Below are 144,179 nucleotides of genomic sequence, written 5' to 3' on the forward strand. Positions count from 1 at the left end.
CACAATGTGTGAAATATAAACTCTTCAACAGAGTGCTGTGAAACCTGTCTGAGTGAATCCAAAGCAACTGTTGAATGTAATATATCACAGTAATGAAATTTCTAAACAAATTAGAAGGAAAGTAAGGTTTCCACTTGTGCCTGAACATTGATTTTTGATTTAAAGTCTCCACATAACCAGAGGAAGCCATTTGATTTCTTTGCCACTACCAAGGGTGTGGACCAAGCACTGGTTTTAACATGTTGAACTGCCCCAGTGTCATGGAAAAATTGTGTTCCTGCATAACAGCTGTCCAGATGGCGACTTCAAAGGGCCATACTCAGCAGATATGGGGTACCGCATTTGGCCATGAGGAGATACAAGCCTGGAAATCTGTGGTACATCCGAAGCCAGGTTCAGATATAGATACAAAGGTGGTCCAAAGGTTAAGTCCCTGGAAGAGGACTGTGTCAGAGACAATCTGAACCTCATCACTGATGGGAAATACAAAAAGCAAGAAGGCATCCAGAATGAAATTGTTGCCTGCTGAATGTCTCTTGATGACAAAAGGTCAAGAGATGTTTTTGTAGACAGATTTAATTGGGAATTGAATGAGCCAACTCCCTTTCCCTATTCCACCATGTAACTCTTCTGTTTCTTCAAATTCTTTAGCCCATTTTTTAACATGGGGCCTCTTGCAGTTATTTCAGTTGCCGAGATGGTGCACGGAGAGCCGTTAAGAATACCACTGAGTTTCTAACCTCTGTGCCACTTCTGAACCAGAGTTATCCTTCCAGAATGAGATTTTCACTCTGCAGCGGAGTGTGCGCTGATATGAAACTTCCTGGCAGATTAAAACTGTGTGCCAGACCGAGACTCGAACTCGGGACCTTTGCCTTTCGTGGGCAAGTGCTCTACCAACTGAGCTACCCAAGCACGACTCACGCCCCGTCCTCACAGCTTTACTTCTGCCAGTACCTCGTCTCCTACCTTCCAAACTTTACAGAAGCTCTCCTGCGAACCTTGCAGAACTAGTGAATCGTGCTTCGGTAGCTCATATGGTAGAGCACTTGCCCGCGAAAGGCAAAGGCCCCGAGTTCGAGTCTCGGTCGGGCACACAGTTTTAATCTGCCAGGAAGTTTCACAATTGCCTAGGGTCAAATGCTGGTCGGGCACATATTTTCACTTCTTGCTGCTAAATACACAAAAAGTCCCATTCCAGCTGACTTTAACAGCTCCCTCCCTTTCCTCTACTTTCCTCCTACCCCCCCCCCCCCCCTCCCTACCCCTCAATTTACATAACATAACTTAATCATCACTAACAGTTTGTTTAAGAACTGTGAAAGAAGATTGTATACGTGGAAGGGACCTGGAGACACTGGAAGGTTTCAGATTGATTGTATAATGATAAGAGAGAGATTTCAGAACCAGATTTTAAATTTTAAGACATTTCCAGTGACAACTATGAACTCTGGCCACAATCTATTGATTATGAATTGTAGATTAAAACTGAAGAACCGAAAAAAGATGTAGGAAATTGATGGGATGAGATCTGGATATACTGAAAGACCCAGAGGTTGTTAAGAGTTTCAGAGGGAGTACTAGGGAATGATTGACAAGAGCAGGAGAAAGGAATACATAGAAGAAGAGAGATATAATAGTGCAGGCAGCAGACTATCAAATAGGTAAAAATATGTCATCTAATAGAAATCCTTAGGTAAGACAAGAGATAGTTTCTGAATTTTATAGGTGACAGGAGAAAATGTAAATATGCACCAAATCAGGCAGGCAAAAGGGAATACAAATATCTTAAAATGAGACTGACAGGAAGTGCAAAATGGCTAAGCAGCAATAACTAGAGGACAAATGCAATGATTTAAAAGCAGATTTCACTAGGGAAAAGGTAGATACCGCCTACAGGAAAATTAAAGAGACCTTTGGAAAAAAGAGAACAACCTGTATGAATATCAAGAGCTCAGCTGGAAAACCGGTCCTAAGCAAAGAAGGAAAAGCTGAAAGGTGGAAGGAGTATATAGAGGGTCTATACAAATTCAACCCTCATCTTGATAGTTTGCTGAATAAAGTAATAACAAACCGAAAAACAGTTCTTATATGTGGAGACATAATGTAGACTTTAATAAGCCAAGCAGTTCAAAATCTGAGTTGATGAACATATTAACAGCCAATAATTTGGAGATTACAGTATGCTCCCCTATATATAAAATGAATCAGTCTAGTACTACTATAGGCCAAATGATAATTAGCTCCAAAACAAAATATAAATCAGTAGTAATTAAAGCTGGACCCGAAGACCGTCATGCGCAGGCTATAAGCTTTTGTGTAAAGATTAATTCATCTAGCTTGGAAAACATTAATAACCTGGTGGAAGTAGCTAATATGTTTGATAATTATTTTATTAATGTAACAGAGAAACTACAACAACAGACCTCCCATAGAAAAGAGCATAAAGAAACAGGCAAAAAAGCGTCAAGCAAACCAATGTTTCTGTACCCAACAAATGTAGAAGAAGTGCAGGTTACAATAAAAAGTCTCAAAATGAAACACTCTGCAGAAGTAGATGATATACCTGATTTAATTATAAAGAAATGTGGGGGCCTGATTATTGAGCCCTTAACTCACCTACGTAATCTATCTTTTGTTACAGAAACTTTTCCTTCATGTTTAAAATGGTGAAAGTAGAACCATTGTACATGAAAGGAAACAAAGATGATATTTCATACTACAGACCATTGGTACTTATGTCTGTTTTCTCAGAAATATTGGAAAGGCTCTTCAATAAGAGACTAACAGACTTCTTAGAGGATAATGGTACTCTGTCAGAATCTCAATATGGGTTTAGAGCAAATCCTTCAACCACATCAGCAATTCACTCCTTTCTATTTGAGGTGCTGTTAGCATTAAAGAAAAAATTTACCCAGGGCACATTTTTAGATATGTCAAAGGCATTCAACACCATAAATTACGATAAATTGCTCTACAAGCTAGAAAATCTTGCCCTCATTGGAGCAGCTAATAACTGGCTCTGCTCTTATCTTAAGAACAGGGAACAATATGTGGAAATTGAGCATGAAAGAGATAATGTCTTTAGGAAATGTAATTCCAAGCTACTGACTATTAAATATGGTGTGCCACAAGGATCAGTAATGGGTCCTGTTCTGTTCTTACTCTATGTAAATGACCTAAACATAAGTAATGACAGCATTAAAATATTTCAATTTCCTGATGATACAAGCTTTCTAATTACAGGAAACTCAGAAGAAACCCTCATAAAAAAAACATAAGAGAAGCCACTGACAGGCTAACATGTTATCTTGATAACAATGACTTAAAAATTAACACTAGAAAGACTGTAGCTATGCATATGCACACAGCACAAACAAAAAATCTGATGTCTAGAGCTATATGGACAGACAATTACCAAAACGGCCTGTACCAAATTTCAAGTACTCCATCTACAAGACAACTTGAAATGGACAGCACATATTGAGCAAATGAACAAAAAATTAAGTACTCCTCGTTTTGTGTTGCAGATATTAAAAAACTGTACCAGCTGCAACACTGTTCAATGTGTATATTATGCAGTCATACAATCTCACCTCTGGTATGGGTTTATGTTCTGAGGAAATTCTGGAGATGCTATCAGAATAAGCAAAATTAAAAAAGAAAATATAAGAATAATGGAGAGGGTAGATAATCACAAATCAAGTAAACCATTGTTTCAAGAAAGGATGATCCCACCTCAAAGTGCCAACAGAAAGTTATTTCAAAACAGTCTTATCCATCACAGTATCAAACTGTACAACGCATTACCAAATATCATTAAACACATATAGAAGATTGGTCACTGCAAATCTAAATTGGTTGACCACTGGTTTTACACAGTAAATAAATATCTACAAAAATAAATTTTCCTATATTAATCCAATGTAGTCTTATACAGAAATTTGCATATTATCTCCCATTATATAGTTTAACAACGTTTATTTAAGTATTCATGATTAATTGGTATATAAATGTGTGTTATTTTATTTACAAAGATATAATTATACATAAAATTGTTAATATTGACATAAAAGTTCAAATATCTCTTGCACATTGTGCAGCTGTAGATGAAATGGATCAATAAATCAATGTACTTGAGGGCATTATTATAGAAATGCAAGAGAAGATGGCAAGATGACACAAGAGATATGATGCTGCGAGAAGAATTTTATAGAAAACTAGAAGATCTAAGTCAAACAAGACCCAGGGAGTAACAACATTCCATTATAACTACTGATTGCCTAGGGAGAGGTAGTCATGACAATACTCTTCAATCTGGTGGGCAAGATGTATGAGACAGGCGAAATACCCTCAGACTTCATGAAGAATATAATAATCCCAATTTCAAAGGAAGCAGATGCTGACAGGTGTGAATATTTTCGAACCATCAGTTTAATAAGTCATGCTGCAAAATACGAACACAATATCTTTACAGAAGAATGATAAAACGGATAGGAACTAACCTTGGGAAAGATCAGTTTCGATTCAAGGGAAATGTAGGAACATGTGAGGCAATACTGACCCTATGACTTTTGTTGCGGTGGTCGATGGTCGAACCCAGGACTCTAGATGGCCGAGCTGAAGCTGAGACCCATTGTGTTGCTTTTGTCAGGAGGCCGAGGAAGTTCAGTAGCGTCAAGGGGCAGAGCAGAGTGATAAAGCAGTATTCAGAAGCGTTTCTTTATTCAACTAGTTTACAGAGGCATAATATCAGCGCGCCGCCCGCGCGCTGTTCTGCGAGTCCAGCTGTCTCAGCACTCCTGGACTGATGACACTGCTGCTGCAATCATAAAGACTGCCCAACGATAGAAGTCAGCCGTGCTCGCCTGGTCGCCGCTCGCTGACACGTAGTGACAGGTGCCACTCTACTACCACGATTCCGAAGACTGTTACAGTCCCCGGTCCCCACCACCCTCCGCCCCGTTTGGCCAGCTGTGTCCGACCATGGGACAAAGGTTGATATACTGGTCACCTGTGGCCCTTGGGCTGCCGCTGCTCCCAGGACAGGACTGAACTTGAACCTGTGCCCTCCTGGATGCAGTGCCGCAACTTGCCACTAGTGGTGCTTGCTGGTTGGCAACACCCGCCGTCGTCTTTGGCCCCGCTTCAGCGCTGCCGCACCTCTCACGGCTTACACCTTGCCCGGACCCCGGATGGGAAGTGAACATGGCCCATCCAGGACCCGCTGCAGACCGCTGTCACTGCCCTCCTTCAGGCACACCATGCAATCTCCAAGTACCTGGCTGCCGTTCTGTCCCATCCCGGTGTTGCATCCCCAGAGGTGGAATACAGCCTAAAAAACAAGTACACAGAATATTTACAGCATCACTGCCAGACTGGCCCCTATAAGCATAGACCAGCACAGGTGCATCTCAACTCTCAACTGACCTGGCACACCCTAGTCTCTAGCTAAAATTGCCCGTCTATTTATACTGCTTTTCCCCTCGTTTCTGATGTAGTGTCAGAGAGAGACAGAAACTATGGCAGGGGTAAATTACCATATGTCAGCCATTTACACATCGTCCTCCAGGCTCTGGCCTACTGCCTCGCCTCATACATCGCAATAACTTCAAGCAACACTGAGGTTTCCTGCCTCGTTGTTGCACCACTCATAACACATCGTGCATGCAATAACACCATTGCAGCTCCTCACTATGTTTACCCAGTCTGGCCTACTGGCTGCCGACTATTACTACACACTGCCAGCAGCCCCAGACTTTATCGCCCAACCGCACCTTTACTGAATTTTAACAAAATTCCCATTTCCTATGACTAAGACTAACACTTGCGCAGCACTTTTCTTAGAAAATAAGTTAAGGAAAGGTAAACTTGCGTTTATAACATCTGTAGCCTTTGAGAAGGCTTTTCACAATATTGACTGGAATACTCAGAAATTTTGAAGGAAGCAGGAGTAAAATACAGCGAGCAGAAGGCTATCTACAACTTGTACAGAAAACAGAGGGCAGATATAAGAGTTGAGAGGCATGAAAGAGAAGCAGTGGTTGAGAAGGGAGGGAGACTGCTTTGTACCCTGTCCCTGATGTTATGCAATCGGTACACTGAACAAGCAGTAAAGAAAAAGAGAAAAAAAGAAAAGTTTAGAGTAGGAATTAAAATCCAGGTACAAGAAATAAAAACTTCGAGGTTTGCCAGTGACATTGTAATTCTGTCAGAGAACGCAAAGGACTTGGAGGAGCAGTTGAACAGAATGGACAATGTCTTGGAGGGAGGATATAAGATGAACATCATGGAAAGCAAAACCATGATAATGGAATCTAGTCGCATAAAATCAGGTGATGCCGAGGGAATTAGATTACGAAATGAGACACTTTAAGTAGTAGATTAATTTGCTATTGGGGCAGAAAAATAACTGATGATGGTCGAAGTAGAGGGGATATAAAATGTAGACTGGCGATGGCAAGAAAAGTATTTCTGAAGAAGTTAAATTTGTTAACATGGGGCACAGATTTTAATATCAATGGAGTCGTTTCTTAAAGTATTTGGGTGGAGTGCAGCCATGTATGGAAGTGCAACATGGACGAAGACGTTTAGACAAGAAACGAATAGAACCTTTTGAAATATCATGCTACAGAAGAATACCCGAAGATCAGGTGGGTATATCACGTAACTAATGTGGAGGTACTGGATAGAATTGGGGAGAAGAGAAATCTGTGGCACAACTTGACTAGAAGAAGGGATCCGTTGGTAGGTCACATTCAGAAATATCAAGAAACCACGAATTTGTTATTGGAGAGAAGTGTTGGGAGTAAAATCGTAGAGGGAGACCAAGAGATGAATACAGTACGCAGATTTAGAAGGATGTAGATTAGTAGTGACTCAGAGATGAAATGCTTGCACAATATAGAGTACAATGGAGAGCTGCATCAAACCCGTGTTTGGACTGAAGACCACAACAACAACAATGGTATTCAGTGAAGGAGAAAGCTAGCGGTGGCACAGAGTACAACTGAGTTGAACTCGTTGTGGTATCACAGAGGTTGCGTCACTTGAATGTGGCCAGTGAAAACTAGGTGTTTACACATGCAACTACCGTGTCACTCCAGTATGCCACTATCCGTGGCGTCACCTGAGTTGTGTGTGTGATCCTAACTTTAGCGTCTTGCCAGAATAATGCGCTTATTGTTCAACTAAGTGAATAAATACTTTGTAAACTGACTAAATAAATAGTACAATAGTGATCTCATTCTGGGTTTCAGTAATTCCTTATAATCACTTATTTGTATGACGTTATACAGCGTGGTTTGAAGTGGCGAAACTGACTCGAAAAGTATATTAACTGAGAGTATATAGTGGCTGAGGTTCCTATTACTGCAGAACAGTAATTATTTCAGCGTATATTTCAGTATCATCATAATAATTATTATCTTTAGCTCTTGGGAGTAAATATAACAATGAAGTGGAATTTTAAAAAAATATTTGTGCAATTAGAGACATACAGCTACCCTTGACCCTAATTAAAATCATATGTAAATTCAACAATGTTCGTATTGGGGCGATCACTAAGTAATGATTGTCCTGCACAATATTATAAAGTTTGGTTACTAAATTAATTAACATGCCGGTTCAAGAAGCGTTAATGTTTGCAGCACCTGTATCCTGTCAGAACTTACACTAACTCTAAAGATGAAAACCAAGCAAAATTGTTGATGGAAAACACTTACTTTCCGATGTATTTTTGTAAAAGAAGTTTGCGCCATTTTCCAGTCAGTTACATAGAATGGACAATTTTAAGATTTATTGTTGCACTCGAGAATGACCATAAAGACGACACCATGATAATGTAGAATAAATGATGAGTGTGGTCCTCCACGAAAGAAAATCATCCGGTCTGCCTTCAGTGTATAGTAAATATCAACCAGTACATATATAAAAATTTAGAAATAGAGCTCGTCATAACACGATACGCGTTTTGCATTGACGATAATGCGTTTTTTTTATAGAGTCATAAAGGTAGCTCAAAAGGAATTCAAATTTGTGTTTACTTCGAAGGAAACTTGGCCTTGACAAGTGACTCATTTATTAGTGTACTGGTTGGCCCTAAACGATTCCTACAAGCTACCCATTCCTGTACCCAACATTTGTGGATCCGTATTCTCTTTATCAACGTGACTACAAGGTTTTTGGATAAAAGCTGTGCAGCTTTGATCGAATAACTTCACTTGTCGCCCTCTTCTAAGTTGCGAAGAAGCATTTACATCTTCCGCTTGTGGAGCCACTAACTTGCGTGTAAGAATACTGGTACTAATTCATTCCTGTGGAAACCCCACTTTTTAGCAGCTGTGTTTTAACTGGCGTTGTGAAAGTAGGGTATTTCCATAAGTTGACTTGCGCGAGTGGCGGTGGCGATATGCACGTGGAAGCCCGGCTTTTAGCCACGCAAGTGATACGTGCGCAGTGCACTTCAATATAAACAAATAGTATAGCACGTGCGTCGTGTGCGATTTGCCCGCTACTGTGATTTCAAATGCTATAGAGAATGATGAACTTACTGACAGTGGAGAAGAGTGTGTTTAACATTCAGAAAGCGTATGTCCCTGCAGAATTATTACAAGGGAAGTGGAAAGTTGGACAGCACGCCTTTATTAAAGTGTCGAATAATTGGAAAACCGTTTGTAAAATATATCCTAGGCATAATCTCCATCGCTCTTTCGCCCAAGTGGATACCAGCGTCGTAAAATGTGGAGATTTTCAAGAATCACCTGACTGCGTGATTCCGCCTATTGCTTCCGTAGTGGAGAACAGTGTGATAGAGATGGAGCAATTGGAGTTTGTGGACAGCCCAGTTGCTTTCAAATCACTGAACGTTACTGTCATTTTTGACAGTGTTACGCAGCTGAAGCTATGGAAGAAAAACAGAAATGTGTTAATTTCTCAGCTCAGAGCCATGCTACGCTTGTATGTGTTTACAGATTGTTGCTTAATATCTTTTCGTAACTTAAAACAAATCCAGAAAAGTGGAATACATTGCGTGTTTGTAAGGGATATTTATCCATCCAATAAAAACTCATGCGGGAGAATCAATTCGGCAACGAAGATTTCTATTAGTAGTTTTCTTAGTAAGGTCAGATTTGAACAGTTACAGGATAAACATACAGCTCCAGCAATCGGTGGGTTAGATGAAGCTTGCGCAAAACTGATAGATATCATAGAGCAGAGTAAACAAGCTAGAGAAAAACCACGACTCACGCTAAGGCACCATGAGCAAGTAAGTATAAAAGACAAGTTCGTTTATTCGTTTGAACTTATCCTCACGGGACATTAAGTTTTGCGTTTGGACTGTATGCATTTGACAGCGGCCCAGTTTGGTAATGTTTTCTTGCCAACACCGGAGAACAAACCAACTAATAACCTCCATGATAAATCCAGGTAGACAACGAAAAAAAGTCGTTGAAAGAATTCGGCTTTCAAGGAAAATGATTAAAAGCTGAATGTCTGTATTTTATTGTAGGGGATCATGTAATGTTTGCACAATCACTGGAACATACCTATAGTGAATAGGCCTATGCATTGAATGAATAGTGTCTAATTTTGCTGTCAGTAAGTTGTTGATTGTAAACAACTATTAGAGAATAGTAATTAGGAGAGTCTATTTTACTTGGAGTGATTCAGGAAAATCAAATTCTCCTTGTATAAATGTTAATATGCCCCTTGAGTTTTCATTGCAGAAACAGTACTAGTTAAATATTGTTCATGATGAGGAAAAGTCCAGTTAAACAGGTCTTAGGTATATCTACAAAGAAACATCTTAACATGAGCCTGAAAATGTATGTTTCATCACTAGGATGTTCTAAATCAGGTAACATGTTGAAAATGCAAGCTGAAGTTAATTACTGCAGCTGTTCCTGTTAATTGTGTGCATGTTGAAATAAAGCCTGTAGGAGAGCAGACTCAATATGGGATCCTATTTTATTATAAGTAATTTGTGGTAAATACCAAACCTGTGAGCATTATACATTCTGTCTGCTGTATTTGTTTTTTGTGTATGATACAGTAAACACCCAGAAAGCTATAATATGATGTGGATTACTGATTTAACTTATTTATTATAACAGTAGTGCAATGTTTGAATAGATGTTTCTGAAATTGTTTCATAGAAAATTTTGTTGTAGGTGCTTTTGGCTGGCCCTCCAGGTTGTGGTAAAACCAGTCTGGTCAGGCATGTGTGTGCACGTACTAGTGCTGTAATGATCAGTATCAATGCGCTGGACATTTGTCACTCTGCTTCAAATACTCCATCTTCAGTATTGAATCATGCATTTAAAGAATCATCTGACCTGACGTACGAAGGTGAGTGTGTGTGTTTTTCGTCCTCTCTACCATTGGTTATTGAATCAAAGTTAAGTGAATGGAAGCTAGGTTTTCAAAACTTTTCAGATTGAAGAAAATGCAACTTTTTGTCTTTGCTTACCTAAAATTAAAACAAATGCTAATAAGATGCCAGTAACTATAAAATAAGAATGTGATCATGTAAAATATAACTTCATTTTATTCACATATTCGTTTCAGGAAACTAATTTTAAATTTCGATTTGAAAATCAGAGAGAAGCCTTGCAAGAAGGCTGGTAGATAAAATGAAGGAATGTTAAAAAAAAAAAAAAACCTTGTTTTTGACAGGTTTGGCACAAAATTACTCAGCTGTCAGTTGTGAAATGGTAGTCTTCCCCATTCCACTGCCAGAAATGGTCAATTTTGGAAACTCAGCCTCATCCTTCACTAGGGCTTCGACTACCTTTTGCCATGCCCTGAGATGGATATTGTACCCAATGTCAGACATCATCCAAAATAGTGATCCACTGCCTGCCCAACATACGGAACGTTCTTGTCCATCCCTTTTGCAAACCTGCTTCCATTCCTGCACCTTATGGGTCATTCCCTTCTGATACTCAGGTGCAAGGCCTGTCCCATACACCCCCCCCCCCTCCACCACCTCCTACCACAGTCCACTCACTTGCATTTCCTACACTATAAAGGGCTAGGACACGTGTGAAAGCAGACAGGTTATATATCAGCTATACAGCAATTACTGCAGCTTTGTGTGAGCATGACAAGTAGCCAACTGTCTATTCACATGAATGGCCACTGCCAATCACAAACTTGACCATCCAGTTGCTCAACATGCTGTGCACGACAACACAAAATGATTTCAACAACTGTTTCTCTACATAGGCTGTTTGGATACACCTTTCCAATACTAGTTTCTCTGAATTATTCAGTTGGAAATTCTAGGTCCAGCGTATCCTGCACTGCCGCATTCCTCATGGCCTAAACATCTTCTAACCTGCTTTATAATACCTCACTTGGCCTTTCCCCGTCTCTCTTCTGTGTGGACCACTCTTTTCTCAACCATATCATGTGCTGCCTTCCCTACCACTTTTCTTCCCCTCCCCTCCCTCCATCTCCCCCCTCCCTCCATCTCTCCCACCCTCCCTCCATCTCTCCCACCCTCCCTCCATCTCTCCCACCCTCCCTCCATCTCCCCCCTCCCTCCATCTCCCCCCTCCCTCCATTTCCCCCCACCCTCCCTCCATTTCCCCCACCCTCCCTCCATTTCCCCCACCCTCCCTCCATTTCCCCCACCCTCCCTCCATTTCCCCCACCCTCCCTCCATCTCTCCCACCCTCCCTCCATCTCTCCCACCCTCCCTCCATCTCTCCCACCCTCCCTCCATCTCTCCCACCCTCCCTCCATCTCTCCCACCCTCCCTCCATCTCTCCCACCCTCCCTCCATCTCTCCCACCCTCCCTCCATCTCTCCCCCTCCTTCCCTCCATCTCTCCCCCCTCCTTCCCCCCCTCCTTCCCCCCATCTCTCCCCCCTCCTTCCCCCAATCTCTCTCCCCTCCTTCCCTCCATATCTCCCCCCCCCTCCTTCGAACCGAGCGAGGTGGCGCAGTGGTTAGCACACTGGACTCGCATTCGGGAGGACGACGGTTCAATCCCGTCTCCAGCCATCCTGATTCAGGTTTTCCATGATTTCCCTAAATTGTTTCAGGCAAATGCCGGGATGGTTCCTTTGAAAGGGCACGGCCGATTTCCTTCCCAATCCTTCCCTAACCCGAGCTTGCGCTCTGTCTCTAATGACCTAGTTGTCGAAGGGACGTTAAACACTAACCACCACCACCACCCACCCTCCCCCCTTCCATCTCTCCCCCCCTTCCATCTCTCCCCCCCTTCCATCTCTCCCCCCTTCCATCTCTCCCCCCCTTCCATCTCTCCCCCCCTTCTATCTCTCCCCCCCTTCCATCTCTCCCCCCCTTCCATCTCTCCCCCCCTTCCATCTCTCCCCCCCTTCCATCTCTCCCCCCCTTCCATCTCTCCCCCCCTTCCATCTCTCCCCCCCTTCCATCTCTCCCCCCTTCCATCTCTCCCCCCTTCCATCTCTCCCCCCCTTCCATCTCTCCTCCCCTTCCATCTCTCCCCCCCTTCCATCCATCTCCCCCCCTCCTTCCCTCCATCTCCCCCCCTCCTTCCCTCCATCTCCCCCCCTCCTTCCCTCCATCTCCCCCCCTCCTTCCCTCCATCTCCCCCCCTCCTTCCCTCCATCTCCCCCCTCCTTCCCTCCATCTCCCCCCCTCCTTCCCTCCATCTCCCCCCCTCCTTCCCTCCATCTCTCCCCCCTCCCCTTTCCTCTTCTCCTCCTCCCCATTTTATCTCATATATGCTCTACCCTCTGAACTCCTTTTGTCTTGTTGTGTAGCTGCTGAGTTACCTGTTGAAAAATTTACCTCAAACTATTTTGCTACCCCTTTCTCAACTTGTGGAGCCTTTCCTACCCCTCCCCGTCTACATCTGCCCAGGTGACAACTCTCAGTAATTGAAAAACAAGTGTGAAATGTGTGCTAATTTGAAGCTTCTTGGCAGATTAAAACTGTGCCAAACAGGGGTTCATACTTGGGGCCTATGAAGGTCATGAGTTGTGCTTGGATAGTGCATTTGCTAGAGCACTTGCCCATGAAAAGCAAAGGTCCAAGTTTCAAATGCCAGTTTGGTGCACAGTTTTAATCTGCCAGGAAGTTTGTAATGACTGATGCTACTTTGCAGTGTACGATGTACTAAGATCACTTCCTGTTGCATATGGAATGTAAGAAGAATGACTGCTTAATTACCTCTGTGTGTACTGTAGTTAGTCTGCTCTTATCTTCGCAATATCTATGGAGCTGAATTACATGAGGATGTAATGCATGTCATCACTAAACACTGTTTTCTGAAAGCTTATAAATAGCTTTCTTTAGATAGTTTTTGTCTATCTACAGGCATCTGCCAATTCAGGTTTTTTAGAATTTCCATGACATTCTTCCATGAGCAACTAACCAATGACCACTCATGGTGCTCTTCTTTTTATATTTTCAATGTCTCTTGTTTGTCCCGGTTGGTATGGGTCCCACACTCTTGAGCAATATTCTAGGATGTCATTGATCATGTGAAACCCAACACACAGTTTTCTCAGTGGCATAATGGAGGCTTTCGATCAAGGCAGTCAGATAGATACCAAATTTCTTGATTTCTGGAAAACGTTTGACTCTGTACCATCTCTCTGCTTCTTGTCAAAAGTACAATTGTATGGCGTGTCAAGTGAAATTTGTGACTGTATTAAGGAATTTTTGGTAGGGAGATTACAGCAGGTTGTCTTGGATGGAGAGTCATCATCAGCTGTAGAAGTAACTTCGGGTGTGTTGGAACTCTTGCTGTTAATTTTGTATATCAATGACCTTGAGGACAGTGTTAATAGGAACCTCAGCCTTTTTGCAGGTGATGCAGTTATCTGTAATGAAGTACTGTCGGAGAAAAGCTGCAGAAATATTCAGTCAAATCGTGATAAGGTACCAAAGTGGTAGAAAGATGGCAACTTGCTTTAACTGTTCAGAAATGTAAAATTTTCACAGAACAAAAAATCTTAGTGTCTTGTAATATCGAGTCACTGTTGGAATCGGCCAACTCGTACAAATACCCGGTTGTAACACTTGTACGGGTATGAAATGGAATGATCACTTAGGCTGTCAGTCATTTGTCAAGCAGGCAGTAGACTTAGCTTCATTGATAGAATACTGGGGAATTCAATCAGTTTACAAAGGAGATTGCTTAAAAATCATTTGTGTGCCCTCTCTAGACTACTGCTAGTGTATGATGTGGGAGCCATACCAAATAGGACTAATGGGGATATCAATCTCATACAGAGAGTGGCAGCACAAATGGTCGCAAGTTTGTTTGATCTAATAGAAGAGTGTCACAGACATACTGAAGGAACTGAACTAGAAGACTCTTGAACGTATACACAGACATAAACTATCCCTACTTATAAAGTTTCAAGAATCAACTTCAAATGATGAATCTTGGTATATACTACAACTTGCTATGTATCACTCACATAGGGATCCTGAAGACAAGATCAGATTAATTATAGCGTTCACAGAGGCATTTAAACAATCATTCTTCCCGCACTCATACATAAATGGAGAGGGAAGAAACCCTACGAACTGCTGCAATGTGACATACTCTCTGCCCTGCACTTAATAATGGCTTCGAGTATAGGTATAGATGTAGGTGTAGATATGTAAATGTGCAGTGCGAGTGATTTGTAAGCAATCTTCTTTGTAGATTGACTGCATTTCCCCAGTATTCTACCAATAAATCAGTCTTATGGCTGAGCCTATGTGATCATTCCACTCATGCCCTTCAAAGTGTTACACCCAGGCATTTGTATGAGTTGACTGACTGACTTTGTCTCACTGATATTGTATCACTTTCTAAAGTGTACAATTTTACATTTCTGAACATTTAAAGTAAGTTTCCAATCTTTCTGCCACTTTGAAATTCTTATCTACATAAGTTACTCTGCAGTTCACACTTAAATTCCTGGCAGAGAGTTCACTTAACCACATTCAGGCTATTTCCCTACCTTTCCACTCTCTCATAGCGGGTGGGAAAAAAGAGCACTTAAATCTTTGCACACTAGTGCTGACTTCTCTTATTTTAATATGATCATCATGCCTTCCTGTTTAGGTTGGCCTCATTAAGTACTGTCACTTTCACAGGAGAAAGTTGGTGATTGAAATTTTGCGAAAAGATCTTGCCACAATGAAAAACCCCATGTCTTAAGGATTACCACCACAGCTTGCTTATCATATTTGTGATGCTCTCTCCTCTATTTTGTGGTAATACAAAATGAGCTGACCTCCTTTGTACTTTCCAGTGTCGTCTGTCAGTCCCATCTGATAAGGATCCCACACAGCATAGCAATAATCCAGAAGGAGGAGGACAAGTAGTGTAGGCAGTCTCTTTAGAAGGACCTGTTGTATCTCCTAAGTGTTCTGCCAATAAATCAATCTTTAGTTAGCTTGCCATCCCCCACCCCACCCTGACAATATCCATGTTATCATTCCAGTTTCAGCTGCTCATAACTGTAATTCCTAGCCATTAGCTTTGTTGGTTTATTGTGTCATGAAATTAAACATATTCCATGTAATATTTTGTGGATGACCTCTCACTTTTCATTGTTTGGAGTCAGTTGCCACTTTTTGCACCATAGAGACATTGTGTCTGTCATTTTGCTATTGGTTTTGAACTTCTAATGACTTGACTATATGGTGAATGGCAGAATCATCTGCAATCATTGTAAGACGGTTTGCTCAGACTGTCACCTAAATTGTTTACATAGATAGAAACAGCAGAGGGCCTACAACACTTCCTTTGGGAATGCCACACACTAATTCAGTTTTACTAGGTAACTTTGTATCAGTTGCTATGAACAGAGATGTTTCCAACAGGAACTCAGATGATACTCTGCAGGCATGTAATTTGGTCAGAGGTCTCTCCTGAGGAATGATATCAAAAGCTTTCTGGAAATCTAGAAATATGGAATCCATTTGAGACCCCTGTTGACAGCCCACTTTACTTTGTGTGAATGTAGAGCTAGGCTGTGTTTCACAAGAATGATGTTTTCTGAATTTGTGCTGATAGTGTCAATAGACCATTTTCTTTGAGGTAATTCATAATGGTCGAATGCAGTATGTGTTCCAGAATTCTGCTGCAAATTGACTCAGTGATTTGGATCTGTAACTTGTGGGGTTACTCCTACTTCCTTTTTGAGTATTGGTGTGACCTATGCAATTGTCAAGTTTTCAGGCACGTTCTTTCGTCAAGTGAGTAATTATATGTGATTACTAAGTATGAAGCTATTGTCTCAGCATTTTCTGAAAGCAGGCTAATTGGTATGCAATCTGGACCAGAAGACTTGCTTTATTAAGTGATTTAAGTTGCTTCGCTACACTGAGGATGTCATTTTGGCAGCTGTTGTTGATTAGAATTCTGGCATATTTACTTCTTCTTTAGCGAAGGAATTTTGGAAAATTGTGTTCAGTAATTCTGTTTTAGAGACAGTGTGAAGGTATTGATTGTGTCTTGCTGCTGCTGTACTTTGCATATGACCAGAATCTCTCTGGATTTCTGCCCAGTTTGGGGACAGAGTTTCATTGTAAAAGTTATTAAAAGCATTTGCATTGAAGTCTGTGCTAAGTTTCGAGGTTCATTAAAACACTGCCAACTTCGAAGATTTTGCGTTCTTTTCAATTTGGCATGCTTTTTTTTCATTGCTCCCGCAACGATGTTCTGACCTGTTTTGTGTACCATGGAGGAACAGTACCAGACTTTATTAATTTATGTGGAATAAATCTCTCAATTGCTGCTGATAGTATTTCTTCGAATTTAAGCCATATCTGCTCTAAATTTATATCCTTAGATTGGAAGGAGTGGAGAGTGAGTTTCAGGAGGACGTCAAGCAGAATTTTTATCTGCTTCCTTAAATAGATATATTTTGTTTATGTAGTTCTGACAATTTGTAGGAGAAAGACCAACAATTTACATTTGATAACTGTTCATTTAAATCTCTTACAGTTGCATTTAGTTTATAGTGGTGACTAGTTACAAACCAAAGTTGGACTGAAATTGTTATCAAAGCAAAATCCCAGTGATATACTTGGGTAACATCCAAACAACACATAGTCCTTAAATAAACATGGAGTGATCTTATTACAGGCATAATACATTAAACAGAGTGCAAATGAGTGTTGAGTCTGTTGACTGTGTCACACAGGTAATAAGAGACTCCATATCTGTTTGTAGGACTATGTGTTGTGTGACATTACCAAAGTCTGTCAGTGGGATTTTGCTGTGACAAGCAGTTTTAGTGTGGGTCTGGTTTGAAAATGAATGGCTATGTTCGAAACTTGTCACCAGTATAAATTGCATGCAACTACGTCAACCCCCCCCCCCCCCCTCCCAGGGGACTCTCAACTCTTTTGTAAGTACTTGCCTGACCACCATTGGCCCTCAGCCCTTGCAGTGCTATTTCCCTTTCTGTGCTGCACGTCTGGCTTTCTATTATCCTGTTTTGCTTACTTTTCCATTGGATGGTCTTCTTGGCGTCATTTGTGCTTGGATCTGGTTTGTGTTTTGGACATAAGTTTTCTTACCTTCCAGCCCTCTACACCTTTTCATTATTAATTATATGGTCCCGTTATCAAGTCTGACTTGGTACTTCTTTCCTAAATTTTATGTAAGTGCTGTTCTCTCTTTGCATCCTTGTTTCTTGAAAAGGTACTACATCGAAAACCCAGCAAAGTAGCCATTCCATTGTGGGATGATGGTATTGGAGTGTCAAGTACCTGTGCAATGGTACCACCTTCTCCCCCCCCCCCTGCCTCCCCCCTCCCACCCCACCAAGCCATGCAGGGATCACATAGTTGTTGCCTGAGCTGGAAACTCCCTCACACAAGCCTTTGTGCCTATCATGGCTGTGGCACAGGGACTCTGGGCAGTGGCTTACTGGCCTGGTAATTGTTGCTGTGATTGGGTGGTGCTCATTAGGAGAGCCCCTGGTTGGAATCAGTGGTACCATGGCAGAAGATTTGCACATGAAATGAATTATACTTTCCACTGGTGGACACATGGCCCCATCAGTCTCTTCTGAAGCTAAGACATATTACAGTGTGGAGAAGAATGACCCCAAAATATTTCCTTCCTTGGCTGCACGTGGGAGGAACATAGGGGTCAGACACAAGGCAATAAATATTCCCTCCAATACTTGGTTTGTTCTGGGATGGAAAGGAATTCCTTTTTGACTGCAAAACCTTTGTTCAACATTGAGAATTTCATGGACAGGTTTTGGGAAGTGACAGTGAAGAGAAAAAAAAATGCAAAATGGCTCCATTCTGCTTAAAATGATGCTTCCCCCACTGTCACAGGCACTGTTTGACTGTGGCAAGCTGGGTATTGTTCCTCATACTTTAACCCCTCATAAAAGTCTGAATATGGTGTGGAGTGTCATTTTCCACCAAGATATCCTTTTACAGACAAATGATGAGTTGTGTGCTAACTTAGAGTGATGGGGTGTCAATTTTGCCTGTTGTGTGCAGTGGGGACCAAAAGACAACAGAGTGGGTACTGGAGCCTTCATCATGGCCTTTGAAGGTAACTTGTTGCCTGAGAACGTAAAGGTGATGATGTATTGCCGTGATGTAAAGCCTTATATTCACCCTACCAAGCAATTTGGACACCCGACTTCACATTGCAATGCTAGCCCTGTCTTTAAGAGTTGTGGCCATCAGATGCACACAAATGCTCCTTGAGCCCCTCTCACCATCTGTGTTAACTGTGGAGAGCACCATTCCCCTGTTCACCAGATTGCACTGTTTTCAAACATGAAAATTTAGGAATACAAGACTCTTGACCACCTCACATATCAAGAGACCAAGAAGAAATAAGATTGCCTACATCCTACATATATGATGACAACATATACTACTGCTATGACAATGTCGCCCACTTTAGCCATTGTGCCATTGCCCTCCATATCTTCTACGTCTGGCCCTTGGGGTCATCTGACTACACCTGCTCCCTTGTTGGTTGGTGGTCCTCCTCCTACTGCTTTCCCCTACACCTCCTTTGGGACCATAGACTGTGTATCTAATCAGGACATAAGTGTCCAATCCTCAGCCGGAGGAGCAGTGACCAACCGCATAGTTGGAGGAGCAGTTACCAGGAAGGTGTCTCCCAGGATGCTCCTGTCCCAGTATCTGCTGACATGCAACAAGATGCCAGCTGATGGCTGAAGGAGCCACAGGTTGCAGGTCATATGACTTCATGTTCCTCCTCTGTCCCAGTATCTGGGGGCGGACAAGCCCTTTCAGAAGTCTAAATCATCCAAGGACGAGAAGAAGTCCACCAAAAAGAGGGAGATTGTGATGGCCCCATGCTGCCAGAACCCGCATTTTCCACCTCCGTATCAGAGGCAGCATTCCTGGTGGCCCCTATGGCCCTGCCCCCCACCCCGTTTATACACACACACACACACACACACACACACACACACACACACACACACACACACACACACACACAGAGACAGATTTGGAACAAGTGTTTATTGATGGTATATCTTCATATTCAGTGTCAGTAGGCGGCACTGAGGCGTGACCTGCCTCCTTGGTCTCTTCAGTCCCCCAAAGGATGTGATCCTCCAGTTGAACTGTAGCATATTTTTCTGCCACTCGGCAGATGTAAGATTCCTTTTGTGTGTTTGTGCTTCCCCTGTTTTTTGCATTGCTCTCCGGGAAACTTCTTTCACAACAATGCAGGCACCTGCTATCTGCAGCTACCTGGGCTACTTTGAGAACCACATGACTATGAAAGAGCATAGGATGGTGTTTACACATATGTTCTGGATTCTACTGCAGAAACATGTTACTCAAAACGGCTTTGGAGGCTGTGGCTGTTCATGGGAAGGCATTTCTGGAATTTACCCTCTGGAATTTGTATCTTCCTCCCAACAATGAAGTGTCCCAAAATGTGTTGTGTACACCGTTTTCTCACCTCTCACCATCTTTCTTAATATTAGGTGACTTTGATACCGCAACGCTTTGTGGAGTGGAACTACAACCACTGACAACAGTAAGCTGCCAAAAACTTGCTTACAGAGCTTGATCCGTGTCTCTTGAATACTGGTGTTCCCAAACACTTGTGGCATATGGGTCTTATTCGGCCATTGACCTTTCCATTTGCAGTCAAGGCCTCCTCCTGTCCATCCTTTGGAGATATCAACTGCGTGACAGTGATAATTTTCTATTCATTTTGACCCTCCTTTGGCATTACTTGCCTGAGTGTCCACTCAGGTGGGCTCTCTCCAAAGCTGATTGGGATGCTTTCACCATGCTATTGCCCTTCACACCATGCCACATGGAGGTATTGATGCAGGTGACCAGAGCAAAACTGCAGCCACTCTCTCAGCAGCTGTCTCGGTGATCCCTTCTTCCTTGGTCCCATGAGATTAGCTTGCTGACTTTTTGTCAGGGCGCTAATGACCATGATGTCAAACACTCCTCACCTCAAACCATCATGTTGAGTGGTACCTCTTGGGGAGCTGACCGGACTGTCCTCCTCCACCTCTATCGATCTCTTGTGTGCTTCAAGTTGGATTATGGATGCATTGTCTACTCCTCTGCACGGCCATCTATCTTACGCCGCCTAAATACAGGGTTATTACAAATGATTGAAGCGATTTCACAGCTCTACAATAACCTTATTATTTGAGATATTTTCACAATGCTTTGCACACACATACAAAAAACTGAAAAAGTTTTTTTAGGCATTCACAAATGTTTGATATGTGCCCCTTTAGTGATTCGGCAAACATCAAGCCGATAATAAAGTTCCTCCCACACTCGGCGCAGCATGTCCCCATCAATGAGTTCGAAAGCATCGTTGATGCGAGCTCGCAGTTCTGCACGTTTCTTGGTAGAGGAGGTTTGAACACTGAATCTTTCACATAACCCCACAGAAAGAAATCGCATGGGGTTAAGTCGGGAGAGCGTGGAGGCCATGACATGAATTGCTGATCATGATCTCCATCACGACCGATCCATCGGTTTTCCAATCTCCTGTTTAAGAAATGCCGAACATCATGATGGAAGTGCACTGGAGCACCATCCTGTAGAAAGATGAAGTCGGCGCTGTCGGTCTCCAGTTGTGGCATGAGCCAATTTTCCAGCATGTCCAGATGCACGTGTCCTGTAACATTTTTTTTACAGAAGAAAAAGAGGCTGTAAACTTTAAACCGTGAGATTGCACAAAACACGTTAACTTCTGGTGAATTGCGAATTTACTGCACGAATGCGTGAGGATTCTCTACCGCCCAGATTCGCACATTGTGTCTGTTCACTTCACCATTAAGAAAAAATGTTGCTTCATCACTGTAAACAAGTTTCACACTGAACGCATCCTCTTCCATGAGCTATTGCAACCGCGCCAAAAATTCAAAGCGTTTGACTTTGTCATCGGGTGTCAGGGCTTGTAGCAATTGTAAACGGTAAGGCTGCTGCTTTAGCCTTTTCCGTAAGATTTTCCAAACCGTCGGCTGTGGTTCGTTTAGCTCCCTGCTTGCTTTATTCGTTGACTTCTGCGGGCTACGCGTGAAACTTGCCCGCACGTGTTCAACCGTTTCTTCGCTCACTGCAGGCCGACCCGTTGATTTCCCCTTACAGAGGCATCCAGAAGCTTTAAACTGGGCATACCATCGCCAAATGGAGTTAGCAGTTGGTGGATCTTTGTTGAATTTCGTCCTGAAGTGTCGTTGCACTATTATGACTGACTGATGTGAGTGCATTTCAAGCACGACATAGGCTTTCTGGACTCCTGTCGCCATTTTGTCTCACTGCGCTCTCGAGCGCTCTGGCGGCAGAAACCTGAAGTGCGGCTTCAGCCGAACAAAACTTTGAGTTTTTCTACGTATCTGTAGTGTGTCGTGACCATATGTCAATGAATGGAGCTACAGTGAATTTATGAAATCGCTTCAATCATTTGTAATAGCCCTGTACAATCCACCATTTGTGGATCCGTCTCGCCACTGGTGCCTTCTGTACTAGCCCAGTTGAGAGTCTATACGCAGAAGCCGGTGAACTACCCCTGTCATACCGGTGTGACGTCCTGCTCAGTAGGTAAGAGCGTTGGCTTTCTTCCATACCAGGCCACCCAATCTTTGACCCTTTTTTTGATGACATTTTTAACCACTTTTCTTCTTTGCGGCGTCCCGGCGTCTGCTTTCGTCACCTGCTTCAGCAGCTGCAGTTCACACTTCCTGCCACTTTCCGAATGGGTGAGAGCCCTTCACCACCTTGGCTTCAGGCACAGGTTTGTGTTCATTTTGACCTCAGCTCATTCCCGAAGGATTCAACTCCTGAGCTGACCTATCGCTGCAAATTTCTCGAACTTTGCTCACAACTTGCTGAAAGCATATTTTTGTACACTGATGGTTCCAAGTCCGCCCACGGTGTTGGCTGTGCTTTTGTCATCGGGGATGATAAGTTTAGATACCGGCTTCTCGACTAATGCACAATTTTTACTGCAGAGCTTTTTGCCCTCTATCAGGCTTTTCACTACATCTGAAGGCACCAGCTCACTTGCTGTGTGATCTGCTCTGACTCCCTCCAGATCCAGTCCACCCTGTCGTTCGACGAATCCAGGACAGGCTCCATTTGTTCCCAGATGGGGTAACCCAAGTGATGTTCGTGTGAGTTCTTAGCCATATTGGTGTGCCTGGGAATGATGCTGCTCGTGCTGCAGCCGAGGCCACAGTCCATCTCGGTCGGTCCGCCTCTTACTCTGTTCCTCGCAAGATATTTGTAATTTTCTCTATCGGTGTATCACATCACTATGGCATGACCGTTGGTGCTCCTTTCATGGGAACAAACTCAGAGAAGTCAAACATCTCCCGGCCGTCTCGCCATGAGAAAGCAATGTTAGCTCAGTTGCGAATAGGGCACTGTCGCTTAAGTCACCGCCACTTGTCGAGTGGTGACCCTGCACCCAGCTGTCCTTTCTGTAGCCAGCTATTAACAGTTAGACATTTCCTGATCCTCTGCCCCCTATTTTAGCCACTTACGTCTCAGGATCGGGCTGCCGCCCACTTTGCCGGACATTTTAGTGGATGATTTGCAAGCTGTGGCTCACATTTTAAGTTTTTTACAAAACAGTAATATGACAAAAGAGATTAGACTTCTACCTGGTGACTCTGGTGTCTTGTCGAACTCTTTTAGATACTCTCCGTAACGTCTTGCATTTTAGATTTGTCTTTTCTTCCCCTTTGTATTGGACCTCAAAATGGTTTTTTACCCTCGTGGTCCCAGCATTCTATGGTTCTATACTGGGCGCTTATGACCTTAGATGTTTTGCGCCCTAAAACCACAAAAAAACAACAACAAACCATCATCACCACCCTCTTCCTTGGATCCCCCCCATTGGTAGACAGTCCCTTGTTGGACCACCAAAATCACCGTTACCATTAGAGATTGCAGACGGGTGGGCTCTCTAAAGCTATAAGTGACATCTGTCAATGGAGCCCCTCATTGCCTTTAAATGGCTTTGTGCCATGGTCCACCACCTCATAAAATGACTTGCTACCATTGGACCATGTACTCTTTCTTCATAGGTTGGGGCCAAGATTCAATCAGTTTATGAACACCAGTACCAAGTGGTTGTACCTGGTGCCTCTGTGAATGGTAATGTCTACATTGAACCAGATGCTATTGCCAAACATTGTGCATTTCATTATGCTCGAGCCCCTGCGTCTGAGAATTGTCATCCTGCGTTTTGTTCCTCAGACAGTGGTAGTGGCTTCCTTTACCATTTACAACATGTGACCTGGAATCTTAGAATGCTCCATTCAGTGAGTGGGAATTCTTCATTGTTCTAGTGCACTGACCTGACATGGCTCCAGGGTCAGACTGACCACATCCACAGCCAAATGCTCAAACAGTTATCAGTGGATTGCCAATGTCATATCCTTTCTGTTCTCAAGGAGCAAGGGTGAGTCCCCGTCTCAGTGGCAAGAATGTGTGATCATCCCAGTACTGAAAGCGGGTAAACACCCCTTCAAGAGGGATGGTTGTTGCACAATTAGCCTCACTAATGTTCTCTGCAGGTTGCTTGAACATCAGGTGAGCCGATGGCTGTATTGGTAACTTGAATCTTGAGGTCTTTTGGCTGTATCGGGGCAGTTTTCGCCAAGGCTATTCTACTGCTGACAATTCGGTCTGCGTGGAGTCTGCTGTTTGGTCAGCTATTGCTCGGCTTCAACATCGCATTGCTGTCTTCTTTGATATGTGTAGGATATGAGACACCATATGCTGTCACCATGATTTTGCTACCCTGCATGACTGGAGTCTGCTGGGCCAAGTCCCAATTTTAATCCAGAACTTCTTGTCTCGCTGTGCTTCCTGAGTTTAAGTTGGTGTTTCCTACAGCAGTACTCTTGTACAGGAGAATTTGGTCCCCCAGCACTTTGTAATTAGTGTGCCTCTTTTTCTAGTGGCCATCATTGGTCTAGCTGCAGCTGTGGTATCTACAGTTTTATCCTCCCTGTATGCTGACAACCTTTGCATCTATTATTGTTCCTCAACACGCAACACCAACTGCAGGATACCATACAAAAGTTGCTCTGCCCATAGTTTCTGGTTTTCCGCCACCGAGACTTGTTGTGCACTTCTGTCGCCATTGTGCTGTCCATACCCAGCCAGAACGCTACCTCAGGGACAAAATGCTCGGGGTGGTGGAGTCTTACTGTTTTTTGGGATTGGCCTTCAATGCCCAGTTGACATGGTTACCCCATCTATGGCAACTTAAGCAGTCATGCTGGTCATACTTTAATACTCTTCTCCCTTTCTCAGTAACACCAGCTGGGGTGCAGATCACTCTACACTTTTGTGGCTCTACAAAATTTTGATCCTGTGACAACCTGATTATGGGAACCTGGCTAATGGCTCTGCTGGACCCAATACGCTGTTGTGGGGTTGGACTTGTGACAGGTGTCTTTCGGATTAGCCCCATGTACTTGTGGAGGCTGGCATCCCTCCCGTACAGATTCCCCCCAGGGGGTCCACAACTCTTTTGTGGGTACGTGTGTGCCGAGCACGGGGCCCCGAGCTATTGCAGCCTTCCTTCTCTCCAGGGCTGCATTTCCTTCCCCTCCTTTCCCCTCCTTTCCCCTCCTTACTCCTTTCCCATCGCCCACTCCTCTCCCTCTCTTGGTGTCCTTGCTTATGTTGGTCTCCCGCTGTCCTCCTGGTTCTGTTGGTTTTACAATTCGGCTTTGTTGCGTAATCATCTCCTGCTTTTGGCATTCCTTGGTCCCCCACTGGGGTTTGACCTCCATTACAAAATTTCTCCTCCGTAGTGTGAGCCATTTGGGGAAGAGCACCTTACCTAGTGTCTTTGACATGCGCCCTCCTAGTACATTCCACCTTTTCTTTCACGTCGTTGTCTGATGCTAGGGTGCATAGCCAGCATGCTAGCCAGCCCGTGTGGTGGGGTCGCTATGTACCCTTTTGGTTGAGCCCCCTGAACACACAGGGATCACACTTCTGATACCCGAGCTGTGACCTCCTCATGCATGCCTTGGAGTGGTTGCTCGTCATCCTGGAGCATCGGAACTCGCGGCAATGGCCGCCGTGCCAGACGGCCCTTGCTGTGGCTGGGTGGCGCCCATGAGGAGAGCCCCTGATCTGAGTGGGTGATATCAGGGCGGACGCTATGCAAATGAAACGCATACGGGTCCAGAACTCTGGCCGTTCTTGTGCGGCCGTCTCTCTGCGTGGAACTGATTCCTCAAGTGCTGCTTCTCTTGCCCCTTTGGCCTTCCCTTCCATGGCTACCCCCTGGGAAGATGGTCAGGCCCGTCAGCTAGGGGCAAAACCTTTTCCCCGTTATCTAGTTTGCACCAGGACTGATGGAGATACTTTCACCAACACCAAACCTTTATTCTTTGTGGAACACATTGAAGACAAGTTTGGCGAAGTGGACTCCCTGAGCAAGATGCGGTCGGGTTCGTTGCTGATCAAAACTGCTTCAGCTGCCCAATCTGCGGCCCTTCGTGCCTGTACCCATCTAGGCACAATTCCTGTGTCCATTACCCCCCACCAGTCTCTAAATATGGTACAAGGTGTCATTTTTCAAAGGGACCTCATCCTTCAAACTGGCCTTTGAAAGGGATACCCTCCCTGAGAAAGTTAAGATTATGGTTTATCGATGCGATGTGAAGCCGTACATCCCACCTCCTATGAGGTGTTTTAAGTGCTTGTGTTTTGGACATGTCTTCCTGCTGTTCACAGGCCCCTCTCTGTGGTGACTGTGGACGTCCACTCCATGAGGGGAGTCCCTGTGTTCCCCCTCCTGTGTGTGTAAATTGTCATGGTAGTCATTCTCCACGTTCACCAGATTGCCCAGTATATGAGAAGGAAAAGAAGTTACAGGAGTATAAGTCCCTCGATCGTTTAACCTACACAGAGGCCCGTAAGAAATATACAAGTCTTCACCCTGTGTCCATGACATCTAGTTACGCCTTGGTTACATCTTCACCCCTTCCTCCCCCTTCCTTACCCCCATCCCGGACCCCTCTCCTCCCCCCCTCCCCTGCGGCTCCCACACCTTCTCCTCTGGGCGCTGCTCCCCCTCCCCAGCCGGAGAAGTTTCCCACTCCTTCGGCGTGTGCTGGTCTAGGGCGCCTCTCCTGGGATGCCCCTTCCTGGCACCTTCCAGGCCAAAGGTCTGCTGCTGCGCGACGACTGCGAGAGCCGTGGTCTGTCGTCCCCCAGGTCGCCCGGTCTCTTTCTGTTCCTGATCTTGCTGCAGCTGGCTCCTTTATGCCACACAGCCCTCCTCGATCTCAGCCTGAAAAGAAGCAGAAACATAAGTCCCGGGACAAAGAGCCTCTGGTGTCGCCGGAGGTCCCTTGTCCGACTTCACAACCGGATTCTGACCTGTCGTTCATGGATGTCGCCCCCTCCTTGTTGGTGACGGGTGGGGACCCGGTGGTATGACTGGATTTAGCGTGTTCAGCCCTCATTTAAACCATCGTTCTGTGGTTCTCCAATGGAATTGTAATGGATACTATCGTCACCTTCCGGAATTGAAATCCCTTCTTTCGTCTTACTCTGCAACTTGTGTGGTTCTCCAGGAATCTCATTTTACTGATGCTCACTCGCCTACCCTCCGTGGGTTCCGTGTTTTCTGTTGAAATCGGGTCGGACCCCTGCGGGCTTCTGGTGGCGTTTGTACGTTGGTCCGTACAGACATTGCTAGCACGTGGATTCCTCTTCAAACTACATTGGAAGCAGTTGCTGTTAGGGTCCACCTAAACTCTGCGGTCACAGTTTGCAATCTTTATCTCCCTCCTGACAGGACTCTTACACCTGCTGCCTTAACTGCCCTTCTTCAGCAACTTCCTCCTCCTTGGGGGATTTTAATGCTCATCATCCCTTGTGGGGCAGTGCCTTTCCATCTTGACGAGGTCTTCTTATAGACCAGTTTATTGCAGACCACGACTTGTGCCTTCTTAATGATGGCTCCCCTACTCATTTCAGTGCTGGTCATGGTACCTTTTCTGCCATTGATCTTTCTCTTTCTTCTCCCTCTCTCCTCCCTTCATTACACTGGTCACCACACGACGACCTTTGTGATAGTGACCATTTCCCGTTGATTATCTCGCTCCCTTCCCACTCCCCGATGGACAGGTTACCTCATTGGTCTTTCCAACGTGCCGATTGGCCTCTATACACTGCACAGGTCGTGTTTTCTTCCTCTTTGTTGGGTTGTATTGATGACGTCCTACATGACATGTCTGACGCGATTGTTCGCGCTGCTAACCTTGCTGTCCCGCACTCATCTGGACCATTTCGTCGCTGACAAGTCCCATGGTGGAGTACGGCCATTGCCATTGCCATCCGTGATCGCCTTCGAGCTTTGCAGCACTTTAAGAGGCACCCATCCGTAGCCAGCCTTACTACCTTTAAACGCCTCTGCACTAAAGCCCGTTATTTAATCAAACAGAGCAAGCGGATATGTTGGGAACGATTCGTTTCTTCCCTTGGTTCTACTGTCCCTCTGTCACGGGTATGGGCTACACTTCGCTCTCTCCGAGGTTGCCATCGGCAGTCCACCCTCCCAGGCCTTCACCTCCCAGATGGCCTTTGTACGGACCCATTAGTTCTTGCAGACCATCTTGCGACCCATTTTGCAGTGGCGTCAGCATCAGCCTCCTATCCAGCTGCTTTCCTTCACCAGAAACAGTGGGCCAAAGCTTCCACCTTATGTTTTACCCCTTGTGAGTCAGAATCTTACAATGAACCTTTTACTGAATGAGAATTTCTTTCTGCTCTATCTTCTTCTCATGATATGGCCCCCGGCCCAGATTCCATTCATAACCAACTGCTTCAACATCTCAGTGCTCCACAACGGCAACATCTTCTTCGGGTGTTTAACCGTATCTGGCTCCAGGGTGACTTCCCTTCTCAGTGGAGGGATAGCATCGTGGTTCCTGTCCTTAAGCCTGGTAAGAACCCCCTATCTGTCGACAGCTATCGGCCAATTAGTTTGACCAATGTTGTTTGTAAGTTACTTGAACAGATGGTAGCCCGTCGGCTCAATTGGGTCCTCGAATCTCGGGATCTATTGTCCCCTTCCCAGTGTGGCTTTCGAGAGGGACGGTCTCCCATCGATCATTTACTTCGCTTGGAATCCGCAGTTCGACAAACTTTTTCCCAGCGCCACCATTTGGTTGCAGTGTTTTTTGACCTTCGCAAGGCCTATGACACGGCCTGGAGCCATCACATCTTACTTACCCTTCATCAGTGGGGTCTTTGGGGCCCACTCCCGATTTTTATCGGCCAGTTCCTGTTCCATCGGTCATTCAGAGTTCGAGTTGGTACTGTTTTTAGTTCTTCACGGACCCAGGAGACGGGCATCCCACAGGGTTCTGTCTTGAGTGTCCTTCTTTTCCTCATTGCTATCGATGGACTTGTGGCCTCTGTTGGTCCTTTGGTCGCCCCTGCCCTGTATTTGGATGATTTCTGCATTTGGGTTAGTTGCTCCTCGATGGCATCTGCAGAACGGCAGCTCCAAGGAGCTATACGGCGTGCCTCTGCATGGACCCTCTCACACGGGTTTCAGTTATCTCCTTCAAAATTGCAGGTGGTCCACTTCTGTCGCCGTACTACGATCCACACTGATCCAGAGCTCTATCTCGATGCACAACGATTGCCTGTGGTCCCACAGTTTTGTTTCCTGGGTCTTCTTTTCGACAACAAGCTCACTTGGCTGCCCCATATCAGACTTCTGAAGGTAGGATGTTTCCGTAAACTCAATGTCCTTCGCTTCCTTGCCCACTCCTCTTGGGGTGTGGACCGTTCCCTCCTTCTCAGTCTTTATCGTGCTCTAGTTCTGTCTCGCTTGGACTATGGTTGTCAAGTTTATGGTCCAGATGCTCCTTCCACACTGCACATGCTGGATCCAGTCCACCACCGTGGTATCCGTTTGGCCACCGGTGCCTTCCCTACTAGCCCTATTGATAGTCTCTTGGTTGAAGCTGGGATCCTCCCCCCCCCCCCCCCCCCCCTTTTCTGTTCGGCGGTCCCAGCTTGTGGTGTCTTATGCACTCGCTATCTGTTCCTCTCCCACTCATCCTTCCTATTCTCTCCTGTTCCCAGACCATGGACGTCGCCCACCCGACTCCCACCCTCGGGCGGGTTTACTGGTTGGGCTCCGCCTTGCGTCTCTTTTTGCCGTGATTTTCAGCTTCCTTCTTTGTCCTGTCTTCCTCACTCCCCCCTCCCTGGTTAGTTCCTCGGCCTCGAATTCAGATGGATCTCTGCCGAGGTCCGAAAGATTCCATCCTCCCTGTGTTCCGTTCCTTTTTCCGCCAAATTTTATGGGAGTTTTGGGATGCTGTTGTTTTTTTACACTGATGGCAGTCAGTAGCCCACATTTTTGTTTAAGAATTCTTTTGCAGTTGTGTCTGCAACATGTTAGTGAGGTGACTGTGTAAACTCCGCCATGTTTTGGCGAAAGAAGCCAATTTTAACATGGCAACAAGAGAAATCATTCAATGTGCTTCTCTGAAAGTTACAAATGGTTAAAGGCACGCAAAAATAAATTGCTGCTTTTGTTGCATTTTCTGTGGGACTGGTTTTAGATACTGACCAAAGCAGAGATGACTGTAGATCTTCTTGAATGGCCACGGTGCAAGTGTGGACGGAGAAGGAACTCCACTTAATATTTATAAAAAATGTTAATGTTGGCTTCAGTTTAGAATGGCACTTCCCAAACAGCACTCACCATTTCCCTTGCAGCGCCTGCCTGTAACCCCCGTCACTATTGCTCTCGCCACGAGTGCTCTGCCGATTGCACATCTACTGTCCACGTTATTTTGTGCACTCTTTAACCTATCCTTTCTGAAAACTTTCAGGTCGTCTTGTCAAAATTTTTGGCTGAGCCTCTCCCTGCCTTTAGCCAGCTGTAGGTACCCATAATGATTTAATGTCCAGTGGTTTCTATCAGCGCTTCGAGCTCTGGTTCTTTCCCAACATAGCTACAACAATTTACGACTACAATACTGATTGTTGCTATGTCTACTCTCATTCTGTGTTTGTCCTGCAGCCTAGGGGACTGAGGCTGAGACCCCCTAACCTAAAACAACTGCCCAACCCGTTCCACAAAGCCCTTGCTACCTTTGTAGCCAACTCCTTTATGTAGTGGATGCCTTACCTCTTAAGATGAACCCGAAACCTTACCAACCTATAGCACAAGTTGAAGAATCTGCAGCAGCACAAGCTGAGGAATCTGCAGCCTACAGTTGCAGGATCATCTGAGTCTCTGATTCAGGCCCTCCACTCAGCTCTGTACCGAGGGTCCACCAATGGTACTATCGGCAACACTACTGATGGTGAACTGTGTAATTATCTTGCAAGCAAGACTAGCAGTCATTACCAATTCAGATATCCATCCAAAACTGGGGAGAATCTTATCCGGTTCAAAGAGGAACACACCATTAGTTCCAGCATGAGTGACCACTTGCAGTTGGCTGCAACCTGTGCTTTTCAAGGTGTCCAGAAGCAATCGTTCCTTATCTGGAATGACGTGTGCCAGTCTGCACACAGTGAACACTGAATTTCTTTCCCCTCTTTGTAGCCCTATATCTAAGGGGTCCTGTCATGCATGAAACATTGGAGCTCTGAATTATCAGCAATCCCACTCTCTGTGGGTGCCAAGATCTTGTGGGTTGAGAGGGTTCCTATGAAACAGGGCAAGCAACTTCATCTGCCTCAGGATGTGTGTTAGCCACTGATAACACCTGAAATCCGTTTGTCAGAAAAACTGGGAAGGCCATTCAATTGTGTTCTCCCCCTCCAGCCCTGAAGGTATTTTGCTGCTTTACACTCACCCATGGGTGGGAGTGCCACCGCAGTAGAGGCAGTACCAGAGACAGTCACAGTAGTGGACTGATCGGGGGGAAATGTGGAACGTACTGGACATATCTCGGATTGCCTTGTTTGGTCCCCTGAGTGATACCATTTGCAACAGCCTCAACCTGTGTGACCGTAGCCAGCACTGACTGGAGGTTTGAGTGAAAGGCCACCAACTTGGCTCATATCTGAACGCAGCAATCAGAGTCCTTACCCACACTAAAGATGGTGGAAAAATATGCTAGACCAGGGGGGTCAGACTTTATCTACTTCTAGCTTTTGTACCTTTGTTAGTTGTAAAATTTTCTAACTGCCAACCAGATCTACAGTAATGATGACTTATAAATTAGGAAGTAACTTTACTTCATAAAATCTATAAAGCAGAGTTACAGCAAGTTAAAATTATAATTTATAATTATTTAACAATTTCTTTATCAAAAATTTTATGAAAAATGTAATGAAATTTTTTTTAAAATCCCTAACACCTACTGTGAAAGAAAGCTGGAACACCCGCTAGTGGATGGTATGGAACAGGTTGACTACCAGTACAGTAGACAGTAATTAAAATGTGGAACTGTGGCTGCTAGAAGTGCAAGTGTGCCCCCCCCCCCCCCCCCCCCCCCCCCACACACACACACACAAGAAATTTAAGAATTTAAGCTAAAATACACACAGTGAGTCAAAATAATTCACCTCTTGTCAGAAGCTTGTTACAACTCAAACTAAACTCTGTAGTGATGTGCTGCTGCAGAAATGGAAGCTGCCACCCAATTTATTTTTGCAGCTCTTTTCAAAACACTGATTTATTTTTGTTAGCAGAACTTCTTAACTATCTTTCAGCTTAGCTTTAGTACAAGATTCTCCATAGAAAAAGATATACATGACTATACAAATGAATACGTGGAAGAGCTAAACAAGAAAAATTATCCTGTTAGTATATTAAGTGGCTTTGATAAGACTCTCATGCGCTATAAAGTTAGAGTAAGACTTCCATTCTTTTGCACTGATGGAGTTGTACACCACATTTATAGACTGCACCACAGGAATAAAATTGAATCCAGAATGGGGATATACAAAATGAGATGTCGCACAGGGTTTGCCGTTGGTTCTGCTCCTATTGTCAACTAGGTTCTGTTATTTTAATGGGTGTTAAACTGTAATGTTTCACAATTGCATAATTGTAATAGTCTTAGTGCCCAAATATAGCTAATGGTTTGATTGTCTATCTGAATAGTATTTTTCTGTTTTTGCCATCAGAATTAACTCTCATTGTGTTGAATAATTTTACATGTTTTTCACTCCCTGTTGTCCTATGTTCTGGAGAAATTAACTAAATATTGTGGAATGCGAATAACCACACTCCTTGCAGAAGCTTCTTGAAATTCCTTCGAATCCTGCACTCATCTCTCAGTACATTTATTCCTTAATTCTATTTGTTGTAAAAAAATAAAAATCGGTTTCAATTGGAGTGCGATTCTTTAACAAGCACAATAAAATATGCAAAAATACTTTTCAAGTTAACTTTGCCTCTTAATCTAGGTTGTTTTGTGCTGTTCTGTATGTTCTGCATATGGCTCAAAGCTTCTGTCAGAAGTGAAGTAGGCTATTAGGAATCTCTACTAATTTAAAGAATATTAAACATTTCTTATGATTAACTCGTACAAATCATTTGATTAGAATTTAATAGAGGGAAACATTCCACGTGGGAAAAATATATCTAAAAACAAAGATGATGTAACTTACCAAACAAAAGCGTTGGCATGTTGATACACACAAACAAACACAAACACACACACAAAATTCAAGCTTTCGCAATAAACGGTTGCTTCATCAGGAAAGAGGGAAGGAGAGGGAAAGGTGAAAGGATGTGGGTTTTAAGGGAGAGGGTAAGGAGTCATTCCAATCCTGGGAGCGGAAAGACTTACCTCAGGGGGAGGAAAGGACAGGTATACACTCGCGCGCACACACACACACACATATCCATCCGCACATATACAGACACAAGCAGACATTTGTAAAGGCAAAGAGTTTGGGCAGAGATGTCAGTCGAGGCGGAAGTACAGAGGCAAAGATGTTGTTGAATGACAGGTGAGGTATGAGTGGCAGCAACTTGAAATTAGTGGAGGTTGAGGCCTGGTGGGTAATGGGAAGAGAGGATATACTGAAGGGCAAGTTCCCATCTCCAGAGTTCTGACGGGTTGGTGTTAGTGGGAAGTATCCAGATAACCCGGATGGTGTAACACTGTGCCAAGATATGCTGGCCGTGCACCAAGGCATGTTTAGCCACAGGGTGATCCTCATTACCAACAAACACTGTCTGCCTGTGTCCATTCATGCGAATGGTCAGTTTGTTGCTGGTCATTCCCACATAGAAAGCTTCACAGTGTAGGCATGTCAGTTGGTAAATCACGTGGGTGCTTTCAGATGTGGCTCTGCCTTTGATCGTGTACACCTTCCGGGTTACAGGCCTGGAGTAGGTGGTGGTGGGAGGGTGCATGGGACAGGTTTTACACCGGGGTTGGTTACAAGGGTAGAAGCCAGAGGGTAGGGAAGGTGGTTTGGGGATTTCATAGGGATGAACCGAGAGGTTATGAAGATTAGGTGGACGGCGGAAAGACACTCTTGGTGGAGCGGGGGGGGGGGGGGAGGGGGGGGGGGGATTTCATGAAGGATGGATCTCATTTGATTATGTAGATTCAAGACAGAAGATCCATATTGCTTTCGGAATTTGCACTCCAGAGATGTGTAACTGATAAGAAACCTGCGCTAATTTTCAAGTCACACTTCTTAATAAAATTATCTATTTTTCATCTCTCCTTTCATTCCATATGTAGAGATCATAATTAATAACTGTGCACTGCTGTCATTAATATTATTAGCTTTCTTTAATGCACCCAATCATTTCTGAAATGTAAATGCTGTAATTGTTTATTCCAAGACTGGCTGAAGTTAAGAAGCTGTAATCCTAGGTGTCTGCGTGCTGGTGTTGGAAGCCATCGATATCCTGTTTGGAAGATCACAGGAGCACTCTGAAAGTGCAAGTGTCATGAGAAGAGTAGCAGGAGAACTTGCTCTTCTCCTGGAACGTGCCGACAGTGTTCCAGGGTTGGTGGTCGTTGCTACAGTGACACGCCCTGGTGATCTGGATCCTGCTCTGAGGCGACCAGGCAGGTTGTCCTCTGAGGTGAGTGTCCTGTGAGCCCAGAGATAATATATGTCTCAAATATTATTTCCTGTAGCAGTATTGAGAGCCCCATTAGCATTAAATGTCCTTGAATATGATGTGTAGGGAGACAGACAGTAGTCAGGTAAACGTTTAGTTTCTATGTTTGTTTGTATTAAATTCACTATGCAATAAAACAGAGAGATTCCTACGTGCCTAGCTAACCTACAGCTGATTTCTTTTACACTGAATGCAAATCTGAGCTTTTACATTAACTTGTTGCAGCAATTCTTTTTTATGCTTCTCCCAGCCCCATCCTTAGAAGCAGCTTGGTGGCTTCTGCTGACACTGTAAAATGTGTTTATTCTATCAGTCACAATGTATGTTGCATGATTATTGCTAGTGATAACAGCATATCTGAAACATTCAGACTTCAAGGAAGTAATTGTTACTTTGTGCCGCCAACAGAAACTACCTTGCTATTTACAAACTGTGGGTACACAACAATGCTACAAATGAGTTGCTGCAGAAGCATGGGACTTCATTTCCATTTCATTAGGTTAACATAATTATTAGGATTAGTTGTCAGTGTGTAGAAATTTGTATTCCATGGCAAAAGTAGATTTTCTAAGATATCAGATGTTTCCAAGAAAGGCTGGAATGCCTAGCCCATTGTTAAGTTTGGAAGTAGACATGCTACATAAATATTTTTCCGAGTGATTACTGTGTGAATCAGCACTGTAAGAAATTCTATAATTAACTACTGTTGCTAGGATAATTTATTAGTGTTTTATGCTTCTTGTGTTTTTACATTGAAATCAATAAAATTTCAAGTTGTGATGCTCATCATAATTAAAAGAAATTGAACAATGGAAAATCCAGGATGGACTCAGCATCTCCTTAAAAGAAATTGAGTTAGTTATCAGCAAACTGGTACTGTACTGATAGGCACACATTAGCATATACATATTTCAGGGTGTACCAGGTGTACCTGTATGAAATGAGCGTTTTTTTTTTTTGTGAAACTGAAACACTAATTTTGAATTGAAAAGTAAAAACATTTTATTCAAAGTACCGACTATTGCTTACTATACATTTTGACCACCTTTCTGGCAATTTGTGGACACCACGCCAATAGAAATGTTCGTCGTTGAAGCAAACAAATGAGACACCCAATTTTCGACTTCTTCGTAGGAATCGAAGTGTTCCTCAGCCAATGTTGTACCATTGATGAAAATAAATGGTAGTCGGAAGGGGTCAAGTCTGGTGAACACGGTGGGTGGGGTAGCAGCTCCCAGCCAAGTGTTTTGATTGTATCCTGAACCAGTTTTGCCTTGTGTGCAGGTGCATTGTTGTGTAAAAAAAGTTACTTTGCCATGTCTTCTGGCCCATTCTGGTCTTTTTTTGATCAATGCATAGTTCATTGATCATTTGTTGTCTGTAGCGATTATTATTCACAGTTTCATCGGGTTTTAGAAGCTCATGATACACCACACCTTTCTGATCCCACCAAACACAGAGCATTGTCTTCTTGCCGAATCGACCTGGTTTTGCAGTCGATGTTGATGGTTGTCTCGGATCAACCCAAGATTTTTCCTGTTTAGGATTCTTAAAATAAATCCATTTTCATCGCCAGTAACAATTCGACGCAAAGTTGATTTTCTTTCATGTCTTTGAAGTAAAATTTGACAAATGGTTTTTTGTTTTTCCATCTGTCTTTCATTCAATTCATGTGGCACCCGTTTTCCACACTTTTGGATCTTTCCCATAGCTTTCAAATGGTCAGAAATTGTTTGTTGTCCAACATTTAGTATTGCTGCCATTTGCTTCTGACTCAAAGTATCATCTTCATCCAATATTGCCTGCAATTCGGCATCTTCGAACTTTTGTGGTGGTCTTCCACGTTCTTCATTTCTTACATCAAAATCATTATTTCTGAACCATTGAAACCATCTTTTGCATATTGCTTCTGATAGAGCATGATCACCATATGCCTCGACAAGCATTCGATGCGACTCTGCAGCACTTTTTTTCAAATGAAAACAAAAAATTAATGCTTTCCACAAATCGTCACTTTCTGGTGCAAAATTCGACATTGTTAACACGATAACACTTAAGGATTGAAGAAATGTGTACTGTCTTGCTTTTCTCTTGTCTTTACTCGTTTTAGGTATCCTATATTTAATTTTATGTCACACAAAACAGCAAGTTATTAGCTAATAGGCAGTAAAGACTACAAATTTTCTGAAGAGTTCTTGTTCTGCTGGTTACAAGTAATCCCATCCAGTATTAATTGCGAGAATTTTCTTAAGAGGTGCAGGGTGTCAAGCCGGCCGACTGGGAGCAGGAGAGGCACCACAGGTCATTTTCATTTCCACTGGCCTGAATATAGTTTGATGGCACCCATTACAAAATATTACACGTTTGAATTCCACAGAGCGAAATACAGAGACGTGCGATGGAAGAATATTGTGTGAAAAGGTGTTGCACTGCACTTTGGCACACTTAAGACCAAATAACATGTCTTACATTTCCTCGAACATTTATGTTTTATGTATCAGACTCTTCAGAAAGATGTACAGTACAAAATAAAGATATTTTTGAAAAGTTGATTTTTTAAATTTTTGGTGTCCTACTTCAAACGCTCATGGGAGGGGGAGCGCTACTGTCTAATATTGCTCTGGTTCGGAAATATCGTAGATCCAGACCTGATGCACAGAGCAGTCTGAGTTGTAGTGGGGAGGTGGCAGTCTCCACGTGACCCATGTTTACGTTAAGTGGTTTTGCTGTTTCCTCATCATTTATTGCTCTCATGTCAAATGCAAACAAAACAGATTTCTTGTGGCTGGGAGCTATAAAGTGAATTAAAATACATGCACACAATTACGGAATGCTAAAACATGTTATTAGTTTCAGATTTTATTTTGTTTCCATCTTTCTGACAGTCAAGCTTTAATCGCCTTGCAGAACAATGAAGTTATTTCTGTCAGTTTGTTAAAGAGATTTGACTCTTATTAATCTTTTCTGCTGAGGTAGTCAATTTATTAGCAACAAAGTGTTTAATTCCACACTATTGGCTAGCTTCAACTGTTCGCTGCATTTCAAGTTCACGTTTTCATCTTCTAGCACGTATGGCATTGTGCCATAATTAAGAACCAAACATGAGATAATACAGTACCGGTACTCAAAGAAAATTTACATCTGAATCTGGACATAGGAATGTGCACTTTAAGCTGAATTATGCATTTTAGTATGGTTCACAAAATTCCCACGGTCTTGGAGTATTCTCTAATATTTTGTATCTTTTATGACATAATGTAAGATCATTTAATGTTTTACACGTACGAACGTACGGGCTTCCTACGTCATCACAGCTGCGCAAGCACAGTGATGCCTGTTACCTAACGCTCTCTGGCAATTGCTAAAACGAATCTATTTCTAACAGGTCGTGGGGAAAATATTGCGAATGGTTTTTTGAAAAGCGTTACTTTCAAAGTAAATTTCCTTTTACGCAAGATTAACTCTGTGCGTGAATGTCCGATGAATTTCTTAAATCACAGAGCATTTGACTCTCATTCAAAAATCAGATCTTTGAGGACGACCATTTACAATATTTTTGAGCACAGAAGATCAGACATTTACTGGCACGTTTGTGTGATGTATCTTAAAGATCAACATTATGTGTGAAAGCTTAGCTTTTCTTGTAGCCTATTAATCTTAAAGACCAATATTATACATGAAAGCTTTTCTTTTCTTATAGCAACACTATGTCTATTAACTTAATCCATAACCTTTTCCTATTTGTGTGTTCGCGCTACTTAAGTGATGTTGCTATTGGCTGACTACATCAAGTGTCCTATGCTCTGAATATCCGCTGTCATCGGCTGGCGAGATTGCTGGACGTGACCTACAACTGGCTTACAAAAGCACATCGCAATCTCAATTTCAATCCTTTGGAAAATAACATGCGGTGTTTGCTGGAATTCGAATTTATACTTTCATAATATGAAAATATGCAGTGTACATGTTGCTGCACACCAGACATCTTTCCAAAATGTGTTTTTTCCCCTGAGTTTCGTTTTCTAAAGTGCTGGGAAATTCTATGCCGATGTATGAAATCACAACCATTGAAAGGATTGATAAGTTTTACAGTTCATAGGAAAAGTATACTGTTACTTAACAGGGAAAAAGTGTTTTTTTTTTTCCTCTGAGAGAGAGTGTATTTTTAACTGTGCCATAGGTGGCACCCATTGATGGCGCACATCATTGCATTAAAATGTCTCTGTGCCCAGTTCTGCCACCTAATAGTGGCAGAAGTGAGAATGCTGGGAGTGGTACATTTCAACCATCAGACCACGTACCTCTCCTTTGGGCAGGTTTGAGCAAAGATCATACATCTTCTGACATTCGCCTGCTTTATTTCTTCGTTGATAGTCCTCAGTGTTGACGTACTGCATTGTTATACTAGCTGAAAAATGGGGGCTGGAAATTCAACACTGACTTCTGTGAATGATGTAGCCGACAGTTGCACAGTTGAGTTTCGCAGTTCTTTACTTTCACTGTTCACAACCCCCCCTCCCCCCAATATTACACAGTTATATGGCCAGTTCACTATTGGTAAATGTTAAGCCTCATTAATTGGTTGGAGGCAAACACCAGCATACTGCTACAGTAGTTTGCTGTTGAACATCTATGAGCAGTGAATACCTAACCACACAGTTCAGTTTTTTCAGAATAATACAGAACGTTTGTCACTATTTCTCAAATAAATTGAACAGACACTGTCATTGTTTTAACACACGACCTATTGGTGTTACACTTATGCCACTGTTAAGTTAATGCATTATTGTTACGCTGACACAGACTTCCCGTCTGAAAATTGGCTATGGACTGATTGTCTCGGGACGAAAAATTGGGTCGTTATATATACTCACTATAATAGGTACTGAAACTATACATTGTTCAACGTTTAATTTACAGAAATTACAGTTAAAACATAACTCATTTAACTAACTGAATCCATTAAATTTCTTCAATTTAACAGTTTCTTCTACCACAAAGGTAGGCAGAATTATTTGTTTAAATAATGAAATTAACAGATATAGGTATGCAAACAATGCTTTTGACAAATCTGGTAATTATTTTGGAAATAATTAAGGGCTGGCTTTGATGATGTGTTTTCGAGTAGAGCCGTATAAATACTTTAAGAACCCTAGTTGTTCTTCCAAATGCTTAAAATTAGTACACAATTTAGACCTGGTACTATATTTCTTAAGACTGAGAGCTAGCCTCCTCCCCACCCCCACCCCCCCACCCCCCCTTTTTTGTTTGTTTGTGAATGCAGATTATACTCGTGTATGTTAATGATAGTCAAAAATGAATTTAAGGAGGCAGATGGCAAAACAAGAGAGGAAGTAAAGAGATCCCAGCTTGCTTCGTCACAGTCTCTATTGATAACCAGACACATACGGGTAATCCTGGTATTACGTTGAATGACGCTGTCTGTACCATCGCCAAACAATTTGCTGTGCATTATGCTCAAGCTTCTGCATGTGAGAATTATCAACCCGCCTTTCATGTCCTAAAACAGCAGTTGGAGTGAAAGCAATTACCTTTTACTACACACTGCCTGGAACCACATTCCCCATTCAGCAAATGGGAATTTGTCGGTGTCCTAGCTCACTGCTCTGTCACAGCACCAGGACCAGACTGCATCCACAAGCATATTCTCAAATACCTATCAGTGTATTAATGGCATCACACCCTTGCCATCTTCAACCGCATGCGGAGTGAGGTTGTGTTTCCTTTGCAATGACAATAAAGCATCATCATCCCAGTAATGAAACCGGGTAAGCACCCTCTAGAGATGGACAGTTGTCATGCAGTCTCACCAATGTTCTCAGTAAGTTGCTTGAACGTATGGTGACCCAGCAGCTGTGTTGGCTCCTTGAGTCTCGGAGTCTTCTGGCTCGGTCGTAGGGTGGGTTTTGCCAAGGCCTTTCCACTACTGTTAATTTGATTTTCCTGGAGCCTGCCATCCAAACAGCGTTTGTCTGACATCAACACCTTATACACATCTTCTTCAAAGTGCAAAAGGCACATGACACCACATGGAGACACCACATACTCGCTTCCTTACACAAGTGGAGTCTCTGGGCTCTGTTCCTGATTTTTGTGCACAACTTCTTGTCTCACTGTACTTTCTGGGCTCAAGTTGGTGCAGTTTTCCCTATATCCAAGAGGATGGGGTTTTGCAGTGCTCTGTACTGAGTGTCCCTCTCTTTCTAGGTGCCATCAGTGGTCTGGCAGCAGCTGTGGGGTCCTTAGTATCACCCTCCTTGTATGCCGACAACTTTTGGTTCCACTGTAGCTCCTCTAGTGTGGGTGTTGCTGAATGTCGACTGCCAGGGGCCATGTGAAACGTGCGGTCATGGGCTGTCACCCACAGCTTTAGGTTTTCAGCCACCAAGATTCACATCGTGTACTTTTATCAATGTCGTACCATTCACACACAACCAGAACATTACCTCGACAACTGACAACTCACTTTTTTTGAGTGGTCTTCAATGCTTGGTGGATGTGGATTCCCCATATTCGCCAGCTTAAGCTAAAGTGCTGGATGAACCTTAATACACTTCATTGCCTGAGTGACACTAGCTGTGGTGCGGATCGCACTACCCTCCTGCAGCTGTACAAAGCCCTGATACAATCCCATCTGGATTATGGGAGTCTGGCATACAGTTCAGCATTGCCCTGAGCATTGTGGATACTGGATCCGATACAGCACTGCAGGGTTTGATTTGACAGGAGCCTTTTGAACTAGCCTTATGGTGGGGTCTCTCCATTGTGGATCAGGTGCCAACAACAGCTTGTCAATTACGCTACACCCAAATGCAGCTCTGTTAAGCATCTGAACTACTGTCTCGTCTGTCCAAACACGGGAATCCATCTCCTGCAATGGCGGCCCTATGAATTTCAGTTGTTTCCTCTACCACCTCTCATCAGGGCCCATTTCTGTAGACCTCTGTGGTGAGTCCCTCCATGGTGCACCTTGACCTATGACGAAGTTCGAAAGCCTGTTCATCTCGAGGCCCTCCACCACCAATTTTTCTTCATCCTTGGCTCATCCTGGGGTTCAGAAGTAGTCTATACTGATGGCTCAATGGTTGCTGGTAATGCAGGCTTTGCTTGTACTCATGCGGAACGTACTGAACTGTGCTCCTTGCCGGATGGCTGTAATGTTTTCACTGTGGAGTTGGTAGCCATCTCTTGTGCTCTTGAGCATATCCTTTCGTGCCGCCGTGAGTCCTTTCTCATGTGTAGCAACTCCTTGTGCCATTTGCAAATCTCTGCTAGTGTTACCCTCGCCATTCCTCGGTCATGGCTGTCCAGGATTCCCATTATGCCCCTGAATAGTGTGGACACTTAGTGACCTTTGTCGGGACCCCAGACGGTGTTGGGATCCTGGGGAATGAACACACTGGCTACCATCAAGCTGACTCTTGGGATCGGCATCCCTGATATGGACCTCCAATCGACTTATGTCATAAAGTTGTAGGGATCTGGAATATGAAATGGCTCACTCTGACTTCACCAGACTAACTATGGGTGATAAACAAGACTACGAACCTATGGAGGTCCCCCATGCAGGCCTTTCAAAAGGACTCTACTGTCCTTGCCAACTCTGCATTGGCCATACTTAGCTGACTCATGGCCGTCTCTCCATGAAGATCCACCCCATGTCATTATGATTGCCATTTGGTGGTGGTCCATAGTTTGTTGAACTGCCCTCACCTAGCCATCCTGCGGCAGACTGTTAATCATCCCGACTCGCTACCCCTGGTTTAGGAGGCAGTGCCTCAGCAGCTGAGCTACTTTTATGTTTTCTTCATGAAGGAGCCCTTTACCACTTAACCTTATCCACCCATTGAGGGCTTGACTGGACACTGTTGTGCCTCTGGCCAGGCAGGGCTGCGGCTCTCTGGGCTTTGTGGTCCAACCCGGCCCTTACCCTAACTGCTCTTTTACCCTTCCTCCCCCCTCTCAATTGGTCTGTTAGACTTGTTTGTTGTTTGTCTATCTGTGTTTCTCTTGACCTGTCCGTGTCCCTTTCTTCTTTTTTGTCTCTTATCTCATCTTTGGTAGATCTTGGGGTTTTCTTCCCCAGGGTTTTGCCTGGTAGACCATCTCTGATGTACATTCATGCAGACATATCTGTTTGAGGAAAAAGGGACTGATTACCTAGTAGTTTTGTCCCTTTAATCATCCAACCAGCCTCCTCCTTTAAGTGTGTGCACCTGCCTTGGATTGCATTTCTAGCCATATACACATATAGACTTTTTTTTTCTCCTTACCCCTCAGGAATTGTTTTCCAAAAGGGTCATGCAATGTGAAACTGGATAGTGGACTCTTGGAAGCCAAATATCACTGCTTGCAAGAGAAAATCAGTAATTTCTGTGAAGAGTTAAGAGAACATCTCTAGCTTGATAAGCTTCCATGTAAATATTTTCGGCCCGGCAGACGAAACAGGTTCACTGTTTGATGTTGAGTAACAATAGGGTCACTGAATGTTTCCATGTCCTGTGTAATGATTCCACCAAGAAGGATATAAATTAGGGCTGTTACGTCAAGTCAGCTTCATAGCTAATTTGCTGCTTTTTCTTTTTGTATATGTAGTGGAGGTTTACCATCCACTGAAGTTAAGCTGTATTTCTGACTAAATCTCGTGGGGCTTGTGCCAGGTAAAAAATATTCTAATTCGAAAGTGTGACCTAAACTGCTGCCTTGTTTGGTTTGAATCTAGTACTGTACATATACGTGTTCAATTTGCAGATACACTTAGGAGTGCCTACTCACCAGGAACGAGAACAAATCCTACAGGTGGTGTTGCGTCCATTGGTCAGTCAAATGAAGACGAATGAACTTCATGAAGTGTGTGCAGAGGTGGCTGGTTTCACACAGGGATATGTCGGGGCAGATCTTGCCTTGCTGTGCCAGAATGCTGCGGTGCAGTGCAGCACAAATGAGGTGAGAATTTTGTTTGATATATTTGTTTACATTTTACCATCTTTCTTGTCTGATGCCATTGTTCTTGTTATTTTCATGCTGTGGGCTCCATCAGAATTTGCTGAATTTTTGAGCTATGAATCATTAAGACTAAATAAAAGAAGCACTTACCATATAGTGGAGGCATTGAGCAGTAGACAAGCACATAATCAAAACTGAGCGTATGGCTAAGCTGTTGGGCATTTTCTTCCTCAGAGCTAGCCAACAAACAGAAAAAGCACTTACACATACATGGCAAGTTATATAGTCCTAGTGCTGTGTCCCGACTGGGCCCAGACAAGTTGTGTTGGGACAGTAGCCACAGGAGTATGTGTGTGTTGATTGCAGAATGAATTTTCATCCTACAGTGGAGTACACTAATTTGGAGCTTCCTGTCAGATCAAAACTGTGTGCCAGTCTGGGACTTGAACTTAGAAATTTGGCTATGACAGACAATGGAATTGCTGACTGGGCTACTGGGAGGTTATTGTCGCTACACCTCTCTTCTTAGGACAAGTAGTACAGCCTTTGCAAGTTGCAGCAATATGTGGCTAAACCTCTTTGGTTACAGCAGTCAGATGTGGTTGTTGTCAGCGTCGTCGTCATCGGGCACGTAATGTGGTAGTTGTTCAGATTTGGCTGTAGTTGTTAAGATATCGTACATCGTTAAAAAGGTGCTGTAACATGTTCAGCCATGTTCATGCGACTTGTTTTAGTTTTAGTATGAATGTAGGGAATGTTACCCTAAGATAACTCATTTCAGAACACAGTGTTGTGAGAACCTCATGGCATGATTTCATTATTCTGATTTCATAACTGTCATGTACAAATGAATTAATAAATCAATAGTTGCATCTTAGTCAATCATACTTTATGAACTTCATACACCAGTAATTAAATGTTACTAATTAGTCAACAAGTCATTGTTTAAAAGGGGAGGTGTTTTTATCATTTAAATGAGGCAAAGAAGAAGGGTGGGACTCTTAACAGGTGTCACATGTGTCAAACTGAGATGTAATTGCAGTCTTCAGGGACGACTAATGTAAAAATACAGCAATGGTGAGTTGCAGCATTCTAGCACAGCGACACTTCATATTTTTAAAAACAAAGTTGTAAAGTAGTGATAATTTGGTAACTATAAACTGGGAATAGGTGTGACTTCCAGGTTGTGGCACGACCCGAGCAGCATGCCGAACAGACCAGAGCGACTCTGGAAAAACAAACGAGAGCTCTTCAGTGCACGTGATTATTGTGGCGCTGCAAGTAGAATGATTCTGAGTGAATTATACATGTTTGTTTCTGAGCATGGCAACCAGAGCATTAGTGTGACTCCAGCTGCATTTGGGCAATGCCAGCAGCATTTGGCTATTGCTGCTGGTAGCAGTCCACACTGTCACTGGCTCTTGTGTTTCTTTCATTGTACTGTTGAGGAAATGGCATCAGGGGAAGCCTTGATAGCAATTTTTCTATTTAGCACCATAAAAATTGTTTTATTATGTGGAAAAGGTTTTCAAAACCATTTCATTTTGACAGCTTAATTTTAAGCTCTGTTAAAATTTCATACTGTCTGATAAGTGACTTGCATAAAACGCTCAGTTTCTACTGTATGTTGCTCATTGACACTTGGAATCCTTCTTGGTCACTGACAGTGTTGTGCTCAACATGTACATTTCACAATATCATCAGCAAATTGTAGTGAAGTTTCTGTTGGCTTCCAACATGTGCTCCATTTAGCACTCATTATGTCTAAAGCATGTTCAGTTGGTATTCATGGTATGGAAAAGTGTTTGTTGAAATATTCTTTCCCTGGATGTAAAACACTTCGAATGTAATATTTGATAAAATGCCTCAACAATGGATTGCCTAATCTCCAATGAATACAAAACGCAACATAACTGATGTCTTCAGTATTGGAGAGTCCGGCGGTACATTAAGATCCCCTTCTTGCATTAAGTGAAATACACTAGAAGAATGAAATCTACCACTTTCACTTTCCTTCCCATATCCCCCGCAACATTGGTTATAATGAATTTTCTGCGAGAATCAGCAACTGCTTGTTCTACGATTGAACGAAAGTGTTTATAACTATAAAACATTGTACCAGAATTTTCTGGGCATTTGAAACAATTTTGTTGTCCGTCAAAATCACCAACTGCACTGGAACATTCTGTGTGTTATATAAATGATTTACAGTATTTAGAAAATCTTTTTCAGAAGGCACTCTCATGTAGATTGGCTGGAGACAGTCCTACAACACTTAGTTGACTCCACAATTCTTGCAATGGTTGTGAATCCTGTTGTGAATGTCGGAGCCACATCGCAGAAACTACTTCTGGTTTCTGGGCCCTGTAACAACTTTCTTTTCACCAGCTGTCAATGCCCCTCAAAAAATTGCATTATTCCATTGAAAATATCTGGAGTTGCTTGTATTTTATCATGCTAGAAAGGTAGTTACAAACAGTACACAGGGCAACCAATTTTCCTCTTTGCATGCTATTATTTGCCGAAGTCTTGTTTCGGTATCTTAAACCATTTCAGATACAAAGGTGTTATGAATATTCCATTCCCACTTATTGTCTAGGTGCCAGAGTGGAATGAAGTGTGCAATATGCAATCCATTTCCCAGAATGGAGTGAGTTGTAGATCCCATTCCAAGGTTAAAGAATATCTCAATATGTTAATTACATTTGATACGCAGCAACATGTGACCTAACGTGCACTAAATGCATTCATAGTGACCTGTATTTTCCATTGCATGCTATTGGACTTTCTTGCAGTAGTTTAATAAATTTTGAACTATCACAATAACTATGAGGATTAACAAAATAAGCAGTTCATCATGAAGGTGACAAATAAAGTTATGAGATGTGTGAGAATCAATTTCTTTTTACTGAGTAGTTCCTCAAAAATCATTTGAGAAAGATTGTAGATCAGTTGCCTTGTGCATTTGCCATCCACACAGTGAAGCAAGCCTGCTGGCTGCTGCTACCTGGTCGCACTATACCTGGGTGCGAAGCAGCAGTGCAGCAGCTACCAAATATGCCGCTCCACTCTGCGATGTTGTGCCGCTCCCCTGTAATCCGCGACTTAGAGGTAATAGGTCTCATGCTTCGATGGACAGTTAATGTTAAGTGATGATACCATTGGGAGTGTAGAAAATATCAATATGCACAACAATCCAACTATAACTTCTGATTCTGAAAACAAATCATGAATTTTGTTACGTAGCAGCAACTTAAATGTGAGAATAATAAACTTGGGGAAATGAGTAGGCAGCTCAACAATGGAGGTTACCACACCAACAGTTATCCATGCACCATTAATGGAGTAACGGTGTGGCTAAATCAATTGTTTGGACACATTAAGAAAATGAATAATGATCTTGGGCAGCAAAATGATGATATTAAACAGCAGATTGCAAAGCAAATTGATGATCAACAGCAAACTGCCAAGTATCTTGTGAATCAAACTGTTGAAATTGCGTGAGTCATTCAGTTTGGTGGAAAGTAAAATTGAGACCACGACAGTAAAGGAGGATTGTTCATACTACAAGAAGACACACTTTAAGGTGGTAGTTGGCATACAGGAACAATGCACAAAGCTCGCCAATCAAGTTGAAAATGTGCAGCAACCCACTTTAGGCGATGTGTGCTAGAAGAAAAAAATCATTAATGAATTACAAGAAAAATGACAAATTATGCTGAGTGCAATTCCAAGTATGATTGCTGTAAGGTAATGGAACTGAATCGAGGATTGCATCCCATTGCTTATTGCATCCCATTGCTTTCACACAGTAGTTTAAGCATGCTTTCTAACATTGTATTCTAAGAAAAAAATAGATATTTGTGTGAATAATCTGAAAGACAGTACACATACATGACGCATGAGAGTTGCTGATAGTTTTAGTTTCAGTGAGTTCCATACAGCCTTCTTTAATAAATTTGGGGCTATCAAACAATACTGGGGAAACTTGAGACAAAATCGCTGGAACTGCCAACGGATGGTCACAGAGTCAGTACCATTGGTGAGTTTCAGCTGAAGTATTGGGATTGTAACTTACAGTATATCTAGATGAACCTGCCAAAGACACAGAACTCGTAGAGATTCTTATGCAGCAATTACTACTCCATTCCCGTGAGAAGGTAGCTCTCACAAGATACAAAGGCATCGACAATTTATATTTGGTATTACATCGAATTGAAGCTCTTGATAGAGAGAAAAGGTGGAGTGAGGTTCAATCGTTCCAATGAGACATTGTGAAATGAGTATCGTAACGAATGGAGTTTTGGAGCACTGAATTGGAATGATCATAACGGATCACAGAGGTATGATGGCCATACATGATCGTATGATAAAAACCAGGGGTGTTGTGAATTCCAGAGGAACGATGGTCGTGATACCATCAATCACAACAACAGAGGAGAAATCATAATGTGGTTCCACATAGGGGTCTGCCGGAAAACTGAGTTAAATTTGATGCGACCACTTTGAAACTGAATGTATGGACATGAGGTCACCTCTTACAATGCAGATAGATAATGGATGTGACATTGTGGAAGACTTATTAAGGGAAGATGAGCCACGTACTAAGGATGCCAACAATAGTCGTTACAGCTAATGTATGCAGAGTTGATATTGACTTCCTATTGGATTCTGACTTGGAGCGATTCCTGAGAATTTATTTCAAGATCTCAATGGTCATACCAATTTATCTGGTAAATGAAACTGTAACTGCGGTTGGACAAAGCTCATAAGGGAACTTACAGAAGTGGGAGCTGAAGGGGACATGAAGTCACAGGTTGCTGTAAATGGCACTGCTGCAGATATTTGAACAAAACAAAACAAATAAACAGAACTTACCGAGCATGAAAGGGGAGAGTTGAGAGAGGTATTCCAGTTGTACTAAGGTGTGTTTTCATCTCACCCTGGAACAATGAGAGGAAGTGATTTTAAATTAAAAGTAAAGCCATTCTGTATGAAAACTTTCTCTGTTCCATCAACCAAGAAGCATGCAGTTGACAAAGAAATTCAATGAGTGCTAGATATGGGAATCATTCAGTGATCAGATAGTGAGTACTGTAGTCCTGTACAAGAAGTAATGAATCAAAATGGTACTATTAGGTTTCTATAGGAAGCCAGAGCAATGAACAGCATAATTCTTCCACAAAGTGGATCAACTCGAAAATTTAGAAGAGCTATTACAGTTATTTAATCATGTCAAGCGTTTGATGGCAATTATATTTCATATGTTAAAGAACTTCCTACATGACTGTGATGCATTATTTGTTTCTCTTCCTGTAAATAGATTGGTTCAGGTATTCCCTGCGAGTGTATGGACTGGTTTGGATAGTGCCAGTTAGTTCACGAAATACACTTTTTTCTCGCATGGAGCGAATGTCAACTGTTAATTTTACAGTGCAGACTTGAGAATCTGTACCTTAGTTATACGGATTTGCGATTTCCTGGATTGTCAGTTATGAGCAAATATCTTTGTAGTCTAGTCTGTCTGTGCATGGACATGTCATGCTGGCACTATCTGCCTACACCCCGTGTGATATCTGCCCCTTGCATTTCATTGTTGTTTGAGTTAGACAGATGCCAATTTCTATGCTGCTGTGCTGTGTTGCATCTGTGCTTAAAAATGTCAAAGTGTAAGAGAGTACTGTTACTGCATAAAGATAAAATAAATATTATTGATTCATTAAAAAGAGGGGAAACTGGTCTTTAGTCTGATGACAAGTCTGGTGTAGATAAGTGACTTTAATAAGACTACCAATTCAATTTTGAAGTACATCTGCAAAATTGATAGTGAAGATGGAAGTAAATATCAAAAAATGGTGAAGAAACCAAGAAATGAACTTCTGCAAGAAGCTTTGCATTGTTAGTTTCTACAAAAACTATCAAGAGAGCAACAAATATCTGGTCCTTTGCTTTGTGAATAGGTACTATATAGTTAAATAAAAAGAGAAGTAATGACGAATCGTTTGTGGCAAGTAGCAGGTGGTTGTACGGAATTAAATCTCTTATGCAATTCGCGAATTGGAAATACAGGGTGAAAAAAAGGTTGCTGATGTAGATCCAGCAAATTCTTTTAAAGATGGTTTTAAAAAAGAATTGGATGAAAATTACTTTGACTTGGACTTTGTTTCCAACACTGGTCAAGCAGGGTAAATTAGAAATCATTACTGTCAAAACATGTCGCGCATCAAAAGCGCGTGGCTGAACACCGAAATACACGTTGACTGGTATGACAACACTTTTATCTGTGAAGTAAAAAATTTCAAAACAGTGTTGGAAAACAAGGAGAAGCCCTACTTTTGTCAGATGCACCGACTCATCCTTTGGCTGAACTATAAGAGAGAGAAATGGGACGTTCACAGTAACATTTTTGCCTCCTAATATGACATCCTTGCTACAACCAGTGGAGTATTGAAATATTAAAACAACTTTACAGAAAACAACTTTTACTTAGAATGTTATCTGTTGATGAAGATAGCGTAAAAGTCATTTTGTGATTTTTGAAATAAATTAATTTGTGTTGTTACATGGTTGTACACAATGAGATTTGATTGAAAGGAAGTCTCTGAACAGAACTTGGAACAGAGTACTAAAATGGGAGCACGAAAATTTAATTACTGGTATGGATGATTTTGTTTTGGAAGATGTAAAGGAGCTTATGATAAACATACAAAAATGCCAGAAATGTAAAATCTATGATATGAAAGAGTGGCTTTCTTGTGTCAGTCATGATGAAGATTTTCAGATCATTGCAGATGACGAAATCATTGAAAGCATATTACAGGCAAACAAACAGCAGGAAATGCAAGAAGATGAAACAGAACAATGTGTAGATGCAGAAAATGATGTAGGACCCTCTGGTAGAGAAGGTTTGAAGCCCTGGAAACAGGTTTAAATGACACTGTATTCATGATGTAGCAATAAAGAGAAAAAATTGTTTGTCAAATGACAGTTACCAAATATTTTAAACAAAATTCAACTACAGTGATTGTCTACCATGAATTTTCTTAGGTATTCCAAGATTAGGCTTGCAGTATTTTAGCAATTTTAAGAAAATATTTACATACAAAAATGTCTCTAATATCTTAATAAACATTGACTTTAAATTAATGATATGAATATAATAGAGGGAAACATTCCACGTGGGAAAAATATGTCTAAAAAGAAAGATGATGAAACTTACCAAACAAAAGCGCTGGCAGGTCGATAGACACACAAACAAACACAAACATACACACAAAATTCTAGCTTTCGCAACCAATGGTTGCCTCGTCAGGAAAGAGGGAAGGAGAAGGAAAGACAAAAGGATATCCCCATATCCTTTTGTCTTTCCTTCTCCTTCCCTCTTTCCTGACGAGGCAACCATTGGTTGCGAAAGCTAGAATTTTGTGTGTATGTTTGTGTTTGTTTGTGTGTCTATCGACCTGCCAGCGCTTTTGTTTGGTAAGTTTCATCATCTTTCTTTTTAGACATAAACATTGACTTTTGTTGATTTTAATAAGTTTAATCTGTTTTTGTTGTTTTGAATAAACACCTAACATTACGTATTAACCCAATAAAGATGACCATATGACAATGCACATAAAAGATAACCATATGGACGTAGATTATCTTTCTAGAATTAGTAGTGCAAAAATAACTTGACTTCATGCATTCAGTTATCCTGATTTTTGAAGATCCTAATGACTTAAAATAACAATTAGTCCTGTTAATCAAGTCTCCATTGTGTGTTAAATCATTGCACTGATTGATAATTCACGGAACTTCGTAAGTCTTTGTAGATCAAACATTGCTTTCATCATACTTAATTACATAAAAAGGTATCCTGAGTACACAGAAGTAATTGAAGGTGTTTGCATGGAAGTGACCTATGTTTACTAATTACTGTCTTTGCATTTCTTCATGATAATTTAATTGTGGCCACAGCTTCAAAATTGGATTAGATTCTTCCCACCTGTTGGCTTTAACCAACGACATCATAGCTAAACCAAAGATGCTACATAGAGGCAATATTTGAAGGCATAGGCCATAGGGGCTCATTCATAAACAAGCAAATGAATCACAAAAAATGCAAATCCATATGATAATATACAATCGCAGTTCAAGTGATTAATTACACAGCCATGAATTATAATTCAAAGAAATTAAAGTAAGAAAGAAGACAGTAACTTCAGGAAAAACCTCATTTCTCAAATAAGTTATCTTAGTTTATGCGAGTAAGTGAAAGAACTGCAGACGACCCTTAAAGTCCACTACAATATCTGCATGGTACACTCATAATATTATGGAATAGTGGTAATTATTAGTAATAAATAATGAATCTAAGGGGGGCTACAGTGGGAAATTGGTGGGTTTTGGTTGGGGACGTACTAAAATCTGACACAACTAATGTAAAATTGAATAGATAGTAACCTACAGGAATCGTAAAAAGGACATTACCAGAAAGTAAGCAGTGAGATACACAGAAATCATAAAAGTAAAGGCACTACACAAGTAATGAAAATTCACGAAACAATAACAAATCTTGGAATCGGTAACTACAATTGAACTATACAGGTCAATCCTTATGACACATTCCAAGGTTCATAATTTTCAGCATTTTTGTAGTAAATGTCTGCAATTCTTTGTTATATGATTTCTATTTTTGGTGTTGCTTTCTGTATTATTGCAATGAATAACAAACATTGAAATCGGTTGCCAGAACTGACCTATAAGTCAATTGTAATTACCGATTCCATGGGTCATTATTTTTCCCTTTTTCACAGTAAGTGTGTGCAGTGATTTGTCATAGGGCTTCTGTTTTTGGCGGTAGTCTCTGGGCTACTGTTGTTGCAGTGGGTATGTACTGTGCATTCTTTGAGAATTTTCATATGGTTCCACTCGTAATTTGCAGGTTTGTTATTTTTCGTGTTATTGCAATAGTTCTGTGAAGTGTTTTGTTTTAGTACTTTAAATTCTGGTATCGCTAATTTCAATTAAACTATATAGGTCAATTCTAATTTCTCTCTGTTACATCATCATAGTACCCGTCTGCTGAGTTCATCTTACAATTTCTATTCCTTTATGCCATCTGATAAAGATAATAGCAGAAAAAGTATGTTTATTTTTTTCTCTCTGTGTGCTGCTACTTTTACCATGTTCACTGTGTAGTAACTCAGTATTCCCATATGATTATGATAGTTAATTTTATTAGCCCTGTCTTTTGTACAGAGGAATGCAGAGGATAGTTCAGTTATCACACCTTGTAGTGCTGCACAGTGGAAAGCTATGCTGCTTGCTGCTGCTCGAAAAGTGCGACCGAGCTATATGGTGGCTGGACGTATCACAAACGCAGAGAAAGTTATTGGAGGCCTGGAAAAAGTTGGTGGTCTTTCAGAAATAAAGCGTATATTGCAGTTGGCTGTTCAACTGCCATTACTCCGACCAGATGCGTTTTCCAGATTAGGTCTTCCACATCCAAGAGGTAAATCAGATCCTGTTTTTGCTAATGACGTTTGTAAAAGTACATTCTGTTGGATTTAATGTAGAAATATTAGAAAGTGAGAGATTTTTATAAATAATGGATTCTACCTTATTTTTAGAATATGTCTTGTGTAAGTTTTTGAGCCCATGTCAAGTAATTTTCTATTTAAATTGTATTTCAGTTCCTTGTGCATATAAGTAGTGCTCTGTAACTCAGGGCCAAATGCAATGGAGAATTCTCTCCATACAAATTGTTCAAATTTGTTACTGTACATTTCATGTTTTGTTTAAGAAATGTGTAGGGCTAACTCTATTCACACTTTTTGCTCTATTAATACTGATGATTAATTTTTCACCACACTTTAATGGACTCTGCTAAGCATATAATTTTGCATTGATTTGAAAAGGACCTCCAAAGTGAACTGTTGTTAAATTAAGATACAATAAAAGTTTTATTTGTTGGCCACTAGCAAACATACAAAGAAAGATCTTGAACTATTATGAAGTTAAGGTAGACTAAAAACTTCCATTTGGTGTTGTGTAGCAAACTTATACCAAAGAAAGTTATAAGGACTGTATTCTGTGTTGTAATAAACAGAGACTGGGAGAGGCAGCCACACACCTGTTGCTGGTTTACATGTGGAGTAAACACGCAATGGCACAGACATCACTAGCATTCAGGTTGAGCTAAAAAGAACAAGGTGAAACATACATGAGAAAAAGTTTTAAGACAGTGCAGAAATGAGTACAGAATGGCCCTAGGTCCTGCAGAACTGATTGGTAAGGAATTTAAGATTTCGGGTGGCTAGTAGTGATTCGTCTAAGCAGCTCATATTAGGCTGGCAGAGGTGCTTCCTATCTGCAGCTGATAAGAATGTGCACAACATGAATGTAGCTGCATGCCGCGACGTGATTTACAGGACAGAAATACATGCTGTTCTAAAGATATTGTTAATGTAATTGCATCAATTGTGTTACGGATTTGTCTGTACAAAAGCAATGTAAATACGAGGGTCGTCCACAAAGTAAGTTACATTTGGTTATATAAAACAAACATGTACAGATACAGAAAAAGTATTTATTGTACAAAAATCTGCAACTGTTAAACTACTTTTCTACATAGCTTCCGAAATTTTGTAGGCACTTGTCATAGCTTGGCACAAGTTTTTGTATGCCTTCTTCATAGAAGGTTGCCGCCTGTGAATTCAACCATGTGGTAACACGTTCTTTCAGCTCGTCATCATCGTTCAAGTCTTGACCTCGAAGGACAGGTTTTAGGTGTAAGAAGAGATGAAAGTTGCTAGGAGCGAGGTCCGGGCTGTACAGAGGATGATCAAAGCCGTCCCAGTTCATCAGTATCCACTTCGTTCTTCATCATGCATTGGATCATGTTCTTCATTGGACAGTCTGATCCATCTTCTAACCATTGAATCACTCATAGCATTTTGCCCATAAACCTCGCAGATTTACCGATGAATTTCCTTTGGTTTAAATTTCTTTGCATTTAGAAAACGAATCACAGATCTGATTTCACATGCGGTGGCATTTTCAACTACGGCTGACATTCTCTTAGGTTGTTTGCAGATGATGCTGTAATTTACCATCTAGTAAGGTCATCCGAAGACCAGTATCAGTTGCAAAGTGATTTAGAAAAGATTGCTGTATGGTGTGGCAGGTGGCAGTTGACGCTAAATAACGAAAAGTGTGAGGTGATCCACATGAGTTCCAAAAGAAATCCGTTGCAATTCGATTACTCGATAAATAGTACAATTCTCAAGGCTGTCAATTCAACTAAGTACCTGGGTATTAAAATTACGAGCAACTTCAGTTGGAAAGACCACATAGATAATATTGTGGGGAAGGCGAGCCAAAGGTTGCGTTTCATTGGCAGGACACTTAGAAGATGCAACAAGTCCACTAAAGAGACAGCTTACACTACACTCGTTCGTCCTCTGTTAGAATATCGCTGCGCGGTGTGGGATCCTTACCAGGTGGGATTGATGGAGGACATCGAAAGGGTGCAAAAAAGGGCAGCTCGTTTTGTATTATCACGTAATAGGGGAGAGAGTGTGGCAGATATGATACGCGAATTGGAATGGAAGTCATTAAAGCAAAGACTTTTTCGTTGCGGCGAGATCTATTTACGAAATTTCAGTCACCAACTTTCTCTTCCGAATGCGAAAATATTTTGTTGAGCCCAGCCTACATAGGTAGGAATGATCATCAAAATAAAATAAGAGAAATCAGAGCTCGAACAGAAAGGTTTAGGTGTTCGTTTTTCCCGCGCGCTGTTCGGGAGTGGAATGGTAGAGAGATAGTATGATTGTGGTTCGATGAACCCTCTGCCAAGCGCTTAAATGTGAATTGCAGAGTAGTCATGTAGATGTATAAAGAAGCACTACACAGCACACGTTGGCAGTAGCAATCTGAAAATGGCATACATGTCTTCTCCTGGAGTCAGAGTAACTGCCGCGCATGCTCGGAACTGCAATCATAGTGCTGTTGAGATGGAAATAGAAACGAAACTTACTTGTGGACAACCCTATATATTAAATCATTACCTGTTCAATTGCCGATGCTTCCAGAATAATAAGTCAAGTTCTTCACTCGTGTGACAATGGTACCTTTAGCTGCTGTGTGTATAGTTCATTAAGTTCATAGTGTGCATCCATTTGATGCAATGCATTTTTTCTCATCATGATACATGTTTCACCTTATTCACTCAAAACATTGTGAATTGTGGGGTTTTGGTTATCTTTTCTTACTCACAATTTTGATTTGATGTCTATATGTTCATTGCACAAAAATTTTTATCTTTGGCACTGTGCTACAAATTAAAAAAAATGAGCAAGAAAACTAGTTTCAAAGACGGAATTTGTGTAAAATGTGCAGTCAGGCAACAGATCCCTTCATCAATTAGAAACAGAAGATAGAACACCAAATAGGGCAAGTTTTAAGTGAATAAGATGCAGCCTGAATGGTGATACAGGCAGAATACCCTCAGACTTCAAGAAGAATGTAATAATGCCAGTGCTTACAACTGAATATTACTGAACCAACAGTTTAATAAGTTAAGCCTGCAAAATACTGACATGAATTATTTACAAAAGAGTTACCTGGGGAAGATCAGGTAGGATGCTGGAGAGATGTAGGAATGCGCGAGTCTGTGATGCGGGGGGGGGGGGGGGGGTAGAGTAAAGGACTTCTAGGTCCATTGGTGGAATAGAAGTCGTGCGTGTATGGGAGTGGGAGCAGGGAACGGGTTAGGTGTTAGGGAAGTGGAGAACTGTGACTGTGTGAGAGTTCTACTTCTGGAGGAAGATTTTGTTTGAAAGTGAAAAATACACTGACGGGGGGAAAAAAAGCAACAAAAGTAGGAGCTGTACAATGTAAACAAAAGTTGGTGGGCATTTTTCTACATCTGAAAGATGACGTCCCTTGAAATTTTGTGGCAATTGCAAAGAGTGCTGCTAGTAGCACCAGTATGAGGTTGAAAATCAGTCTGCTTTAAATACATGCTGTAATGGTTGTGAGGGTTAGTTGGCTTTGAGATTGGACATGATGAATTGGTTAATCAAGAATGCCTTTAAGGCAACAAAGGCACCATTATCAACTCCTCACTGAGTCTGATTAGGTCATGTAATAGGGTTACAAGAAGCTGGATGTTCCTTCTATGATATTACCGAGACACTTGGCAGGAATGTAGCCAGTGTACACAATTGCTGGCAGCGATGGTCATAGGAGTGTATGGTACCAAGAAGATTGGACTCCGGATGGCCAAGTTGCACTACCTAGAGGGAATACCATTGTTTTCAGCATAAGGCTCTGGTGCATCATACTGCATCTACAGCATCAATTTTAGCAGCAGTTGGTACCACAGTGACACAACAAACTGTTGCAAAGTGGGGAATAAGTACAAAGTTCACTCAGCGTGCTTGCCAGGGGCCTTGTCTAGGATGTGGAAGAGGCTCTTCCGGCAGCTATTGAGCGTGTGGGGTGCAGCCAGCTGCAGATCTTTGCACATGTCGGCACCAATGATGCCTGTTGTCGGGTTTCCGAGGAAATCCTTGGATCCTTTAGACGGATGGCTAAAGGGGGGGGGGGGGGAGGGGGGAGGGGAATATGACTTTGGCACAAATTGTGCCCTCCGCCACACACTGCTTGGTGGCTAGCAGAGTATATATGTAGATGTAGACAGTGTCAACATGTTGCCTTGGTCTGCTCGATCACCAGATCTATCTCCAATTGAACACATACAGGATATCATCTGATGACAACTCCAGTGTCATCCACAACCAGTGGCACCAGAGTTGGCATCCAGACACTCATTGATGAAACAGGAACTGAAATTGAGGGTAGCAAAGCAAAAACAGAAATTGGTCAGATCTCTCAGTTGCTCATTTATTTTTATGATGACTAGCTCTGGTCAACATTTGGTCCTCTTCAGGTCTAAAAATAAAACAAAGTTAAAAAGAGATTATCTACTTTTCGAACAGTGGGAAGTCCTGGATGAAATAACGATAATATGGAAAGGACAGACTTCTACTCACCACGTAGAGGTGGCTTGAATCACAGAGAGGGGCAATGGAAAAGACCGCTAAGATGGTTAATCTTTCAGACCAAGTCCTCTTTCTGAAGTAGAAAACAGACGCATTCACACAAGCTCACTGTCTTGATTGGATCCAGCACCTGGAGACAATGGCTCTGTGTGTGTGTGTGTGTGTGTGTGTGTGTGTGTGTGTGTGTGTGTGTGTGTTTTCAAGTGTAAACATCTTGGCAGTTTGGCAGTCTTTTTCATTGTTCCTGTCTGCTACTCACTGCCTCCTATTTGTGGTGAATAGCAATCAGTCACTTCCATATTGTTCCATTATTTCACAATAGATAGAAAAAATTGCAGATAATGATTACATTTACCTATGTGGTTGCATAGGTAGCCCATTACAACCATAAGAATCTACACATTGCAGTTTCACATGTAAAATTTCCAATCTATACTGCAACAAGATTAGACTCATTGCAGAGTACACGCAAATGCTTAAAAAATCGTTCTTCATGGGCACCATATGTGAAGGGCATGGGGAGAAGCCCTAATTTGGCCTATTGGCAGTATGGTTTGCAGAATATGGTTGTAGATTTAGACTAAGATGATAAAAACTTAAATACTAAACATAATACTGTCGTTTGTAGATGCTGACCTGTACTGTCTTTGTTCTAGGTCTTCTCTTGTATGGCCCACCAGGATGTGCAAAAACCAGCATAGTGAGAGCACTGGCTTCAGAGATGCAAGTGACGTTCATGTCTACTTCTGCTGCAGAATTGTATTCACCATATGTTGGGGAAGCTGAGAAGAATGTCTGTGAACTTTTTCAGCGAGCTAGACTTGCAGCTCCAACTTTGCTCTTTGTGGATGAAATAGGTAGGTTGGTACCAAATGTGCTTTATGGATATTCTTGAATAGATTTAAAAAGTAATTAAGTCTTTTGTCTACTGTCTACTGCGTGTCACTGATTTAGTTCTTCCTACTGTACTTTGGGTAAAATCTCTCTGAATATTATTTAATCAGTGGAAAATCCAGGATGGAATAATGACAATATTATGAAAAGGATAGTTTGCTAATCACCACGCAATGGAGATGTTGATTCTCAGACAGTCGCAGCAAAAAGAATACTAAAGAAGTAAAGCTTACTTGTCAGCAGTCTTTTTGTTGTGCCTGTCTGCATGTCTCAACTATATGGTGAGTAGCAATCTGTCTGTCTGAAGATTCTGGAGGCAAGAAGGGCAACACACAATATCAATAACTCTGTGTGTCTGTGGTCTGTACCATCTGACATAATGTGATGTTAAAGTTAGTAAAAGAATTCTTTTGTACTTTTTACCAAATTTTATAAATGTTACGTGTTGGATGAACTTTAAATATTTTTTGCATGTATATTGCGTGCTGAACCAGCCAGTGTACTAAGAGGCATCCTCCTCTCTTTTTTCCTGTAAATTCATTTATGTGAAGCATTTAATTTGTTTCCATTAGTGTGAGTACAATCACTTTCATTGGTATGGTGCCATCAGCGAAGGAAATTTTGTTTCTGCATTTAATATTTTCATTGATTTAATCACATAAAAGTTTTATACTGTATCAAACACCAGTAGAACAATTGAAGCAGCATCAGGATGGGCTCCAAGTAATGTTTTGTCTGGCAAAGCATTACTTGGCACCCGTCCTGAGGCTGCTTCAGTTGATTTGATGGTGGCCGAAACCAGTTAATGGTAACAGTATAAAACTTCTATGTGATAGAATTGGTGAGAGTATTAAATGTACAAACAAAAGTGGCAACCAGTCTCCCAATAAGGCCATTTTTTTGAAAATGAAATTTTGGCAAAAGGTTTTACTGTTGATTGTATCATGAAATGTTAACTAGATCATGAAAAAGGAACTGTCTGTTCTGAAAATCAAGCTGTTAGACTCATTGTGGTGTTCACTGGTGACCTGTTCTCAGTTTCCCCAGATAATTGCTGTGTAAGTTGGTGTCACATACGTTATTTTATTTCTTGTTTATTTTCCTTCATGTCTGAAGTGGAGCTGCAGTATGCAAAAAGCCATATATGTTGCATAGTGAAGATCAGTGTTCCATCATATCGGGAAATAAAATTCAAATTCTCTCCCATCTCCTCTCTGTTGACTTTTTTTTTTAAGTGGATGATATAATAGCTTTTCTGCATTAGAAGGAAAATTTACTTGATAAAATTTTAGAAAACAGGAGGACTGGTTCAAACTTACCTTCAGGAGATTAAAAATGGAAAAGTGTCAATCCTTGGTCATTGCATGTCTTTGTTTTTGCCTTTTGCCTAATTCTTAAATGCACAATTCATTTCTCCTCCTCTCAGTTCACAGAGTGCAATGAAGAATTAGGAGAAAAGGTGGGAAAACCAAAAAATGAAGTGCAGCACACCTTGTTAGTTATCATGATAAATAGTAATGATGTAGAACAAGTCATTTCACATTCACATAAAAAATAATTTGTAAATATGGCTAAATGCTGAGCCCCCTGTGCCCCCCCCCCCCCCTCTCTCTCTCTCTCTCTCTCTCTCTCTCTCTCTCTCTCTCTCTCTCTCTCTCTCTCTCTCTCTCTCTCTCTCTTAAAATTATAGAGATGTGAATTAGTAATTTCCACCCACCACCTTTTACACACTACAGTTAACAGAAGTTCTTCTACGGAATAGGAGAAGTTGACTAGGAGAAAATTATTTGTTTTGTTTTCAAATTTTACTGTGCTGTCTGTTAGTCAGACATTTTACAAGGTGTACAACTTTGCTTCTGCTATTTGCCGATAGGTGGTGACAACGGTAAGTAGTGGTGGCATCATAAAGTTGTTCTTGATTGAAAATGTCAGTTTTTACTGTTTTGTTTCAATATGAAGAAAACGGCGGCTGAGTCTCATGGAATGCTCTCAAGTACGTATGGTAAGGACACCATTAGTGAAAAAACGTGTCATGAATGGTTTCAACACGTCAAGAATGGTTATTTTAACATCGTAGACTGGCATAGTGGTGGAAGAGAGACTGTTTTTGAAGATGCAGAATTGGAGACATTGCTGAGTGATGACTCACGTCAAACTCAAGAAAAATTGGCATGATTAGTGGGAGTGACACAGCAAGCCATTTGAAAACTTCTCGAGGCTACTGGTGAGATTCAGAAAGAAGGAACTTGGGTCCCGTGTGAGCTGAAACCAAGAGATGTTGAACAGCTTTTGTGTGTTTGTGAACAGTTGCTTCAGAAGCAAAAACAGAAGGGATTTCTGCGTCACATAGTGACCAGGGACGAAAAATGGGTTCATTACAGTAACCCTAAATGCAAAAACTCATGGGGGATATCCCCGCCATGCTTCCACGTCGATGGTCAAACCGAATATTCATGGCTCAAGGATTATGCTCTGCATTTAGTGGGACTAGCTCGGCGTCATGTACAATGAGGTGTTAAAACCAAGTGAAACAATCACAAATGCAATTAACGTGTTTGAGCAGAGCATTAAAATACAAACGGCCACAATACAGCGAGAGGTACAATAAAGTGTTTTTACAGCATGACAACGCTCAACCTCATGTCGCAAAAGAGGTCAAAACGTACTTGGAAATGTTAAAATGGGAAGTCCTACCCCACCTGCCGTATTCTCCAGATATTGCTCCCTCTGACTATCACCTGTTTAGAACAATGGCACATGGCCTGGCTGACCAACACTTCTGACCTCATGAAGAAGTCACAAGTTGGATCAATTCGTGGATCGCTTCAAAAGATGAACAATTTTTTCGACGCGGGATTCGTACGCTGCCCGAAAGATGGGTGAAAGTAGTGGCCAGAGATGGAAAATACTTTGAATGATACATGTGTAACCAATTAGTTTTAATTAAAGCCTCAAATGTTGGGGGAAAATTGCAGTAGCAATGTTGTACACCTTGTATATCACTGAGTAAGCTATCAGAAATTTTAGTTGTGGCATTGTCCACCTGTTTCTGTGCTAAAGACAGCCTTAATGTGAAATAATGAATGCTGTTTTTCTTTCTAGTATTGTAATTATATACATCATTGCTCCTTTTGAACTGGAGTGTATTATTTACAACTCTTCATGAGGATATAAATATACTGTGAAGCAGCAGTCAGAATGCCCAAGATCTGAAACAGGTATCTAGAAGATGATAGTGGGTGAGCACTATGTATTATCTTTAGAGCAAGTTTTTAAGCAACGAACACTTTATTTCTTAAAGATGAGTTTCCCCAGAACATTATTCCATGCAACATTATTGGATGAAAATATGCAAAATATGTCAACACAAGGACTTCCCTGTTCCCAATACTTGCAATAATTCTACATGCAAATGTGGCTGAACTAAGTTGTTTTAGTAATTCCAAAATGTACTTTCTCCAGTTTAAATTCTCATCCATAGGGACAAGTATAATTTTGAGGTTTCCACATTATTTGTTATTTCCTCACTTTGTGCGAGGGAATAACATTGGTGTAGTACGTCTAGATGTGCAGAACTGAATATGTTGTCTCTGTGAGACCATTAGCAGAAAACCAGACACTTTTAAGAACATTGTTTACAATTTCTTCTGTTGCTGTATGTGTGCTTGTGCTGATTACAATGCTAGTGGCATCCCTTAAAAAGAATGACTTCTGCTTGTTGTTCGAGGAACATTGGTGGACCTTAGGTTGAGCCTTTGGGAGCACTGTACATTATTCTCCCCTGTCAGAAAATCACCCCAATTACATTGGTTGAATTACCAAGTACAATTTTCTGCATTCTTTTGGTTAGATGTGACTTCATCCATAGGTTGGCTATACCATTAGTTCCATAGTACCTGAGTTTGTATACAAGAATATTGTGATGGACAAAGGTTGGCTATACAATTAGTTCCGTATTACTTGAGTTTGTATGGGAGAATATTGTTATTGACAAAGTCAAATGCATGAAATAAGGGAAAGGCAACTATTCACCTACAGTGGACGATGCATGGAACACAGAAACACATAACATGAAACAGCATTCACACTAACTTTTGGGCTCCTGCTCTTATTCTGGCGGAAGTACACACATTCATACATGCAATTCATGGACACTCAAATGCACACTCCCATGGCCGTAGTGAAACTCGCCATGTACGTATACGTTTGGGTGTATGTAATTGTGTGTGTGTGAATGTGTATACTTTTGCTAGAAAAAGAGAGTGAGCTTGAATGATAGTGTGAATGCTGTTTCCTATTACGTGTTTCTGTGTTCCATGCACCAGTCTGGTGTGTGTGTGTGTGTGTGTGTGTGTGTGTGTGTGTGTGTGTTTGCCTTACCAACTGGTGCTATTTTGTTGTTTAATGGTCGTAAAATTTGATGAATGAGCATGTAAATGGCATTCTCAGGAGAACAACTCTTCTGAAATCCAAACTGTCATTTAGTAAGGGTATTATTGTTGCTCAGGTGGGATACTATTGTAGAATACATAACCTTCTCAAAAATCTTAGAAAATGAAGTCCTGTTGGAAGTTACTGATCGCTCTCCTATCCCCTTTCTTATAGAAGGATTTAGGAATGGCATACATGGAAACATACCTTGAGCTAGTGATGCATGATGTATTCCACATTATGTAGGGCTTATTATATGGGAATAAATCTTTAGTACTGTTGGAAAAAACACCAGTTCCAAATGAGCTTTTATTTTTGAGAGAATGTAAACTGAAGAACCGAAGAAATTGGTACACCTGCCTAGTATTGTGTAGGGCCCCTGCGAGCTTGCAGAAGTGCCGCGACACAACGTGGCATGGACTCAATTAATATCTGAAGTAGTGCCAGAGGAAATTGACACCGTGACTCTTGCAGGACTGTCCATAAATCCGCAAGAGTACGAGCAGGTGGAGATCTCTTCTGAACAGCACGTTGCGAAGCACCCCTGATATGCTCAATAATGTTCATGTATGGGGAGTTTGGTGGCCATCGAAAGTGTTTAAACTCAGAAGAGTGTTCCTGGAGCCACTCTGTAACAATTCTGGACATGTTGTGTGTCACATTGACCTGTTGGAATTGTGAAAGTCTGTCAGAATGCACAATGGACATTAATTATGTCCCACACCATTACAGAGCCTCCACCAGCTTGAACAGGCCCCCGCTGACATGCAGGCCCATGGATTCATGAGGTTGTTTCCATACCTGTACATGTCCATCTGCTTGATACAATTTGAAACGAGACTTGTCTGACCAGGCAACATGTTTCCACTCATCAACAGACCAAAGTCGGTGTTGACGGGCCCAGGCGATGCGTAAAGCTGTGTATTGTGCAGTCATCAAGGGTACATGAGCGGCGTTCAGTTAGAAAGCCCAAATCGATGATGTTTTGTTGAATGGTTCGCATGCTGACGCTTGTTGATGCCCAGCATTGAAATCTGCGGCAATTTGCGAAGGGTTGCACTTCTGGTCACGTTGAACAATTCTGTTCAGTTGTCGTTGGTCCTACTAGTGCAGGATCTCTTCCTGGCCGCAGCGAAGTCGGAGATTTTGTTTCAGTGGATTCCTGATGTCCACGGTACACTCGTGAAATGGTCGTATGGGAAAATCCCCACACCATTGCTACCTCAGAGATGCTGTGTCCCATCACTGGTGCACAAACTATAACACCGCATTCAAACTCACTTAAATCTTGATAACCTGCCATTGTAGCAGCAGTAACAGTTCTAACAACTGCACCAGACACTTGTCTTATATAGTCGTTGCCGATCGCTGCACCACATTCTGCCTGTTTACATGTCTCTGTATCTGAATATTCATGCCTATACCGGTTTCTTTGGTGCTTCCTTTTATAATTTTCTTATTTTTAGAGGTAGAAGTTGGTGATACATGCATTTGATTGAATTTTGGGACTTGCTTTATCAACTGGCTGCTGTGAGTCTGCTCTGGAACTCTCAGTCCATATGCTTTCTGCTATATTTAAGGAATGATTATTAAATATATTTGTTATCTGTGACTCAACACTTATGGTCCTACTCTTTAATTCAGTTAATCCTGTTCTTCGGCAAGTAATCCTATTTCTCATTTCCTACATTCCTTATAGACTTAAGTCTGTTGTCAGAAGTAGTGATTTATGACATAAAGTGTATGCTCCTTGGTTCTTAATGAGTTTTCTGAGCAATTTTGCATTGTTTTCATAGTTTGCAATTAACTGCAAGATCTGTCTGCTTGTTCTTCCCAACAAGTATATTTATCTTGCCCTTTCTCAAGATTCTTTACTCCTTCTAGTGATCCATGGTTTTTGACATGGCTGTTTAGTGTCCTTTCTGCTTATTTTATGCGGAAAACTATTTTCAAACAGTGATATGATATATTTAGTGTTTTTTCAACATCCGATCAGTTGCAAAATAGAAATCACAGTGAAAATCAAAAATGTTTTGTTTCAAACATTCAGCTACAACTTCCAGATGCTTCTCTACATAGTTACCACTTCGATTTAGAAATTTATTGTAGTGTGGTACCAACTTTCCAACACCCTTGTCATAGAAGGCACTTGCCTGCGCTATCAGCCAGCTCACTATGTTGGTCTGCAGTTCATTGTCTGTGCAAATTCTGTTCTCATAGCTAGCAGTTAATGTGAGTGATGACATGAAAATTGGAGGGAGCTGAGTCCGGGCTATAGGAGTGTCATTGTTGCACTGTTGTGCACCCAAGTGTTGTCATGACGAAAGAATTGCTTGACAGTTACATTTTATGGTCTGCATGAAATCAGGCAGAATGCCTAATTAGGCACTTCACACTTGACAGGATACACTACTGTTCTGAGCATCTTCACATACTCACTGTGTAATCAGATCTGAAATGTGCAATGTGACGTGCTCAATGGGCGTATCAGCGACTTTGCACTATGTTTCGTCAGATTAGTGGTTGGGGGGGAGGGGAGGGGGGAGGTGGGTAGCCCTCGTATTTATCCTAAGTAGCTGTGCATCATGACCAGAGAGAGCATTTGTTAATCGGTACAGTTATTTTCTTGCTTTGAGCTTCATCAAAGAAAACATTATTAATAATTCCTACTGTCTTGATCCATCTGTGTTGGAAAGGTGATTGCTGAGATTAAGTTGTAGAATCCAAATAAGGGTTCCAGCTCATTTTTCCTATGAAAATTCTTTCGAAAATCTACATTGAAATAATCACAGACCATTAACAGCTTGCTGCTGTCTGTCAGATAGCATAGTAAGGAATTCAAATTCCTCATAAATAGTTCAAAATTTGAGAGTTGGAATCTGTACACAGTTAAAAATCAAAGTGAAATATTTCTCAGTGGCACCTACTTCTATGTGCTGACCACTAAAAGATCCACTTGCTTCAATCTTTTTGAACTTGTTTTCTATCTTAATATATGCAACAACTCCTCCTTTTCCCTGTTAGACCTGCATGTGCGTAATCTTTCATATTTAACTTCTTTAACCGTGTAGTTATATAGTGCTCAGATAAGCTCCTGATGTCTATCTTTTCAGAGCTTTCTAAAATTTCTCTGCTTCTTACTCAATCCTCTAATATTGTGATGAAATAACCTAACCTTACTTTTTTATGCATCCTTAAGCATTTTGTGGGACTCTTCTGTTAAATTAACTTCTTTCACAGTAGGGTTGCCTGAGCCTAAATTCAAACCAAAAAAGGTACTTTCTGATACCTTGAACCACAGGGATCTTTCATTGTGTGATGATCCCACAATCATTTTCCCCTTCAGCCTATCTAGTTCAAATTTTGCTTGATCTACTTCAGCCTGAAGGGCACAAATATTTGCTTCCTGTTTAGTGATTCTCATCTTTTTTGCAGACCCTACACTTCCTTGGGAGAGCCTCATTGAATTCCCTATTCAGTTCCACACTACAGTTGCCCCAGTGGAATTCCAGCTCACAATCTACACACAGCACCCCCACTCTATGTACCATACAGCAACGTCCACGTTCAGGTGCATGTTATAATGAAAAAGTTAATCATTTCTGCTTAAAACAAGAACTCAGTACTCACTTAACTGTTAATTAACTTATATATATTAATAATGAATCTGTAAAACCATCATCTCTACCTATCTTTGAATATGCTGATCTCTTAAACTACTAGACCAGCTTTTGTCGGGTTTTTGCAGGTAACTGGAGTGTAGTTTGGGACACTGTATAGGCTTTAGTTTATCAAAATCAGATCACAGAGAAAAAAAAAAGATATTGTGATTGAAAGTGTTATTAAAACTTTATCTGCCAGACCTGCTGATCATTTAAAACCAGTAGACAGTTTTTTTATAGGATTTTCACTGATAACTTCAGCATGACGAGGGGCACCGTATAGGCCATATAGCATCAAAATTGGATTATGGAAAAAAATATATTTATACATGTTAGGCCACAGTGCATAAATACACGGATTTTAATCAAGTATTTGAGAACAAGAGCACTTAGTGACTTGAAATAAACTTTACACATCATTTCAAATCTTTACAGATCTTTTTTCATTGACACTCCCCCACATGATGATGAAAGGAAGAAAAGCACCAGACATGACTTTTAATTTGTTTCTTCGTACTACTATCTGTTTTGTGGCACATTTTGCAGATGATGTTATCACTGAATGTACCTGCAAAATTATATCTATTTATGATACACAGTTCAAGAGATCTGAGGGATGGAAGAGAGAGAAATGGAAGGTGGTCATAGAAAGAAAAGTGGAGATGGGTAGAGATAGATAGATAGATAGATAGATAGATAGATAGAGAGAGAGAGAGAGAGAGAGAGAGAGAGAGAGAGAGAGGGGGGGGGGGGGGGGGGGGAGGAGCTGTACTAGTAGGATTGAAATAAATATGTACCAGGACAGTGTCGGGTGCTCAGGTAGTCTAGGTTACAATAAAATGTAACTGCTGATGGCTAGTTATCACAAGTACTTTTTGATATTTGCCAATATTTACTATTGGCAGAATACGGTTTACTAGGTATGGTGCTTTTTTAAGTGGTAAAAACCCCAGATCACCAAATCATCAGTTCCAGAATGAGATTTTATCCCTGCAGCGGAGTGTGCGCTGATATGAAACTTCCTGGCAGATTAAAACTGTGTGCCCGACCGAGACTCGAACTCTGGACCTTTGCCTTTCGCGGGCAAGTACTCTACCATCTGAGCTACCGAAGCACAACTCACGCCCGGTACTCACAGCTTTACTTCTGCCAGTACCTCGTCTCCTAGCTTCCAAACTTTACAGAAGCTCCCCTGCGAACCTTGCAGAACTAGCACTCCTGAAAGAAAGGATATTGCGGAGACATGGCTTAGCCACAGCCTGGGGGATGTTTCCGGAATGAGATTTTCACTCTGCAGCGGAGTGTGCGCTGATATGAAACTTCCCGGCAGATTAAAACTGTGTGCTCGGCCGAGACTTGAACTCGGGACCTTTGCCTTTCGCGGGCAAGTACTCTACCATCTGAGCTACCGAAGCACGACTCACGCCCGGTACTCACAGCTTTACTTCTGCCAGTACCTCGTCTCCTAGCTTCCAAACTTTACAGAAGCTCTCCTATGAACCTCCTGAAAGAAAGACCCGAGTTCGAGTCTCGGTTGGGCACACAGTTTTAATCTGCCAGGAAGTTTCATATCAGTGCACACTCCGCTGCAGAGTGAAAATCTCATTCTGGAAACATCCCCCAGGCTGTGGCTAAGCCATGTCTCCGCAATATCCTTTCTTTCAGGAGTGCTAGTTCTGCAAGGTTCGCCGGAGAGCTTCTTTAAAGTTTGGAAGGTAGGAGACGAGGTACTGGTAGAAGTAAAGCTGTGAGTACTGGGCATGAGTATTGCTTCGGTAGCTCAGATGGTAGAGTACTTGCCTGCGAAAGGCAAAGGTCCCGAGTTCGAGTCTCGGTCGGGCACACAGTTTTAATCTGCCAGGAAGTTTCAAATCTTCAGTTGCCTGGATAAATGAGATATAAAAGAACAAAGTTACTTACAAAATATGCTTCACACAATCACTTTACTCTATGAAAATTGACTGTTTTCTACTAGTAACAGAAACACAGCTTCAGCTAGGCACAATGCCACCTGCCACTGGAAATTGGAACGATATCTCCTGAAAGTAAATACTAATCAGCCGCTGTGTTTCCTTGTAATTTTGAAGTAATTTTCTGTGCCCTTTTATGGTTACCATATTATCTCAGTAGCCATTAGGTCCTGTAACTGTTGCTTATTAATAGATATTTTGTCTCAAAAATGTGTCACCAGATGCTCTCGTCGGAAGCCGCCAGGGAAGAGAGAGGGGTGTTCAGGAGAGAGTGTTGTCTGCCTTTCTACTGGAAATGGATGGTATTGGTGGACCATTGGACACTCAAGGTTCTCAAGCAAAAGTAAGTTGCAGTCCCACATTCATAATGTGAAAGAGGAAGCTTTGCTTTATGAGAAGAGGCCATCATGCACCACATGTACACAATTAATGATGGCTGAGGAGAGTCAGTTTCTCCAGAATCTTTATCATATGGAATACAAAGCAAATAAGTCAAACTGGGCATTATGATGTTGCTCATTTTCCTTATGCCCGTGAATACATAATGGTGATTAAAAAAGCAAAATAATAAAAACACACAGTTCAGTTGAATTATCTTCTCTCTTTCACTTCAGAGTATTTGAATTATATTCCTTGCCCCATTGTCCTCGAATCTGGGCTCATTATGTTGAGCATTTATTCACAAAATTGTCATGCTGCAGCCGCACTCTTTCTCAGTCATGTACAGTCCCATCAAAATTCTTAATGTTGCCCTTTTTATGATTAGGTTTTTGAGAATTTTTGAGATAATCGTGTGAGCCTCCTACTGTCATATCTCCACACCCTCTGCAGCAAGGAAGATAGATAATAGTTTGAAGATGCTGACATCCATAGTAGAGAGAAGCTTTGTTATGCTGTGAGGTCCTTTGTTCCTCTACTTCAGAAACTGATTATGTAGGAAGTCAGTTGCCTATATTTATCACAGACAGGGAGCAGTGTGGTTTGTCATCTTGCTCTCCACACTCAGTGTGGCAAGTCATACCTCTGTTTGATGTGGTTTTTGTTGATAGCGTCCCTGATTGACTTTTAGTCCTGACATCGTTACATATAATCAGTAAAGTACGGTCACATATAATCATTGAAGTATGAGTCATTAATATAGTAGTGGAATGGAGATACATATAGTTATAATTCACTGTGATGATGTCCTCTAGTAGCACTAAGTCTTTTCCATTCAATCGCATTTGTTTCTTAACATTTCCTTGACTTGGATTATGAAATCTGAGTATGGAACCTTATCTTGTTGCTGAATGCCCATGGTTATTGTTTCTTTTGCTAACTTGTCAGCCATTCCAGTCCCATGAAGGCCACAGTGGACTCTTAACCACGTAAGTAACTTAGTTATTTCTCTTGCAAGTACTCCACATGCTGTGTTATGTTATATGCCAGGGGGTTATTACGTCATTGTTTGCAGGGTATTTTAGGACTTATAATGCTGCTCTGGAAAATACTGAAGATCTGATAGGTAGATTGGACAACTAATGCAGTGCTGAACTGAACTGGCAACAGAAATAATTACTGAAGTACGAAGGATGAATAAAACAAGTGAAAAGATTTACGTATTCAGCCAACTAGATAAAGATGGCAGTGTCGCATCTCAAGGAAAAATTAGAATTATATTGCTCTGAGCAGGAGCATTTGGAAGAACTGTTTAGAAGAATAATTCACCATGTACCAGATTGAGAAGTATGTAGTAGAACAGTTCATAATGGCAGAGACCAACCATGGTACATAGTCTCTGTAAAGAGACTTCCCAAGGTGTAAAATGAAACATAGGATATAGATAGGGAGATGCTAAATGAAACATGTTAAGACTGTCAAAAGGGCAGTGCATGAAGCTTTCAGTCACTGCTGTTGCAAAATCTTATCAAAAGTCCTCTCAGAAAACATGAAGAAAGCGTAGTTGTTTGCAAAGGCTATGTGTGCCACCAAAGTTAATTTTCAGACACATGTGAATTAACAGGAATTGAAATTGAAAGTATAGAAGTGAAAGCAGAAATGCTGAGATTTAGTTCCTCCACTAATCAAAATATACAGAAAATTTCTTAAAAAGAAAAACTGTGGCCAGTAGCTGGAAGAAAGCAAAAGTCACACTCATCTGTCAGGTCAGCAGATGTTGAGTTGCAGACAAGCACAGCAAAGAAGATTGCTATACATTTGAGCTTTGGGCCAGAGTCAGTGGCCACGTGTGTGTTTCCTACTTCTTTTTGTTGTTCCTGTCTGTGACTCAACAGCTCCTCTGTATGGTGAGTAACAGTATCTCCTTTAAAATAATATTGTCATTATTTCATCCTGGATTTTCCATTGTTTGAGGTGGTCAGCAGAAGCAACCCTCAAAATTGCAGCCCAGATCTTTGGTATACATCTGTTGTAGAATCTTGAAATATTTCCTGAGCCCCATCACATGCAGTACCGAGCAAAAGTTTTGATTGGATTGAGGATTTTTTTGGTACAGAGGATACAGTATATTATCCTGAATGAGGAGTCAACAGGTACAGCAGTAATGTCATGTTTACCCTGAGGAAGTGTGTTGGGACCCTTAATGATGATGTAGCATATTAGGAACCTGGCAGACAATGTCAATAGTAATAGCCTCAGTCTTTTATGCTTATGATAGTTACCTTGAAATACTGCCTGAAAAAAGCATGATAACATAGTGATGCAAAGATTGGCGACTTGCTTAAAATGATCAAAAATGTAAAACTTTGCAAACTGCAAGAATTTAGTATCCTATGGCTGCAGTGTCAGTGTGTCATAGTTTGAATTAGCCAACTTGATTCGTGGGGATACAATAGTTGAAGCAGGTGGCAGACATTGATTCCATATTAGGATGCTATGAAAATTGTCAGTATACAAAAGGTATTGCATATAAAAATTTTTTGTGACCTTAGCTAGAATTTGGCCTGAATGTAAGAGACCCATACCAAATAGGACCAACCAGGGGTATTGAATGTTTATAAGAAGGTCAGCACTAATGATGACAGGTTCATTTGACCTGAGGAAGAAACTCATGGAAATGCTGAAAGCTCAAAATTGGCACACACTTGAAATTAGATACTAACTGTCCAGTAAAAGCCTATTTACAAAGTTTCAATAACTGACTTCCAGTGATGTATTTAGGACCATAAGATAAGTGCTTAGGTGGTGTTCCCATAGTGACTATAAACACCAGACTAGCCTGATAACAGTGAGCACTGAGCCACTTAAAGAGTCATTCTTCCCATACTTCATATGCAAATGGGAGGGAAGCAGCCCTAATACATAGCACAGTAGGAAGTCCCTCATTACCATACACTTCAATGGTTTGCAGAATATTGACATTAATGTAGGGGTAGAACTAATTTTTAGTATCTAGCCGAGACAAGCAGCAGCATTTCAGATATACTATCATCACCATCAGATGTAATAGTGTCATGAATTCTTTGCAGATCTTGCTGCCTGTCCCTGCTAGTAACCCCATTTGATATTATAGAACGATACACTTGTAAATTTTTGATTTCATTCACAGTATAATTGTTCATTTCACAAAGATAATCAGAGTGCCATGAACTGCTCCTTCCCTCCACCATTTTGGCATTTTGTTGCATCAGTCTTGCACCACATATTATGTGTGGCTAACTAGACACTATTGCACCGTACCTTCTTTATGAATATTTTAAACAATAACTTACACTCCCCAAGCTTCCACTTTAGCTGGCTCGTAACTCTTTGAATCATTAAATGTTATCTTCAGTTAAAATTTTCCATACCCATGCATTCACTCAATTATATGGCCACATATGGTGACTTTTTGACAAGATAGTTGATTGACATGACTGTCTTCTAAGGGAGCACCTGTGCCATAAACTTTCCTATTCTAATTATTCTATCTTTGCAGAATTGATGTTCATGTTAGAAAAAAATTACTTCAGAAATTACACAAACATGAATACCTTGTTTACAAGTTGCTTTTGACTATTGTTAACAACACAGCAGAAACCACTTGCCCCATGTGCCTTTAGTTTGAAAATGACCACTGGTTGATCAAAACCTGTTATGGCATTGTGAAGTGCTTATTTGATTGTGTCATAAAAAATTGAGAAATAAAGCAATATGTCAGTCACTTAGTCTCTAAGACTGCTTCATTTTCTTTTTACAAAGTTTTCCTTGCTGATAAATTATGTAGCTAAAATATTTGTTTTTGAAACCATTCCTCTTTTATGTGGCTTATGCTTACATGCACAAAACAAATTTTGTGGAAACATTAAAGTCAAATCAAGAAATGCGCAAATTCCTTGTAAGCTGTAAGATTGTGGATGCCTTCAGAACTTTGGTATATTCAGGAGCTGCAGTGATTAATGAAGAAACAGGAAATTATTTTTAGGTACTGATTTCAAATTTTAAATTTGTAAGACTGATGGCACATGAAAATGTTTCTTCTAAGAATCACATTCAGAATCTTGTGCAGAAATTTGACTGATGATGTCTTCACTTTGGAAATATTCTTGCATACAATGACACTGTAATACAAAAGCTTTTTATTTTTATGTAATAGCACCGTATTTTGGTGTAACTGGGTGCATTCAGAAATAATGTTTTTTGCATAGCAAAAGATTAACAGAATGATCTATGGTATCTGGTCACAAATTTTGTGTCAGCCATTATTAGAGCCTGTCTAAATTTTTTCGTCCCTGTACTTGGGTAGGTTCATTGGATTTGTGGTTTGCAATGTGGACTCTCATAAAAAGAACTACAATAACTTAGATGCCTTCACCATACTTTCTTACATATTTTATATTAATATAATAATGCAAATTTGTCATGTCTTCTTCAATTCCTGAAATTTTCCTTTTATCAGCATTATGTGAATAGGATGAGTTAGATGTTGTGTGATTGAATTAGACTCAAATGGTTCCATGTAACTTGAGAAAAACAGCGCAATAAAAAAAAAGGAATTAAAAATACTTGTGACATTACTGATGTAAAGAGTTGTTATAGTATAGAAGCAGGTAAGCTTAGGCACAGTTGTTGTTTGAAAGGTGTGCTTGATGTTAGTAGTGCTAACTTAATATTTTACTATAATGTCTGTAGATATTAATACAAGCACTTGGGGGCACATGAAATTTTGTTTTGAGTATGCTTAAGTTGTACAAATCTTGCAGGTAGCTGGTGTGATTGTACTGGCAGCAACAAATAGGCCGGATTTGCTTGATGATGCCCTGTTGAGGCCGGGACGATTGGACCGCTTGGTGTATGTGTCTGCACCAAATGGTCATGCCCGTCTGGAAATACTTCGCGTGCATACGGCGCACATGCCTCTCGCTCCCTGTGTTGACCTGTCATCAGTTGCAGCTGCCACTGACCTTTACAGTGGGGCGGACTTGGCTGTTTTGTGTAAGGAGGTAATGTATGAAATGAATTTGATAAAAATTCACACCATGGCATTAAAAGGTCATAAGTAAAAATAAATTAAACATTTTACATAGTGAGTTAACAAGTACAGTAAAACTCTGAATTAAGAAACCCATTTTTCAGGAAATACTTTTAACGAATATTTCCACCAGTTCTGGCAAAACACCTGCAAGAACAATGTTAATCTGTCCTGATTTTAACGAGCCCTGCTTTAAGAAAAAACAAATGAAAATTCTGTTCTTATACAATTCTTAACATCACTGAATGATTTTTCAATTTCTTTCAGTTTCACGTAAACTTGTACTTTGTTTTGTCTGACGCAGTTCTTTCATTCGATACATACCTAGTTCATAGTAATTTGGTGAGTAACTTGACTTCCCTTGTAACAGTACTGGAAGATACATTGAAGGAAGGGGAAATCAATTTCTGCTCTGCCTCCTAGGCGACTTAAGTCTCCTGATTTGAAATGACAGTCACAGTGTCTATGGAAGTGCGTTTATTGAAGTCTTGAGTTATTGGTTTTACTTTTTTGGAGTTATGGGCTGCAAATATTGAAAGCTTACAGTTCAGAAAAGCTGATGATCATTTATGATATCATGGATAGTCATAATATTCAACTTTGACATTATGAATAAATAAGATGCTCTACACACATCAGTGGACAAAGTTCGAAAGCATTGTGCAGTACTCCCAAGTCAGGTATGTACCAGACAAAATTGTGAGGGCTGAAAACATGCCATGGTTTCGCAGCCATGCTAGAAGGTTGCTACAAAAGCAAAGTGAACTTCATTGCAAATTCAAATGTGACTCACAGACAGACAAAAACCAAACAAAGCAAAAATTAGTGTAAGGAGAGGCATGTGTGTGAAGCTTCAACAAATTCTAAAGTAAAATTATGTCTGTGATTTGACAGAAAATCTTGAGAAATTCTGGTTTTATGTTAAATCATTAAACAAATAATAGCAATGTGCCCAGACACTCTGTGACCAAGATGACACTAAAACAGAGGATAATCATAGGCTGAAATACTAAATGTCTTTTTTCAAAAGTGTTTCACTGATGAAGATAATGCAGTAACTCCTCCTTTAAGTTGTTGCACGAATGTCAAAAAGACAGGTAGTAAATAGATGACCCAGGGATAGAAAAGCAACCAAAATTGCTCAACAGAAGAGTGGCCACTGGACCTAGCAGAATACCAGCACTGTTCTCTGTTGAGTATGTGGAAGAGCTTGCTCCCCTTCTTACAGCAGTACACCATAGGTCGTTGGAAGAGCAAAGAATTCCTAATGATTGGAAAAAAAGGGCAGGTCATTCCCGTTTTTAAGAATGGACAGCAAACAGATGCACAAAACTACAGGACTATATCTGATACTGGCCTGTTGTAAAATTTTATAACCCGTTTTATACTCACATGTTATGAGTTGGTGAAGACTGAAAATCTCCTTTGTAGGATCGAATTGGCCTCTTAAAACAATGATTTTGTGAAAGGTAGCTTGTTCTGTTCTTCCACGAGATCCGGCATGCAGGTTGATGCCGTGTTCCTTGACTTCTGGAAGGCATTCAGTATAACAGTGCTGCTGTCTAATTAACAAAATATGAGTGTATGGGATATCAGGCCAGCTGTGTAAATGAATTTAAACATTCCTGGCTAACAGAACACAGCAGAACATTCAAATGGAGAGGAATTTACCCACATGAAAGTAACTTTGGGTGTATCTCACAAGAATGTTACAGGATCATTACTTTTCGCAATATACCTAAGCAATATGTATATATGACGTCTTGGATGACATCTGAGATTCTATGAGGCTTGTTGCGGGTGGTGCTGTTGTGCACAGAGAAGTTGCAATGCTAGAAAATTCTAACAAAATGCAGAGGACCTGGAGAGGATTAACATGTGACACAGGCAGTGAAAGTTCAGCCCCTGTGCAAGCAAATGTAAGAGACCCATTATTACAATAATTACGTTATTGCAGAATAATCACTTGAAGCAGTCACATCCATAAAATATATGAATTAATTGGATAGATTAAAAAAAGTGTACTCACCCAAGCAGCAGCAGAACACACGCATATCCCGCATCCTGCTATCCTGATTTTGGTTTTCCGTGATTACCCTAAATCGCTCCAGGCAAATGCCGGGATGGTTCCTTTGAAAGGGCACAGCCAACTTCCTTCCCCGTCCTTCCCTAATCCGAAGATACCGATGACCTCGCTGTCTGGTCTCCCCCCCATACAACTCAGCACAACACACGCATAAAAGAAGATTATAATTAGGCAAGCTTTCGGAGCCAGTGGCTGGTTCTTCAGGTAGAAAGGTTGAAGGGGAAGGCAGAGGGGTGAAGGGGAAGGACTGGAGAGACCTAGGAAAAGGGGTAGATTTTGGGAAAGTCTCCCAGAATGTGGGTCAGTGAAGACTTATTGGACAGGATGAGGAGGAGAGACTGATTGTTGGGAACTGCACTGGATGAGATTTGAAAACCTAAGAGCTGAAAGGTGGAAGACAGGGTAATATGCAAGATAGAGATTTCTGCTTAAACATCTTGCGTGAGTTAATAAGAGTGAAAAGCTAAGTGCATTGTATGTAACAGAGGTGGGAGGGGTCAATGAAAAACAGATGGGTATGGCAATGAAATATGTAGAAAACTAAAACGGAGTGAAGAAAAGACTAGTTACTATGAAGAAATGCAAAGATGGAAGAAATTAACATAAATTGAGGGTCATTTGGAGGGGGCTGTCCTGGGATCCATAAGTCTTCATCCCGTGGTTTGGTTTAGATACACTTAACCATGTAGACTCATGGTGAGGCTGACCTTTTAAAATTCTTGGAATCTCTGAATTCCTCCTCCCAATTAAATTTCACTTGGTCATATTCCAAATCCCGAGCATCCTTGATGTTGATCTCGTCCTCACTGGAGTCCAGCTACATACTTCTGTCCACATTAAACCTACTAACAAACAACAGTACTTACATTTTGAAGTTGCCATCCTTTCCACATCAAATGTTCGCTCCTACACAGCCTTGGCATTTGAGGCAAACATATTTGTTTTGATGGGGAAGGAGACTGTTTACAGCAATACCCCACCATTCTCACCTCAGCGTCCACTGGACAGTTGCCCCACCAGCCTAGTTCAAAAGCAGATTTCCCAGGTCATCACATTCAATCCTGGTACTGCTGCTTCCTCCAAAAAACAGCTTTGGAACACCCCACTGGTCACACAGTATTATCCTGGTCTGGAATGTATTAATCAACTACTTCGATAAGGCCATGACTTCCTAAAATCATGCCCTGAAGTGAAGTGAGATCCATTCTGTCTTGAGATTTTGCCCACAACACCTAGAACAGCTTTTATTTGCCCTCCCAATCTCCGCAATATTATTGTCAAACGCTATGCTGCTCCTGCACCCATCTCCCTAACCTATGGGTCCTACCGCAGTGACTGTCCCCACTGCGAGACTTACCCTATGCACCCTTCTACCAGCACATATACCAACACTGTAACTGGCAAAACATATATTATCAAAGGGAAAGCAACTTGTGAAACGATGTCATATACCAGCTGTTTTGTGAACATTGTTCAGTCTTTTACATCAGCATGACAACCACTAAATTATCAGTTAGGATGAATGGGCATAGTCAGAGGGTGTATACCGGCAACTCACAATATCCTGTTACAGAGCATGCTGTACAACACGACAATCGTGATCCCAGTGCCTGTTTCTCACCACACATGCCATCTAGATTCTTCCCCCAGACACCAGTTTCTCAGAACTCTGCAGGTGGGAACTAGTGCTACAACGTGACCTTGGTTCTTGCCACTCACCTGGCCTTAATTTATGCTAATTTCTTCCATTTCAGGATTTCTTCATAGTAACTACTCTTTTCTTCACTCTGTTTTAGTATTCTACATCTTTCAATGCCTTACCTGTCCTTTTTTCACTGCCCCCTCCCACATCTGTTATGTACAATGCACTTAGCTTTTTACTCTTATTAACTCTTGCAAGATGTTAAGCAGTAATCTCTGTATTGCATATTACCCCGCCTTCCATATTTAAGCTCTCAGGTTTTCAAATCTCGTCCAATGCAGTCCCCAACAATCAGTCGTTCTTCTCATCTTGTCTGGTAAGTCTCCCCTAATCCGCGGTTCTGGGTGACTTTCCAGAAATCTACTCCTTTTCCTAGACCTCTCCAGTCCTTTTCTTTCATCCCTCTTCCTTCCCCTTCAGCCCTTCTGCCTGAAGGAGGAGCTACTGGCTCTGAAAGCTTGTGTAATTGTAACCCTTTTTTATGAGTGTGTTGTGCCGCCGCATGGTAAGTGGATTTTCTATCTATCTAATTACTTTATTTTGTCAAAAATTGATCATTTTCATTGTTATATTAGCCCATAAAATATGTAGGTGTATGTCTACAGAGCAATACAAAATAAAACATCTACATAAAGCTTATCATGGCAGATGCCAGATTGAGATTCCCTGGAAGAATCCTCTGGAAATGTAGCCCACTCACTAAGGAGGTAGCTTACAAAATCTTCATTCAACCAATACTTGAATATTGTGATTCAAATGACAGTCGAGATCACAATAATGTTTGTTTATTGTACGACCAGTTATGATTGATGTTAAAGCTGTCCTCAGAGTTTTTGGGCCTCCTATGGCTGATGCTAGTGGCTCCTTGGTTTTTTGCATGATGCCAAGATCGTATGCAGTGACAGTGTACAGACGTGGTATCAAGTGAAAAACCGAGGAGCCACCAGCACGAGTCATAGGGGGCCCAAATATTTTGAGGATGACTTCAAATAAGCCGAAACCTGTCATGAGATAAACTAATGTTACAGTGATCTCAGGTATTGTTTTAATCAAAGTATAGCACTAGAGCACTGCGCTCCGAGGACATTGTTGTCGAAATGTATGAACTTCAATATTGCTTAATTATTAATGGAAAATCTCATATAAAGATGTGAAACAAATACTAACAAAGAGATAGAGGGGCTGGCCAGTACTTACCTCAGCTCGGTACAGCCGATAGATAACACAAAACAGAACAGAAAATTTACATTCCTAGGTTTCGGAACTTTGCTCCTTCTTCAGGGAGGAGAGAGGGGAAAAAAGGGAAGAAGAGAAAGTGGATTCAGTTACTCACAACACAGGCTATGAAGCAACGGGGAAAGGTAAACAGGGAGGGTAGCAAGGATGGAGGCATGGTTGTTAGAGGGAAGCCAAAGATATTCTACTGTTAAGTACTGTGCCAGCTTCAAACCAAAGAGGGTGCACACAGAAGTAAAGAGGTATATAGTATAAAGATAAACACAACTATGTAGGATGAAAAGATGCATGAATGGCTAAAGAGGAGAGGGAAAAAGAAGAAGACTGAAGAGTAAATGGGAGTGAGGTTGGTTAACGTAGGTTCAGTCCAGGGGGATGGCGGGATGAAAGGATGTGTTGGAGTGCAAGTTCCGAAAGCTAGGAATGCAAATTTTCTGTTCTGTTTTGTGTTATCTATCGGCTGTACTGACCTTTAATATTACTTATCTGTCTGGAATACATATCTGATCCTGATTGACAGAGGAAATAGAGAGGATCCAAAGTAGAGCAACACTTTTTGTTATGCATTCATGTAGTAAATGTGAAAGCATTGCTGATGGGTCGGCGAACTCCAGTGGCAGTCACTTCAAGAGAGGCATTCTGCATCACAGTGCAGTTTGCTGGTAGTTCTGACAGTGCACATTCTTAGAAGAGACAACCAATTGCTTTCTTCTACAGATATATCGCAAAAGAATAAGGCCAGTAATATTAGAGGTCACATGGAACACTACAATTGTTCCTCCTGCAAACCATGCATGAGTAGAATAGGAAAAGGGGATGTGACGGCGGTACAAAGGTACCCTACCCCATACACCATTATGTGGTCGGTGGAGTATAGATGTATATGTAGATATTTCCTGTTGTCTTGGCTTATTGTATCTCGTTTGAAGTGGAGTCCTATGTGACTGTCCTAAGTAGTAGTGTGCTTGTCATACAGGTGCAGAAGTGAATAACATCAAAGTTTTCAGTACTAGTATTTCATATTGTGTGTAGTGGACTTCCCCCTCCCCAAATGATCTGACAAAGTCCGAAAGGGGTATGTTAGAGGTAGCAGAATAGGAAGAGAGTGATACACAGTGGAATGCAACAATTTCGTATACCTTTATGTGCCCTGTCCCTCCATCTCTTATCCTTGACATTTTGGCTCGTTCCATCCCATCCATTACTGATGTTTGAAGTGATTCTTACCTAATTACAGAGCATTATTTTTTTCTTTTTTTCAGGCTGCTTTGTGGGCTCTAACTGATGAAGGAATGGATGCTAGTCATGTGAAGCACAATCACTTCAGCAAAGCTCTGTCTTTGTCTCGGCCCTCCTTGTCACAAGAGCAGGTGCACTGGTATGAAAACTACAAGAAATAACCTTTTGCTGGTGTGTAGTCTACAGTTCGCAGACATATGTCTAGATGTCACTTCAAGATGTGTTAGCCATCAGAAAGGTGCAGGACTAGACAGAGAATGAAAGGTAACCTGTTCTCTATTGAGACTCCGGAGATTTACTTCCTTGCAGCAAGAAGAAAGACAGTGTATGGTTTGGTCTCAAAAGTAAAGTTAAAACTGTTACCAATCATAAGATTGGTTTGTATACCACAGTGCTTACTACGCATGGTCCTGTCGGAGTAAGTACGTCATACCCTTCCTCTTCTACAACCAGATGATTATAGAGGGAGCTACATGTAAATCTGTATTCCAAACCATGGTGGAACTTGTCATTTTTCATATCAAGAAACATTGCTAAAGATGACAGATACAAATCTTAGGAGTGACCAGGGATTGAGGCTGAGACATTTGGATCTGCAGTCTGGCACTTTACTACTGGTCCATTGAGCCAGATAGTTTGTCAGTTAAAGACATAAATTCTGCAAATGAGTCTGCAATCATGTTATAGTACTTAATTTGTAAAGGTCTCTCTTGACCACATTGTGAAATGTACAGTTTATATCATCTTTACAAAATAATGGGCCAGATAGTATAAGGATTTGATGGGTTGCCTATTTCTCCACTGCTAGTCTGTGATATATAAGGCAAACCATTTATTAGTATTTAGTAGAGAAAATATGAAACACTGTGAAGTCACAATGTGGGTCTGTTGAATTTCCTGTTTTGTGGTAACAGCTTAATAACAACAGGAGTTTTTATGTTCCTTAGCTGACCATACATGTATGTGCTGTAACTAAAGTTACATATGAACTGGACTACTTCAGCATCTCTGCATTGTTCTTCAAATTGTTTTGTCACTCTATCTGAACAACAGATTACATTAATTACTTTTTATTGCCTCTAAGCACATTGTACTACACAGTTTCATATGAAGAGTTTGGGTCTAACCCACTCATATGAGAAAAATGAAGACCTGTAATGTTTTGGTTAGCTCCTTAGCTCTGTGAATAGTGTTTCATATGTTCTTCCTTTCAGTATTCTGTCCATTAGCTGGTTAGACTGAAAGTTTTTAATGTAAATGTTGGGCCATTGGGGTTTACCAGACATGTAGCATGATATAAGCATGTTCTTGGCAGGTCATTTATTCATTCATGTACGACAGATCACACACATCGAGTTTTGATGACGGCACTTACTATGCAGGTTTGGTTATGAGATTTTACATTAAAAACTACAGATTAGATTTAGATTTCAATTTAAAAATTACATATTTGCTTTAGGAAATTCTATGTCAGAAACATAACTGTTATTGTGAACATCATTTCTTCAAGTTAGTCTCCGACTGCTTTGTCATTGAGAGTAAATGGGCTTTAATACAAATGGAAGGTCCTGTTAGGATTTGTAGCTTTTTAACTGTTGCTGCGATGAAGCTTGGCTTGAAGTGTGGCTATGGCGAAGCTCAGTTTGTATCTCTCTCTCTCTCTCTCTCTCTCTCTCTCTCTCTCTCTCTCTCCCTCCCTCCCTCTCTCTCCCCCTCCATCCATCCCTCCCTCCCCTCCCTCTCTCCCCCCTCCCCTTTTTTTGCACCGGAAAATTGGTCTCTTGCTAAATATCTGCATGTTAAGTGAGGATGAATATATGAAGACAGAATCTGTTCCTTATTGGTTATTTTTAATTTGCATAATAGGTAAACCACTTGTGACAGTTTGGTGCAAAACTTCTCTGGTTGTTGTAGGATACTGGTGTGGGGGAGCAAGTACTGGATTGTCGTGCATCATGTCACTCACACTAGTTTGATAATTGGAGTCATAAACCATAAGAAAAAAAGTTAAATCAAAACTTTTTATTGCACTGAGGACTTAATTCTGCTAAAAAATGTACAGTTCACATAGATGTCTTTCTCCTTTTATTATATTTAACACTCCAGCTATTTTTATAGCTTCTGGCATTTGCATTGTTCCACTCGGCTTGCCTGCCACAACTCTGTCTAAATGCTGAATACAAAATGATTGATACACACTTAGCTTTTCTTCGTATTTGCTTAGCACTTGGATTACTTTCTTAAATTCAGAGGATTACGTTATCTCACTCAGCCTGGTATCCTCAACTCCACTCACCATGTTGACCTCCACTCAACTCCATATATCGACCAAAGAAGCCTCAAAGACAAAGACATCTTTCTATCGTAATGTTAAATTGTGCATCGCATTTCAGTTACTGGTCCAGATATGTTACTAGTGATCTGATGATGTTGCACTCACTCACTTTCTGAGTTGTTTTGTAATAGAAAAAGGTAAACAGTTTATTTTAGATTGGTTTGTTTTTATGTAGCCACTGTGCAAACTTATCAATGGGGACATAAAATGTAGCATCTATACAGTAAAAGCCCCTTTTTATACTTTCAGTGGACTGACCCAAAAAAGTGTAAAATACAAGAGAGTATAGGAAGCACAACAAGCAATAACAAATAAATTAATCTCACTGTTATTGTCTTTACAGTGTTCAAAATATGAAATTAACGCAATTTAAAGTTTGCCTATTTAAAAAAAAAATATCTGAAATAATTATTTTTGTTTCTTTCTAATAGCAGTTAACTCTACTCATGTGTGAAACCACATTAAGATGATACTCAGGTTCTAAAGTGAGACTTATTATTGATAATCACTATAAAATTATGGCAAATCAAACCATGAACACAATATTGGTTAAAATACTAACATTGCCAGCATTTGTAAACAGAGAACAGGAGGAATGAAATCTACAGCTTGTTACCAACATGGTGGTCACTCTGTTCAGGAACGTCCTGGGTGAAAAAGAGGGCAATAATTGTCATCACATTACAGAGCATCTTGAGGAGGAATGTTTACATCGTACCAACCTAAGACTGGTACAGATTAGCATATTTTCCGCAGAAGTAACAGTGATTCGTGGGAGCCCATTATAGAGATGACTGTCTTCAAAATTGGTGTTTATATGTGTAAATGACTGTGAAATTGAATTAAAGCTGTTGTAATAGAACACAGTGAATGGGAGGAATGTTGCTGGCAGAGTCACTATCATCAGATCGTGATTATCATTAAGGCAGGGACTCTGTACACTTTTCCACACTTCAAAACACTGCAAACTTATAACAGAGGCGATCATGACCCAACGCACTGACAATAAAATTCTGCGCTATACTATGTTACATGATCAGTGCCTTTGCATGTAGTCAGTGTTTTCTGCTTTATTCCTACTGGCTTTGAGCCAGAAAACAATGCACTTTTTGCAGAAATGCGTATGAAATTCAATGTTAAAGTTCATGATAACATCAAGAGAAACAGAAAATGCTGGAAATGTTATCACACAGAATTGTTAATGACAGGAAGTAAATGTACTGAGTGGCTCCTGGTGGGACCAACAAAAATGAATGTAAAAAGCAGGAAAACATAAAATCCAGGAACGTAAAAATGGAGTTTTACCATATTTTGCGAAATTAGCATCTGTTTTTGGCAAAATTAGCTTCTATTTTGTGGAAATGAGTAGATTTCTAGATTTAATAGAATCTGATTACTCCCTGTTGTTAGTGTATGTAACATCTTGCAGTTGCCAATTACTTCATTAACTGCTACTGTTATATCAGTATTTCCGAGGAAAGTAAGTAAACTGGTATTTGAGAGCTGATTTTTTTTAAATATATATTTTTCCTGGTCAAAAGAAAGTAGTCAACATATGTCTGTATTGTTGTCTGTAACAACTTTATTATAGCAAGATAAAATCCGCTCACTGTTGACGTTGTTCGTTGGGGTCCATGATAACTCAGTGTTTCGCGAACATTTCAGGCTCGTACTTGGTCTGAATTGCGCTCCATTCATTCCTCGCATCAAGATTGTAATTTACTTTTAGCTGCTGTCTAATATGTTTCTTAAAATGACCACTTGAAATTGCTTGTCGTGTTAGACCTGAAAACCATAAAAGTATTTAAAGTTGAGCTTGTGTTTCACTATTATTAAAAATCATAGCCTATGGCTAAAATATCTGAGTGAAATCCGCAAACTCCTTATGAATGGGATACCTTGTATTGGAGGACCACGCGGGCCAAGGAACGGGACTGCCGTTTCCAACCCTGTAGAAACCCAATAGAATATTTATGCAGTATGCTATCACTGTAGGCAACTGTTCTCCAAATTTAAATAATTTGGGAGTAAGGAAGATTCAATGAACAGTAGAGGTATGGGTGAGTGGATTGGTGGAGGGTAACAACAGAAAACGGGGGTGACTGTGAGTTTAGGACATGAGAGTACAGTGTGAATGAAGTTAGGATCTTGGGCATAGTGAAAGTGGTGAGTATGGGGCAGAGGGATAACGGAGGTTGAGACTGGACAGATTATAGGAACGAAGAATGTGTCGCAAGAACAACTCCTATCTACTCAGTTCAGAAAACCTAATTCCAGTGAGGAGGATTCAGATACTGTGGGTTGTTCACTCACTTTGTCAGTGACTGCACATTTTGATGAAGCACTGACAAATTTGCAATTAACTTTGGGCTTTGAAACTTAATTGTTACATAGTGTGGTGGTTTTGCTTCTGTGTTGTTCCTTTTCAAGTTACAGGAGGCACCATTACCATTCATCTTCTGTGCTTCCTCTTCTGTCTGCCTCCAACTAAAAAATCATTCAAATGGATATGCGGCACTGTTTTTCTCCTGTGCAAAGTATTTGACCCCGTTTTTTCTGTTCTTGTTCTTTGTCTGTGGATCACTTCTTACAATGATGATGTACATGTCATGTTTACATAAAACTTACACATACATAGCGAAATGCAGTGATATACTTGTATACCAATTAAGGTATGATTGCATTTATAATCTATTAAATATATCTGCTTGTTACAAAAAGATAGCAGCATCTGGGTTTTGACCCGAAATTTTATTTCATATATCTTGGAAATGATTCTATATACAGCTTTAAATTTGTTACAGTTTCCCTTTGCAGTGTATACTGACACACTATTTAATTTTTTATTCGAAGATATTCTTTAACACTGTAAGGGCAAATATTGATTATTTTCTTTAAAAGAGACATACTTTCTATCATCTTTATACATTGCGGTAAACTGTTGTACAGTATGCGGTTAGCATTTACAGGTTCTTTGTCTGTTACTTTTATCGTACTTCCTTCTATATTATAGTCTTTTTTCCTCTTGTATTATGTTCATGATATTTTCCATTTAGCAATGCAGTACAGTTAGATTTTTTAAGTAGATAATTGTTACACACACACACACACACACACACACACACACACACACACACACACACTTTATTTCTGCAGGGTTGGTTCTCTAGGTGATACTTTTGGGATGCATGATATGGTTTTCTCTTTTGTAATCTTAATACCTTTCGTGTGCGCACATAGGCAGCAATTCCTGAAACCAGGATGCCACATGAGAGGTGTGAATGGACTAGTCCATAGTACATTATTTATAGAATGTGTCTATTTATTAACTTTGACATTTTTATCATCATAAATATGCTTGAACCTATTTTGCTGCAAATGTTATTTATGTGATTCTCCCATATCATATATCTATCCACTGTTACACCTAGAAATTTTTAGCTGTCTGTCCCCTTTGGTTCTAGATCTCCAAGCCTCACACCTAAGTTGCGCATAGTGCGTATTTTGTTTGCGTGAATCTTCAAGTAAGTTGTTTTTTCTCCATTTATAGAGAGATTGTTTTCCCTGAAATAATTGTTTCCACTTTTCATATTTAGTGAAGCCTTCTCTTGCAGGTCATCTGTTGTAGAACTGATAACAACAAATGAAGTGTCATGCATACATGAGTACGCTATCAGATACTGTTTTGGTCATATCATTAACATACAGAATGAAAAGTACTGGATGAAGGACGAATTCTTGAGGAACCCCATATTTCAAAATTTGAAGAGACACTTTTAATATTATTTTTTACTTTTTGCTTTTTTGTACACAGTGCTTTCTATTCTCCAAAAATGATTTAATGTCTACTGCATTCCCCCTTATACCATAACAGTGAATATCATCAACTCCTCTCTCCTGAAAACTTACAACACTGCTTTCACATCTAAGTGTATTTAATTCTTTGCTCATTAAAGCAGTGTCAACAATTTGCTAACCTGGTTCCCTCATCAGTGCTTCAATTCCTAAATCATGTAAATTTTTAACCTGCTGGTCCTCCGACAAACTGTAAGTTTCTGTCCACTCATAAAATTCAACCAAGTCAATTACTTTCTATGTCTCATCATTACAACCAGTTTTCCTCTTGATTGGAAATTATAGTTTTCCCTTGAATGGAAATTATTATTGTGACGATTTTGTTCCCTATGATGAAAACTATTGTCGTTAGGCCTACAGGTACTGTTTTCCCCTCTGTTAAAATTAGTATTTCCCCAACTATGATTCCTACACATCTCTTGTGTGAGATTGGAATAGTTATGTGGTTACCGCACTTTGTCTATGTTTCTGTCTAGTTTGTCCACATAGTTTAGAAATACTTCAATGTTGTTATCTGATCCATAAACTAGGTCCCATTGCACATCAGGATCTCTTTAAAGCATCAATCTGTGTGAGCTCATCAAAGGATTTACTCAAATGTACAAGTTTCTTCAATTGATTTTTACGAAACTGTGTTTCCCTATAATTTGGTCCATTCAGGAACACTCATGGCTTGTTCAGTTTCAGACCAGAGCCATTTTAAGAACTCCATTTCAAATTCTGCATAAGACATGTCCATAGAAAAAATTTGATTGGCTCATGACAAAGATCCCCCCTCCAAGAATTTTTTTACAAACTTCATTTTCAAACTTTTACTCATATTGGGCTACTGTTGCCCTTACAAATCTGCATATAGTCAACAGGATGCAAACTGCTTTCAATAGAAAAGTTCTTAACTGGAATATTGAATAATAAGATTCACGTGTTCAAAGAAAAATTTTTGTTAGCTATATATTTAATTCTGATATTGTACTTTTTAGTTCACTATTGTTTGTCTTAGTTTCAACCTTGTGGGGTTTTACAGTGTCACTGACTGTTTCCACTTTATCATTCACAACAGTTAGTTTCGAATCTACTCTACTTTCAAGATCTACAGCCATAACTTTCAGATTTACACAAACTGTATCTATTTGTCTGTTAATATTAACAAAACACTTCGCATTTTTCTCTGTCCGTGACCAGTTCTTTTCTTACAGATTGAATTTTGTTTCTCAGACTAGATGTGACTTCCCTCACTTTAGATTCTATTGTCAAAATCTTTGTTTTCGCCCTGCCAAGTTTCTGCTTGCCGTTGGAGACAGCTCGGCTCGAAAAGAGATCCATCCATTACCTAAACCCGAAGAAGTAGAACTCTTCATTAAAGAGAAATTAAACCTCGCGCCACAAAACAAAGTAGGTCCATTTATAAGAACAAATTGAGCAGTTTTACCTACTCCCTTTACTTCGTTCTTTTTCCCCTTAGAGGAAGATGTCGAAGCGCCCTTTTAAGGGCCACAATACTACACATTGATCTTGCCAAAAGCCGAGAAGCGATTCTTCTTGGTGTTGTAGCTCTCTGGGGCACTCTGGGATGCTCCCTGGGTGTTTCTCTGGGTTCTCAATAGATGGCTCCACAGTAGAGCGCGTGACCTTGAGCGTGCGAGAGAGAGCGCTGTGGAGTGTGTGAGAGAGAGGTGCCGCGAGCCCTAGTATTACTAGGCTCGCGGCGGGCTAAAATCAAGTTGCCGATTGCGCAACTGCAGGTGATAAGGCGCTTTATGAATGGGCGCCCAGACGTCCACATCCGCTGCGTGCGCCATGACTGATGCTATATAAGGAGCACACTGTCATGCCAGCGCATTCACTCTTGTGTGAGTGAATAGCCACTGAGGCACTGCTTCTTACAATGGTTCGTAGACGTTGTTATCGTCATCGTCGGCGATTGCTTGTCTACAAAACACTTGTAAATGTGGACGGCACCCTTGGTGCTTCGACATCTTCCTCTAAGGGGAAAAAGAACGAAGTAAGGGGAGTAGGTAAAACTGCTCAATTTGTTCTTATAAATGGACCTACTTTGTTTTGTGGCGCGAGGATGGCCAATAGGATTGCTTCGCTTCGGATGAACCTGGAGTGGATATTTTCATATTTGGTGTTTACATGCCATCTTCAATAACATAGATTGCACACACTCCAATCTTTTGAGATAGTTACTGTTTCTCTCTTTTATACTGCATACTCTCTACTCTTTTGAGATAGTTATTGTTTTTCTCGTTTATAACTGAAATGCAGCATTAATTTTAACAATAAAAAGTCTTGTCATATTGTCTTTACATATGTAGAGATACAGTTAACATAGTTATTGCAAAATTCCTTATATTAGTGCGATAGTTACCGTTTTTGCATGCGGCCAGGTGAAACGTGTTGACAACTCCTTTTACGAGCAACAAAATTACCTATCATCAGTGAATACCTGTTTTCCTTGCACTGACAGTTTTTTAGTTGTACGATTATTCAGGAGAAGAAGACAAAATATCTGTTTGGCAACAGCTTTTTGACGATTTCTCAACTATACTAGTGAAATGTTTCATTGCGTTTTTATAAGTGGAATGGTGTATTTTGTCACTGCAGTTATTTTTGTGAAAAAGGGGAGGGAAACATAATGTGGCCCATATTTTGAATACGCGAGTGCTTATCGTGCTGAAACATTCACATGTTGTGAAGATCCACTGATACTTTTGTAATTTGTAGCACTTAGTTTAATGAATATCTGTCTTGACGAACTTTGTTGCTTGCTACAATTATGTGTTTATTTTATCGTTAAATGATGCTGTAATGAGGGATGGACCTGCTACACCCTCGTCTTTCTTATTGTTGGTGGCTTTTTAACAGCTGAACCTGCAAGCACAATACTATTTTACACTGCTGACATTAACAGATAATAGAGCACTGGTTAAATTTTACTTACGGCTCAAGCGGCGTGGTGCTGCGATGTTGGCAACGACCGTTGATTTATTCTGTATATTTTGTTTCTTGTAATTACTTATTCTAAATGTTTGCTTTACAAGGATGATTAAATTACTGAGCAAACAAGGGTACATACAAGAACCTGACAACCAGAGAACAGGAACAGCGTTAATTATTTACTTCATGGTTGATCGTGGCCAACGTCAGCACACTATACCACTTCAGTCATAGGTAAAATTTTACCAGTGCTCTTAATTATAAGCATTTTTTGTTGTAGGGATGTATCTTGTTGGGAGGGGGGGGGGGGGCACCAGTAACATACCTTTTTCCACAAGTGCATCTTCTTTGTCTGCCAGTAGAGATAATTTGATTAAACTGGATTCTTTTGAATTTGGTAGCACCAGAGATACATTATTACTCCTATTGTTTTTCTTTGTAGAGTACAGTCTACGTTTAAGTAAAATCTTTTGTGGTTGTTTCCTTTCTTTTTGCATTGGTGCTTGTTTTTGCTGCAACATTCCGACAGCTACAGTTGCCTTTAGCGATGATAACATTTTTTTAGCAGTTTCCAAGTCATTTGAGCTCAGTTCAGATACAGTACCAGAAAACTCTGCAATAAGTTCCCTTCTTTGGACTGACAAAGAGACAGAATCATTACTACTATTTTTCGTTCCCTCAGCTAGTATTTCTGTTTTCTCATCTACAACAGAAATATCTTCACTCTCAATAAGTATGATTTTACTATTTCCTGGGTGTTCAGAAGACTGCTGCTTTAACTGAATCTGGCACACACTATGTGTGTGCTTGCACATATTCCATTTGATGGTATAGTCGATACACTTACAAGAATACCTGTGAATGCATGCCGTAAATTTAATGCCCATCAATCTGCAGTTGCACTGAAAGTCGTTATCATTTACAAAATAATCTGTTGACTCTTTTGACGAAGAACACACTTTCCAACCAGAAAACTCCATAGTAATGAGGTCCTCCATAACTTTACTCCCAGATTTATGCCTAAGGCGAATGTCCTTAGTCAGTCTACCTTTAACTAACACAATAAGCCTGTCAAACAGCTTATGCTTCACAAAAGACATCAATGCAAAAATAGCTTTGTCTAAACATTTGACACATTTACTATATATATAAAAAACAAAGATGCTTTAACTAACCAAACGAGAAAGCGATGGTATGTTGATAGACACAATAAAAAACGCACAAACACACACACAAATTTCAAGCTTTCACAACCCATGGTTGCTTCATCAGGAAAGAGGGAAAGACGAAAGGATGTGGGTTTTAAGGGGGAGGGTAAGGAGTCATTCTAATCCCGGTAGCGGAAAGACTTAACACACACACATCCATCCGCACATATACAGACACAGGCAGACATGTGTAAATGCAAAGAGGTTGGGCTGAGATGACAGTCGAGGCGGAAGTACAGAGGCAAAGATGTTGTTGAATGACAGGTGAGGTACGAGGGGCGGCAACTTGAAATTAGCGGAGGTTGAGGCCTGGTGGGTAACAGGAAAAGAGAATATATTGAAGGGCAAGTTCCCATCTCCGGAGTTCTGATAGGTTGGTGTTAGTGGGAAGTATCCAGATAACCCAGACGGTGTAACACTGTGCCAAGATGTGCTGACGATGCACCAAGGCATGTTTAGCCACAGGGTGATCCTCATTACCAACAAACACTGTCTGCCTGTGTCCGTTCATGTGAATGGACAGTTTGTTGCTGGTCATTCCCACATAGAAAGCTTCACAGTGTAGGCATGTCAGTTGGTAAATCACGTGGGTGCTTTCACATGTGGCTCTGCTTTTGCTCGTGTACACCTTCCGGGTTACAAGACTGGAGTAGGTGGTGGTGGGAGGGTGCATGGGACAGGTTAACACAGGGGGCGGTTACAAGGGTAGGAGCCAGAGGGTAGGGAAGGTGGTTTGGAGATTTCATAGGGATGAACTGAGAGGTTGTGAAGGTTTGGTGGACGGCGGAAAGACACTCTTGGTGGAGTGGGGAGGATTTCATGAAGGATGGATCTTATTCCAGGGCAGGATTTGAGAACGTTGTATTCCTGCTGGAGAACCACATTCAGTCTGATCCAGTCCCGGAAAGTATCCTGTCACAAGTGGGGCACTTTTGGGGTTCTTCTGTGAGAGGTTCTGGGTTTGGGAGGATGAGGAAGTGGCTCTAGCTATTTGCTTCTGTACTAGGTTGGGACAGTAGTTGCAGGATGCGAAAGCTGTTTTCAGGTTATTGGTGTAATGGTTCAGGGATTCCGGACTGGAGCAGATTAGTTTGCCACGAAGACCTAAGCTGTAGGGAAGGGAATGTTTGATATGGAATGGTTGGCAGCTGTCATAATGGAGGTACTGTTGCTTGTTAGTGAGTTTGATGTGGACAGATGTGTGAAGCTGGCCATTGGACAGATGGAGGTCAACGTCGAGGAAAGTGGCGTGGGATTTGGAGGGATTTGGAGTAGGACCAGGTGAATCTGATGGAACCAAAGAAGTTGAGGTTGGAGAGGAAATTCTGGAGTTCTTCACTGTGAGTCCAGATCATGAAGATGTCATCATTAAATCTGTACCAAACTTTGGGTTGGCAGGCTTGGGTTACCAAGAAGGCTTCCTCTAAGCAACCCATAAATAAGTTGGCTTATGAGGGGGCCATCCTGGTACCCATGGTTGTTCCCTTTAATTGTTGGTATGTCTGGCCTTCAAAAGTAAAGAAGTTGTGGATTAGGATGAAGCTGACTAAGGTAATGAGGAAACAGGTTTTAGGTATGGTAGCAGGTGATTTGCATGAAAGGAAGTGCTCCATCGCAGCGAGTCCCTGGACGTGTGGGATATTTGTGTATAAGGAAGTGGCATCAGTGGTTACAAGGATGGTTTCCAGGGGTAACAGATTGGGTTAGGATTCCAGGCGTTCGAGAAAGTGGTTGGTGTCTTTGATGAAGGATGGGAGACTGCATGTAATGGGTTGAAGGTGTTGATCTACGTAGGCTGAGATACGTTCTCTGGGGGCTTGGTAACCAGCTACAATGGGATGGCCGGGATGTTTGGGTTTGTGAATTTTAGGAAGTAGGTAGAAGGTACGGGTGCAGGGTGTCGGTGGGGTCAGGAGGTTGGTGGAGTCAGGTGAAAGGTTTTGTAGGGGGCCTAAGGTTCTGAGGATTCCTTGAAGCTCCGACTGGACATCAGGAATGGAATTACCTTGGCAAACTTTGTATGTAGTGTTGTCTGAAAGCTGACGCAGTCCCTCAGCCACATACTCCCGACGATCAAGTACCACGGTCGTGAAACCCTTGTCAGCCGGAAGAATGACGATGGATCGGTCAGCCTTCAGATTACGGATAGCCTGGGCTTCAGCTGTGGTGATGTTGGGAGTAGGATTAAGATTTTTCAAGAAAGGTTGAGAGGCAAGGACAAATTCCTGGAAGGTTTGGAGAGGGTGATTTTGAGGAAGAGGAGGTGGGTCCCATTGTGACGGAGGACGGAACTGTTCCAGGCAGGGTTCAATTTGTATAGTGTCTTGGGGAGCTGGATCATTAGGAGTAGGATTAGGATTATTTTTCTTCATGGCAAAGTGTCAAATGAATATACATCCTGCTCATGCATCAAAGTTATGATTTGCTTGTATACTTCACCTTGTTTTTCTACACCTTGAATCTGATTATTTTTCTTCATGGCAAAGTGTCAAATGAATATACATCCTGCTCATGCATCAAAGTTATGATTTGCTTGTATACTTCACCTTGTTTTTCTACACCTTGAATCTTAAATATATTCTTCCTCCAACATCTATCAACACGCCATGTACAATAAAGTCACATTGATGGAGCTGCCACGACATAATTCCCTGCAATAAAGAAAGACTTGACCAAATCCGACATAAAAACATTTGGCGAAATTGGCCCAACCTGCCTCTTTATATGCTGGAAAAATGTGGACAGTGTCTGGTATCCTGTTAGATATTTGAAACACGCGTGGAAACCCTTGTCTCAGATCATGTAGCACTAGTTGAGTTACAAATTCAAAATTATATACATTGAGACCATGTGTCCCATCAACACAAACACAGTAAGTTGCTTATTTCTTTAATATTTTGCCTTGAGCACTGTTCATAATTATCAATGCAAAATCACAGCGCTTTAATTGTGTGTGTGTGAATCAAGGACCACATCTTGTGGTTTGTAGAAAAGCACACAAGGACTGTCTCCACCATCTGCTTCGTTTACCCATGCTTCTACAGTTATTGCATCATTATGGTGTTTTATTGACTTGAAGGACAAATTATAAGATTGATCTGTATTATGTAGATCCTGTCTCGTAATCAAATGTATCCTTCCAAAGTTCAAATCTACATCTGTATCTCGAATTTTGTCTAATATGACAGAGAATGGTATGCCACTTGCTTATCTGCAGCAATACTTTCCCTTTCTCTTTTTGTTAGTTGCAGATGACATAACTTGGATTTGTGGCCAACATGTGTTGAAACACATTTCACACAGCAGGTTCCATCCTTTTTCATATCTACTCATCTTAGCAGGACACAGTGCATCAATCTTACTACTACCTTGCAATTTAAGACGTCATCACGTTTTTTCCTCTAGACACACTCACCAGATCGGTGACACATATAAGAAACAGCTTCTGAATCAACCTTAGCATGGGAACCATGATGCTTGACGAACTTTGAGAGCGTTGTATGCTCAGTTTCCTCCTTCCACTTCTGAAATTCATCAACGGTGCTAAAATGTAGTATTTCACATCTCTTTCATGTGCCGACTGTAAATGTTCAAAGAGGCATTTCCCAGAAGTATTTCTTTCATTGCACAGGGTGCACACAAACAATTTGTGATGCTCTATTTGCTGTCCATGAACCTCTAAGAAGTGTCTATTCAAATTTCCTTTTTTAGGATAGACCTTATCTCACACGACACTGAAAAATCATGTTGGACGCAATGAAAATTTCACTGCTTACATGGACACACTATTTATTTATTTATTTATTCGTGTTCCGTAGATCCGGTATACAAAAGAATTGCATGAATATGGAACGAGTCACAATATAAATTAACACAGTAGCCTACTTCTATATGCTAACAAATGTAAATTGCAATTGGTGTATAAGAAACAAAGTATGTTAATAGTTACAGGCTTAAGCATTTTCTATGGTAAAACAGAGGTATAAAACGATAAAATAATAAATTACAATTTTCCATATTACAAACTATACAGTAGCAGGAATTTGATAGTGCCAATTGCCTGAACACAAATTCCCATACTGGTGTAAGATGTATGAAGTTACAAAGTGGCAATAGCAAATATTACAAGTAAAGCATTACGTCTAAGTTACAGTGTTACATTAAAGAATTGATTAAGAGAGTAAAACGCTTTTTCCAGAAGATATTCCTTCAATTTACTCTTAAATTTTGGCATTTAACTGGTAAGATTTTGTATCAGACTCAAGTTTTTTCTGTCAACATGAGTCATGTTTTGTTCTTGTGTCATAGTCATGATAAGAAGTATTGGTTTTGTACGTGTGTAGGTTCTTAGCTGAAAAGCACATAAGGGATAAGATGTATTGTGAGGTCATTGTTAATATTTTGTGTGTTTTAAAAAGATTTCTGCTTGAATGATTCCTGTTGACTCCACTTATAATTTGAATTGCTCTTTTCAGAGTTACAAATACTTTATTTGCCATTGGTTGGCTACCCCATAATATTAAGCCATAGGATAACAATGAATGGAAATAGCCAAAATACGCAGCCTTAACAGCATCACTATTAGCAGTTGTTGCTATAATACATCGAGCATAAGTTGCTGAATTAAGTCTTTTTCTCAAGTCCAAAATATGGCAAGACCAATTTAATTTGTCAATGTGGAGGCCTAAAAATTTTGTTGAATAAATTTGATGTGTATCTTGATCATTACAGCTTAGCCTTATGTCATCCTGAACTTTGTGAGACCCATGGAAATGTATGAACTGGGTTTCTTTTAGATTTAAAGTTAGGTCGTTGCATCTGAACCAGTTACGGAGGTCATGGAACACCAAGTTGGCAGATGATACAATATCATTGTCAGGTGTTTTTTCAATTACAAGGGATGTATCATCTGCGAAAAGAGTAAATTTGATGGTAGCCTTAGAACAGTGAGGAAGGTCATTAATAAAAATAAGAAAGAGCTAAGAGCCAAGCACCTAACCTTGCGGCACGCCTACAGTAACTGTTCCCCAGCCAGACGAAGCTATTGAGCCATCTTCATGATTCAGCAATACCCTCTGCTTTCTGTTAGTCAGGTATGATCTGAGCCACATTCCCACTGTGTCAGTTAAACCATAATAGGCTGCTTTTGAAAGGAGGATTTCATGGCTCACCCAGTCAAAGGCTTTGGTTAAGTCGCAAAAAATACTAACTGAAGCCAATTTACTGTTCAGTGCTTCTAGAACATTATTAGTAAAGGAGAATATGGCATCATCAGTTGACAGGCCTGACTGGAAACCAAATTGGCATTGGCTAAGAGACTTGTGGAAATTCAGGTGTTCCACAATTCTCTGTGTATCAGTTTCTCGAGAACTTCGGAGAAGCATGTTAAAAGGGATATAGGGCGGTAGTTAGGAGCATAAGTTTTTCCCCCCTTCTTGAACAGTGGTTTCACATTGGCATACTTCATTCTATCAGGGACAATACCTTGTCGAAGGGATTCATTAAATATATGGCAAAGTATTACACAAATGGCATTATGACAATGTTTAAGTACCTTAGCGGGGATATTACAATGCCAGATGACATTTTGGTTTGTGTTTTAGTGATCATCCTTTTCACTTCACTGACTGTAACTGGGGCTATGAGCATTTGATCAATTTTACACAGACCAGATCCTTTCATAAGGTCCATAGCCTCGTTGACTGAACCCCTGCAACCAGTTTTCTCAGAAGCTGTTAGAAAGTGCTCATTTAAGACTGTTGCAACTGCATTTGTTTCTTTAATTAAATTACCACACTGTCTTATTTCTATGCTGGATACACACTCCTCTTTTTTTTTCCAACTCCCTTTTGATGACATCCCAGATGGTTTTTATTTTGTTGTTAGAGTTGTCTATTTCACTTTTAATATGTAAGGTTTTGGAGCACTGTATAATTCTTTTTAGGATTTTACAATATAATCTGTAGTGTCCTTTTATTGCAGGATCTTCAGAACATCTTTGTTACATATATAACCTTTTTTTGTGTTACATGAAATTTTTATCCCTTTTGTAATCCAGGGTTGATTTTGCAATTCTGGGGGTTAATTTTAATAGTTTTCTTGTGATTACTGCTTCAAAGAGGGACATGAATTCATCTGTGAATGGGTTGAATTTAATATTAACATTTCTTTCTTTGTATATTGGGCTCCAGTCAGTCTGCTGCAAGAGCTGATTGAAATTTTCTAAAGTGTCCACATTGATTGTTCTGAAGGACCTAAAAACTGGTTTATATTTTTTAATGTCTGAACATAAGTCATTAAGAGTTAGCAACTGCCCATCATGGTTTGACAGACCATTAAGAATTTGACATACAGTACTAAGACTACGACTAAACTTATCAATAAAGATGTTGTCAACAAGGCTTACACTGGGATCTGTCACCCGGGTAGGAAATTGAACTATTGGAGTTAAATTAAAGGTTTCCAATAAATGTTCCAATTCTCTTCTACTGGTGTTGCCTGTAAGGAAGTTTACATTAAAGTCACCCATGATGACTAACTGCTTAGCCTTAGAATATATTTTTACCAAAACTGATTCAAGCTGTCTTAAGAAAATACAGATTTTCCCTGCAGGAGCCCTATAAATTGTTACCCCTATAATAAACAGACTTATCAGCAAAAATTTCAGATCCACATTTTTCAAAATTAAAATCTTCACAATACATACTTAAGTCAAGTGATTTACGAGGTATACCCTCTTTGACGTAAATTACAGATCCACCTTTCTCTCTGTTTGATGTACAGTAACTATCAGCTAAAACATAACCTTCCAGATGGGGCATCAGCATGGCAGACCTTACATGGTGTTCTGTAAAGCACAATATATGAGGTTGGTTTTCATTTAACATGAGACCCAAAAGCACCAATTTTCCTCTAAGGCTCATGATATTTTGGTGGAATGTACAGAATTTATCTTTCAATACAGATTTAAAGTTGCAGTTTATGGGTGTTATATTAGAATGTCTCAATACATCAGGATTGATACTTGATTTACTGACTGGTTCCCTGTTAAGGGGCCTACTTGTGCACACATTACTTACTATTTGATTTGTGCTTTCCTCTGTTTCTTGATGCAGCACTGATCCCATAAAAAATAGTATTTGTGAACAGCAGGTCTTCTACTTCTGTGGCTTTTTCTTGGACATGTGGAAGCAGACATTTCAGTGGACGGTAGAAGCTTTGAAAAAAGTGTCTCATTGTTCATCTCTTCTTTTTCAGCTCCTTCAGGTGATGCTGGAGATAGGACCTTGGAGACTGTGGTAGTGGCCTGTTGAGATGTTGGTGGGGCACAGGGGTCTTCTATTGGTGCTGCTATTGCTATAGTTTCTTCTTCTACCGAAGTTGTGGAGGCTGATGCTTGTGTCATTGGTGCTTCTGGCATAACAGCTGACTCTGGTAACAGTAGTTGTGATGTTTGTTGGGGTGACGATAATGCTTATTCTGTAATTGCTGCTGTTTCTAGAGAAGGTAACATTGCTGTTGGTGTTGGTGACATCTGTGTTTTATCAGTAGATAGTGTCGGTTCTGCTGCTACAGTTGGTAAGGTTTGATGAGTTATTGTTTGTGGCTGGCAAGCTAAACGTGGTTCTCCTGCTATCAGCACATTATTAATATTACTTCCGTGAGCTGCAACCAACAATTCCATAATTTTATAACTGAGACATTTCTTGCCCTTACCATTAAGGCACAGTCCATGTCTGGTAAAGCATTATCTCTCCAGATAGTTTACAGGCAAGAACTGGGTGTTTTGATGCATTGTACAGAGCTTCTCAAATTGTTTGTTGGCTTCATTGATTTCTTTATTAACACAAGAGTCATTTATAAGGTCGTGTCTGTGAGGTATTCCAACGATTATGAGCTTGTTTTTTGTCTTAGATTCCAACACTAACTTTAAGTTTAGAACAGCACGAGATAATTCATTCTTGTAGACATCATTGACACCTCCCATTATTACTGTAAACTCATTTGCATTTCGTGAAGTTCCAGCTTTTACATTATTTGTGACTTCGCACATAGGTGCTCCAGGTTTAACATAGCTACAAGAGTTAACACCATTATCCAAACGTAGAACTTTCGCGAGTCCGTGTCCACGACTATCCGAATGAATATTTACATTAAAAGATGGCTTTCCTATCATTCTTGTCGCTTCTGTTGACTCACTTGCGTTTGTAGTTTCATTTGCACACTTATCTTCTGCACTTTTGATAGTCTCTAAGTCACTGCGAATGTTTATTGATGTATCAGTAACTTGAAACACTGTTTCACTTTGAAGTGGGCGAGTGAACTCCACAGCACGAAGTAACAGTAAGGGCAAAATACACTTATTCCATTAATTACATATTTGCTGACAAAACTGCATGTGTAAACTTTCCAAAGATAAAAATGTCTACGCCGCGGGGTGTTAAAAACGAAGCAGTCCTATTGGATATCGCTACCCGCAAATGCTATTGGTTATTTTTGTTTCGAGCCGAGCTCTCCCTAAAGGTTTCTCAAGTTTCTTGTCTATCTGTGATATGTCGTTACGATGTTTATTACCGCAAAGTAAGTCATTGTCAATATTTGTTCATCACTCCCTTGAGATGCGACACTTTCTGATCTATAGTGTGTTCTAAATTCTCGACTACTGTTTTTAATCATTTAGAAATTTTCTGGTCCATGACACGAAAACTGTCAGAGCTTGAAAACGACTACACTCGACCATGGCCAAAATCCCGTTGCTCACCAAAGATCAGTCATAGTGACAAAAAACATACAATTTTATTATTGATTATTGATTGTATCACCTATCTAATATCATATTGACCAAATGGTTTTTAAAACAACTTTAATTAGTGTATAATATAACAGAATGAGGTATATTTGTCAGTTCCATTACACCAGGGAGTGTTTGCCTATATTGACTTGATATCATTTATGGCTCCTGTTGCGGCGCTGGCTTTGTAGTGTACGTGGCTTGTGATTACTGTTCCCTTTGACTGAAGGGTAACTCCTAGGTACTTAAAACTGGTGACTAACTTTGGCGGTGTCTCTCGAACATAAAGTGCTGGGTCTTCCTCCTTTTCTAAAGTCATGGAAGCTGTCTTCTCTTCATTCAAGGATTGGTCGTTTTTTCGTACCCAGTACACTGACTGGTTTAAGGTTTTCTGCAGATCATCTTCAGAAACTGGAGTTAATGCCATGTCGTCTGCATACATGAGAAGATTTACATTGTCGGGTTTCATTGTCTCAGTAACGTCTGACGTGGTTAAGATGAAGAGTAAGGGACTCAGTGGGTCACCTTGCAACACTCCAGCTGTTTGCAGTATCAGGCTGGACTTACCTATACCATCATGTATTTCCACCCAGTTGTTAGTGAGATGATGTCTAATGATTGGCAACAGGTAATGTCTTGGATCTAAGGCGGTTTCCAGTTTCTTCATTGGAATGGGTCTATTGATTGTGTCAAATGCCTTGGCGTGGTCTATGAAAATTGCACGAGGCTTTCCCCCACGGTTCACTAAGGCCATTTCTATATTGGTTTGGAGACAGTGTACAGCTTGTGTCATTGATCTCTCACATCTGAAACCAAACTGTGAATCGGGGAGTTTCTTATCGATGATATCTCTAAGAAGCTTGCACAGTAGTGTTGTAAAGATCTTGAATAGGGTGTTCTGTAGTGCAGTGCCTCTGTACACATTTGGGTCAGCCATGTTACCTTTTCCATTTTACAGCATTATCACCTTTGAATGTTTCCTCTGATCCTGTACAATTCCTCCTTTCAGGCACTCATTGAGGAGCACTGAGTGGAATCACTAGTAGAGGGAGTGTAGTTTTCAGGTGTTCGTTATAGATGTTGTCTAGGCCACAAGCTTTATTGTACTTTGTGTTCATAATTGTGCAGATTATTTCTTCTTCAGTGAAAAATCAGGATGACTGAGCTTGCTTTTTACCACCTTAAGATTGTCATCTTGGTTTTGTTCCCGCCGGAGATTTTTACAAATACATTTTATTGGTCACTCTTCCTGTAACTGAATGACCACCAGCAAAACTTCATCACAAACCTGTGTAACTAAGAAATCTCCATCCTGCTCGTTCTCCTTTACATATTGAGATAATGCATCCGCCACAATATTTTCGGAGCCTTTTGTGTGTTCTGTGCGAAGATCAAATTGCTGGATATACATGGCCCACCTCCGAAGTCTGCTGTGTTTAAGTTGTCACGTCTGTGGGTAAGTTAATGCACTATTGTCACTGAAAGCTAAAACTTTATGGCCCAACAAGTATTGTTCAAATTTCTGTAAACCAAACATGATTGCTAGTGCTTCTAACTCTGAAATGCTGTAATTCTTTTCAGCTTGTTGCAATGACCGACTAGCAAAAGCTATTGTTTTTTGGACCTGTTCTTCACCAACTGTTTCGATCTGAAATAATTCTACCCCCAGACCATAAGCATAGGCATCAGATCCAAGACAAAAGGGCTTGGAAAAATCAGGATGGTTTAAAATTTTACTATTCACCAGTGCCTCTTTAAGTTCTTCAAATGTGGTTTGACATCCCTGAGTCCACTTATAAGTTACATTCTCCTTTAAAAGTTCCCTCAGACAAGGTTCATTAAATAACTGACCAGGTACAAATTTTCGGTAAAATCCAAAAAGGCTAAACATACCTTTTAACTCTCTTCTTGTGGTCGGTGCTGCATAATCCCTAATGGCTTCTATCTTTTATGGATTGAGCATGATCCCATTGCCACTAACAATATGTCCCAGAAACTTAATTTCTTTCTTTACAAATTCTGTTTTGTCCAGTTTCAGTTTCACCACAATTTTCATCCCACCCAAAGGCATTATAACAATTTGCTTACTTTTAGGGAGAGCATTCACAAAATTGTGGGACACTGCACAAACTTCAGAACCAGTATCAATTAGGCAAGGAACCTTTTCTTCAAACACTGTCACCTCAATTATAGGTTGCCCAATATATTCTTTTCTGACTGCAGACTGAGGTTCATCTAGGAAATCCTGCACTATTTCATGCCTATCGAAACCTCTCTCTTCTGTGGAAAGTACACGTACCTTAACTGGGTCCTCTTTCACTTCGTTAATAGTGGCAGCTTTAACTACCCTGTCCACTATTGATAAATCAAAATATATCCCTAGCTTCTCACCTTTAATAACCTCTAATTCGGCAACCGTCTCCAAGGTGGTGTCAGAATTTTCAAAATCATTTTCTCCTTCCTCTTCTGCTGACCCCTCTTCCTCACTATTGGAAATTACTTCATTCAACCTATATACAACCTCCTCTGCTCTACTATATTCTTGCTTGGGTACCTCCACAGCTGTTTCCCCGATAATAATGCTACTTCCACCATCTCTGGTAGGCCTCTCATCTGTTTTGCAGTGCTGATTCACTCCCACCTCCTGATCTGAATCTTTGCTTCCTGTACCTGGTTCCTCACTAACATGGTTCCTGTGATCTCTATTTTGACTTTTCCTTTCACAAGATGCTACTTCATTTCCTAGGTAAACAAACTTTGTCACACTGCCACCTCTCCTCTGCCCTACTGTTTTCTATGATACTACCCCCATGCTGTTTGGTAGGCACCTTCTTAATAAAGGGCGTTGTTAGCGGGCTTAACTTACATGATTTCAGTCTGCAAATGCTGGCATCATTACAGACTGCTAACAGTTTTCCCCCTGTGTGACGTCATTGCCTCTGACGTTTCTGTCACCTGTCGGGCCACGCCAACCCTCCTATAAGAACATGGTACTCACCATCAAAATCTTTGCACAAGGCCCCTGGGTTTTCTGTAACTTGGCTGAGCTTAGCACTACGTTTCACAATGCTTGTGACCTGGTACTCGACTCCTAGGTTATCTTGTGGCAACTTGCCTACACCTATCCCATGACTGCTACCTAACAGCAGGACTCTTTTTCTTTCTGCTTGACTTTACTCCCGACGTATCATTACAATTGTTACTAGTAGTCCGCTGCACCCTACTTTGCTTAAAAACTGTTTGAGGCTCTTCTATTTCAGGTAACAAATCAAACTGATTGCTCACTGGAATCTGAAAAGTGATTTCTGGGGTTTTCTCCTTCTGACTACGACTTGTTACCTGTTCCAGCTCTGATTGTCTCTTGCCCCCTTCAACCTGTCTAATTCGAAGTACACCATTTCTGGTTCAGCCTGAAGGGCACAAATCTTTTTTCCCTATTCCACGATTTTCTTGTCACGGCTACATAATCTACAACTCCATTGGCGAGCCTCATCTGGCACTATAACAACTTCCCTGCTACAATCACCACATTGAAACACCAACTCGCAACCCTGACATTTCACTCCCCTGTTTACTAGTCTACTACATCCACATTTGTCACACATGACGGCAGATTAAACAGTACAGATTACTCTACAAACAAACAGCATGAATACAAACAATACAAATTACTCTACAAAGAATTCCGCTACACCAATTAATAATCAGGCCTAGTAGAAAGTAACTTAGCTTCCGGTGAGATGAGCAGAGAACTTCTGGACGTCAAATGACTGTAGCAGCAGGCAAATGTAAACAGCGTGAAGTTAATAGCTGGCGTAAGTTATAATGGCGGAAATCACGAAACGAGCAAGAAACTGAAGAGACTTGATAATTTCTAACGACAAATTTGACCAGGCGATATCACTGAATTGTGTATAAATACTGTAATGGAAACAGAAACACCACTTAATGACTTTACTGCACAATATGGAAAATTAACTGTACGGAAATATAGAAACACAGAAAACACGAACCGAATGCAAACTATACACTCACGATACTCTTCACAATAAAGCTACACAGTCACTACCCAGAAATTATTGAATAATCGCATAACTTACTGCGTTCGATAATGAAAACGAACCCACGCCAACGGCTTGCATTTTAGAGCAGTTATCTTTTCACGAAAACTACGCAAGTAAAAGCAAAACCTTCAATATATGGATCACAATAGATACTAATTTACTTATTTAAGCCAGAATATTGCCTTAATGAATTGTTTTTCCACGAGTAAACACCTATATTTACGAGTGCACTGAATAAACACACAATGTGCAATACTATGATGTATTTATTTATTTATTTATTTATTTGGAATCTTTGTATTTCATCATTATAAAAATGGTGTAGGATTTGTCATACATTGTCTTACACAGAAAATAGGACATAAAAAGTTTAACAATTATATGTCGATAAATAAAATATTTTCATGTATAACATGAAACCGTATGCATAATAACATTCATAATATGCTAAATTAGAATAATAAATAAATACAATTTAATTTTCAATGAGCATTTTGGGTCATTATGATGAAGGAAATAAGCTACTGTATATTGAATGCTGGTGATTTAAGTTGTGGGATCGGGGTGCATGTAAAGGTATACTGAACGAACTGTCCCACAAATATCTGCACCTAAATATATATTTCCACAGTAGTCGTACACATGTACACAGCAAGAACATTAACACAGACTGTTAGAATAACATGGTGGCTCGAATGTCCGATCTCAGCCAAAGATCATGTTGTTCATGGTCAATATGACCTATCGACCGCACACAGCCCCCCCTCCTGCAGTACGGAGTACCACAGGTGAGTCTTGGATGGAGACAGTGTGGGCATTAACACTGTTGGTGGTCATACAAGATGGTAGACGCACGACGGGAGGCAGGTCCACCTCGAAGTCGTTGAACCAGCGAGGGCGGACGATGCGGCAGCCGGCCCGTGAGCAGGTTGGCCTTACTGTGGATGGCAGGGTGTAGGTGTGGCAAGCCCGGATGCTAACCGAGCTGTCCAGCGAGATGAAGACTCGGATTGTCGTCGGGTCGCACTCACGAGGGAGGGTGAAGCTATGCGCAAAACTGAAGTTTAGCTGGTTGTTGGGTGACGAGGTCACGGTGTGTTTGAGTAGAATGAGAACTCGGTCATCGAGAGTTATGATTGAAATGTCATTCATGTGGTGTGGGGGTACGTTGCAGAGCAGAGTGACTATGGGAGAGAGTTTCTCAGTAGTTGGTGAGGTAGCAGCGAAACCAGCACACGGGGTGGAGGTTGACGTATCCGAGAAACCTGCGAATGGCGCCGGGGAGGCGTCTGGTGAAAAAATCGGTGTGGTGGCCCGAGGAGAAACGTTGTCGGACTCCACGGCGGGAGAGTCTTTAGAAGAATCTGACTGAGCCAGCAGGGGCGTCGGGGTCCACGAATGCTGGTGTGAGTCGGTGTAACGAAACAGTTTGGGGAGAGTCTTTGATGATGATGTCGAAAGTTGTATCCGCCTGCTGGAGGACTTTGTTGTTGAGCGGTTGGCACATAAGTGTCCAGCGGGAGTGGCTGTTGGGTGGGTGCAGGTGCGCATGTTTGAAGTGAGTGCGCATGCGACTTAAGAAATACGGGTGGGGGGGAAATCTTCAGGTACCTGAGGCTGAATGAGCTCCCCAGGTTGGATGGGGTTCTCCTCCAAAGCGAATTCTGAGACAGTTCCCTGTGAGTCGGGCTTGAAAGTTGAGCAGAGGCCGAGGAGCACCCATGGAAGGGCTTCAGACCAGAGGCAGTCGTGACACCTGAGGGCCGTTCTCAGAGTGCAGTGTCACCATTCTACCAACCCGTTGGTTTGTGTTTGGTAGGCTGTGGTATGAATTTTCTTTGTGCTGCAGATGTGACATAAAATGGTGAACAGGGAAGACTCAAACTGCCGACCCTGGTTGGTGGTGATGGTGGATCGTAACCTATAGAAAGTGTTCTTACCTCGTTGTCACTGTCTATTGGTTCACAATGATGTAACAGACTCTTGTACTATGGCAGCGCACGTTCCAGCATTCTTATCTTTGCAGTTTTCAAATCCAAACTTGCTTTTTTAAAGGGGGTTAGAAAAGCGACAACGTCTCGTGGATGGTTTCTAAGAGTGTCGATTGCCCTCGGGATTCTAGTAGATCTCGAATATTGTCGATTTGACTTATGACGGAATTGAGCATTAACAGTATACTGTTCCACCAAGTTACAGCTTCTTGCTTCACAGAGTGCCACAGACACCCCGAGTGACCCGATCTCTTCAAATAGCCTACTATAACTCTTGCTGATAGTAGACACAACAGGATTTCAGGGGCTTCATCTTCTAAAAACGTCTCTTGAAATGTGTGATGAAGCGCAGTCATCAAGCAGTGATCAAAGCAAGGCAAGCTTACCTCATATTAGCTCCTTGGTCGGTGACAAAGTAACATTTTGTAAGATCATTCTTGTTAATTCCTAACTCAAGCATCCGCTCTTCGATTTTGTGCCGTATGTTCTGTCCTGTCTTAGGTACGTCCGGAAACTTGGTTGTTATCAAAACAAGTGTTTCTAGCTGCCACTCATCATTCACATAATGCGATGTCACAGTAAAAAAATGTCTCTTCTTGTAGTTATCAGACCATAGATCAGTGTCTAAAGCGCACATTTTGTTCTTTAAGGCACATATTATGACCTGTTTTAGGGATGTCTTCTGGCGGTACGGGAATCTGGTGATAGGCACCCGTATTTTGTCTGCCGTTTCTTTAATATGCCACGATACAGTGGTAGGGTGCAGTAGAACATCTTCTATACTGACTTTGCCGTAAGTGGCGCCAACATTGATGAACTCCTGCGAATAATTCTTGAAGCCAATTTTACTACAAGTATTTAATGGTAGCAGATTTATTCCACTCATATCGACCAACCTATCAACAACAACTTTCTTTATGTTACTTGGTACTGCAAGTGGCCGGTGGACTTCTGCTCTGCATTTACTTTTGCAGTGCCGAATCATACCTGTTGTGCTTGACTGGTACGAAAGTATGGTATCACATGTGGTACATTGCACGAAACCAGCAGAAGCCTGCATGACAGGATCCACTACAAGTGCAAATGATTTCCAAGCTTCACTTTTCACCTCCTCTTCCGACATGTCTTTCTTCTTCGGGACTAATGAGCCGCTCCTAATTCTCAGCATAATACTTCTCTTCATTTCATGAATGGATCATTTACGACCTATACTTGGTTTATCCATAATGACAGGTCGTCAACTGCATTTATACACAGTTTCTAATGCGATTCGGCACAGTAGAGCGCGCTGTCATTGTACTGTCACCGGCCGAGATTGTGAGTATGCTCAAGTGCCCAGCAGTGCTCGACAATCCAACCGATAACCGATAACCAAGAGGTGGAAGACAACCGGCCACATGGTGCATTAGACGGCCACAGCCGTATCACAGCGTGGGCCTTTCCCAGCCATCGAGCAGCGGCACGAAATGGGAAATGCTCGAGCGGTTGTTTTCATCGAAATGCAGAGCTCTACTGTCAACTTTGCACTTGATAATCGGCGTGGGCGAGAGCGTTGTTGGCGGCGTGCATGGAACAGCGATGGCCACCGAGTCACGTGGATGGCGCACGAGAGAGCGGGAAATGTTTATCAACACACGTGTGGCTATTTGCGGCAGTGTCCGTGGTCGTGTCGATCGCACCACTGTCGTTAGAAGCACTGTGTGAAACACAAGGCACTGAACGAAGCGAGTGCGTCGGGGGTGCGGAGTCTACCGGACGCGAATCGTCAGACGCGATTAATGTGTTCGGACTAACCTGATGAGTGTTCGAGCTGGTTTCAGCTAGAGAAGCTCGATTAGGTGGCAGAACTGTGGACTGCCTTTTTAGCAGTGAGTTAAGAGATGCGATGAGGTCGATGTAGGTGTGTGTGATGCGTTGTTTCAGCTCGTTGTTTTCCTGGCGGAGTTGTGCCGCCGAGTCGTATTCTGACTGTAGATTAATTACACAATGTCGCCCGCGAGGGCAGAGCACTCGTGTACTAGCTCACATGTCGCGAGGGATGCAGAACAGGGAACATAAGTGCGGGACACAGTATCTCAGTGTTAGTGGGATGGTGTAGCACTGAGCCCTGAACTACGTTCGACGTTCGGAGAGAGTTTGTAATGGGACAGAAAATCGATACCGAGAATTGTCAGCACCAGTGTCGACTAGGAAAGTGAGCCTTGACGAAATGTCAGTCACATCCAAACGACCCCTCAGCAGGGTGGACGAGTGGACAGAGTGCAATGTATGAGGATGCCCGTGAGGTTCCCTTCAGGACTCGGCGACTTCTATGTCCTGTGGTCGGCGTTTGGGTGCTTGCAAGGTAACCAGCAATTCGTAGCATCCTCGCCGAAAACCTTGTGGTACCAGCAGTACGGATGAGCCGGATGTGGTGGTGGTGCTGGTGACTGCAGCATCGGAGGAGGCTTGCCCTCGTTGATTTGTTCTGGTGTGGATACCTGCATGTATGGTGCGTGGACGATCCTGGAGTGCTCAGACGGTGGGGAGAGCGAGCGAGCGGATGTTGCCAGGCGATGTAGAAGGTGGTGTGGTAAGACGCCATTGGAAGGCGAAACACCAAATGATGCACTCAATCCGACATGGTCAAAAACTTGAGCGACCGGTGTGGAGGGTGAGTATAGATAATTGTGGGCACAAAAATGTCCTTGATTAGTTTGCAAATGACGCAAAACCGGACCAGGTCACGGTTGATAGTGGCCGGGTGCGTTTTGCGGTAATGGCGGCGCTGCACGTGGCACCACAGTACATCTTGATTTCAGTGATGTCAGATCTTGAAAGAGGCGAAAATTAAAAACCCAAGCAATTTCTCTCTGCCATATTAGGAATCGTACTTGGTGGTGAGCAGTCACCAATTCTGTTACAACTAATGAAGGATTCACATACGGCACTGGGATGTGAAACTTTCATGCCATTTATCGTTAGTTAAAAGGAACATCTTCCCTCCATTTGACTGCCAACTTCACTTTTTACAACGGACCATACAACATTGGATTTGTTTTTTTCATTTAAAACGAATGTGTTGTTTTCCGTACACTTTGCTTGCTTGACTACTTTGTCATATGTTTTTTTTGTATGTGATTACATATATAAGAAATTCAGGATTTCAATTAACTGTTGCCTCTCTATATGCAGTTTCTTCTTAACGTTAGATGCTCTAATCCTTTTTGTTACCCATGATCTACTTGTATGAGACCCAATCTGTACTGCTACAAAAGGGAACATTCATTGAATATGTTCATTAATTCAGTTGAAAAGTTATTGTAGTTGTCATTTGTTGAAGTGAGTGTGCTGACTGACCATACATGAGGCTTAGTTTTTTAATAAATACTTCCACATTTTCTTGGCTGTAGTTCAGACATTTTTGCACTTGCTAAATTTAATTTTGATAATGATACAAATAGTGCTGCATGGTTTTGACATTCCTAAATCTAAAATATATTTTTCTTTAACACTGTAATTATAACTGCTTACAATATAATAGTAAAAAAATAATAAAAATTTTATTGTCATTTGGCTGATTACAGTAATAGACAAAGTCAAGAGCATATATTTCTACATAAACTACTATATCGATGTAAATTGGTTTACTTAAAATAAGTACACGTTAGACTACAGTATTTTCATCACCAAAAAATTCATCAATAGTGTAAAACGGATTGTTCACTAGTAGCTTCTTAATTTAGCTTTAAAAATATTTACAGGCAGTTCTTTAAAGTCAGTACTTAGTCTATTAAACATCCTTAGTCCAAGAACTAGGTAGGAGTTCTGCAATTTTGATAATCTAGGCTATGAATATCACTTCTCAACATAAAGTTAGACACATTGTCTCTAATGTACAATAAAACATTGTAGATGAATAAGTTTACTACTGTAAGACACTGCAGTTTAGTAAACAGAGGTTTACAATGTTCTGTTTTATCAGAATCCGTTATTATTCTTATTACTTTCTTCTGTAAAAGTAAAATGTCATTTACATGACAGCTACTACCCCACAGTAAGATTCCATAAGAGATGATGCTATGGAAGAAGACAAACTACGCTGATATCACATAGTCATTGGGAATGTCTTTTTAAATTTCTAATTAGATAAATAACTCTTGAAAGCCTAGCCAATATATTTTTAATGTGTGGTTCCCATGTCAATTTATTGTCAATAGTAACACCAAAAAATTTAACAGTTTCTAATTCTTGGTAGTTAGAAATCTCTTTGATGCTAAAGTGTCTGGGTTTTGTTTTCATTTAGTAAGAAGCTATTAGCTTTGAACCATAATGATAAGGTGACCATATTTTATAGACTCAAATTTGGGACATTAACATATTTCCTAGGCCCAAATCCGGGACTCGTTAAAAATTTTGCAAAATATGCTATAAGTATTTATTTATTTATTATATGAGAAGGAGGTTTCAATTAAATGTAATAAATACAAAATATCAATTAAATTTGTTACACAGCAAAGTATATTTACATTTTATTAATACCTTCTAAGATGAATGAGCGTGATTAGGGCAACTGTATTTATCAGTGCTGTGAATTTTCTTTATCAAGTCTGTATTTTTCAACATGTGAAGAAACTCATCATAATTTATTCTACTTACTAACATTGCTTTCATGGTTTCTACAGCCAACTGTGTTTTGTTACTTGTCCATATATTTTACATGTGGGAAAATACCCTTTCAGTAGCAGCATTAGTGCCAGGAAGGCAGAAAAGAAACTCCACTAGCTTGAGTATGTTTGAGAATGGCACATGATTCTGGCTGAAATGAGAAATCATCTCAACCCATCTTTGACCTGGAACAGTGTTGTTAGCAGTCCAGTCAATGATTTTTCTCAGTGGTTACAAACTGTTTGACACTGACACACTCATCATACATTACATTTTCTGCAAACTGAACATATGGCACAGTTTCGCTAACTCGAGAAGAAGTTCTTTCAATGTCATCCCATACAGGTATTTGATTCAAGGTAACCCAATTGTAGCAGTCCAAGTTCTGGAGACTTTTTTCAGTCCACTTTTTTAAGTAGGATAGAGCAGTTTTATAGAAAATTAATACAGCACCATGAAATCTATTTACCTCTGCTGGAAGCAGACCTACCTCTGTTTCAAGAGTTTCAAGAATTGTTTTAATTCTTGAGGGAAGGAACTGGTCTTCAATTTTGGACTGCAATGTAGTTTTCAACTTACTAATACAATCAGCCACTTCAAATATAGTGACTGTCTGTCCTTCAACTTTTTTAACTGCTTCATGAAATGATGAAGCCTGACTGTGAACAAAGTATAGCCACACTTCAGACAAAGGGTTTTGAAAGAAGTTTTGAAGTAACAATGGACACTTTTTTTCAGATTGGAAGTATGATTTTAGTGGTTTAAACATTTTGATGACTCGCTCAACAGTAGGCAATAGTGCTAACCATCTTGTTTGAGCATAACCCAAAAGCATTGCAAAATCTGTTTCAACAAAGCTGCAAAAGTTCTTCACAGTTTCAACTGTCACAGTGTATGATTTGAAATACAGAAATATTTTGGAAACTACCATTTCTATATCTACAGGCAAAATATCAGTAGCTGCTCGAACAGTATTATGCAGTATATGAGCAGCACAACCAACCCCTATCAGTCTATGACTGAATTCCACTTGTAGTTTAGTAAAAACATTATTCTGACCTTTTCTTTCAGCACCTCCAAAATTGCAATTAGTGTTATCAGCACACAGTCCAACAACTTTTTCTTCTAGGCTGTTTTTTCTGAGGCAGTCTGTTAAATAGCCACTCACAATAGTAGATGTTTCCCCAGGCAACAATTTTAATTGTAATAATCTTACTTTTACACCAGTTTTGTAATCAAAATATCTGACTAGGATAGGAAAGACCTTATCTCTTTGTGGTTAGATTCATCAGTCAGAAGTGAAATGAATGTCACTTTTTCTAAATCATGACGCAACATATCCAATGCATGAGGAGCTAACACATTCACAATTGTGTCTGTTTTTATACGTGCACAAGCGAATTTAGGCTCTAATGTCACTTGAAGAAGCTTCGATGTACAGTCCATAGATCTGAAACTATGATTGTGCTGAATTGTATGATAAGCAAAAACGCCATCAGTTGCAACTAACCTCTCCTCCTGACCACAAAGTTTCTCTCATGTAAAAAATGACTTTAATGCTGCTGCAGAGACTGCTCTTTTATGTTTGTCACTTTTTAAATATAGTTGTATACACCACATCAACTGTGACTTAGTGAGAAACTAGAAGCACATGTGTTGCACCTCACTTTTCCTTTTGAGACCGAAGAACTAATGTCACTGATGAATGGAAATTCTTTCTGCAATTGTTCATTGAAGGAGCACTTGCACTTCTTTTAACTCGTTCTTGCGAAGAAGTATTGTTATTGTTGTTATTGACGAGGAAAAACAACTAAACTTATCAAAAGTAATATACCATAACACGTCATAGCACAAAACTCAATCTGATATAATATGGTGCACACAGATGACAAATGGTAGTATGCTAGAGACCAGCATACACTGTGTTGGCATCGCCAAAGTCAACGAGAGCGTGTATTACTGTTTGTCTGTTTGAGTTACCTTGTATTTCGTCTACACATTTGCCATAAAACCTCTGCCTCTTCCATGGCTATCAGAAAATATGCAGATTTCTTCCTTCTTCTGTTCGAGTTATGGTTAGAACCGTTTCGACCGCGCGAATGCGTTAGAGTGTGACTTTTTCCTAGTTGCCGTGGGGCAATTCCATAGTTATGGGTGTTACATGTACACACCTTAAAATCAGGAAAAATAATGTAAGGAAAAATATTTATTGAATTTAGTATTGAAAACTTTTAAGGCTCACATTATATTTCATGTTAGAAATGTCGATACTGGAATTGTTTTATTGTTCTCCTGGTTATTAATCAAAAAAGTGGTGTTACGGGTGTTACCAAAAGTAGGCCTGGCCCCTGTTAAGAGTTAGGGAATCCTCTAATTTCTGCAAACTTGATGAAACTTTTATTCTTGTAAAACAACTGTTAAGAGGTATTGCCCCAAATTTTATTTTGAAATATAAATTTTTATTTTTTTGGACATCATAACGCAGTGTATATATTTTTTGCTGTTACAGGTGTTACATTAAATGTTACGGGTGTTACATAGATGCATCAGATTTGATTCTTGAAGGAATAAATCTACCTCTTACAATTGCATAAAAAGAAAAGAAGTATTGTAGTTTATTTGGAGTAAAAGTATGTACTTAAGAAAACATATTTGAAGGATAAAGCTATTTATTACACAAAAAATTTTGTTACAATTTTATAGTACAACTAGGCCAACATATCGTTTAATGTTCCTTGTGGGAGCTTGCCTTTCCCTTGAGGTAATACACCATGCCCTTTCCCCATCCAGTCTCTGGTTGCGCAGTTGGTCAATTATGTCATTCGCTTCAACATCCAGTGCAACTTCTATAATGACTGCACTGAATGGTGGTTTTCGGGACCTAAGCATGGACTGCCCAGGTTCACGGATTTTCTGGGGGTGCACTGTGATTGTGAAGATTATGTGGTTTCGGAAGACTTTTTGGACGTCGTCTTCCTGACCTCTGATTGTGGTGTTGATATATGCCCTCCCATTTCTGACTACATTGAGGGACTTGATTTTGGCCCTCACTGCATATTCAACGAAGGAGTTAATTTTGGCGGCCATTGTTTTCTGAGTGATGTCGTGGGGAAGATTCTCCGTGACGTACGTCACGGTCCGGTTGTCAGTGATTGGCGTTGCCACTCCTGTTCCGCCATCAGTGTCGTGAGGAGGCGGCGATCGGGAATGGGGAGTCCCACCTCAATCCTCAGCGTTCATGTTGGAGTCATGTGATGTTTTGTGTGGTCGCACCAGTGGTTGTTCCAGTTCAGTCACACTTGTTGTCACCGTAGGGTAGCTGTGGGCTGATTTGTCCTATTCTACATGTACGCGGGTAACGGGGCTGCGCCACCGGCCCTGGTACGAAGATTGCCCTACTCTGGTGGGAGGAGGCAGCACTGGCTGCCGTGCGATGCCGGTGTTACAACGATTTTGCTTGCCTACCTGCTTGTGCTGAGTAGACGAGACACGACACTTTTGCTTGTCTGCCTGATTATTCTGACAGACCAACATGACAATAATGCTCTTTTAGAATGCACCTCAGCGTGTTCTTCGTCGTTGCAGACAGCTGGTCAGTGCGTGAGCTTGGACGCTTTGTTCAGCGGCGGCTGCGGTGTCCCCCCTGTGTGGAGTGGTGGGGGAGGGGTGGGTGCGTGGGCACTGCGCTCGCTTGATGACTGCTGCTGCTGCACGGCTCTCAGTCTGCTCCGGTCAGCACCCACGGCGGCTCGTCTACTCCCTGAGTGTGTGTGGTTTTTTTTTTTAATTTTTTTTTTACATATTCTCCTTTTCTTTTGGCAGTACTTGGAGCTGGTTTTTACAATAGGTCTTGATCTTATCTATGATTTCCTTGAAGCTATTGTGTTCAGTGTTATGAGGTGTGTTGTGTGTTGAATGTTGGGGGCTGTCATGGTGCACTAGGTTGTTTGTTACTGTATTACTGTCTTTCATCTAGGTGGGGCGGGGTAGTTTCTCCTCCTGTCAGTTTTATCATTGTGGGTGCTAAGTCGGGGAACTCGGTTGATGTATTTTGTGCTACTGTACGCGCTGGGTAAATGTATTTCTTTTTTGGGCGTCTTGTTGTGTGTGGCTTGGTCGTCAGTATGTCTTCCATATCGGGTTGTTTCTGTAGGATGTGTGAGACGTATCTTGCCCTAAGTTTTGCCAGTCTTGTTTGCAGTGGGGTTATTCCTGTTGTCTCATATACTTCGTCGCTAGGGGTGTGGTATGGTAGCTTTGCTATGCTGCACAGTAGTCGGCGTTCTGTTGAGTACAGTCTGTTTGCTACTGTCTTTGGTATTTCGCCCAGTGGTGCAGTGGTGTATTCGTATATTGGTCGTATGTGTTGTATGTGTGTATGGCTGTCCTGGTGGAGCAGCCATACAGTCGTCCTTGCACTTGTCGAATTAACTGTTGTTGTTTTGTTGAGCAGATATTGTAGGTGGGCTTGATAGTTGAGGTGCTTGTCAGGGTAGACACCAAGGTAACTCGCGTTGTCAGTCAGTTGTAGGGGCTTGTTCCATAGTCGGAGTGTTATATCTTCTTGTTTCTGCTGTCGTTTCCTCGTCAGGTTGCGGTGTTGGAATAAGACTAGTTGTGTTTTGGTGGGGTTAGGTCGAATTCTCCATTTGCTCATCCGTGTCTCTAGTTTGGTCAGGTATTTTGCAGCTTTTTTTTGTGTTACGTCAGTTCTGAGTCCTGTGCACCAATATGCGGTGTCGTCTGCTTATAGGGCGATTTTTTCGTGTTGGTCTGTTGGGGTCAGTATGTCGTGTGTGTGTAGTGCGTACAGTAGCGGGGATGATATTGCACCTTGCGGAACTCCTGCCTGTGGGGTGAATGGTTCTGAGGTGGCGTCTTGTACATGTACTTTGCTGTGTCATCTGGTGATTTGTGTTTCTATGAGGCGTACAAATTCTGGTGGAAGGTCGAGTTTGAGCAGTTTGAACAGGAGTCCACTGTGCCATAGACGATCGAAGGCGCGTTCGATGTCTAGGAATATGGCTAGCGTACTGTGTGATTTGTTGAAGCCCTGGGTGATGTCACATGTCAGTTTGAGGAGTGGGTCTGTGGTGGAGTGGTTGGGGCGGAAGCCGGCTTGGAGCGGGGGAAGTAATTGTTTGCTGTCCACGTATTTTCGCAGCCTGTCTGTCGGTATACGTTCGTAAGTTTTGCCTGTAACGTCTAGTAGTGAGATAGGTCAGTAGGATAGGGGGTCCGTTCGTGGTTGGTCGGATTTGGGAATCATTATGGTCTTGCTTGTCTTCCATGCAGTCGGGATTGTTTCTGTCGTTAGGCAGTAGTTGAACATCAGGGAGAGGATTGGGGTTAAGGCAGGGAGGGGGGCATTCTGCAGGTGGATACGTTTGATGTTGTTTTGTCCTGGGGATTAGTTTCGTCCGGTTCGTATTGTGTTGGTGATTTTAGCGTCTGTTATAGGTTTGGTCAGTTTGGAGGTGTGTTCCGTTTCTGCTGTTGGACTTGATAGTAGGTCGAGGAGTTGGTTCTCTAAATGTCGGTAGAAGTCGTTGTCGAATTTGACGTCTGTTGGGAAGGAGTGGATGATTTGGAGGGCGTTCTGGAATGTGTCTGCTTGGGTTTTAGGGTCGGTGATTGGTTCGTTGTCTACTATTAGTGTCTGGTTGTGGGGTTTCTTTTGTCTGGCCAGCGTCTTGAATTTGTTCCAGAATTTCCTGCCTTCTTTGCAGTTGAGTTGGCGGCAGGTGTCGTCCCACTCTTTTTGCTTGTGCTGGGAGATAATACGTTTTGCTTGTGCATTTAGTCGGTTCCATTCCCGTCTTAAGTCTGGGTTATTGGTGCGTCTAATTTCGCATTGCAGTCGCCTTTTCCACCTTAGGATCGCTAGCGCCTCCGCCGGAATGGTGGGCCTCCAGTTCTCTATGGTCTTTTGGGGATTGCCTCGTTTATTGCTGTTGTGAAGGTGGTCTCTAGTTGTTCATTTAGGTATTCCAGGTCTGTGTTGTCTGTCAGGGTTGTTGGCGTTGCTAGTTTGTCTTGTATGATGGTTTTGAATTTCGTCCAGTCGGCTTTTGCATATAGGCGGATTGTGCGTTGTGTGGGGTGAGGTGGTGGTGGGTTTATGGCGGTTCTGGCGAATATGATGGGGAGGTGGTCGCTGGTTATGGGGTCTCCTAGGAGGGGATTGGAGAGGTTATTGGGTAGGATCAGGCTATGGAGGATATGGTCTTGGGTCGAGGAGCTGCGGTGTCCAATGAACATTGGTTGGTCGAGTGCAGGTCTGGATATGGGGTCGGTTGTTAGTATGTTGAAGAGCGCTCGTCTGTTGTCGTTTGTTGCTGTGCAACCTAGTTGTGTGTGGCGTGCATTCAGGTCGGTCAGCAGGATGAATTTGTGGGTCATCGTCATGTATTGCAAGAAGTCATATGGGGTGGGGTGTCTGGGCGGGTTGTACAAGCATGCGACAGCCAGCTTGCATCTTTGTTCTGGCCTAATTTGCACCACAACAGCTTCTGTATCCTGCAAGTGTTGCGGGAGGGGCACGTCTATAACTGGGATATTGATGTCCGAGTATATTGCTAACCCCCCCCCCCCCCCCCCCCCCTTGCCGTCAGGTCTGCTTTCGGAGTGGCAGGTGTATCTGTTTAGTTTAGTTTTGTTGTTGGGTGCAGCCATGTTTCGGATACGCCAAGGATGTGTAACTTGTGTTGGTGCATGCTGTGCATTAGTGCGTTTTTTCTGCTTCGCAGCCCTTGGACATTTACAAACATGATGTTGGCGCTGTCGTTCTCCATCCGTCTCGCCATCATGATTCTGACCGCTGTGTGTGTGTGTGTGTGTGTGTGTGTGTGTGTGTGTGTGTGTGTGTGTGTGTGTGTGTGTGTGTGGGGGGGGGGGGGGGGAGGGGGAGGTGTTTATGTCATGTCTGTAATGGTTATGTGGACCCTGTTATTGCTTTGTCACACTTCCAGGTCTTTATTTAGCAGTTGTCTGACAGTTTGGCGCAGGACGGTCTTAATTTCGTGTTTCCTGTCCTGGAAGACGTTCAGCAGGACGGTGGTGAGTGTACGGATGAAGTCTTCTTTAATGACCGCCTCTTCTTTCAGTTCTGCTGTTGTTTGGGGGTGCGGGGCAGGTTCGTCAATTGTTTTGATGACGGCCTGTGCGTAAGTGTTTACTGCTTCTTTGGGATGGCTCTTGCATTTTAGTGACAGTGCAGAGTGGCTTTCTCCGCAGTTTGCGCATTTTGTGTTCTGTGGGGGTGCGTTGCACCTTGACAACGTCTGTTCTCCGCTACACTGTGGGCATTTTGGTTTGGCAGTGCAGCCGTGCGTCTTGTGGTCGAATGACAGGCAGCGACCCCATTGCGCCGGTTGGGGGGGCAGAAGGTTTGATGTTTCTACTGCTCATACTTTGTAGTCGATCTTGACGCCATCGTTCAGCATTCTGCCGATGGTGTCAGCATCGTGAGTCAGTACGCGGAATTTCATGGTTGGCCCGCCAATTTCACGGGAAGTGATTCGCCAGGTTTTATGGACCTTCAATCCTTGCTCAATCAGCTGTTGCCTTACTTCTTCCTCATCCACCTCTTGCTCCACACCCTTGATCACTGTGCTAAGTCAGGGCTTGCTCAGTTGTCTGCGTTGCGATAGTTCTCTGGGTGGGAGCAGCTGCACTTTAATTGCTGGGGAGAGGTGGTTGCGGAAGAAGGTCTGCAGGATTGGCGCAGCTTCCTCGGATGTGTATTTTACAATTGTCGAGAGGCCTCTCCTGACATTGATGTTCACTACGTTTGCCTTCATGTTTGAACTGGCGAATTGTTTGAAGGTTGTCGCAGTAGAGTTTTGGGTCGTTTCGCGCGGCAAGTTGAGTATTTCGTATGTGGTGATTCTATGCCTTCGTGGCGGCATGCTGCAGTAGGAGCTCGATGATGGTGTATTTGGTGGTGTCCGGCTCCTCTGATCCCGCTGTGCAGATGGTATGTCATCTGGTGATGCTGGGCTGATGGTCGTGGGGTTGGGGGGTCACCAGTGGGTCGTCCAGTCACCTTGGTTAGGTTTTGTTGGTGCGCTGGCGCGTTGTCAGCTGGGTAGTCTAAATATTTAGGCATGTGTGGCCGCACTTGGGGCGCTGAGTTCCCGCTTGGTTGGCACCTTGCGTTGAAGCCTGAAGGTATCCACGGGAGTGATCAGCCCTATCTACTCGTGTGCAGGTTATGGAGCAGTGCTGCCGGCCCTTGCACGGATTTTTCCCTACAGAGGGGGGCAGAGCTGCTCTGCCAGGCGGCACTGTGTGGTGGTTGGAGCTGTGGCTGTACGGCCTTATGTTTGTTTCGCTGCCATGGTGAAACAGCAATCGACGCTTTTGCTTTTTTAGAATTACACGACACTTGCTTTTCTTATGTGCGCCGCAAGGGTGTTCGGCGATGATGTCGGACACTATTGTCGGCGTGCACCTTTCTTCTTGTGAGGAAGGTTCTTCTTTCTTCCTCGGCGTCTTTCAGTGTGAGCTTTGTAGCTATTCCTGTGGACAAATCTTAATTTTCAAGTGCAGGGTGTACATACAATTGTGATTGGCTTTTTTGAGGAACACTTTTTTGGTGCCATGCTTTTTTCCACTTTGCTGGATAGCTTTTTTTTTTTTTTTTTTTTTTTTTCAGACACACATCACACACACATTCATCCTCACCATTGAAGGTGATCTCTGTACTCATTCACTCGATCATTCATCCACTGACTCGCCCCTGTTGGTGGTGACATTATTTTTGTATGGGGGAATATTTACAATATTACATTACATTTGTATGGGGGGATATTTACACTATTTACATTCGGGATAGGGGTAACAGGAGGGGTATTGTCTTCTTTTCTTCATCTATCTCAGCAGCAGGTCCAGCCATCTCGTGTTGACGTTGCGGTGCTCTCGGTGTCTGAGGGCAGAGATGAGGGGATTCTCTGCTGCTGCTGCTGCTGCCGCCCTCTCGTAGAAGATGTGCGCTGCTTGCCGGTACCTCTTGTGGAGTTGGGTGACCCCGGCCAGCTCGTGGAGCTCTTCTGTTGGAAAATCCCACGGCCGGTGCAGGGCTCTCTTCAGTGCCGTGTTCTGGACTCACTGCAGGCTGCAAATGTGTTCTTCTGCTGCATTACCCCACACCACTGCGGCGTACTCTAGGAGTGGCCGCACCAGTGCGCTGTATAATTTGATACCCATCTCCTGCGGGAGTGCAGAGGTGGGGTTGAGGATTGGGTAAAGCATCCTGAGTCTGCTCATTGCCTTGTCCTTGATGTTGTTTACGTGGTCTTTCCACGTAAGGTGTCTGTCTAGCGTGACTCCTAGGTAGAGTGCTGTTCTGCTCCGGGGCTGCGGTGCCGCGTACTTCTATCAGTGGCAGGTCCATCGGGAACTTCGTTCTGCAGATGGGGATTGCTTGTGTCTTCGTTCCGTTGAACGCCAGGCGCAGAGTTCGTCTGTGGCTCGTTGCAGTCTATACCTGAGGACTCTGGCACTCCTGCTACTTGCGTGGAGCACAGTGGGGGATGTCGCTGGTGTAGAGTGTGTATAACACCGTGCCCAGTACACTTCCTTGCGGTACTCCAGCTAGAATGCTTCTTCTTGAGGATTCTCCATTCTGTACTTTAACGTGGAATGTTCTTCCTTCCACATAAGACTTCAATAGTGTCACGTGTGACACCGACACTCCTCTGTCCGCAATTTGAATAGTAGGCCCTCATGCGATACCAAATCAAATGCTCTGGAAACATCCAGGAACACTGCGCCGAAGAATTCCCTTTGTTCCTTCGCTTCCATCGCCTCCTGTGTGACTCTTAGGAGTTGCTGTGTTGTTAAGTGTCCTGCTCGGAAGCGGAACTGTGCGTTGGGTAGTAGTTGGTCCTCGTTCACATGTTGCAGTAGCCTTGCTAGGTATAGGCGTTCAAATACTTTTGAAATCGCCGGTAGCAGGCTTATGGGCCTGTAACTTGTTGGTTGGGTGGCATCCTTTCCCGGTTTGGGGACCGGTACTATTATGGCGTTTTTCCATGTTCGGGGGAACATCTTCGTCCACAGTATGGCGTTGAAGGTCTTTGCTAGTACTGTAGCAGCTTCTTCTGGCATTTCTTTGAGCATCTTATTTGTGAACAGGTCTATACCTCCCGCTTTTTTGGGTTTAGGTATTTGAACTGTAACTTTACTTCCTCCGTGGTAATTTCCTGTATCTGGTTTCCGTCGTCTTGAGCGTTCAGGAACCGGGGGAGGCGGTTGTTCACCATTTCGATGTGCTCCGGGTCACTGGGGCCTTCTATCGGTGTAAAATTCTGCACAAACACGTCTGCAAGCGTGTCCGCTTTTCTGTTGGGTTCGCATAATGTGTCGTTTGCCACTGTGAGTGGTGGTATTCTCTGGTAGTGTGGGGGGGGGGGGGGGGAGGTGGTGGGGGTGGTGGTGTGGAATCTTGTTCCTCTTCCCTCCTTGCTGGCGTAGCGGCTACGGCTGCGTCTATGGCTCTCTCTGTCACGTACCGGATGGTTTCCTCTGCTCCGACTTCGTCCGGGTCGGGTGGGGTGGCGAGATCTTCAGCTAGCAGCTCTTTGTAGTTCTGCCATCTGTTGCCTTTTAAGTCGAGTCCGTGCTTTGGCGGGGCGAGTCCTTCCAGGGCGATGTCGTAGATGACTGGTTTGTGATCCGAGGCCAGCACGTTGCGTTTGCTGGCATGGATGGTTAGGGGAAGTCCTTTTACCAAGGCTACATCCAGTACGTCCGGATTGTAGTTTTTCGGATAATACGTCGGACTGTTGGGTCCTATTATGGTTGCTTGTCTTCTTTCAGCGGCGTTCAGTAGTCTTCTTCCGCTGTTGTTATTTACTCGCGAGTTCCACGCGTGGTTCTTCGCATTCTAGTCGCCTCCTGCGAAGATGTTTCATGGGATTGAGAGGAGAGCTTCTATGTTGGCTGGGTCGAGAGCTCCGTTTCTGCCGGGTTGCCTGTAGACGGCGTTGAAGTTTATTCTTCTGAGCGTCGTGTCCACTGCCATTCCGTTTGCTTCCAGTGTGTTGAGGCGCGGGAGTTCTATGGGGTGGTACCGGAGTGATCTTCTTACATAGACAGCCGTCCCTCCCTTGTGTGTTGGTCTGTCCTGCCGGTGGCAGTCGTAGTTGGGTACTCCTAACCTGACTCCAGGTTTCAGGAATGTCTCCCATATGAGGCATATATCTACGGCTTCGTCATATATGAACTGACGGAATTCGCCTGCCTGGTGTGTTAGCCCGTTTGCGTTCCACACTGCGATTCTTAGTCCCTGCGTGGGTCTATCTGCCATCTTGGTTTCTTGGGGCTGCTGTCGTTATTTGCCATGTAGGTGGCTATCTTCTCTGTCACGCTCTTGAGCGTGACGATGGCATCCATCATGACTGCCATGAGGGGTGCGATGTCTGCGGCTGTGGGTGCTTGTGGGGCCGCTTCTACTCTGGTGGTTGCTGCGTTGGTGTTTTGTCGTGCTTCTGTGCCGTGGCGGTTGTCTGCTGTGGCTTCCTGCTGCTGGCGGTGGTTGTGGCCTTGTGTCGGTTGGTATTCTTCCGTTCTCGGCCTCTTCTGCAGGTGGCAGTGGGGCAGTGGTCGTGGTGCTTGCGTGGGTTCCGCCTGGTTTCTTAGTGCTGCTTCCTGGTTCCTGCTGCGCTGCTGCGCTCGTGCTGGGGATGTTCCTCGGCTGGCGGCGGCGGCGCTTCGCTGTGTCGGCGTATGTCGCTCCCGGCTTCTTGTGTGTTGCCTCCTCTCTGGTCTGAGCGTCTGGTAGCGTCCTGCACCCGCCGTAGCTTGCTGGGTGCGCTTCCCCACAGTTGTAGCATTTGGCCGGCTCTTCTCTTGGCACAGGGCACTCGTTGCTGCGGTGGTCTCCTGCACACCTGACGCACTTCTGCGGCCTGTCACTGTATCGTGCAACATGGCTGTGTTGGAGGCAGAGGCACCTGTAGCATTGTGTCTGCTTCTTCTTGGTTCTTGGGTCTTCTATCGTGACGTCACAGGCGGCTACGGTTTTGACATTCCACATTGTCCTTTTCTGAGCGTTGTTTGTGGCCACTATTTCAAATAGTGGCATGGGCCTTCGCGTCTTTGGGGACTTCATTTTGGTCACTGCTCTTGTTGTGAACCCCAAGTCTGTTAGTGCCTGTCTCATGTTGTCTGCTGTGAATGAGTGCGGCATGCCGCGTATACCAATCTCAGTGGTTTGTCATTCCCTGATGAGTGTGTGTGGAATGGTATGTTCCTGCATTTTAGTTCTCGCAGAATTTTGACGTAGTCTTCTGCGTTCTTCGTTGTGATTTTAAGGGTGTTCCCGCTGCTGGCTTTACACGGAAGACGTGTGTAGTTGTCTCCTTTAAGCTCTCGTACAGCTCCATGTAAGAGCCACTGTACGTCGCTATGACGGGAGCAATCTTGGAGTTGTTGGATGACTGTGCGCTTTTTGCAGCAGCTTCTACTGGGTCTTGTTGTGCCTCTGCTAGTGTTCAGAAGCTGTTTGTTGTCGCTACTGGGGCGGGGGCCACCTGGTTGATGGAGGCGACTGGTGCCGTCTTCTTGGGGAATACGAACCCGTCGTTTCCGGGACTGCGTGAGTCACAGACCCTTTTGTCTGCGGATTCTTATTCTTCTTCTTCTTCTTCTTCTTCTGCACTGGTGGCGTCTTGTGTCTTCCTTTTTCGGGAGATCGCCTTGTGGTCCATGGGTTCTGGTTCTGGTGCGGGTGCTGGATCCAGGACTACTTCTTCTCCCATGGCGTCGAGGTTGGGGTAGAGTCCCTGCTCGTACCTGGAACTGTTGGGGGTGGTAACTGCCCATGGCGTCGAGGTTGGGGTAGAGCCCCTGCTCGTACCTGGAACTGTTGGGGGTAGTAACTGCGTCTGCAGCATCATGGAGGGCAATCAGCAGTTCCTGCTGGTCTTCTAGATGGTCGCTTGGGGATGGCGACGGGGGTGGAAGCTTGGAGTCTTCCCTACTTTCAGTGTACCTAACCATTTTGGGGCGTGTGGAAGTTTGGTCAAAGAAGATAATGCTAGCCTTTGCCTGGTGGCCGCGGGCTGGTCCCACGTGAAGGGGGCCCTGGACCACTTCTTTCCCTAATCTAGCTGCCATAGGTGGCTTTGCCTTCTTCCTGAAGAACGCAAATGCCAACTGAAGAGAATTGGAATGCAGGTGCACGCAGGGATGGGCGCCAACTTAGTTGGCAACGACGACTAGTTTGCTTTTCTCTTATGTGGACCGAGGTCACAGAGCGAGAACTGTTGCTGTAGTCTTCTGTGGTGATCTCGTTGACCCTTCTTGAGCTTCTGGATGCTCTGTGGTCTCGGAGATTCTTCTGTCTTCTTGTGGAATCTTGAAGCTTCCTTCACTGTCTGGCAGTGAGGGTGCTAGCTGCTACTCCGCTTGCTGCTCTCTTTCTCCCATGCTAGCTCTATTAGCGTCGCAAGCGTCCTCTGGGGAGCGACCCCTAGGAGAGAGGTGAGAAGGGCGGTGTCCCGCTGGCTTCTGACGCTGGCTCCGACTCCGACACTGTCGTGCCTTCCTGAGGCACATGTGAGGGCAGGGTAAGCACGTGAGTGCTGTGCCTGCAGAGCCTGGAAAAAAGTTTAAAAAGGCGTCCTATCTATTTGTGGGGTCCTCGCTGTGATATGGGTTTCGTCCCGGTGCTGTTGGGGGAATAGGTTACTCCCGCAACAGGTCCGGCCAACGGGTAGTTGGTCGGTGGTGTGGCTGCTGGCCCAAGGCCTGTATGAGCCAATTGCGGGATTGACCCGCTTTTTCATAGAACTGACGTGCTAAGACTCGAAATTGGTCTCGCAGCCTCAGGAGACAAGTGTCTTCATGGAGGAAGGTAGTAGGATAGAACGAGGGAAGGCGCAGCGCAAGCTTGAGCGCCTTGTTCTGTACACGTTGGAGGGAGCGTATGGAGGAGTCGGCGGCATTGCCCCACACCACGGCCACGTACTCTAACACTGGGCGTATCAGTGTCAGATAAAGCGTGATGCCGTGGCGCGAGGGCAATGTAGACTCCGGGTTTAGTAAGAGATAGAGGGCGTGAAGCCGCCCTATCGCCTTATTTCTGATCCACTGAATGTGTGGGGCCCAAGTGAGCCGCTGGTCCAATCTCACGCCGTGATACGTTGCCGTTTTCGAGCACGGGATGGGGCCTCCCGCGATGTGTAATTGTTCTAGGTTTGGCGGCACTTTCCACTTCGTGAAAGCCACCGTGTGGCTCTTTCCAGCATTGAAATTAAGACGCCACTTGGTGGCCCAAGCACCAAGTGCTTCACAGACTTGTTGGAGGCGACGTCCAATCGTATGCGCATTCATGCTGCGAGTGAACAGAGCAGTGTCGTCCGCATAGAGGGCCAGCTCTACTCTGTCCACTCGCGGTGCGTCGGCCGTAAAAAGAGAGTAGAGCAGGGTGCCAAGTACGGACCCCTGCGGTACTCCGGCACGGATAGGCCTGTCTGTGGTCATTCCCTGGTCCGCCGGACGTGGAAGGTCCTGCCAGAGAAGTAAGAACTGATAAGGGCTCCGTGCAACGTCGGTACCCCGAGTACAAACAATTTGTAAACGAGGCAGTCATGCCACGCGGAGTCGAAGGCGCGGGAGACGTTCAGGAATACCGTCCTCAGGTATTCCCTCGTTTCCAGCGCCCTCATCGCGGATTCTACGAGACGAAGCAGCTGGTGGGTGGTGGAATCACCTCCACGGAAACCAAACTGCTCGTCCTGCAGTACTTGTTCTTGGTCCACGTGCCGGAGGAGACGCCTCACGTAAAGCCTTTCGAAAACCTTCGAGAGGCATGGGAGGAGGCTTATGGGTCTGTAGCTGGACGGCAACCGGGGGTCCTTAGCCTGTTTCGGTATGGCCACCATCTCGGTGTGCTTCCACACCGAGGGGTAAACACCCGAAGCAAGTATCTGGTTAAAGATGGAGGCCAGGTATGGATGGTAGTCCTGGGGGAGATGCTGTAGGAGTAAGTTAGGAATGCCGTCGTTGCCACCTGCCCTCTTGGCGTTCAGTGAACGGAGTTGCAGAGCGACTTCTTCGGCGGTGGTGTGGTCTGTGACATCATCCTCATCTCGCGCGGCGAGGAACGCAGGAAGGCGTTGTTCCACGAGCTGGACGTGGGCCTCGTCGATGTCTGCTACAGGCCGGAAGTTAGCCTCGAAAGCATCGGCCAGGACGCTTGCTTTGGCGTCAGGTTCACATACGTGATCTTGGCCAATCTGCAGAGGGGGAATGCGCTGCCTGCGGCACAGGAAACCTCTCACGACACGCCATGCACTGCCGTCGTCCGGGTCAAGGGGAGTCGACGAGGTCGGCCCATGCTTTATTGCGGTGTTCATGGACGGCAGCACTGATGACACGACTTATGCGGTTCACGCGGCGTTTCGTCGCTGGCTGCCTTGTTAGTTGCCACTCGCGAAAAAGATTGTTTTTTGCCAGAATGATCTCGCGTATTCCTTGCGGAAGGCAATGTGCCCTGTCTTGTGGCTGTCGAGGGCGACCAGGAGTGGCCGCCTCTGCAGCTCGCAGGAGCGCCTGATGTAGGCAGGTGATGGCGGCTTGTGCCCCCACCTCTTCTGGGTCAGGTGCATTTGTGAGGTACGCCGTTGCCTCGTCTTGGAAGTGCTCGACATTGACCTTCTTGAAGGACGGACGGCCGGCCCGCACCGCCGCACCGACGACGTCTATGTCAAAGATCACCGGCAAGTGATCGGATGACAGAGCCGTCCTCGTCTCAGCGGTCGCAAACCGATCGACTCCCCTCAGTATGGCGATGTCGAGCACGTCAGGTTGTCCTCGCGCTGGGTGGAAGGTAGGGTCGTAGGGCCCTAGGATGATGGCGCCGTGTCTTAGGGCGGCGCGTTCGAGTCGACGCCCACTGAAATTGGTTAGGCGGGAGTTCCAGCGGGCCGGCTTTGCATTGAAGTCCCCGGCGATGAACAGCCGCCCCCCCATGACCAGTGGGGAGTCGAAGTCGGCTTCTTGCAAAAGATGATGATTTTGCCGATAGACGTGTGGACAACCACACCAGTGGCTTCGAGGATGTCGAGCTGCGGTAATTGCACGGAATAGTGCCACAGGGACGACCTGACGTAAGCCGCCGTACCACCGCCGTGGGTCAGTCGGTCGGTGCGGTAACTGCTGTAGTTCGCGACCCTGACGTGCACTCCGGGTTTCAGGAACGTTTCACAGACGAGACAGATATCCACCGCCTCGCTGTGGAGAAATTCCGTAAACTCGCCCTGCTGTGGTACTAGGCTGTTTGCGTTGAAGACGCAAACAGTCAGGGCATGTGCGTGGTCGTTATCCATGCCTGGGGGGCTGGGCGATGGCCTGGAGGGCCGCCGCAGCTGCGGAGACTAGCTGTGACATGATTGTATTTAGTGTTTGCAGTAGAGTCTGCAGGTCGCCGGCGATAGCGGGGGCGGGGGGCGCTGGGGCAGGACCAGGCTGGCTCTGTTCTCCGGCGAGACTCTGAGCAATGGCGGCTGGCTGTTCATCTTCGGCTCGAGCCGAAGGAGGTGGTGGGGGTGGCCCAGCGGCACTGAGTTCCGATTTTGTGGGTGGCTGCGGGTTGTGGGTGGGTTGGTGGCGGTCGCCACGAAGTGGGGGTCACTGATCGGTTGTTTGTCTCCCGGCAACAGGAGCAAAACTAACGCCAGGCTGCACTTGCTTTGCAGCCTTGTGTCGGTTGCGTGCCTTGAACGCGTTGCAGCCCCTGTAGCTGGCAACGTGCGGTTCACTGCAGTTGCAGCATTAGGGCTGCTCTTTGCGCTTTTTGGCGCAGTCGCGGCTTTGGTACGGGCCTGCGCACTTTACACATCTAGCTGGCATTGTACAGTTGTACGCCACGTGGTCGAGGCCCTGATAAGAGTAGCAGTGTGCTCTCTTTCCCTTGGCCCGGAGCGGTTCGACTGTGACGTCGACGTCTGCGATGTTTTCCAACTGGAAAATCTTTCGGTTGTCCTCGTTGTCCACGAGGACAACGAGGAACCGCGGCATCTTCTTATGGGTCTGGGGTGACGTCATAAGTTCTACTTTGCGGGCGGCGTAGCCCTGTTCGGAAAGTTCATGATTTAGGTGGTTTGGATCCATCTTAAGAGGGAGATGGCGTATAACCACTTTCAGGAGTTTTAGGGACTCTGTGTTGTGTGTATAACAGTGCAGTCCCTCTGCCCTAACAAACAAGCTTCTTGTGTTCGTCTAGGGTGGCTGGGAAGACCTTGTAAAGGTCGTTCCCTGTGACCTTGAAGGACTTGACCTCTATGACTTCTTTAATTTTGTTACGGAAGTTCATGAAGTCGTCCTCCCACTTCATGACTACCGGTGGAGGGCGTGTCTGTTTACGTACTGGAGGGGGGGAGGGGGGGGGGGCTGATTCTGCTTCCATGACCTCTTCGGTTGCCACTGCGAAACGATTTGACGTGGTTGGAGGTGGGGGAAGCACATGCTCAAGCCCCTTGGGCTTGGCGGTGTGCCGTCGGTTCGGTGCAGTGAAACCGTCTTCATCGTCTGCTGGGGGCGCCGTGGGGGCGTCTGTTGTTGCAGCCTCCTTCTTGGTTTGTCGCCTATCAGGCGCAGTTGTTATAGTCTGTTCCTCAGAGTCGGAGGTGGCCGGCCGTTTTCTCGACGCCTGTTGCACTTCCATTGGCATTTCTGCCGATAGGAGTGTCTCCAGTTTGGCCTCTGGTATTTCCAGAGAATCTGGAGTAGTTGTAGGCCGTGTGTGGTTACGGGGTGGTCGCAGTCAGTCTGTCCTTGCGCGCCGAGAACTGCCGCACTAGCGGCTTCTTGACTGGGATAGTCCGTTGTAGTCCGTTGGGGCGACCAGCGCCGCACTGGCTTCTCGGGTAACCATGTCCGGTGGCGCAACATCAATCGGGGCCGCCTCCGCTGAAGGGGCAACATCTTGAGTTGCTGCGCCCGGCAGGGCTCCCGGCAGAACAATCTCCTCTTCTGTGGCCGAGCGTGGCTGTTCACGCGGCAACGTGGACGTCTCGCTTTGAAGCTGTTGCGCCTTTCGGCGGCAAGTTCGTAGCGCACGAACATTTGGTACGCTTTTTCTGCGGCCTCTCTTTCTGGAACTGTGGTGGCTTTTGCCATGCGATTCATTATCGCGAACAGTTCGATCCCAGAGAGGGGGCGATAACCTGGGGGGGCAGTAGGAGTGTCGACCAAGGACATGGTGTCGTTAGAAGCGGATTGTGGAGCGGAAGTTGCCGCCGCCAGAGCGCGTTCTGTCGGGGCAGAATCCTCCATGGCGGTTAGGTCACAGCTCGGTTCCATAGGGCAGCTGAAAAGAGATGGAATGATGGTATTTCCTTACTCTAGTGACCGCGGACTGGTCCCACGTGAAGGGGGTCCTGGATCACAGCGTGCCCTAACGTTCCCTAGGCGTGACGCAAATCGATTCCTGAATCGATTTGTGCCACAGCCGGTAGCAGTTTACAAGACAATTCTGCCGCTAACTAACTCGCGGGTGAGTGGTCAGCAGGAGAGACACGCTTTTGCTTCTGCCACGCAGACGCCGTTGACCAACGCACCTTGATAAAGGCGCGCAGTCAGAGACGCGCGAGAACAATAGCGCGAGCGGAACAATAGCAGCTGCGTTGAGCCAGAGCGTCCTCTCGCAACGGCGGCTCAGCGCAGACTGGTGCGGTGGTGCTCTGACGCTGGCAGTTCCCCCCCCCCCCCCCCCCCCCCCCCCCAATTTTCATTCCCTCCTCTGATGGAGGAGGGCGGGCTGTTTGAGGACATGCTGGCGTCCCTTTTCAGCCGTTGGGTTTTTACATATTTATTTTTATTTGATAAAATTTATTTTTCCTGCAAGTGCATTGTTATAATTGGTTGACAATTTTGTTACTGCAGGTTTTTAGCAAAACGAAGATAACATAAACAAGTATATTAACACAATAAAATTTAAGTTTACAAAAAATGAAAACAACATAAACAAGTATATTAAGATAATAAAATTCAAGTTTACAAAAGTATGAAGTACACAATGTACATAGCAATGGAAGAGAAGACACATATAGAATACAAATTTATGTTAACATTATAGGAATTTATTGGATGATTGAGTTAAATATATGTCTTGTGTATATGTTTGTGTGTGGTTGATAATGTGACGTGAGAAGTTGATACATATATACATATAGTTATTCTGTTGTGTATTACGGATTCCGAGCGTAGCTGGCTCTACAATTTTTTTCCATAGTTTAATTTGAAATATATATAATAAATAGGTATATATAATACATTATTTATCCTGTTTCATCCTGAGAGGGGGTGAGCGGTGTTTGGTGTTGTTTAAATTGTTTGTTTTTCCTGTTGTGTGTGTGTGTGTGTGTGTGTGTGTGTGTGTGTGTGTGTGTGTGTGTGTGTTAATCTGTTATTCTTTCGTCAAGGTGAGTTGGTGTTGTGTCTGCAGTTAAGGGTAGTAGGATTGGGATGAGATCAGGGAATGTTTTGGGCTATTGTGCGTGATGGGGGAATGTATTTGTACTTCGGTCTGTTGTGGAGAATGTGATTTCTATATCTCGCCCTAAGTTTGGCCATTCTGGTTTGGAGTGGTTCTATGCCAGAGCTTGTATATACTTCATTGCTGGGGGTTGTAGGGGGTAGCTTGGTGATGCTGCGTATTAGTCTCCTTTCCGTTTTGTATAGTTTTTCCGCTACGTGGGCCTGTATTACCCCGAGTGGGGCGACTGCGTATTCGAGTATTGGTCTTATAAATGTTTTATATGTATGTAGGGCTGTTTCGTCGCTGCAGCCGTGGAAGCGTCCTTGAACCTGTCCTATTAAGTTTTGCCGTAGTCGCGTTTTGTTCAGAAGGTGATTTAAGTGTGTTTTCCAGTTCAGGTGTCGGTCTAAATATACTCCAAGGTACCTGGCTGAGTTGGTCAGTGCGAGTGGCGTGTTCCATAGTGTTAGTTGGATGTCATTGTCGTCCTGTTGTCGTTTTTTTGTCAGATGTCTGTGTTTGAAGAGAAATGTCTGTGTTTTGTTGGGGTGTGGGCGAATTCGCCATTTGGTCATCCATTACTCTAGTCGTGTGAGGTAGTCATTCGTCTTTCGTTGTACAGTGTTTGTTTTTAGTTCGGTGCACCAGAATGTTGTATCGTCTGCATACAGTCCTACGGTTTCGGTTCGTGCCCTGACAGTGGGTATGTCGGCTGTGTATAACGTGTAGAGTAAGGGCGATAGTATCCCGCCTTGGGGTACCCCTGCTTGTGGGGTAAATGCTTCAGATTTTTCATTTCCTACATGTATGATGCAGGTTCTGTCGGTTAAGTAAGCTTTTATAGTTCTGGTAATTTTCGTTGGGATTGCTATTTCTGTTAATTTGTAAAGTAGTCCGTTGTGCCATAATTTGTCAAAGGCGCGCTCGATGTCCACAAGGACAGCGAGGGTGCAGTGTCCTTTGTTGAATCCTTTCGCTATGCTGTCAGCCAGTCTCAGTAGGGGGTCGTTGGCGGAGTGCTTCTGTCGAAAACGTGCCTGTGAGGTGGGATTAGCCCTTTGTCATCTGTGTAGTTCCGTATCCTGTCCGTATCCTGTTACGTCTAGTAGTGATATTGGTCTGTATGAATGGGGATCAGTCCTTGGTTTGTTAGGTTTGGGGATCATTATTGTTCTGCTGGTTTTCCAATTTGTCGGTATTGTTTCGTGAGTCATGCAAAAGTTGTAGATGAGGGATAGTAGAGGGGTGAGGATATGTAATGGGGCTTTTCGGAGGTGGAATCGTTGGATTCCGTTTTCGCCAGGGGCAGAGTTTCGTCCCGTGTATATTGCGTCTGCTATTTCAGTCTGTTACGTCTCTAGTGAGGGTTAGTTGTTCTTCTGTTTCGGTTGTGGGGGTTTCTAGTATTTGTGGTAGTTGGGATTCTACGTGTTGTCTGAATTGTTCGTCAAATTTGTCGTCGGCTGGGAATGAATAAGCTTCTTGCAGCACTTGTTTGAATGCTTCTGCCTGTTCTTTGTGGTCAGTCGTTGGCTCATTGTTTACCAGTAGGTTGGATTGAGTCGTCTTTCGTTGTCCTGTTAGGGTCTTGAATCTATTCCAAAATTTTCTGCCCTCCCTGTAGTTTAGCTGAGCACAGGTGTCATCCCATTGCTGTTGTTTGTGTGTTGAGATGGTTGTCTTGACCCTAGCATTTAGTCTATTCCACTGTCGTTTAAGGTCTGGGTTGTCTCCACGTCTCGTTTGTCTTTGTAGACGTTTTTTTCTTCTAATGAGGTTTAATGCTTCTGGGGGGATGGAGGGTATCCAGTTCTCTATTTTTTTTTTTTTTTTTTTTTTTTTTTTTTTGTTGGTACCGCTTCTATTATGGCTGTTTGGAAGGCTGATTCAAGTCTGTGGGCAACAGGTTGTAGGTCATGTGGGTCTGTGATACTGACGGGGGCAGTTAGTTCTTCTGTCAGTATGTCTCGATATTTGTCCCAGTCAGCGTTTCTGTATAGTTTTATGGTTCTGCTGGTCGGGTGAGGGGGAGGTGGTTGTGTGGCTGCTGTTGTGAGTGTGATTGGGAGATGGTCACTTGTGATGGAGACGCCTACTTTGGGTTCAGTTAAGGTGTCGTGGAGGTCTGGGCTGTAGAGGATGTGGTCTGGGTTTGATGTGTCTTGGAAGCCTATGAAAGTGGGTTCATGAATTGGTAGTCTGAGTATGGGTTCGGTAGTTAATAGGCCGAATAGTAGTCGGCCGTTCCCATTGTCTAGTTTGTCTCCTAGTAGGTGATGTCTGGTGTTTAGGTCTGCAAGGAGGATGGTGCGGTTTTGTGTCATGATGTGTTGTATGAATTGTGTTGGCAGTGCTGTGCCTGGCGGGTTATACATACAAACTATTTGGAGATTCCTTCTATCCCTGTCTTTGATTTTAATTATTATGGCCTCAATGTTGTTGTATGCCTGTGGGAGCGCAATTTCCTGGGCTGCTATGGAATTGTTTATATAGATTGCAATACCACCTCTTCCGTCTTGCCTGTCTTTGCGGAAGGTGTTATATTTTGTGAAGTCGCATTTGTCGTGGTCGTGGAGCCAGGTCTCTGCAATCGCAGCAATATGTATTTTCTCATGGTGAAGTGTGTGTGTGAGGACAGTCCGTTTATTTTTTATCCCTTGCGCATCTGCAAAGTGAAGTTTTAAGTGGTTTCTGTCGTCCGTGGTGGTGGTGGTGGTGGTGGTGGTGGTGGTGTGTGTGTGTACGTGCGCTTTAGTGTTTACTGTTGTGCTTGTCTTTCGGCGCTGCTTTCTTGCCGTGGGTGGTGTGGAGTGGTGGATGGGGGAGGGGTGGGGTGAGGTGGAGTGGTTAGGTATGTTTGTACTAAGTGTTCTGTGTCTATGTAGTTTTCTGGGTCCCATGCCTCTGTAATGGTGACATGTAGCGTGTTTCTGATTTGTGTTGCTATCATCCCCCTCTCAAGGATTTTTTTGGATGCATAGTCGATGGATTTCTTTACGTCCTCGCGTCGGTCCTGGAAGAGATCGATCAGGATGGTAGTCATGAGACGTATCAGGTCGTCCTTTAAGACGATGTGGTTTGCTGAGACCGGCTCTCCGTTTTCGTTTTTTTTTTTTTTGTAAGTGGGTGATCTGGCCCGTCCATTGTTTTGAACGGGGCGCGGACTTCAGGGTTGGATGGTTCCTTGGGTCTGCGGGGGTATTTGTAAGACAGGGCGGAGTGCGATCCTGAGCAGTTCGCGCATTTTTTTCCTTCTTCAGGTTACACTGTGAGAGGTTGTGCTTCCCTACGTACCTGTTGCTGTGTGCCTTTTCTAGTGGGGTGCTCAAAAGATAAGCATCGGCCACATTGTGCTGGTTGGGGTGGGGGCTCGTGTGGTGGTTCCTCCATTCTTCTTTTGAAGTCTGTGTCGACGCCTTCTGTTAGCAGTTGGTCGACGGGCTGCTGGTCGTGTGTTAGGAACCTAAACTTCTCGGTTGGTTGTTGGCTTTTTTTGGAGATAATGCGCCATGCTTTCTCCACATGTAGTCCTTGTTTTATCATTTGTATTTTGACTTCCTCCTCGGGTGTGGTGACTGGGATTTTTTTGAGAATCACTGACAGGGATGGTGTGATTTTGCGGTTGGGATTTGGTCTCGGTCCTCTTGGTTTTTGCCGTTGGACCTTAGCCGTGGGGTAGCCCGAATTTCGGAGGTCTTTCTGTAGTTCCCCTTCTGTCCCTTTCACCCTGAGCTCCAAGAAGGCCTTTTGGTACCTTGTAACGGTGAGGCTTTTGACATTTTTTACGATCGCGCTTTTGCAGAATCGGCGAGGTCGTGTTGCGTGATATCGCTGGGCAAGCCCGTTATCATGTACGTGTGGCAGATGAGGTCGCACATGGGGCGTGCAGGCGCATTAGGACTGCAGCTCCCTGCTGGCGAGGGCGGGCTGGTGATAGAGATGTTCCGCCTTCTGCTGTCAGGTGTTGGTGATGAGGGGGAGTCTGTGTTTTGGATTGTTTCTTCTTGCCTGGTGGGGAGTGGATGGTTGTGGGTCCTGGTGCGGTCCATGTTGTTGCAGTTTCCTTGTTTGTTTGTGTGTGTGGTCATACTGGGGTACGCCGCACTCCCGCTTAGTTGGCACCTTGCTTGGCAGAAGCCTCGCCTGAAGGTCTCCACGGGTTGTGCAGCCCTGTCTTTACACGTGCGCGGGAAACGGGGCAGCGCCGCCGGGCCTGACACGGAATTGTCCCTATACTCGGAGGAGGCAGAATTGTTCTGCCGTACGACACTGGTTTCTGTGTGTCACGACAATTTTTCAGCCACTTAATGGTAGCCGTTAGAGACAATACGCTTTTTCTTTCTTTGTGTCGCGAGCGGCACAAAGGACAGAGAAACACGATAGTTTTGCTTTCTTGCGCAACACCGTCTGTGGTGTTTGCAGGAGTGAAGTATTTCTGTGGTCGTAGTCCGGGGGTCCGCAGCGATCTCCTTTCCCGCTGGCTCGCCTGTGCGGCTGCTTTGATGCGTCCAGAAGCTCGCGTAGACGCCGGTCCCGTTGCAGCGTGCTTCCGCTTCGCTTGGCTGCTCCGCTCGGAAACGACGCTGGCTTTCACAAAGGATGGGGCCCCTCCACGCCCACACCAACGTTGTGACCAAACCAAAAGTTCTACTGTCACCTCCGTATAACATGTTAGTTTTTGAATCAGGAGTCACAGGATGCGGGCTGTGATGTTATCCATGCGTTTGGATAAGATTACTCATTAACATGGTCCATCAGGAGATAGAAAGTGGAAGAAAGCGATCGAAGGGTAGCGCTTGTAAGGGCAGAAGAAAAAAAGTGCCAAGCGAAAAAAAACCTCTGCGACAGTAGGATGGGTAGTAAGTGCAGTAGCGGCTTGCTAGCTGCGACAGTGCATGCAAGGTGTGGTTATGTTAGTGCGAGGTACCGTGCATCGCTACCTTTACCGTTGCTGGAGCTCGTTGCGGGGCTTTCTGCAGTTGCTGCGTCCCTGCAACAGTTCAAGGTCGTTGTACATTAGTGGGCGGTCGGTCATAGATCGGCTCACAGACAGTGTAGGGGGTGTGTGTGGTTGGTTTGCGTGCTGTGTACAGTACGGTTTCCCTGCGGTTCCCTGTTTTTCGGCTGGTCGAACATCTGGGGTTACCAGTAGTAGCTGTGTTGCAGGGGCTCGCCAGTACTGTCGTGTTAGCATGCTATGGACCATAGATGTTTAGTTCCTAGCCAGTAGTGTCTTTGGTCCGTTATGCTTCCATCTATGGTTGTGGTTGTAGTTACCCAGAGAAAGGACAAACGGGTTGCGCGAGTGTCTCGTGTTATTGTACAGTCGTGTGGAGAGTTTTTGGAATACCTGCAAGATAGAATCTAGCCGGTATTCCCGGCGAAGGTCCGCGATGCGTGTGTAGCGCAGAGCGTTGCTTATGATTTTGAGTACTTTGTTCTGTATGAGCTGCAGACGGCGCAGGCGAGTTGGCGCAGCGTATCCCCAGACAGGGGCTGCGTACGTCATCAGGGGTCGAATAAGTGTCATGTACATGGACCAAAAAACCTTCTGTTCAGTGTGCTACGCCTGTCAAGCATAGTGTAGAGTTGTTTGAGCCTCGCGTTTGCTTTGTTGGTCATGTGTTGAATGTGGTCCCCCCAGAGTAGTTTCCTGTCTAGTCAGACACCGAGGTATTTGACCTTCTCGCGGAAACGTATCGGGCGTGTGTGTAGTGTTATTGGGTTGCAGTGCTGATGTTTGCGCAGTTGCTTCGATCTTCTAGTGAACAGAGCGGCTTCGCTCTTGTCGACGTTTACTCTAACACGCCATTTCACCACCCAAGGCTCCGCCGTTCTGAGTGCAGTCTGTAGTCGTGAATTAATGTTGGACGGCTTCCAATCTTGCGCAAGGATGGCGATGTCAACCGCGTAGATTGCCACCGTCGTGTTGTGTGTAGCTGGGAGGTCGTTAATGTAGAGGTTAAACAGTAAGGGCCCTAGGATGCTTCCTTGGGGTACTCCTACCTGGATACCATGTCGTGTCGATTGTTTGCTCTGCACGTCGGTGTTGAAACTCCTGTCCGTGAGATATGAGTGTATGAGACGTACGAGCCCGTCGGGGAACCCTGCGTCGCTAAGTTTGCGTATTAGGCCGTTGTGCCATAGATGATCGAAAGCCTTTTAGATGTCCAGGAACACCGCCCCAGTCGTTTTGTTTGTGTTGTATCCGTGTGTTTTGTATTAAACGACGCGGAGGAGTTGTTGTTGAGTGGTGATTCCTGAAACCGAATTGCTCCGGTCTCAGGGTGTCGTTTGTGATACAGTGCCTGGTGAGTCGTTTTAATATTACCTTCTCAACGATCTTGCTGAGCGTGCTCAGCAGACTGATGGGTCGGTAATTTTGTGGGAGGGCGTGGTCTTTCCCCGGCTTCCTGAACATCAGGACCTTGGCCGTCTTCCAAAAGGCGGGGAAGTGTTGGTGCTTGAGTATGGCATTCGTTATGTGTGTTAGGTAGTCTACAGCTTTGTCCGTGAACTGGAGGACACGGTTTTGAATGCCATCGTGACCAGGGGCCTTCCTAGCGGTGGTATGCATGATGGCCCATTTGACTTCTGCTGTACTAGCTTGTCGGATGATGTTGCGCGCTGATTGGGCCAAGATGCGTGTGACCTCCTGGTCCGTAGCAAGTGTGAACGCTGGATCTGGGGGACCAGGTTCGGTGTGAATGACGCTGCAAGTGTGAGGGCCATCAGTTCTGCTTTTTCTTCCGCAGAATATGCTGGTCCGTTGGGCCCTTGTAACGTGGGGGTGTACAGTTTCTCCCTGGTGAAGTGTCGGGCCAGCTGCCACACGCTAGGTCGCGTGGTGTCCAGCCCTTCGAGTTTCTGGTCCCACTGTTGTGTCTTAAATATTTGTATTTTTTCCCGGATTATACCCTGGAGCCTGTTCATGTGCTGTTTGAAGTGCTGGTGCCTGGTACGCTGCCAAAGTCTCCTGAGGCGGTTCCTCATTGAGATTAGGCCCAGGATCTCCTGGGGCAGGGCAGCACTGTGTTGTTGTTGTGTGCGAATCGGAATCGGTATGGTGTCGGCTATTGCGTCTTGGACGGCGCTGGTGAGGGTTTCGACTGCCTCGTTAATCGCGTGGGTGGGTGGGATGGGACTGTCAAGTGTTTCCTTGAACTGGGTCCAATTCGCGCGCCTGTAGTCTAACATCCTGCGTTGTTCCATGTGCTGCAGTGTTTCCTCAATGTACAGTATAACGGGTTGGTGATTTGAGGGCAGATCGTTTTCAACGGCAACGTTGAGTGTCGTTGTTATGCCCTTGATGAGGGCCATATCTAACACGTCTGGCCTGTGTCCCCTCCGGTAGGGAATGTGCGTCGGTTCGGTCGGCGCTAGTGTGATGTAGTTTCGTCCTAGTGCGTGTTCGTATAGTTTCTTGCCGTTGGAGTTTCGTATTCGTGAGTTCCAGTCCGGGTGTTTTGCGTTAAGATCTCCAGCGGCTATTACGCGTGGTGATGTGTTGAGTATTGTGCTGATGTCGCGTGTTTTGATGTTTTTAGGGCTGTTGTATACTGACACCAGTGTAGTGTAGGCTCCGTTGAACACGACCCTGACGGCGGTTGCCTCTAGTTTTTCGAGTTCGGGGAGCACTATGTTTGTGTGTTCTATGTCTTTGTGAATGATGATGGCTGTTCCGCCATGACCGGAGCCGTCCGGTCGGTCGGTACGATAGACGCAGTAGGCGGTGAAGTTTAGTTGGTTGCGTGGTTTGAGCTTAGTCTCGCTCAGCAGTGCGATAAGGATACCCTTACGCTCCATGAACGCGGCGAATTCCGCCCTTTTGTTGTTGATCCCGTCTGCATTCCAGAACAGGATATGTGTCTGTGTCTGGTTGTTTGCGATGGGGGCCGGGTGTGGCGTGTTATCCATGTATGGGTGTAAACAGTGTGGTGAGTGCTGTTTGTATGGCGGCCCAGTACTGCCCAGGTTGAGCAGTTATGAGCCATGTGACGAGTGTGGTGACGGCCGCCGCGAACTTGTTAAAGATCTGAGCGGTCGTGTGATGGGGGAATTTTATTGCCAATAAACCCTCAAGTGTTGTGTTGGTGTTGTGTGTGTCGGTCTGTGGCTCGGTTGTGGTGTTGGCGGCTGCTGCTGCGGGTGTTGGCGCTTGTGGTGTTGTTGTTGTGTGGAACATTTTGAGGTGCCTGTGTTTCAGATGTGGTGAGGGGTGGACTAGTGTGTGTGTGTGTGTGCTGATATCACTGGCTTGCTGACTGTGTGTCAGTGTTTTGTTGTTGTTGTTGGGTACTTTGTTGTGGTGCACGTGTGTTCCCACTCCTGTTACCTCGTGGTCGCCTACGCCTTCTCTGGGTTTTTGGTTCTGGGGGTCCTTGTGTAGGTGTGTCTTCCTGTGTGTCGTGTGTGGGTTCGCAGGCAGTGACTTCAGGGGGTGGGGTTGTGTTGTTTTTGGGGACTGGTGTTGTTACCGGTGTGGTTGTAGTGTTGCATGTTGGCTGAGACGGCTGTGTTGTTGTCGCAGCGGTTGTGTTAGGTGCGTGTGCTGGGCGCAGAGGTTCCGCGGCCTTCTCTGATCCTCGAGGGCGTGTAGCCATGGCGAACTGTACTCCGTTCCTAACAGGGTTTGGTGCGGGCCTTGAACGTGTTATGGCGTTGGGTGGCTTCGACTCTGCGCCTCTTTGTACACGTCGCAGCCCCTGTAGTTGGCCGCATGGCCTCGGCCACAGTTGGCGCAACGGCGTATGTTTTGGTGGATTAGTGTGCAGGCGTTGGATGCGTGTTTGCCAGCGCATCCGCGGCAGCGGGGTGCCAGGCCGCAGCGAAGGGCCGAATGACCGAACCGCTGGCAGTTGTTACATTGTTGGCGGACTTGTGGTGGTTCGTATATCTCTACCCTTACGTCCATCCGCAGAAGGCTTTTTATCTGCAGAAGGCCGTGGGAGGCGGCCGTGTCGGCCATGTCGGCCATCTCGACCAGGTAGTGTGGTAGACGATGGTGGGAGCGGAAGCCCGTCATCCTGGAAGCACTTTTACAGTCGAATCCTAGGAAGTTGAGCGCCGCTTGTACTGTAGTGTTTGAGGTATTGGGGTCCACTCCCTTTACCACGTACTGCTGTGTTCGTTCTTCAGCGGTCCTGTACGTATAATGTTCGATCCCCTTTTCTTTGAAGAAGATAAGGAGATCTGTATATTCGTTGTTAGTTGACACGTACAGTGAGGCCCTATCCCCAGAGTACTTCGTGTGTAGCGTGCAAGGTGTGGTGTGCCTTTCCGCGAATGTTGTGTTGAGGACACTAAGGTCCTAACCAGAAGTGTGGGTTTCGGTGTAGGCAGCAGCGCCTTTCGGCTACCTAGCGAGTGTGATTGCTCGCTTGTTTGCGTGCTGTTTCTCGGTTTTCGTCGTGGGCCCTCCACCTGCCAGGGCCCAGTGTAGTGGTGTTCTGTGTTCGCATCTGCAGCCGCTGGTTCCGCCGTTGGAGTCAGCTGCCGCAGTGGGACAGTGGTGCATGAGTCACCAGTTGCAGGTGAATGTAGTGTGATGTGGAGGGTACTTGTCCGCGTGGGGGAATCACTTGGGCCGCAGAGGTCGGTTATTAATCGACGCTGGTTCAGCAGTTCCTGCGCTTGCGCAGCGATCTGCCGATCCTTGTCGGCCAACACCCTCTCAACGGCGGCAAGCGGGACGTTGACGTCGGACGGGAACAGCCGACTCACGCACCTCTTTCGCTGCAGCCTTGCTGCGGGTTAGGGCGGGGGAAACACCGGCGGAATCTGCCATCTTGGTGCTGTCAGGAGCTTTATTAGGTGCGGGTGGGCACGACAATTTTGCTTTTTCTGAAAAGAAAGAGCTATCAAATAGGTCCTACTGAAGAGGGGGAATGCCCTACGGCCTAGCGTGCGCCGTTGGCGCAGTGGCGCGGCACCTAAAGGAGGTGCGGAGGAAGAAAAGTGGCGTACAGTACGAGGGATGGTCCGACGTGAACGGGCCCATGGCACTGTCAACCCTAACACAGAACGAGATAGTCTCGCTAAGGGAGTTTGTAACCGAAGTTACGGGTTGCTGCGAGTCAGTGACTCTTGCGACAATCAAGCTTCTCCGCGAACTACGCGGCTTTACGACAAACGGGAGCAAAGCTCAACCTTCCGCCGATCCACCGAGCGCTACTGGCGCCTCGAAAGAGAACACTCTGTAGAGCAGAGCGATCAGCGAGGCCTAAACCCCAATAGCTACCGTTGCGCCGGCCATCACCGTCTGAGAGCTCCTTTCGCTGCGACGGCAGGAGCGCATCTGCCAGCACGACGACGCTAGCATTTTTAAAATTTTTTTTATACTTTTCATTCCCACTCGTGAGGGGTAGTGGGCGGGCCATTGGAGAGCTTCTCGCTCTATTTGGCCTTAGCTCAACATTTCTGCTTGCTTTTTTTCTCTTTATTGACAATGTCCTTATAGCTATGACTTACATCTACTTACATCTACTATACGTTTTGTATAATTACAATTCTAGCTGTCCTCAGTCGGACTTATTGATGTTTGGGCATATGTACAGATTGCTGATATTTATTTGAATTTTATGGCATACTACAATTATGTGATGTGATTGACAATAAGAATTAAGGCATACTACAATTATGTAAGGTGATTGACAATAAGATTCAAGAGCTAGACTTAAGTTAACGGAGGGAAATTTGGAATATAGCTAAGTTTTTGATATATTTGCTACACAATTACTCAGGCAATAAGTACTTCGATGGTTGACAATGTGAAACATTAATGTTTGAGTTACTATGATTTTGAATGAATGGGTGACCAGTTTGCTCTGATTCCTGGCCTATGGCTGTGCAATGTTTAGGTTGTTCCGGTGTGTGGGAGTTCACATTGGATCGGGATCCGGGTCTAGTGCCAGTAGGTGTGGTGGTGTTGGTGGTTCATGTGCTATTAGTGTTATTTGTGCAGAGTGTTCATGGTCGTGATTGGTGTCTGGGTGTGTTGCTAGTATGTTGTGTATAATTGTTCAGGGTGGAAAAGTGTATTTGAATTTCGGTTTGTTTTTGTGTCTAGGTATGTTTGTGAATAGCTGTGTGAGGTCGGGGCGAGTTGTAAGTATGCGTCGGCCGTAACGTGCGCGGAGGACCGCGAGTCTCGCCTGAAGGGGAGTGACCTTCGCTTCTTCGTACGCTTCTTGTCTGGGGGTGGTGGGTGGTGGGTGGCAGTCTCAGAATACTGCGTAGAATGCGTCTTTCGGTCTGATATAGTCTTCCTGTTTTTGTTCGCGACATACAGGCTAGGGGGGGGGGGGGGGGCAGCTGCATACTCTAAGAGGGGCCGGACGAATGTTTGTATGTGTTGATTGCTGTTTTCTCATTGCAGCCATGGAATTTTCCCTGGACTCGTCTAATTAAGGACTGGCGTTGTCTTGCTTTGTTGAGTCTCTCTTTGACATGGTGGTCCAGGTTTAGGTACTTGTCTAGGCTCACTCCCAGGTACTTGGCTTTAACTGAGTTTTGTTTGGGTTTGGCTTTATGCGCCATTTCTGCATCCACTGTTGTAATTTCGTCAGGTAGGTCGTCGTTTCACGGTTGATTGTGATTGTTGATGGTCCTGAATTCCAATACGCCTTGTCGTCTGCATAGAGTTGGACTTGGTCGTTGGGTCTGGTGGTAGTTGGTACGTCCGTGGTGTATAGTGAGTATAGCAGGGGGGGGGGGGAGATTATTCCGTCCTGCGCTACTCCTGCTTGTGGGGAGAAGGGTGATGATGTTTCGTCATTTACGTGTACCTGGGATTGTCTGTCTAGTAGTAGCGATTGGATGAGTCTTACTGTCTTGGGGGGGGGGGGGGGGCAATCCTAGTTTCAGTAGTTTGTAGAGTAGGCTGTCGTGCCAGATCTTGTCAAATGCGCGCTCGATGTCTAGGAAGACCGCGAGTGTGCATTGTCCCAGATTCTGGTGTCTTGTTATGTCTGTGGTAAGTCTTAGTAGGGGGTCGTTTGTCGAGTGTCTTTTCTGAAACCTGATTGGAGGTGGGGGATTATTTGTAATTTGTTTGTATAGTTGGTCAGTCTGTCGGTTATTATCCTTTCGAAGGTTTTCCTGAGCACGTCTATTAGGGATATGGGTCGATAGGATTTCAGGTCTGTTTTCGGTTTGCCTTGCTTGTGTATCATTATGGTTTTCGTCTTTTTCTACGCTGTGGGGGTAGTTTCATGCGTCATGCAGTAGTTAAACAGTAGAGGCAGTAGGCGGATTAGCGTCGTGAGGGGTATTTCCGGAGGTGAGTTCTTTGGATGCCGTTTTCGTCTGGGGCCGAGTTCTTGTCCGACATGATGGCGTCTGCTACTTCGTTTTCCGTTATTTCCTTAAGTCGTGGTCGTTTCCGGAGGGCACAGTGGCCATATGGTGGAGGAGGGGGGGGGGGGGGGAAGTTCGTCCATGACTGTCTGTCTGAATTGTTCGTCGAAGAGGTTGTCTTAAAGGAAACTGTGGGCATTGACCAGTACTTCTTTGAATACCTCCGCAATTTCTTTGCCGTTGGTAGTGGGAGTGTTGTCGATTGTCAGTTTGTATTTCCTGTCCGTGTTCTGTCCTGTGAGTGTTTCGAATTTCGTCCAGAACTTGCGTCCTTGTCTGTGGTCAAGTTTTTTGCATGTGTTGTCCCACTGGTTTTATCGATGTTCCGAGACGAGTCGCTTTATTTTCGCGTTCAGTCTATTCCATTGTGGTTTGAGCTCTGGATTGTTTATCGTTACTATTTCTGTGTGTAGTTGTGCATTGTGTTTTATGAGTTTTAGTCCGTCAGGGGGTAGAAGAGGTTTTCAGCGTTCGATGGTCTTGGTGGGGATGGCTGTCTCCATGGCTGTTTTTATTGTGTCCACGATTGTGCCGTTAATTAAGCCTAACTCAAAGTCGTTAGTAATAGTCAGTGATGCCAGTAGATCGTTGTTCATCGTCTCTTGGTATTTCTTCCAGTCTGCTTTTGAGTACAGTCGTATGGTTCTGGAGGTTTGTGGGAGTGGAGGAGGGTTAATTGCAGTTGTGCTGAAGAGAATAGGGAGGTGGTCGCTCGTAATGCTGTCTCCTATTGTTGCTGCGGTAATGGAGTCTGACAAACTAGGACTGTGTAGGATGTGATCGGGAAGGGAGTTGCCACCGTGTCCTACGAAGGTGTATGTCGTCATCGGGATTCTAGTAGCGTTTTCCGTGGTTAGGAAGTCCAGGAGCGCTTCGCCGTTTCTGTTGTTGCCCTTGTCGCCAAGGAGTTCGTGTCTGGCGTTAAGGTCGCCCATTAAGATGTATTCTCGGAAGGTGGCCACGTATCTAAGGAAGGCCCTCGGAATTTCAGTGTCTGGGGTGACGTATAGACAGACTATCAGCAATCGGCGTCGTCTTGGTCGAGGAATGGTGACTATTACTGCTTCTAGGTGATTGAATTGGATAGGGAGCGGGGTTTCCTGTGTCGCGAGGGATTTTTTTGCGAGTATTGCAACTCCTCCCCTGCCGTCTGATCGATGTTTCATGTAGGTGTAGTAGTCTCTGTTAGTGTTGGTGTTGTGTGATTCTTTGGTCCATGTCTCGGCTATGCCCGCGATGTCGATGCCCTGCCTTGCAGAATGTCATTTAGTAGGTTTTTTTGTTCCTGATGCCGCCTGCAATGACGAACATCAGGTTGGAGGTGTGCCTGTTGGGGCGGTAGTCCATGGTGAGTCTAGGGGAGGGAAGGGGTCGGTGAGGTCTTTAAGTCCTGAGTGTCTGCACGTAAGAGCGGCGGGTAATGGTGGTTGTCACTTGTTGTCCTGTTTGGTTGTAGATTACGTCTTCGTCGAAGAAGCGTTGGGCCAGTTGTCGGATCGTGTATATTACTTCCTCTTTGCGGCCGTGGAAGAGGTTGGTTAGGGAGAAAGTCATGGCTTTAAGGAAGTCCTCGATATTCAGGACTTCTCCTTGTGAGTAGGACGTGTCAGCCAGTTCATTTATGGCTGCTGGGGGCCTTTCCTTGCATTTGAAGGATCTTGCGGTGTGTGGTCCTCCGCAGTTTGCGCAGGAAGGGGTGGAGCGGACGTCGTTGGCGCATTCGGCAAGATGGTGGTTGCCGCCGCAGCGACTGCATTTTGAGATGGATGTGCAGTCTTTGGTGTGATGATTAAATTGCTGTCACCTCCGGCATTGTATAGGTTGGGGTTTTGGTGGGTTTGAGGGCTCGACTTTGTGGTGTGATAGGAAAATGTGCACGCCGTTTTCAAGCATAAAATCTGTGCGCTTTTGGTTGTGGGTGATGACCCTGAACATCGGGCCAAATCTCCCTGTTCTGCGCGACTTGATGAGCCTTGCTGAGCTTACTTCTAGGCCCTGAAGTTTCAGCTCAGCTATCACATCGTCTTTGTCAACATCGAAGTACACGTCCTTTATGACTGCTCTAAACGATGGGGGCTTGGGCTTCGGCAAGGGCCCTGCAATCGGCCTGCTCAGCTTTTTCTCCAGTATGACATTGAAACGTCCCCTTAGAAAAATTATACATGTCTGTGCTTAAACTGTCACACAATATTTTTTTAGCGCAACGCAATCTGACTTTCAGTAATCCCTACAAAAGAATGGC

At 43.2% G+C, this 144,179-nt stretch overlaps 1 protein-coding gene across 1 annotated transcript; it reads left to right on the forward strand.

Annotated features, from left to right (window-relative positions):
* The first annotated feature begins 8,280 nt into the window (after nt 1-8,280).
* On the forward strand, nt 8,281-81,945 carry LOC126418527 (spermatogenesis-associated protein 5-like protein 1). Its single transcript, XM_050085332.1, has 9 exons — nt 8,281-9,268; nt 10,173-10,350; nt 34,311-34,525; nt 43,337-43,531; nt 52,778-53,030; nt 58,245-58,445; nt 68,767-68,888; nt 73,726-73,965; nt 80,281-81,945. The coding sequence occupies exons 1-9, from the start codon at nt 8,540-8,542 to the stop codon at nt 80,416-80,418; spliced, it is 2,271 nt and encodes a 756-aa protein (XP_049941289.1). The 5' UTR covers nt 8,281-8,539; the 3' UTR covers nt 80,419-81,945.
* Nucleotides 81,946-144,179: the final 62,234 nt, after the last annotated feature.

Source organism: Schistocerca serialis, chromosome 1, assembly GCF_023864345.2.
Source record: "Schistocerca serialis cubense isolate TAMUIC-IGC-003099 chromosome 1, iqSchSeri2.2, whole genome shotgun sequence".
NCBI lineage: Eukaryota > Metazoa > Arthropoda > Insecta > Orthoptera > Acrididae > Schistocerca > Schistocerca serialis.

What these genes read in the sequence shown, in the direction of transcription:
- LOC126418527 (XM_050085332.1), top strand. Translation starts at nt 8,540, where the DNA reads ATGATGAACTTACTGACAGTGGAGAAGAGTGTGTTTAACATTCAGAAA. An exon ending in CGCTAAGGCACCATGAGCAA is followed by an intron (nt 9,269 to 10,172) that starts GTAAGTATAAAA and finishes ATTTTGTTGTAG; the next exon opens with GTGCTTTTGGCTGGCCCTCC. An exon ending in GCTCTTTGTGGATGAAATAG is followed by an intron (nt 58,446 to 68,766) that starts GTAGGTTGGTAC and finishes ATGTGTCACCAG; the next exon opens with ATGCTCTCGTCGGAAGCCGC.